General features: G+C 43.5%; 6 protein-coding genes across 14 annotated transcripts; 4 read left to right on the forward strand and 2 right to left on the reverse strand.

Moving 5' to 3' along the window:
- Positions 1-19,491: 19,491 nt before the first annotated feature.
- Positions 19,492-25,155, forward strand: FAM210B (family with sequence similarity 210 member B). Its single transcript, XM_075439002.1, has 3 exons — positions 19,492-19,676; positions 22,901-23,073; positions 24,508-25,155. Exons 1-3 carry the CDS (start codon positions 19,533-19,535, stop codon positions 24,722-24,724), a joined length of 534 nt encoding a protein of 177 aa, XP_075295117.1. The 5' UTR covers positions 19,492-19,532; the 3' UTR covers positions 24,725-25,155.
- A 3,127-nt stretch (positions 25,156-28,282) lies between these two features.
- Positions 28,283-35,137, reverse strand: AURKA (aurora kinase A). Of its 4 annotated transcripts, none has more exons than XM_075438997.1 (9): positions 35,055-35,137; positions 34,385-34,471; positions 33,578-33,860; positions 32,925-33,003; positions 32,023-32,214; positions 31,216-31,354; positions 30,689-30,837; positions 29,616-29,790; positions 28,283-28,994 (listed from the first exon to the last, which is right to left on the reverse strand). In XM_075438997.1, the coding sequence occupies exons 2-9, from the start codon at positions 34,436-34,438 to the stop codon at positions 28,809-28,811; spliced, it is 1,257 nt and encodes a 418-aa protein (XP_075295112.1). In that variant the 5' UTR covers positions 34,439-34,471; positions 35,055-35,137; the 3' UTR covers positions 28,283-28,808. The 4 variants fall into 4 exon arrangements, with proteins under 4 accessions (XP_075295112.1, XP_075295115.1, XP_075295113.1 ...); XM_075439000.1 differs by having other exon boundaries at positions 34,890-35,066; XM_075438998.1 differs by having other exon boundaries at positions 34,814-35,066.
- Positions 35,138-35,880: 743 nt separating this feature from the next.
- CSTF1 (cleavage stimulation factor subunit 1) lies at positions 35,881-44,339 on the forward strand. The gene is made up of 7 exons (XM_075438996.1): positions 35,881-36,000; positions 36,544-36,714; positions 37,351-37,546; positions 38,995-39,272; positions 40,072-40,269; positions 40,842-41,232; positions 42,734-44,339. Exons 1-7 carry the CDS (start codon positions 35,881-35,883, stop codon positions 42,991-42,993), a joined length of 1,614 nt encoding a protein of 537 aa, XP_075295111.1. The 3' UTR covers positions 42,994-44,339.
- A 6,112-nt stretch (positions 44,340-50,451) lies between these two features.
- CASS4 (Cas scaffold protein family member 4) lies at positions 50,452-70,614 on the forward strand. Of its 2 annotated transcripts, XM_075439003.1 has the most exons (7): positions 50,452-50,521; positions 59,627-60,055; positions 63,113-63,217; positions 64,561-64,710; positions 66,398-67,729; positions 68,583-68,642; positions 69,371-70,614. In XM_075439003.1, exons 1-7 carry the CDS (start codon positions 50,510-50,512, stop codon positions 69,782-69,784), a joined length of 2,502 nt encoding a protein of 833 aa, XP_075295118.1. In that variant the 5' UTR covers positions 50,452-50,509; the 3' UTR covers positions 69,785-70,614. The 2 variants fall into 2 exon arrangements, with proteins under 2 accessions (XP_075295118.1, XP_075295119.1); XM_075439004.1 differs by lacking the exon at positions 68,583-68,642.
- Positions 70,615-72,824: 2,210 nt separating this feature from the next.
- Positions 72,825-107,827, forward strand: RTF2 (replication termination factor 2). The gene is made up of 9 exons (XM_075438988.1): positions 72,825-72,954; positions 74,099-74,193; positions 74,297-74,390; positions 74,587-74,726; positions 76,029-76,107; positions 101,085-101,198; positions 104,313-104,367; positions 104,447-104,539; positions 107,056-107,827. The coding sequence occupies exons 1-9, from the start codon at positions 72,886-72,888 to the stop codon at positions 107,238-107,240; spliced, it is 924 nt and encodes a 307-aa protein (XP_075295103.1). The 5' UTR covers positions 72,825-72,885; the 3' UTR covers positions 107,241-107,827.
- LOC104328788 (putative beta-1,3-galactosyl-O-glycosyl-glycoprotein beta-1,6-N-acetylglucosaminyltransferase 7) lies at positions 88,344-96,390 on the reverse strand. Of its 5 annotated transcripts, none has more exons than XM_075438985.1 (6): positions 96,026-96,390; positions 93,418-93,545; positions 92,821-92,965; positions 90,996-92,027; positions 90,410-90,505; positions 88,344-89,637 (listed from the first exon to the last, which is right to left on the reverse strand). In XM_075438985.1, the coding sequence occupies exons 4-6, from the start codon at positions 91,969-91,971 to the stop codon at positions 89,411-89,413; spliced, it is 1,299 nt and encodes a 432-aa protein (XP_075295100.1). In that variant the 5' UTR covers positions 91,972-92,027; positions 92,821-92,965; positions 93,418-93,545; positions 96,026-96,390; the 3' UTR covers positions 88,344-89,410. The 5 variants fall into 5 exon arrangements, with proteins under 5 accessions (XP_075295100.1, XP_075295099.1, XP_009932140.1 ...); XM_075438984.1 differs by having other exon boundaries at positions 93,409-93,545; XM_009933838.2 differs by lacking the exon at positions 92,821-92,965.
- Positions 107,828-127,293: the final 19,466 nt, after the last annotated feature.

The raw sequence follows: 127,293 nt of genomic DNA on the forward strand, positions 1-127,293 counted from the left end.
CTAGCGGTTCACTGAGAATGGAGAAGTTAATTTCTAAACACATTTCTCCTTTTTTCCTACTGCATGTGCAAAGATCAGACATGGAGTGCAGAAGGAAAAGCCAGTGTAGCTGTGTCACTTTTCTATAGTATGTTGCTAGTGGGTGCTCTGGACATCACAGTCAGAAAGAAGAGAGCTCTGGCAAAGCTCAGGAGCAATCAGCTATGTTTGTGGCATTTTGTTGGTGTTACAAAGCAGAGTAGCACCAACCCAGCATAACAACAGTAACACATAAAGCCACTGTCCTTTAAATCTGCAGTACTATCACAGGTAGACTACCCAGCATCATCTCTGTCACTCAGCTTCATTCTTTATTCCCTACCAACCATGTGGAGCCCTTACTCACATGACAGGGAGAGGATAAAAACTAGCAGGAGTGCCTTGTCAGCCTTGCTGCTTCTGTGGCAAGATGCCACCACTGAGAGCTCTAGTTAATCTGAAAGAACTTGTGCAATCTTCCCCATTATTTAGGAAATGGCCTCACAAATATGTCAGGTGCCTCCTTCAGGAGAGACAGCAGTTACCAACTAGCAGAACATCAGCCTCAGGAAGTGACACACACAATGGAAAATAAAAAATCTGGGAAAATAATTTTTCAAGACTTGGCAAGGACCTGCTGGAAAAAGGCAGCTAGTCAAGGTGACTGTTAGCACAAGCAAGTTGAAGTCTGCTAGTTCAACTCATTTATTAGGCTTCTGGATGCAAAGCTGAACTGATTTGCATTGATTTGCATTAACTTAAACTTCTTGAGTAATGCCCAAATTCACTCAGGAAGTTCAATCCTATACTTAAAATATACTGCCCCTTTCTCTTCCTCCTCCCAGTTTCCAATAACTCTGGCCTTGTGAAGAATAGTACTGTATTGCTTGAACTTTAGTGGGAGGCTTCCCGGAGTGGGACAGCTATGTAGATTTAAAAGGTTTCTGAATGAAATTAATCAGAATGAAAGAGATGAATGAGAATGAACTCATTAGCTTAATCAAAATAATAATTTAGCCACATTACAATTCAGACAGAAATAACGCTCAATATGTGAAGCAGTACATAATTAGACCTACGTTCAAGTAATATTGATGTCTCTAACAATCTAGTCAACATAACTGCTTAGTCATTGATGTATGTAAATTTAATGCTTCTATTCTCATTAATGAATTTTCAGAGGAAATTACAAAATATGTTAAAATTAATGATACACTTGGTAAAATACATAACATTGACTGCACTTTTACCAGCCTAAATTAGAGCAGATACACAGATTCAAGCGAGATCAGTCAACTCTTGCGCATGTCAGCAAGAGAGCTTTCGGAGTTTAGCCTAACCCAGGAAAATGAATGGGGTTTGGCCCTCATTTGCACTGAGTGGAGTCTGAACTACCTGTTAATTGCTGAAAATTCCTGCTGAATCCTGAATAGGGTCAGGATTTCACACCAGACATCTGTTGCTAGTTTTCAGGGAAGATGGGATTAGATCTACAGAATATGATGTTTACAAAGGGTGTTCTAAAAAGCAGTAAATGAAATGCTGCACACTTTAAAAGAGTGGGGGAGAACAGAGGGGAAATAAATTCATCAGACCTAAGATGAATTTACCATACAGATAAAATAAACTTCACAACCTGATCATCACATAAGATTGATCACATGATAAAAAAAACCTCAAAAATAATTAAGCCAATGCACATATCAGATTCTGAATCAAGCAATTTTGCTGGACTAAGCCTAGAATTGAAATGATCTTGTCTGTGTATGACTAAAGGTTACTGCTCTCACAATTCAAATGGAAATATGTATTCATCAAAAACATATCTATTAGCTTCACAACAGTAGGCACTCTGTGAATCCAGAAAAGTTTCTTAGGAATAGGTAATACTGAAGGCTTACGCAGAAACCAGATAGCCAATTTTCAGAAACAATTACTCAATTTGCTAGCAAACATTTCTTCCTTCAGTGCTCTGGAAAGAGAGGCTTGGTTGTACTCACATAATAATGTCTATGTTTGCAGCTCTATATATATAGGTATTTTTAATTTTCTGGTAACTTGTCCTAATAGAATTTTAGAGATTTTATTAAATATTTTGTATAGCAACCCATTGCAAGTCAATCTCCAACATAATGTACTATTATTTCATATGCATCTTTTTCTTCAGCTCAAAAGCATTTCAATAAAGCTCTAAAAGCCCTGGCAATGACAATACTCTGTGCTGTGCATCACCATGGTAATGCTTCAGAAAATAGCTTTGATTTGGGGTCAGAAAGATCAAACATTACAATATATTGAAAGTACAGAGTTCATCTTGATACTACCTAAAACTATCATGCTCTAACTGTCATGTTCTCCGTTCCTGAGATTTGTGCACCAGGCAAGATTCAATCAAAAAGAATGCTGATCGATGTTAAAGGGATTCAGACCTGCAGTAAATAGGACACACTCAGAAAGTCCAGGGGTAGCGTTCAGGTCCAGTTTCTCAGAGCCAGGCTTTCAAAGTTTGAGCCAACATGTATCAAAAGGCACGATTATACTTCAAAAAAATAAATTCTTATGGATCATCTGTTGCTTCATGTATCACTTAATCCTTCACTTAATCCTTAAACTATCCAGCTGGACTACTCTAAGTGGTTATAGTAAAAGCTAGCCTACAGTTAAGTAAACTGAGATAACTGAGGTCAAGCATTGCTCTCAAGACAGTGAAACCTGGAAGTGAACTTTGATTCGTAAACCTGTAAACTTCCTGTGGAGAGCACTGCCCTGAGCCCCTGTCATACTGCAGGTGGACGGCTTACAGAGATGCTCTATGTACAGAGCTGGCACAGCACTGTCACTAGTTTCATGCTGTGCTTTAGCCAGCCAGCCCTGATCCTGGGCTAGGATAGCTATGTCAGCTGGCATTCAGGCAGCTTCCTGTCCTGCCAGCTCAGAAAAGCCTGCTGCAAATGATCCTGCACTTGCAGTTGGAGAGTTAACATAACCAGAGATACCTCACGTCTGTCTGCTCCTGCTAATGTTGATACATCTTCAGTTCAGGATCCAAAATCCTCACTTGTACATGCAGAATACCTTTGGGATTGGATCTTCTGCAGGGCTGCCCTGCTCAACACCCAATTACAACAAGCCTTTATTTCTTAATTTCAATAAAGCTCCAGCCCCCACCTGGTTTGTCAGACAACATGGTAAAGTTTTCAAAGGACTTTCGTTTAGTGGGTACAATCTCTGCCCACAACTCAAATCGCAAAAGCAAATAGTGTACTGTCACCTAATTTGGAATCAAATTCAGCATTTCAGTTTGAGGAGCGCTCATGATACATGTTTTCTCTCACTGTAAATCCATACAGGATTGTGATTTATTTTGTCAGTTTTCCTGTGCTGGTGTTTCTAGTCTCTTTAGCCGTAGTTTAAAATATGGCGATTCACTGTCTTTACTGTGGATCTATAGTGTACCTCAGGAAAGCTGCTTAGCCTTTATTTGCTTCTCCATCTAGAAAAGAGGGTTAAAGATCTTGCCCATCTTTGAAATGTGCTTTCAGAATTACAGGTGGGAAAGGCTATCAAGTGTTGGTAATAAGCAACATTAACTTTGGGAGAGGGCTGAGAAACGGTGCTTGCTTTGGATGTAAAAGTCATCTTCCTTAGAAAGTAATATGCTATATTGGAAACTTCTGTCATCGGTTCATTTTTCTTTTTGAAAAAAAAAGCAGGTTTGGGCTCAAAATAAAACAAAGGGGGTTTTGATCAGGAGCAGTCTTGTTTTGCACAGTTTGCTTAGCATCTAGCTCCCTTTCCTCTCAGTCGCACTGGTGAGCTTCTCCACCTGGTGGAACAGAAGAGAGTGACGACTGTGTCTGGCTGCAGTGTGGGAAAGGTGGGGGCTTTTTCTTTCTAACATTCAAGATTTGACAGAGAACAATTACACCATTATTATCACAAGTGGTTTATCTGGCTACCCTCCAGATTAATTGAGGGAAACACAACATAGAAGACTAGTGTATCTTGCAGACCTCTACATTAAGGAATTAATTTAGTCTTGCTGCCAAATTAGCTATGCAATTATATGGTAATACATCATATCATTAGAGGACTGCCGAGTTATTTGTAGGACTGAAATGACATGATGCCTGATGTTCTGTGTGCATGCTGACTGCAGCACTGAGTCATTTAGCAGCTATGTTTTCACTCTCTTCACCCACTCTTGTCACCTCCTGACTCAGTCCTCTCTGGATAGCCCCTGGCTGTTGTAAACAGCTCTGGTGTGGCCTGGGCAGAGCCTGGATGTGGTTTCTGGTCCCTTGAGTGCACTCTCTTGAGCAGATTCCAGTCTGGATGTTTCTGCAATTCAGCCCTCTAAACTCCCAAACCCACATAGATCTCCCCCAAATTTTCAGCTGCATGGTTAATCTCAGACCTAGAAAGGCATAACAGCAAGAAAGTAGGTGTTTTAGTAGAGGGGGTTAGATGAGAAGTTTTGTATGTTGTTTTGTTGTGGGTTGGTTGTTTTTTTTTAAAATCACAGATACTTTCTAAAAAGGAAAGTACAAAAAAAAAGCCCTTTTGGTGGGGTGGGTCAGAAGAAATCTGGATATTCTTTCTCTCTTCTTCCTCCTCATCTCTTAGAGTAACTTCACCCCTTGATTCAAAGAAACAGTCATCATTTCAAGCTTAGTGAAGTTCCATCCTGCCTTCTCGCTCCCTGGTCATGGACTGGTGTCTCTTCATGGGAAGGATCCCTCTTCAAAACCTCTTCTGATTCTTCCCTGCCACATCCAGGGCACTGAACCTCACTGTGCCCCAGCATTAAGAGGCTGTTGTTCTGTGCAGACAGGCTGGTAATCAAGGAGTTGCTGGCATAAATTTCTCTCTAGCTAGTCACACAAGTGATTTTCAAGCACTTTTCCAGAACTGGCAACCTGCTGAGGTCAGTTTTCTCATCACAGGGTGCAAAAGTACAGGCAGCACAGAAAATGGAAGAAGGGTACAAAAAATGGGTGTGGAGGAGGCAGGGAGTCATCATTCAACAGTTATATCCCACTTGTGGGTTCTTTTATGGCTGCTTATATTAAAAAATGGATTATACGTGAAGTGAGAAGAATCCTCTGCTTATGCTAGTTTAGTGATGGGGTAGCCACCGTTAGAGAGTCAGTGCAAGTTTTCATCAATGCAAGATGAAAATCAAACAAAATACACAAAGAAACAAATGATCTGCAAGTGATATGAGGGAGAATTAATCAGGAATATTTAAATTCAGATCGAGGGTGATTCAGATCCAGAATATGTAAAAGAGAGATATCAAGCTCCTGGAAAAAAGCATTATATTAAAATAATCACTGGTTCTTCCAACAGCTTATAAAGTTTCTCAACAATGTATTCCTTTATGAATACAAAAATAACTAAGAAGATAAGAATTACCTTCAGCAGTATGTAAAGCTAGGGAGTAGAAGTAGTTTTAAGAGCACTGTCCAGGCTACATTCCCATCCAGATATATCATGAGATGTGAAACTTCTCATCTGTTAATGCCAGGTCTGTAAGAAAAAGAGATGATTTACTTATTAATACTCTGTAAGACTATGACTTCTCCACAGAAAAGCTAGGACTTAATATTAGCTTTGCAGCTAAATGCAACTAATTTGCAGCTAGTTGCAGGATGAGACACTCAACTTGTTTCCTTCCTCAAGGTATTTTAGGTGCACAGAATATCAATAGTAAACCACTTCTTCACCTCACTTATTCCATTATAAATGAGCGGCTGTTTGTCTGATTTCTGACAGGATGGGAAAGCTGACAAATCCATTAAACAAAACATTTCTATCTGAAGCCAAAAGGGAAAGAAAGAAAAACCTTATTAGTGAGAAATCCTTGAAAACAAATGTCAGGGTCCAAAGCCACCTAAAGTCTAGTTATTTCCATTTAAAGCTGTTGCGTTGGTCCACAGATTTTGCTAACTGCCCTCAGCACTCAGGCTACTAGCTCTTTCTGCCTCTTGGCTTATTGAATGTTAAAACCCAAGAGATTCTGCAAAAATTAAGTTCTGACATCAAACATCAGAAGGTGATCCATGCCATTCTAATCAAGATACAGCTGATGAAACAGGGCGGTGAAACACCAGCACATGTTGCCCAGAGAGGTGGTAGATGCCCCAATCCTGGAAACATTTAAGGTCAGGTTGGACAGGGCTCTGAGCAACCTGGTCCAGTGGAAGACGGCCGTGCTCATTGCAGTGGGGTTGGACTAGATGGCTTTTAAAAGTATCTTCCAACCCAAACCATTCTATAATTCTACAGTGCTATGAAACAGAAACAAAATTTAAAATCAATAGATGTCAAGACATTTTAGGTGACCATCTGCTCATTTTAAACTTTAAAACAAGTCCAAGAAATGTTCATTCCATAATTATTATTTTTGAAGAGAAAAAAAGAGGAAAAGTTAGGTTAAAACTAACAGCCAGATACACCAGCCTCTGCCTGCTACTTTGCACTCCCTTAACAAAGAAGATGGAAAGCCCATCTAAATGCATGGTAAATCAGTTTTCTTTCTGCTTTGCTTCCTCTGAGCAGTCAAAAGCAGCCAGATTATTTAAATTTTGAAAATTGGGGTTTTGTCTTCAACTCACTGTATTTAAATAGTTGCAGCTAAAGGCAGATTATCTGATAATGGATGAATCACCCCTAGGTCATTAGCAAGTACATCTCCTAAAATTTGCATTTAACTCCAAGTGAATTTTAAAGGAAATTGATATTTTTCTCCTTCACCTTCTGGGCCTGGTGTTAACAAGAGTGTGTGTGTACTAAGCCAGGACCTCAACAGACTAAATACAGCATGAAAGTGGCAGCTGCCTTCCATAGAGGCTTGAGTCAAAAGCCTGAAGGTACAGTCAAGCTTCTGAGGCTCAGCCACTACCAGATAATTAGTCTTTCATTAAAGTTCAGGATCTGCATATGGAATCAATTTGCTGAAGCAGCTGGCCAGCTAGAAACTGTCCTACATCCCCATGTTAAAGCAGCAAGTTGAAAGCAACTCAGCACTTTAAACACCCCAGAGTGCACATTATAAGCCAACTTGTTTGTTCAAATAAGAATAAAATCTTCTATGAATGAGGAAGCAACTAAGTTCAAAATATTTTACAACAGTGGACAAGTATTATTTCTTTTTTTACAGAGCCCCAAGTACTGCTGTAAAGTACTTGCTCACCAGTATAATTGCTTTTATCTTACATGCTTTAAGAATTGTGCAGAAAGTCACCAAATTCTTCTGAGTTTACAATGAAACGTCTCCCTGAAAGAACACAGTACTCTTACACTTTGGTTTAAGAAAGAAAGTGAAGAAGAAATCTGAATCCTGTTGAAATCAGAAGAAGATAAATCTGTTAATCAGACTTTTTCCCACAGTCACACAAAAAAACCCAGTATTCATTACAGGCTATTGGTCTAGTTTTGTTTTCTAGTTTCTAAGATCTTAACCTTTGAGCATGGAAACGTGCAACCTTCAGGTCTTTTCATATTAAGGCAGATCTGGGGATGGTAATGTTACAAATTCTGTAATATTTATTAAATTTACAACTATATGCTTAGAAGAGAATAATATTTGGCAGTGTTCCATGATCTTCAACAAATTGGCAGAAAGTTGAACATCTTCCCTGCGGCACATTCTTGTGCCCTACTAATACACAGACACTGCAACTGCAGAAGAAAAACATAAAATTGGCACCTGATAGTCTACAGCAGGAAATAAAAAGCTGGGCAAGGTGGGTTTTTTAATTATCATTAAACATTTTTCCTAATAACAAAGGTTCCTTCCTTCATTTGGAGCATTTCTAACTACAAAAATAAAAGCATGCAATATAGGTCCTAATTTGTGAGCACATATGGTTGCTACCTCAGAAATGCAATTCAGATGTTGATAACAACCAGTTGAATGTAATGTGGGTTCCGGAGGAAATTATTCCAAATCTTATCTTCAGTCAGTTCCATTTAGAAGATTTCAGGAAATTGTTGTTAAGCATTTTTTTTAAGCTCCAGTGGCTTATGCAAGAGCTCCTATTGTTAACCTAGACGGAAATCATTTTTCTAGCTAGCACTTTACATCATTAAAAAAAAAATCTATTGTCGAGCATGAATATACAGCTTAGAATTTCAGTTTGATTGGTATTGTCCACTGAAATACATCCTGTGAACTGATTATCTTCTCATTCCTCTAAATAAAGATCTGAAAAGTCCCAAGGTTTTTTAAGCATCTCTGCCAGCACCTGCTGAGTTTGCCACAAGGTAGGGGCCTAAGTGCCCTGTTTGGCAATCCATACCAAGGCAAACGTTAGCATGTGATTCAAGAGTCACATTTTTATATCTGTTCTATCGTAAAAGGGAAACTTTCTGAAATGAGTCAATTTTCCCTGGCTTGTTTCCAGCCTAATGGTGGAGTTCAATGCAGAACAGTTCAAACAAGCAGGCGGAAGATGCTGCTTGCGTGGCTGGGGATGTGGAAGCCGGGCACAGCCAAAACTGCACCTCTGCAGAGGCAGTCTGGGACCTGCACCCTCCGATGCCAGGGGAGAACATCCTATTCCAAGGGAACCAGCTGTAAGAGAATGGAGTATCATAAACTCAAGACTGATTCTTTCCAGTCTCACATGTGTAAGGTTGCTTGCAGGTGGCTCAGAAAATGTGCTAGGTAAGTTATTGATCTGGGGTTCTATCAGCTCCTAAAAATTTGTGGCTGCCAATTCTGTGTGAGAAAGTCTACTCAGCTATCGCAGTTGGATGACACTGTCACTAATAGTAAAAGATGGCTGACCTGGTTCATAATTAACATTCCTAGTTTCTATTAGTTTCATCATATCCAGCACTGATGACGATATTGCACTGGAGCAACAGTGACCCAATTCAAAATAACCATGACAAGGCATTTTTCATATTTTGTTGAATTAATCATTTACTTTTTCTGTTAGCCATTATTCCTGGCAGCCTGTAATGAGATTCTGCTTCTTGAATCGATTCTGCCCCTGTTCCCACCCTCTTCCTTCACTTCCTCACTCCCCGTGGTTACCCACTGTAAAAGCAGAGTTACTCAGAAGGACTGCACAGGCTGGTTTTCCCCCTTTTTGTTCACGGTCGGTTTACATACTGCTTTATTATTCTAGGGTATCTGTGAGTGCTGAATGCCCTGGTTTGTAACTCCAGTGCCATCATCTCCTCAACTTAGACCAAAGTGTTTATCTTTTATTTTCCCCCTAAATTCCTGACTTTATTCTGATGACAAAAAAGAAGGAAATAATCCAAACTAATCCCAAACTCTTTCTGTTCACTGAGAATTAAATACTAATATTAGACACTGGCTTAGGAAAGACTGCAGTGTTCATCAATATAGTTCTTCTGCACATAAAGTGAAGACAAAGCAGAATTATAAATGTTAACATAACATCTATCTACAGTGTTCGCCTGTCACAAGTACTTCTAAATACTTCACCCCTAACAAAAGCAGAATTAAACATCTCTGTGTGCCATTGTGTCAGTGTGTGAACTGCTCCACACTAGCTTTTAGGATCAATTATTTTGGCATAAAAATCTATAAAAGATGTGTTCATTTTTCTTTCATTCTTTAAATAGCTTTCAATGCTATTCCCATGGAAACTGCTTACAACCACATGCCTAATGTTTGTGGGTTCAAGCATTATCCAATAACAATTCAAATCCCAAAAGCTGTACCTAAAAGCTGAATTCAGATGGACCACTACCAGCAATTGATAAACACTGATGTTTGTTTACTTCATGAGCCAGTACAAAACCGAACTGCTTAACCTAGTGATGTTTTCAGCAGAACTATGTATATTGTTAGATCTTTTTCTCCAGTACAATTACATTGCCTGCAGTCCTGTCAGAGGCAGCTGAAGGCTTTTCTAATAATCAAGCATAATTACATCTTGTAACGCCAAGATGAGAAATACCTCACCTTCAGGCCAGAAAAACTCAGGTTCTCTTTGGCAGCAGAGCAGCTTCCCCCAAACCAAGACCTCTTCACTGTCTGTGGTGCATGTTGCATCCATTAAAAATCTGACACTGCACAAACAACTAAGAACAAAGCATCCAGAACCATAGAATGCTGATTCATTCTGATTGTTAGCAAAACCTTCAGATTTTCAAGGATTCCATATGTCTGACCCCCAATTAGAAGCAATATGGTCTACCAATTTGTTATTTTTCTTAATTATCTTGAAAGTATTTCTGGAAGGCAAGAGACCTATGAGTATGTGGGGGATGATGTACCATGGAAACCATTTGGGGTTTCCAAAGGACTGGATCGGCTGTTATGGCAGACTGGTAATTAAGGCATGGATCACTCATTGATTTATGTCAGTTTTATACTATTGCAACACTATTCATGTCACTTAACTGCATCCAGCCAAACAAAGAGTGTTATCAGGTTGAGTTTCATTAGTAGCTTTTGGAATTAGGTTATTTTTTAAAATTCATCCAGGCTTCTGGAATAAGAGGATCTGTTTATAGACAGCTTTTCTTCTAACCTTCCCCTTTCGTTTTTTTCCCTTTCTTATCTTTGAATGCTGAATAACCTTTGTACATCATCCAAGATCCTTATTGTTTTCAATTTTTCAGCTCTCCTTCCTGTTTCCCTATGTAAATCCACATTGCCATATCTCCTTGTTCTTCTCTCCCATTTTACAAACTCTGACTTTACAACAGTGTAATTAAGAATTTGTCTCAGTAAGCTCTAGTGAGAAGTAGTCTACAAGAAAGAGATAAACTTGCTAAATCCATGAATAAGTGAATTCTCATGTATTATCCCATAGAATAACAAACAATGAAGAATGAAGAATGTCTTATTCATTATTAACAAGAAATAATGCATAATGGAAAGTAATACAGCGGAATGGCTTTCATCCCTCTTTCCCTAGTGCTGAGGATACCTTCTGAGCCCTCCTTACTCCAGATTTGCTACTGTGGCAGATTTTATACAGTGGTTCTCGAAAGTATATTTTGGCAACTGGATGCACATCTGAGGAACAAGAACCTTCTGCAGCAGTGAAAAAACATTCAGCAATTTAATTGATATCTGTCCATATTCCCAGCAGATATGCTCATACTTGGCAGCGGCTTCAAGTTTTATTACAAGTCAGGTAACCACATTAGCATGGCATCGGGTCTGAAATAATACAGCATTTTCTCAGCAGAGCTCATTAAGTCAGCACAGCACAGAACAGTTACATGACTTCTGGTTATCTCAGAGCCCAAGCAGGTTGAGCTCCTATCAGTAAAATGTGCTGTAGGCCTTCTCAATAAAAAAAAAAAAAACAACACTGTTTTCTGTGCTCACACTGGAAGAGGCGCAGCAAGCCTTTTTCCTAATGAGAACCAGGGAGTGATGAATGAGAACTGGCTACAGACTCCGTTATGTTTTGTAATACAGCTCCTCAATAGCCCAAAACATCTCCTCCCTCTTTATTCCAGGGGAATTGCCTGCATGACTACTATTGAAGTAACTTCTTTGCAATGACAAGTTTTCATACATGGTTTAAACTGAACAATGAGTCATAAACGCATTGCACAAGCCAGCTACCAGAACTAGCCCAGCTGTGAAAAGTCAGCAGTGCCATCCATTGACTAAACTTTGTAAGGCATGTGCTTGGCATCAGAGAAATATTTATCAGGGAACAAGCAACATCCCTCCATTCTGCCTTCTTGCTATTGCAGATAATTTGCCAAAGAAAGTCTTTATATGTTGGACTCTGGTCCCAAATAAGTTCCTACAATGCCTGCTCTCAAGAAACAGCTGCCACTCATGTTAAAAGTCTTCACTCATACAGACCGAATGTCTGCATTCACACTTGTTGATTTGTGATAGATGGGTGCTCGTGCCAGCTAAGTTGCGTCACAAGAAGAACATGACAAGTCACAGGGTGATCACATGCCCAGAGCCAAAGAACAGGCTCTTTTCTTTCCTCCTACTGAGGTCATTTAACAAGCACCACCACAATGCAAGATCAGAACCAGGTACAGAAACACGACACTAGTCATAAGGCTAGTAACAGGGTGATCACGCAACCCGGGCCCAAGAAAAGGCTCCTTATATTTTGTAGGATCTCAAAGCTGACAGCCTTATACAGAATAAGCCTATTTCTAGTGGCCCCACTTTACCAAATCACACTTGAAAATATGACATAAATCTTTTATAAGTGACAGGTTAGATGCTTTAAAAGAATATTCCCCACTGTTAGGGATTGTTAGAAAGGTCAGCAGACCAAAACGCTGCTTATAACTGGTTTGTAATCTACAATGCTCTCTAGCTATGGGCTTATATTATATTCACATCTAGGAAATGCTTGTATCAATGCAAGTAATATTATTATTATTTTAGGCTTGGTCATTCAAAGTAGTTACAATTTGGGGTGTATCTCAAATTCTGGCTGAAAAAAAGAGCAGAAGAAGACATCAAATGAAGGCACACTCTTCTCCTGCACCTGCTCCTCTGCTGGTCTCAGGAAGCTTCTTGATGCAATTCTTCTGACACAAGAACAGAGATCAGGCACAAGCAAGGGGAGCTGCCCTTCTGCAAAAGGCTCTCTTGTTGCACTGCTCCTGAGTGCTGGCTCGCTAGAGTAGGCAGGGGTTAAGGACCACCTTGGCCCCTTCACCCATGCTTTTAAGGAAGTTCACAGAAGGGTGTTTTTTTTTCTTACTGCCAGTCACATCAGCACCTCTTCGGCAAACTCAAAGTACATATTCAAAAGCTGCAAGGTAAACTCACTTGGGTGGAGTGGAGCACAGACCGAATGCGTCACTCACTTTGAAAGGATGTGTCCCAGCGCAGTAACGTAACCAGCTGAAAGATGTGGGAACAATTTCCAGTAACCGCATACAAAGAGGGGCTAATGACTGAATTTAGTAATTCACATCAGCCTTTTCTGAGTACACTGCAGATTGAATATTGCATTGCACGGAGTTGTTTGGCCAGAATCTCATTATGGCATTATGCAATGAGAGGTAGAAAAGAGGGAATTTGGCCTTGACTGTTACTTGTTTCATCTAAATCGGCTGACAATTTGCTTTATAGCAATACTGGTAAGGAGTAAAGGGCAGGAAAATCTGCACTTGAGAATCTGAGTCATGGGCTGCTATAACAGAATGTTATCAACTATTTACACAGCTTTTAAGCCTGAAGGGGAAGAGGACAACTGGCTTTTTTATTTGTAAAAACAATTTGAAATTGCTGAACGTTTAGCAAAACGAACACAAAACTCGTCTCTTGTCTAATTTTTCCGAAGTTCTCATTAAGCTAAATTATGACCAGTACAGTAGCGAGACAAATCAAGAAAATAAATCTAAAGGAGTCTGTGCAGATTTGAAAGTCCATGGGAATCAGAAGAGGTGTAAAACAGTCTGAGGAGGCAAAGCACTTTAAACGTTCAGCTTCCAACTTTGGCCCCATAATTTTTCACTTCACTGAATAACACTTTACCCGTTTTAATAGCAGCAGACATTAAAAAGAATTCACCAGCAGCATCATTTTGCATCCCTCTCTGTGTTGTATTCATGAGCATGAGGCACTGCACTTTTGCTGGGCTAGCTGGCTAGCTCATCCATTTTAAAAGTTTGATAGCTCTTTTCCAGAGGTACAGGTCTAAAGCAGACATCTGTTCTCAGAGTGGGTTGCACTGAATGATAAACCAAATAGCCATCTGAAATCTTGTCCAAATGCCAAACCACAGGTACCTGAATGAATTGTTTGTACTTCACTGCAAAATAAATATCAGTCTAAGGGTAGAAGATGGTAACTTCTTCACAGACATGAGGAATGGAAACTTTGCTGAATACCAAAAAAGGTGACGAGTTAAATGTTAAAGCCTGTCTTCCAAATGGTGAATGGGTACGCGATAACATGTCCCAAGGAACTAGCAGTGGGTACAGCAATTACTGCTGCATCAAATGTAACCCAGGTTAATAGTTACTGAAAGGTGAGGACAGCTGGTGACTTGTATGAAATCAGTTGTGTGTGTCCTCAGTGTAGCATTACTATGCAGGGATAGGGCAGAAAGGCCAAGAGCTGTTTGGACATGGAGACTGAGTTACCCTCCATGTTAGGGTGAAACACCTTAGTGGGTGCCAAAAAAGATGTGTGTCCTGCCACTCCCTGTAGTTTATCTGTTCTGTGAAAAAATAACCTTCTTGCTTTGCTGGGGCTATCAATCCTACACCTAGCAGGAGACATTGGATGTGATTTTCACTCACACATCCAAATGGCTATACATCACACCATCCAAATGAAAAAACATCTCATCAGAAGATTACTGGAAAGGACTCTTGTGGAGAGTAGAATTAATGCTGCTGACTTCTTGTAGCAACAAAGGCAAAAAGATCCTGAAAGAACTATGCTTCCTTCATGAGAAAGAGAGGGACCTTCACTGCTGAACAGGGACATTCTTCTCACCCATGTATGCCAAGGATGGGCATGTGAAATCACCAGTGGGTCACATAAATACAAGCAATTTGGATGTTTTCACTCATATTTTCTTCTATTTTTAATTTTCAAACATTTTTGCTTAACAAGATTAGATGGACGATGGGCAACGGGCAAGACCTGCTTACCAGGTGAAATTCATGTTTGTGCAGGGGCTCCGACAGAAGACATCACATAAATTGCCAGATTTGCTTTTAGAGGGATTTGGGTTGAAGCCATAGTTCCCCTTGCTTGGACAACCAGAGCTCTGCAATGGAAGTTCCCACACCTCTCCAGGGCACTGGAAACAGGGTCACACAGCCCCATTCTTCAAGGATTTGCAGGTGAACAACGCAAGTCATTCCTTCTTTGCTGTCCTGTTTGGAGATATTTCTCACCCTGAATTCCTCTCACAGACAAAATAACTGGGCTGGCTTCCTTTGAATTTAGCTATCCGAGCAGTGCAGTGTTCTCTCATTGACTAGAAGATACCAAGTTTTAATGATTTTTCACTGGTTTTGCTTGAGAAGGAAGATGTCCCTGAAAGCTAACTGTATGTACTCAAGCATTCATGACAGAAAAACTTCCTCCTAAATATGTTTATAAACTGCATATGGATTCCTCAAATAATAAACAGGCACTAAGTTATACTTTGCAAAGATACAAATTTTAATTTCAACGAAATAAAATTTCCTGATACTTCTTTCCTGATATCATTTTAATTCATATTCATCTTATCAACTACCCGCATTATCTCATCTTCATAATTTAAGTGCCCCTTGGAACATAATGTGAAAAAGCCAATGTACTAAAGAACTAGGCTACTTAAAACTAGTTTACACGCTGTGCTCTTAATTTACTGTAACATAAAAAAATTTACCTTAGCTTCTTTTCTGAATGAGGTTCATGATCAGTTCCCAGCTCCTCTCATTATATTTATGTACATGGCATTACTACATTTGTAATTACACTAAATGATACAGCTACCATCATGCATAAGCAATTGCCTCTCACTCTCACATAGAAACCATTTCCTACTTGGTTATTAGAAGGCATTATATTTTGGAACTATACTATATTCACGATACTCAACTTCTTTGTAGATGAAATTATTTGAAAAACATGTAATGAATTTGCTCTCATGCAATTTATAAAACTTAGAAGACTCTAATATTTCTTCATCATCAAAACATCATTGTAGTTTGACTAAGACATTATTAAAAGCAAGATGTTACTGAATTACCAATCACATTTATCCTTACAAATGAACTTAGCTCCTACACTAGCTCACTGCAGGGTCCCACAAGCATCAATGCCAGTACTTAGCTCCCACTCCTGGCAAACCACAGTTTGAACAATGCTGCAACATGGATTTTGAGTTACACAAACTGCATGTTAGAGCACACTTCAGTTCTGTCACTGTCCCCACAGTGCTGTAAAAACGAGAGAGATTTTCACTTCAAAAAGTCAAATTATGGAAAGAGACGTGTTATGTAAGGAGTTTATAACAGGTATCTCGATAAAGGGTATCCCCTATGCTACTTCACTATAAGTGTTCTGATAAAAGCATGACAAGCATTTCTGACAAATTATACAAGAAGTGTCATAATGGAAAAGTCTTTGCCTCACTGGAATCCAAACGCATCTTCTGGTGACATGTTACTTACTGCCTCCTTGGCAATCTCTTCTCTTAATACCCAGGTTTACTCTTACTTACAATAAACAGTAACAATGCAATAATAACAAGAATAACACAAAACCAGAGCAGCACTATCTGGCTGTTGGAAAACTACAAAAGGAAAAGAATAGTAAATCTACACAGCAACAGGCTGGGAGATGAAGCAGTGGCTCAGACAGGACACAAATGCAACAGACAAAGTGCATCATCAATCTAAGCCTACTTTTAAATAATAGATTCCTAAGCCATCTTGATTTGGGATTCACATCTCAACACATTGTGCTCTTGTTTCAGGACTGCTGAACACACTTTGGAGATCTGTAAATATTTTAGCATTTTGTAGCATCTGTTTTATCAGTTTATCTTATATTTAGTACAGATACCAAAGGATTTTGATATCTGAATGCTTGTGAGAAAATGAAAGACAGAGAAAGAAGTACATTTATATAAGATAAAATATGAAGGTATTGCTTGAAAAATGGCATATTACAAAGACTGATATTTTAATTATCAGAGCAGTAGAAAAATTTGAGTTCATTTTAGAAAAATGAAAATTGCTAGTCAGACCTGCTCTCTAAAAATAGCAATCACCTCTATTTACATGAAAGATAAATGCACTGTATAAATGTAACAGAGAAGTTCAGTAGCCAAAAAGTGAATCTGTCCTTCACATTCAACTGCTATTGTGCCCACTCCAGTGGATGCAATGTCACGTCCTCCTACAGGATCTAGCGTGTTAACAGCTAGTAAATACAAGTGCAAGGCAATTCTCTGTAAGGCCGAAAGTCTTGTGCTCCCAAGGACCACAAGAATTGCAAGTGAATTCCCAGGTTCATCAGTCTTTCCTCTAACTTCTTACTTGTCAAGTTGCCTTTCAGCTGCACCATCAGAATTATTTGTACTTCCAGGTTTACAGGTAAGATTCTGAGTGTCCTAGCGATGCCTGAAGACTTCAGGCAGTAAAAAACAACTTGGCGGAACTTGCAAATGGAAGTTGGCCCCAAGTCCTACTACTGCAGGCAAGAAGAAGTAAATATAGTGACTTGCAAGGAGTGTTGTTGTACGTATTACAGGGACCTGCACATCCAGGATAACACAAATGCGTGTCTGTGCAGAAGCATTTTCTTGAGTTGTCTTTGAAAGTTGTACCTTCTCCCCTTTGTCTTAGTCACAGTGAGCAGGATGGAGCTAATGTCTTTTTCCCCACGCTTGTAAACTGTCTTCACATTAAGGTGTCTTAAGCCCAGATGTTCGCTTGTTTCTCAATGAGCATATATCATTTCTTTGTGGTGTTGTTCCTTCCTGCTTCTGAGCAAAACCTCCCACTGAGATTTTGGAGACAGCAGCCAGCCAGACTGTACACATAAAGCTGCCAACCCTAATGCTTTTATGCCTCATTAACTGAGCTTCTGTTCTTTTCTGCACTTGCCCAGCATCTCTAGACATCTAGCAGCAGCATAGCGCATATGCCACAGGAGAGCAGCTCTGTATTCTCTACCATGCAATCGTGCTAATGGGTCTGCAAGACAAATGCAGAGCGGTAGTGGTCCATGCCAGTGGAACTTGACTAACATCTCCTTTAGAGAGCGAGACCAGAATTAACTCCTTGGATTTTTATAATTCAGGAAAAAAATGACAAAATTTTAGTGTGCTATGATTAGAGAATTGCCTTGTTAATATGACCTGTCTACTCAGGTGGTGCTGCTGTAAGAATAGTCACAGAAGACACATTATTACTGCTCTGGAGCAGTAATAAACATATAAATATGTGAAATTGTGGTCTGAGAAACTACCCTTCCACAAAGCATTCATAGAGAGACCAGATTTATGAAGCAAGAACTAAAGGAAGTGTAAAACCCTAGAACTGGCAGTGCTGTTTGTTATGCCCAGAACAGACTCTATTCTAATGCATGCAAAGCTCTCTCCCTCTCTTCCTCCAAGATACTCCTTGAAACCCATCTGTTCTGTGCTCCATTGCACTTAACAAGAGCCACCCACCATGCTGTTTCAGCATGGTACAATTCAGTGTTGTCCGGTGCGGTTCCAGCTTGTGCTCCTAAACTGCAAGCTCTTCCGGAGGGAAAACTGCCCATTTATGTGACACAGTTCTCCTATTGTACTCAGCCCTGTATGCTTACACCACTGTAAAAACAGCACCGTTCCTGAAGAGGAAAGGTTTAGCGATTAGGAAAGTAGAAGTATTTTATTGCCGGAGCTTAGCATTTAGATGCATTGTTTCAGTACATTAATACAGTTCTGCAATATTTACCCTCACCCCGCAGCGAGCAGCCTTGTCTGCCATGGCAAGGAGCCACCATTTCAGAAAGCTGCAGCGATGGCAGTTACAGAAAGCCTCGGCATTGTGCAGGGTAACAGTCAATTTGCAGATATTAAACCGTGCTCAGTAGCATTAACATCAAACAGTTGAAAGACCACAAAAGGTCTGGAAATCACCACGGTTAAGCCTTGATCCTGAAAATTACCCAATGTGGACGGATCTTCCCCATCAACCAAAGCCCAACTGGTTGAAATAGAGTTCCCCAGGGCACTGGGAGTCACCTGCCAGGAATATCCCCCCCTTAGCACCCACAATTCTCCCACAGTGATGTTCTACTTCAATAGTATTTTTATTTTCTACTTTTCCTGTCGTGGTTTTAACACAGAAATAAGGCTGTAAATGCGAGATCTTCGCAGTGTTTGTTGGAAGGCTTCTTCTGGTCACGGAGATGCTACGAACCCTTTGCGACTGGAAAAGCTCTGTGTTCACACTCTGCCCTGTACCATGCAGTCTTGGAAATTACCAGAGCTCTTCGAGGGATGAAGTCAGTGATTAAATAAATTGCCTGCACTGCGAGCTCACGCATCAGAACTGCAGCGGCGATGACACATTAACCGCCTCCCCTGGGGAGCACTCCGAAAGGCGACAAGCATCACCTCCCCTCGACGCTGACAAGCCTAAACACCGCCGAGGGGACTGAAAAGCGAATTCTCCCCCCCTCAGCGAGCTACCTGGAAGGCCACACCGAAAAGCTGCTGCGGCCACGCTCCTGCAGCTCCCTCCAGAAGAGCGCTGCAGGGGTTTCACCCAGCCAAGACAAGGCAGGGGGCTACTTTACACCGTCCCAAGCAGCAACACGCCGCGCTTAGAGACTTTTTTCCCTCAGAACAACAGCGCGAACCGCTCGCGCCCCCTCAGCGGTGAGCGATACCTGCAACCGCCAGCCCGCCCGGCGGCGGGCGTCTTCCTGCTTAAAGGGGCAGCGTCTCTTTTAAGGGACGCTGCCCCTTTAAGCAGGAAGGCGTCCGCCGCCGGGCGGGCGTTCGGCTCGTCGGGTCTGGTCGCCCGCCCCGCTCGGCGCGCATTGCCGGGGCTGCGCCGTTGCTATGTACCGCCTGGTGCGCCTGGGCCCGCTGCGGCTGCCCGCCGTCCCCCGCGCTTTGAGCTGCGATCCCCGCCTCGCCCGGGCTGGCCTCCGCCCGCCGCTGTGCCCGGTAGCGCGGCGAGCAGCCGCCGGCACCTCCGCCAAGGTAGGTGGGCCGGAGTCGTGAGGGGCTGCGCTGCGTGAGGGGGCAGCCCGGCCTCAGGGCCCGGCTCTGCAGGGAGATGTCTCGGGGAGCGGGGGGCGGATCGTAACTTTGGTTAAAGCAGGAGTTGGCCCGGCCTGGAGGTGTTTTCTTTACCTGGAGGTGCTTTTAGCGGTGTTTTCAAGAGTGAGGGTTGAGCTGGCCTGCACCGCCTCGGTGGTGAGGGGGGTGTTATTCCCTGAGGGCCGCAGAGTTTGAGCACTTCAGGTGAGTCATGAAGAATAACAAAAAAAAAAAGCTGTTTTCAGCAATTCACGCAGACACAGAGAAGCCCGGGTGTTCCTTCTGGCGGAGGCTGAAAGGGTTTGCTACGAGTGCTGCGGGTTTCAGCCCCCGAAAATGGCAGCGGGTGGGCCTGCAGGGAGAGGTCCTGGGCCTGCCTCCGCGCCTTTGCCGGAGCTGAGGGGGAAAACGCAGACACACACCCGGTTCGTTATGTGTTTCACCGTGCTGTCAACATTCGGTTCATTTGTTGGAGATGAAAAGGAAAAATTTGTATTAATTTGTACCATTCATTGGGGTTTTTTTTTCTAAATTTCGATAGGCTCAGAAAAGCAAATGAAGGCTGTACGCATAACTGTAACTTGCGGCAGATTATTACCTCATGTTTATGTTGGGCTTCTGCAGGAGACAGGGACCTGCTTACACCTGCTTGTGCTGAGGTTGTGAGATTTCCATACAAAGCCTCATTTACAGTTGAATTTCAACAGCTTAATTTCCAGGTTAATTTCTGTAGCCTCATTACAAAGCCTAACATGATGTTTCAGGTTTGTTTTCATGCCTTACTTCACCCAGAAGCTCAATCTTTGTCTAAACAATGGGAGTAAAATTAGCTTTCTAGCAGAAGTATTGTGGCAAAATTATATGGACAAGAGGTGGCTTTCTTTCCTAAGCTGTATGTTATTCAGGACATGACCATACGGAGTAGTTTAGGTAGTATCTGTTCAAATGGTACTTCTTTAACATGTTGTTTTGATACCGTTCAGAAATTACCTGGCATGTGAGCCTGAGAGCATAAGTGAGTTGAAATGTACTTGGATGATGAGAACAAGCTATTTTTCAGTCCTTATGATCCATTTTGCAAGCATGGCTGTAAGACCTAGAGTTCCTCTGAGGCTTATGTATATCTGTATATTGTCAGCTCCTGTTTTTATGGCAGCTGTCTGAAGAAAATATTCATGTTTGGCTCCTTAAATAGACAATGATCGTCTTTGTTAGGATGAAAAATTCACTGTAAGCTATTAAATCTTAAAATACCATTCAAACCATGCTTGGCTTGTAAGAAAATCACACTGTTGAATAAATGAGTATTCTTGACTAAGCATGTGATGTTGATTGAATTGTTAGGACAGCTTTTGGCAGAAGGTATTATCAGACCATTTTGTTCGGTTTATTCAACTAGTTACATTCAATAACTCAGTATTTAAATTTTATAGACTGGGAATTCAAACAGCATTCGTCCCTCCTCTCCCCTCACGCCCCTGTTCCTATAGTAAAACTGAAGAATAAGAGAATGAATTCTGAGACATGGTGAGGTAGCAGCCATGTAGTGCAGACATGTATGCAATCTAATTGCCTCCAGTGGCTGAAGGTGATTAGATTATCTAACTATGAATCCATTTTTTTTGCTTAATGAGCTTGCTTCAAAAAGTAGATATTTGAACATTTTTCCTCGTTTACCCTCTAGTATTAAAACTGCTTGCTTTGAGCAATAAAAGATTTCTTTTTCTATTGGACATTTTTCTTTCTTAGTCAAGTTTCTTTTTCTATTCAAAATCTAACATCCATTATGTTTGAAAATTTTAAAAATATGAGAATCAGAATAAGTTGAGCTACACAATTCCCCAAATACAGATTTATGGATCAGCGTGATTTCCTGTCAGAATGAAATACAAAGTAACACAAATTACAATTGAAAAAGAGAAAAACGGCAGCAAACAGGTTTTTTTGGGTTTTGAGGGGGTGGTCTGGTTGGGATGGTTAAAATCACTGATTAAAGCGAGCTCATCCTACCATGAGTGTTGTAAGAGGAGCCTGTCTTGTATCCTAATTTACAGTCTCACCAAGTCCAAGGACTAATCAAAAATATTTTTCTCCTAATTTGCGTGCCTTGAAACCAATCTACAGTAGGACAAAGTGGTGCCAGGCACTTGCTAGCTGTACCTGTCCTGTGGGCAGCAGTGGCCTTTAGTCTGGCTGTCATATTGTCAAGACTACTGCTGAATTCAGCTGAAAAGAAAAGACTCTTCTAACCTCTCCTGACAACCGCTCACTAATTAGAGAAGAATCCTGAAGTCTTTGTGGAAACATTTTTATCTGCCATTTCTTCTATGGAGGTATCCAAGGGCTGTCTTATTACTAGTAGCATGTATGCCCTTTGCTAGGATTGCACTATCAGATTGCTTTGGGGTATACTGCAGTATGAAGTTCTGCGGTTTATATTTACCCAGATAAAAAGCTATCAAGAAGTTTTACTATGACAGATATTTTCAGTGAAGTTAGGCTATTTACACGGGCACTAGCATGTCTGTGTAGCTGTGGTCTACACGGTGGCAACAGTATTGCTTGTTGCTGTCAACAGTAGCAGTTCCAGTTCTTCATTTTTTCAGCTGGTCTACAGAGCGTGATTTATAGGAACTTAAATGTTGGACCTCTTCTGTTGGTAAGCTGTCAGTAAGCCAGCATCAGTCTGGTATCATGTAGGTTTACAGTGCCATCAGCTGCTTAGTCCTTGAACAAAAAGCTATGTTACAAGAATTCACTGTACAAAGCTGAGCAGTGGGTGTAAGCAAAGATCTCCCTGGCACCTCAGTCTCCGCTCTCAAGCAACTGTGTGGGTGTGCCTTGGCACACGTTTGGATCAAATGGAAGACTTGGGACTTTAATAACTCTTTTTAATTATGAAACTTGCATTGTGTAAGAGCTTGCATCAAGCTCGGTGCATTCCTTTGATATGAATAGTTCAGAAAAGGGAGCTTGCATGGGCTCTGCCACAGGCATTTGCTGTCCTGATATGAAAGAACAGAAGTGTGTTACTAGCTTTCCCAGAGCATTCTGGACAGCCCTGTGTGCAAGTCGCTGCTTTTGTTATTTCAGATTGGTTGAACTGACTAGAATATGATATTGTGCTTAATGCTAATAAATACTTTTAATTGTTTTCTTTTTAGGATGCAGGTGTATCCCCCGAAAAGGCAGCCATGGATTCCAGTGGTGAAACCAAGAAACTCAACAAATCCCAGCAACTGAAACAAGTTTTTAAAGAATATGGTGCTGTAGGGGTTTCATTCCATGTTGGAATTTCATTGGTATCTCTGGGAATCTTCTACCTGGCTGTGTCAAGGTGAGGTTTGTACAGTTGTCTGAAGCCTCTAGGTAATGGTTTAGCTAAGAAAAATATCTTACCTTTGTGCTTATTTCTGGAAGGAGTCATGTACTCAATGCCAGTTTGATCTATACACAGTAATCTTCTGAATTTCGAGTATACATGGATCCATAAATGGATCTAATCTTCCATCAGGCGTGAAAGAAGATGGATGTATATGGTGTTTTTGCATAGATTCATAGACCGTGGTGGGCAGGTGAAAACAACAGAATAGAGATGTCACCAGAGTAACTAGCCATATGAGAGAATTTATTTTTGTTCTGCAGAGATGTCTTCTGTTCTCAAACAGTAGTATGGTCTGTACAGATAGAGCCATACAAAAGTGCTGGAGCTTAGAGATAAATTTGTTTGTCTGGTTGTTGAACTCGGTTTCTGCAGTTGAAACTGTGGAAGGCAACAGCCACTAGAACAGGATTAGATTAAAAAAGAAAATACTAGATAACCATATGGGAGTCAGGTGGGAAATTGTGCATGTGGCTTCTGGGGGGAATGCGTCAGTTACAGATATGTCTGTTGAGCATGAGGTGTTTCCACTGAGCAAACAGGGAAACACGTTGTTTCTCAAAACATTCCTTGCCACTTACTCTTGACTTCAGTGGGTATATGTGAATGCCTGATTTCTCTCATTTACTACATCGTGGCACAGGGTGACAACATTTTTTTTCTTCAGGTGTGATTTAACTCCCAGTTACAAGATACTATAATGGCAAGTGAAGGGGGGAAAGTTTCAATAACAACCTCTTCTGGAAAATTGCTCCAAATATAGGAACCTTGATGAAAGCTGCTATGTCTATAGATAATTAAAATATTAATGGATTTGGTGGGTAACGCTTATTTGAGATCCATAATACTTCTTTCACTTGCTAGATTTTAGATAAGATACTTGTGATTTTAACAGCTTTGTACTCCTCTGTTAGAACACTAAGCCTAACAACAGGTACCGTATTTGGTTTGGGCTGATCTTTATGTGATAAATTTCATCAAGACACTGAATAGACTTTATTGACAATTTTGGAAAGACTACTTTTCAACACAAATTCACAAATTTATAACTTTTTTAAAATTCAGAAGTAGAGAAATAGATTAGGGCTGAGTATTTTCCATGCACATGCTGCAGCTATACAGTTGTAAAACTAAGAGCGTATTTGACTTCACAGGGAGCCTGTCAATTTAAGAAAAAAAATGTGCATCTGAAAATATTGCGTGTGTTGTTGCTACAGAATTAATTCGAGCTGTTACTGCTGAAATAATTAATTGTTTTTATTACTTAACAATGTCTTAATTTAAACATAAATTCCAGAGTTGGAAGTATGCCATGTTAAATTCCCTATTATATTCTTTAGCATGCAACCTTAAATTAAACTAAAAACATTTTGTTTTCTTTTTCCCCAGTGGTGTGGATATGACTGCAGTCCTCTTCAAACTTGGTTTCAGTGAATCATCGTTACAATGTAAAATGGCCGCTGGTACAAGCACATTTGTGTTGGCATATGCTATTCACAAATTGTTTGCTCCAGTACGAATCAGCATTACTATAGTTTCTGTGCCATTTATTGTCCGATACTGCCGGAAGATTGGTTTCTTCAAGCCTCCTGCCCCAAATCCATGATGATTTCGTACTGGTTTTTACTCTGGTTTTTAAATGCTCTATATCCATGTAGTTTTCAGATTGCTAAATTTCTTTAAAAGACTTATTTGGGTTCATGTTAATGCTGACCACCTCTTGCATTTCTTACTTGTTCTTTCAGGTAAATGTTACACTGTGAAAAGTGCTGTCCTTATCTTCTTTCCCTTTTGCCACCTCTTCTTTAGAAAAAACCTGTTAAAATGGTGTCTGGTTTCCACTGCAAGTGGTAGTATAAATGCTTGACAATGAGAAGTCTCTTTAGAACACACAGTTCTGGGTCTTTATAGTCTAGATTTTTGGGCCGTAATTTCTTTTTCTTGTCAAGAGAGTGGCAGCATTAGTTTATTACTGGGAAACAGAGTGAGAGTTTCTTCCTAATAGTCTGTGGAATAAACAATACCCTACTATATGAATAGCTCTTTTGGTAAGTGTATATATTGGAATCTGAGGTGATAGTTGGATGTGGGCTTTTTGTTATAAAGGGCATATATTATGACCCCAGTCTTGCAATATACCACACGTGCTGAACTAACTTAAGTGGGAGTACCCATATGCTTAATTATTGCACAGTCATAATTGTTTTAGCCAGGATATGTGATGCACTGTTCTGAAACTGCAGCTCCTTTGTGGTGGTTCCATGTTTCAAGATTTTATTGTTTGAAAATATGCTTTATTTATAGGCTAGGAACTGTCCTTACTAAAGTCTATGTTGTTATTATTTTGTATGCCTATAGACTCAGAAGGAATCCTGAGTCTACTGAAATCAGTGTAACCAGAATTACCTCCTATGTGAACATATTCCAAAGATCATCACATCAGCGGCAAGGTATCTGTGGGGTTTTAATGTACTGGCTTTGTACTGGAGACACATTTTTATCTGAAACTAACCCTAGCAGCTTTCTGCTGCTGTGGGTGGAACTCAGATCTTCACCTGAAGTCCAGACATTGCAATTCATAGCTTCTCAAGGGCAATTCCTGTGCTTTTGTCTGACAGACTGTTGAATGTACCAATTAGAGGTGCTTTTCAGTTCCTTATTTGGACTCTATTCCTAGTAGAATGTAGTTGCACATGCATATATTCACATACCACCTTTCAGTTAATCTCCAGACTAGATCCTAAAACTAGGTAGTCAGCATAACATTCCAAGGTAAACCTAGGTTTCAGGCTTAGGACTGTGCTTCTGTGAGATAGCTTGTGCCAGATCTATCACTGTTTTGCACCTGTTCCTGCTTCCAGGTCTGCTCTTTTTACATTGTCTCTCTCTCTTTGTGCTTACACTTACATCAAGGTGGCTCTGACACAGATCTGTTCGTACAGGAATCTGATTAAAGTAAAATAGCAGGAAATTACCCTGGTGACCACAGTACTTTTTTTTTTTTTTTTGCTTAAGTGTAGTGAATTGAGAGGATAGAATCATGTGGTTAGGGTGACAGCTGGCTGATGGAGGAGCAAGGAATTTCTTTCTGTTAAGAGCAACCTATTAATGTTATAGCTGAGTGGAGTTAAATTGCACCCTAACTCCTTTCCCATTTGTGAAGTCCAACCCATAGGTTGGCTGGATGCTCTGAGGATCCTCAGGCTCACAAGTGAGCCAGCAGAGTTTGTGCTTTAGGAAGATGAGTCACAGCCACATACATCCTCATACCTGTGTATTATTGCTACCCCCTTGCTTAATCAGAGGTTTTCTCTAAGACAGGGAAAACTGGAAGAGATGTAGTTTACTTCCTTTACCCTGTGGAAGCAAGCTGATACTGGAGACTGCCACCTGAAAACAAAGAACCCCTTGACAAGGGCTTGGTCTTACTCGGGCTGTGCTTTTAGCTCAAATAAGGGTTTAGTGTCTTACAATGGAAACAGTTGCAGCAGTGAGCAGGTACACATGCTAGAGGCTTGATGCATAATACAGACATAGTTAAACTGCTCAAAACACCAGCTGTAGGAGCAGGACATACTGAGAATCAGCCTTGCAGTGTGGCCTGTGTCTGTGGGAGCTGTAAGCTGTGTCACTAACAGAGCTTAAGTCATGCACTTGGCTTGCTTGTTAAATGTGGAGCCAAGGCTCTGCCACTTAATGTACCTGTGTGTGCAGGAGGAAGGGCGGTCAAGTGCATTGTGACTAGCTGCTTATTAAAAATAACAGACTGGATTTTTCCTGTTTCATGCCTACTTTGCAGTAGGACTGCTGAAGCTGGCAGCTTGTCCAGGGTACTAGCTTCAGCATGCTGCTCTGAGCCAGCTCTAATTATCAGAGCCTAAGTTTTAAGGAAGCTCTGCCTTTACCCTTGACGAACCTGTGTGACTATACTTGTTATGGGGATGGAAGCTTATTGCTGGTGGTTTGATGGGTAAAAGCTGCACTACTTGCACAGCAGTTAAAGGGCTACTGTGGTATGACAGCATGTAACTAACTACTATCATCTTCCATGACCTACCACATTCTAGAACAGCTAAAGTCTTCTACACTTCAAGTGGGCAATCAGTATTTATTAAGAGTAAGTTTGACTTGGGCTTATTTTTTTTTCCTGTTCACAGAAGGCTTGCTTTTTTTTTCCTACATGCCCTTGTTCTTTGTAGCAGTTTAGGGTAATGCTCTGTTACCAAGGATAACAAAAGAATTCCAGAATAGTTACAAGGCATCATTGTTTAAACATTTAATCAGTCATTTCTGATAAGTATATTTGTCCTAAAGTTGATAGAAAAGGAATATTCACATTTAAAAAAAAACTTTCTGTAAAGCAGGAATCATTTAAAGCAAATACACCTAAAAGTTATTAGCACTAACTAGAGATTTTCTTGCAGTAAAGAAACAGAGCTTCATTGACATTATGACCAGAATTCAGATTACATATTAAGATAAATATGGTTGTATGAACTACTGGCAGTTTGTTTAGATGAAGTTTTTTGCAAAGTATATTTTAAATTAATTTGAGAAGATATTTTGAATTCTAGAATCCTTGTTAAAGGATCTGTTTTTTAAAATGGTTTGTAAAATAATGAAGATGACCTTAAAGTCTTATAATGAAAATACAATAAATTGCTTTCTCTTAATTCGCTTGAAGTGTTTTAATGGAAAACAGTTGGTTTGTACATTTTCTTGGTGAGTAGCCTGACCCTTGCTACATTTTAGGGAATAACACAACACCAGATGTTAACATCAGTTCCCATTACATAGTCCATTTGATAACAATACTTTCCAGGCCTGTCTCTTAAAGTGCTTTCAGACACTGTTGTCTTTGAATAACTGCATTAAAAAAAGGAATAATCAGGCCTAGGTTGCAGGGGTTGTAGAAAACCCACAAGGGAAGTAACAACACATTTGGTACTTACCTTGTAATCCTGTGTTGCAATTGTAGAATAGTAAATGACCACATCTACTTTGTGGTACCAGCACTTTGAGCAGGAACTTCATGCCAGCTTCATTTTTGACAGAGGTGGGAAATAAAACTTATTTTGTGACCATAGATGAGGAGTTGAGCTGTACTGATGGTAGAGACAGCCAGTGGAAGTGATAAATGCCATAAGGAACCTTACCATGCTGGTGGCAGTATACAACAAGCCTTTATTTAAGGAGTGCTCACATTTAAGACAAAATAAAGACAAAATAACACAAACATCATTTTTAGGACATTTAGAGAAATGCATTCACCTCACTTGGGTTCAGATTACACCACAGTTATGATACCCTTAGCAGCCCAATAAGTTAGGAAGCAGGTATCTCTGGGATATTGCACTGTTCAATAAGGTAGAACCACAACTTCCTCTTGTTGTTGGAACAATGAACCATTACCAGGACAGGCCACATCATAAGAGCCTTGAACAGCTTAATACTTACATCAACAAACCTGGCCCACATGTAACTGGGTTTCAAGTATATTAAGTATTCCACAACCTCCAGCTAAAAGTCAAATAATTTTACATTGCAGTTAGAGTTTAAGACAGCCAACCCAAAAGATTTGCATTCCAATTGCCATTGGATTCCAAGACCTGCTTTTCCTATTGTAAGCATTATAGTAGTCACAGTACAAGACTCCTCTTGTTGATCCCATGAGGTTACCTCTGCTAAGACTATGTTCTGGATGAAGCAGCAACATCACTCTTTCTGCTGTTGGGCATCTTTGTAGAGTTTGCTGTAATCCAGGGATGAAGTAGTACATCCTTCAGGGGCAGTCGATTGAATGGGTTATGCTTCAGAAGCTTTGAAATTAAATCCCTCGCACCTTCCGTTACAAGTGGAGGAAACTTGAATTCCACCTAAGGAAGAGAAAGGACACTAAAGATGATGCAAGAGTTCTTTGGCAATAACCAAACTAGAGTCAGAGGGCTCTACCCTCCAAGGTACATCTAGAAAGAAAAGCTGTGTCACTATTGTGGGCTATGCACCTTAGGCCTGTTCAGATGAGATTAAGTAATTTCATCATAATCCTGAAGAAAACAAGGTTCTCGCAGCTTGTAGAAGCTAGTGTATTTTTCAGTTCTCTTCAGACAAGATTAGTTTGCCAGACCCTTTCTAGGGTATGCAACCAGAAAAGTGAAGCTTATGTATTTAATAACACCTTGAATGTTAAATATTCATTTTATAAATTAGAAGAGGAGAAGATTAGTTGATTTATGAAAGAGGTAGAAGTTCAGATGCAAACAGAAACAGGGTAGAACCAAGAAAGTAAGGCAAGGTATCTTAAGGTCTGACAGTCATTCTACTGAATGACTGAAGACAGCTTCAGGGATGTAGTTTTATGCGTATCATTATGTCTTGCTACACTTCTAGTTATAATACATGCCCTTCCTCAAGATGACCATTTGTTAAGCTTCAATAAGACAACAGACCTGAAAGGCAGCATGGTTCAGTTAGTCCACGTAAATGCTGGGACATACCCTGGAAATAGCTCTGTAGGTTTCCTGGTATGATTCTGCTTCAAAAGGTGGTTTCCCTACAAGGAATTCATAGCACAGAACTCCCAGGCTCCAAATATCCACCTTTTCATCATGTGTTCTTCCCTCAATCATTTCAGGAGGCAGGTAGTCAAGTGTCCCACAGAGAGTTGTTCTCCTGAAGAAAAGCCTAAGTTAATTATTTACTAATTATGGCAATTATAAGATCCATTTCAAGAGCCAGATAGAAGCTAATGCTGGCAATCACCTGTACCTCAGTGCAGTCTACCTCTGCATAGACTCAGCATCACCAGAATACCTCCTAAAGAAGTGCCAGCAGTAAGTTTACTTTTGCTTTAAAGATTCCGTCACTGCATTCGGTCTTATCCTTCCTTTTTCCATCCCACTTGCTAGATCAAATATAGTCTTCCCTTGTCAGGTGCAATTCAGGCTAATTAAGCAAATGTCTTAAGTATATTGCTACTGTGATGTTTGCACAGAAGTGCTGGTCTGTCATCACATCAACCACCAAAACGTAAAACACTACACCAACCTTCTTCACTTGTTTCAGGTTCAGCAAGTTTTGAACTATAAGAGTTGAAAAACCACAGAATCACAGAATGGTAGGGGTTGGAAGGGACCTCTGTGGGTCACAGAATCACAGAATAGTAGGGGTTGGAAGGGACCTCTGTGGGTCATCTAGTCCAACCCTCCTGCCGAAGCAGGGTCGCCTACAGCAGGCTGCACAGGACCTTGTCCAGGCGGGTCTTGAATATCTCCAGAGAAGGAGACTCCACAACCTCCCTGGGCAGCCTGTGCCAGGGCTCCATCACCCTCAGAGTGAAGAAGTTCTTCCTCATGTTCAGACGGAACTAAAAAAGCAGGATAATACTCCCTCAACACCAGCTGACTATTAAGATCTTTGCTGCAGTGGCCCAGTTCTTAAAGGATTTTTTTTTCCAGTATTTTAGGAAGTTCACATTTATCTCCATTCCACAACTGTTAAGTGCATCAAGAAAGCTAACATTTTCACTACAGAAGTATTTCACTGCATGAAACATATATTGCATTCTCACCTAGAAGATGGAGCATGCACAGACCATCCAAAGTCAGCAATTTTTAATTCTCCATTTGAGCCAAGCAGCAAGTTTTCTGGCTTGATGTCTCTGTGAATCACACTCTTTGAATGACAGTATGATAGGGCATCTGCTAGTTCTGTGATGTACTGTATTTAGAAAGAGAACAAATCTTTAAGGCATAAAGACATTGTCACTCTAGTTTATCTGCCTATAGTATAGCCTTTTCTAGGCATAATTAGTAGTTCAAGGGTTGAAGGAATAATTGCTATAACTTAAAGTCTGGCAATACAGGCTCTGCCTGAAGTGACCAAGCACTTGCAATATTAAGCAATGTTGAACATAGTTATATTAGTGCTGCACAGTAATTTGTCTTCCCAGCTTACTCCTTGTTACAAGTGCACAAGCAAACTAGCATCTAAGGAATCTGTTTCACAACAGAACACAGTTTTATCTGAAGAGCTAGTTTTATGCTGCAGATATTCTAGATCCAAAGAGCAAGTAATGTATAAGATAGAACAACCCACAGTAGCAGTTCTTTGCTCGTCAAACTTGGTCAGCTTCTGAAGTTCTTTGTAGACTTCTCCACGAGGTGCATACTCTAGAATAAGGTAGACTCTTGTAACATCGTGGAAGTAGCCGTATAATCTGAGAATGTTGGGGTGCCTGCAAAAAGATTTAAGTATTCTTCTGAATGAGGTATTTGTCTAAACTTAATTTCCCTTTCCTCTCCCCCCCCCTTCAAGGCAAGCTTAGGAACTTCAACATCTTCCACATGTTCCTTCAGCTCACAACATATCCATTAAGATAGCTTCACAGCAAATAGATGGTGTTTATCAAAGCAGCAGTTTAGACTCCCTACTAGCAAGCAGCTACCCAAGAGCTTGGCTAATTCATATCTTCTTGAACATACCTGCCTACAGCAGCTGGAAAAGTAGGTTACCATTAAAGGTACCAATCCCTATGAGTTTTGTAATTTAAGCTTAAATACTTTCTGTGAAAACTAATTTCTTCAGCAAGTTGGGCTTATTTTCCAGGAAGCAGAATACCAGAAACAAGCTCAGATTCTTGAGAAACTGCAGCTACCCATGTAAATCCAAGCAGCAGACAAGGGCTTTGGTTTTTTGTAATAGAAAGATTTGTTACCAGAGGTTACTTCATTGCAAAGCAGACAAAGGTAAAGGCAAGAATCCTAACTAGCAATTTCACAGTGTCAGATGTTGATGATGATTAAAAGAAACTTCCCTTTTCTTCAACAGGGTATGTTATCATAAACAAGGTTACTTTGTTTATTTGAACAAACACAAACAAAGGAAAAAGTCACTAAGCTTTACCTAAGATGAGACTGTATTTCAACTTCTCTTCGTAGTTGATGTTCTACACCAGCTTCCTCAAGTTGTGTTTTAAAGAGCACTTTCAGTGCCAGAATAAATTTACTCTGCTTTTCACGTGCCAGGTACACATTTCCAAATTTTCCTTTCCCCAGAGGGCGACCAATTTCAAAATCATCAAGAAACCACTGTCTTCTGCAAGAGGAAAGAGAAAGTTACAAAGCTAGAAACTTGTGCAGGCTTTGACTCCTAGGTTTACAATCTATAATTTTCCTGTTCAGTAGATACTTAAGTGATCTGAACTAGATTTTAGTCTTCAAGAGAACACCACAAGGATAAAACATGCATGGATACTTTTCAAAAGAAAGTTCTGAAAGCTAGTCTCTTCCTTCCTAAAGTTTCTGCACAGGGATACCAACATCAGCCACACTGCTACAAAGTCAAGACTGTGTATACCAAGCCAGGCTCACTTCAATACACCTAATACAGACGTATAACCAGTGCATGTCAGAACTGTTTAAGGTAGCCATGTTACAAATCTGTCTTTGTCCTTAGACTCCAGTCTCTTGCACACACAGAGGAGGCTTTGTTTTCAAGTATACATCTTGCGATTGGAGCAGTGGCTATCAGTGTTCTCTCATGGGAAGAGCTATTACTCATTTAGCCAAGTTTTCTTTAGATTACAGAAGTCCTTGTTCCTGATGATTATCAGGTGAAATGCAGCTTTCCTGGAGTTTCATATGTTGTGTTCTCTGAAGCATGGGGCCACTGGTCTTCACAGCCAAGGGGCTCAAGTAACCTTCAGCTCAGCTGCACCGTAATTACAGCACAAAGTCCTAGAAGTTAAAAACAAGCCTAATCCAACATGACTCAGTTAGCTAGAACAATCTGAGCATTAAACTTACTTTTTAGACTCTTCGTTTTTCTTTTTAGCAGTCTCTTCATTTTTCTGTTTAGAGGTGCTTTCTGCTTCAGAATTTTTTGCTATGTATAGAGAAGTAGATCAACTTCATGAACCAGACCCACAAACACAAGGCAAAAATTCACATGGGGAGCAAATCAATCTCTGTGCAGTATCTGCAACAGTTCTTCAAATAAATTCAATGACATTTTAAACAACTTAGCGTAGCTTACTATTGGCAAAGCAGCACAGCAGTTATCGGTGCTATCTAAATGCAATTTTTAAAGCTTTCTTGAAATTAAAATAATATTAAGAAGCTTTCCTCCTGAAAAATTACCATGTTCTTGTGTACCAGCAATTAACACTAGAAAAACTGTGATGCATGGATGGCAGTTACATTAATTCAGAGCTGACTAGCAAGCATCTAGAAATTCAAGGACAGAAACACCCATATTGGTTCTAAATGGATAGTGCAACAACATCTAAGCTGAAGTCTTTGCTGCTATTCTGTTTCAGGGCACAAGCAGGTACTTCTCTACAGGACTGTCCCACATCAACATCAGCTTTAGGTTTTCTACACTGTACTCTGCTTCACAGAATAGAAGTATCCCAGGTGTCACAACTTTATAAATACAGTAACATCATCTTCAGCATTACCAGGTACAGGAGCCTGTTGAGGTTTTTCATTGCTCTTGCTCGGAACTTGAGGCCTAGCAGTCGCTTGAACCAGAAATTTTGGTCGGGGCTGCTGCGTTGTCTGGTTATTAGACAGTTTTTGGTTTGACAGTACAGGTTTTTGTGATTGCACAGGAACTCGCTGGGCAAGGTTTGAAGGACACAGAACACGTTGTGCTTGAACTCCACTGTTCAGTAACCAGCTCTGGGCAGAATGCTGAGACACAGGGACACGTTTCGGGCCATCCCCAATGGGATTAGCAATCTTCAAAAAGAAGATATTATATATTAATTGGAGAATAGCACACAATAACCTTCATGGCCCCATTCAGTACAGCAAGAAAAAAGCCACAAAGCACATTAACAGGAGATATTAGGGGAGTCTGGCCTTATGTTTTATGAATGAAAACATTCTTAAATTTCTACATTGACAAGAGAAAGCAGTTTTCTTCAACAGCATACTTATTTATAGCTGGAATAAGCTGACACTTTTGCTCTCTCTTTAAAGGATTTTATACTATGCTTAAAATAGGAGGAGGATTTCCCAGTTCAAGTATGATGTAATAACATTAACAATAAAAAAAGAGTAAGCCTCTCCAGCACTTTCTCTCCAAGAGAAAGCCACTGGAAGACAAAACTGGCTGTTGTTTCCTGCACATGGGAAAATACTGTTTCAAGATAGTTTTCCCCATTTTAGCTATTTAGTACAGTTAATAGTTACCACAGACAGTTCGTGACCTGCAGCTCTTGCTGATCAGGACACAGGCACCCACCCACTAAGCCATTCACCTTCGCAGCACGGCCGGGGTGTCCGGGGTGGTTCTCCTTCGTGATCCTGTCCATAGTGCCCGAGAAGAACAGCTAATAGAGCTTCGCCTGCGGGTGAGACGCAGCGAGCGGGGCTCAATCCCACAGGAGACAACGCACACCGAGCTCTTCCTCACCAACCCCCCCTCCCCCCGACCGCCGGGAGGCCCCGAGGCCGGACCCGGAAAGGCCTGGCCTGCCCCGCCGCAGCACAACGCCTCCCGCCCTTCCCCCCCCGCCGCCAGCCCGCGCTCGCAGCCTCTCGCCAGGCGGGCCCGGCCCATCCCCGCCGGCGGGCTAAGTCCCCCGGGCCGCGGCCCCACGGCGGAGCCCGGCCGCTCGCTCACCCCCAATCTCTGCTCCCTCCGGCCGCTGCGGCTGTTTGAATTCAAACCGCCCTCCGTTAAATACCCTTTAAACCACCGCCTCTCGCCATTGGCCCCTGTCCCGCCGTTCGCGCCCGCTGATTGGCTCCTTTTCAACCGACCCGCTCGCCGATTGGCTCTCCGCACGCTCCGCTCGTTGCGAGGCCGAGCCTCGTCGCCGTGAGCCTCTGGGGCGCATGCGCAACGGCGGCCTGCTGCGTACCCCGAGTGGGCCCGACCCGCCCGCCCCGAGGGCGGCGTTTGCGCTACATGCGTACTTTACGTACCGTCGCTCCGCCGCTGGCTCCTTCCGTACTCCAACTGCGTGGATCGGCGCCCCGCTTACACACTTTTCTCCGCAAAGTCTCTGCCCGGCCGGGTCTTCCGCTACGCAAACCGCGTACGCCCAGACCACCCACCTGTGGCGACGCTACAACTGCCGCCCCTGCCTCGCAGCCGCTGAGGCCTCGGAGCGTGCCGCCGGCCACGGGAGGCAGGGCGCCAGGTTAGTCCCGCATCCTGCCGGGCTCCGGCCGCTTCCCTCTCCTCCTCCGCCCCGGGCCGGCCGAGAGGCGGGTGCTGCCACCTCGCGTGGAGCCGAGCGTGAGTGGGGCCGGGGGCCATTGTGTCCGGCCGGCGAGGTAGGTGCCCCGGGTGGCCGCCGGCAGCCCCGCGCCGCGGGAGGACGGGCGGAGGGGTGAAGCAGGCCGCCGCCGCGCTCCCGCTGGGACCTGCGGCCCAGGGCAGCGCTCCACGTGCCCTCGGCTCTTGAGGACAAGTGCGAAGGGGCCGCCCGCCCCCGAGCCCTCGCCGGAGCCCCGCAGCCCGCCGAGCCGCGCGGGTCCCAAGGAGGCAGCGCCGGCAGAGCGAGAGGAGCGCGGGGCGGCCGTGCCGTCGCGGGTGCCGGCTGCCCGAGGGTCCTGCGTTCACGGCCGGCAGGGGGGCCGCGGTCGCCGCCTGACGAGCGGCCGCCGAAGCTCCGCTCAGTGCCTCGGAGGAAGCGCGATCCGAAGGCGACTCTTAACTGTCTCCGCGCCGCGGAAAAACAAGCGCGAAGGCGACCCCCGTGTGCGTGGTGGTGTTTACAAGCGAGACAGGATAGGGAAAAAGAAGATGTCAGGTCGTCGTGTCGCTGCGGCATGTGACAGACGCCAGCTGCCACGGGGCATGGGTAGCATGGCTTCCCCCCTCCTTGACCCGCGTCCGCTTCGGCTGCCGTTTCTCGAGGCTGACGTGAGTAGGGCTGTGGGGAGGGGGGGGGGGGTGCGCTCTCGGGACCGGCTCTCGGCCTGCCCACAGCCCGCCAGCCTGCGACCGCGCGGCTGCCATCGCCGGGGAGGCCCGCAGCGCTGACCGACCGCGCCAGCAGCTTGGTCCTTCGCACCGCGCTGGGGGTCCCGGTGTCTCCGCGGGGCTCCGCAGCCGGGACACAAAAGAACCCCAGGCCGCCCGCCCCCTCCCCGCCATCGCCCACCCTCCTGCTGGGAGCCGCCCCCCCCCCCTTTCCCCCCCCAGCAGCTCCACCGGCTGCTCCCGCCCCGAGCGCGGCTCCGCCGGCCTCGGCCAAGGCCGCGACACACACACACACCCCCCCCACACACACACCACACCCCCCCCGGAAGGGGGAAGCAGAGGGACCCCCGCCCCGCCCCGCCGCTCGGGGGCTCCCCGGCCGCGTCATGCGTCACGTGATGCGGCGGGACCTGCCGGTGCCCGGGCGCGCGCGCGCGCGCGGGGGTGTCACGGTCATGTGATGCTGCGATTCTCTCCTTCAAGAGTCGCCTCCAATCGATTTGTGGGCGCTCGATGCAGCAGCCTTCGCGGAGGAGCATTCTTCGGTCCCGGCCGCCGCCGCCGCCTCCTCCTCTGCCGCCGCCGCCAATCGATGCGCTCAGGGCTCCGGTCGCCATTTTAGGGGGCGAGCGAGGGAGGCAGAAGGAAGGGACGGTAGGTACCGGGGTCGCGCCGCGCTCTCCCTCCCCCTCGCCGCCACGGCCCGGGCCGGGGCGCGCCTCCCCCCGTAGCTCCCGCCCCAAGCCTCCTGTCCCCTGCCGGGCGCTGGGACCCGCTTTCCGTCAGCGCCGGCGAAGCGCTGCCCGCCTCATTCAGTCCCGTTCCCCCACGCCCCCTCCCGGCCCGCGGCGGGGAGAGGCCGGGCGGGCGGCAGGAGGAGGCGGTCCCCTGGCTGGGCGGGAGGGAGCGGGCTGGGCTGCGGGGGCCGGCCGGCCGCCTGCCCTCCCGGCGCGGATAGCCGCGGCCTCTCTGGCGCCCGGGTCCGCCGGTGCGAGCCGCGCTGGGCGGGGGGGCCGGCGGCAGCGTTCTGCCAGCTAATGCCGCCCGATTGCTGCCTTCGCTGTTGCGCCCGGACACAGTTCCTGGACTGTTTATTGGCGAGCTTTAAATTTCTACAGCAAACAAGCGCAACAGGTCTTTCCTTTTTTATTTTGTCTTTCATTTCTGTGTCTCTGATTCTTACCTAAAATATGGTCTGTGCTGAAATTCATCAGAATGTGCTGTATTTAAAGGCTGCAGTTGTTTCATGCAACTCTCTTGTATGTGACTTTTCTTCTTTCTTTATTTCAGGCCCCTCCAAGGCATTCCTTGCTCACAATGTATAGAACAAAAGTCAGTTTGAAAGACCGTCAGCAACTTTATAAACTGATAATTAGTCAGCTGCTATATGATGGATACATAAATATTGCCAATGGCTTGATAAATGAGATAAAACCACAATCAGTCTGTGCACCATCTGAACAACTCCTGCACCTAATTAAGTTAGGTAAGCTGGAATAAAAAACTAACACAGAAGTCCAGTTTCTAAATCCCTATCTTAAATCCTTGTGGATGAAGAGGTTAGTGTTACTGAAAAGACATCTTTTACGCAAAGGTTATGTCTAGCAATAGCGTAACACTTTGTTTACTTTGATACAGCCTTTGTCTCGGTGGCTTTTTTTGAAGGGCGTTCTTGCTCTCTGTTTCATCCTTCAGTATGCATTAAAAGCAGAACAGATCACTGAGTGTTGTCAAAATCTGTTTATTTGAATGTCTAACACATAAGAGTACCTGCTCAGTGTCCTGGGTGACTGGCAACCTTCTAAAAATACGCTGCAGTGAATGGGATCACTGAGTCCACAGGCCTGATAGAAGACTGACCCACGCAGTTCTTTGCCAGATTTAGAAATAGTTTCTGTATTCCAACACTGTCTTTCTGACAGGAAAGGGAGCAAGCCTTTCAATTGGCAATCTTCGCTCGCCTTTATATGTCAGTCTCAAGAAAATAAGCTTCACGGTCTAGGGTCTCGGCAGAGGTATTGCCTGTTCTCTCTTTGTGTATCTTTCTCTCTGGAAGTGCATCTGTGCCACAGTATGCAGTCAAAATACTTGAGCTGCTGTTGAAACAGGCTGACTAAGCTACTGGAAGAGGTCTAGCCATAACATCATGTCTTTTCTGTATTGCAACTGAACTGGTTCTGCTGCCTGAACTAGTTGAGTTGAAGAGTATAAATATGTGAATCCATGTGTCTGTCTGAAGTGAGAATGCCAGACTTGCAATTTGTAGATGAAAGCAACAACAACTCTTATATTGCAATTGATGAGTTGATGATCACAGTTGGGCACATAGCTGAAAATTCTTGAGTCTGCCCTGTTACCGCTTTTAGTGCTGAACTGTCTTTTTTCTGTAGATGTGTCCTGGAAATAAAAATTTAAAAAAAAATCTGTAGAGTGGGTGTGAAGAGGAGTAAAAATTTTCATTTGCAGTGCTGTGATAGCTGTTTGGGTGTGTTTTTTTTTTTCTTCAATGCAATAAAACAGAAACAAAAAGAATCAGTAAATGCTTCATTTTTTTTTACTTCAAATCTCATGTAATAATATTTTGGCTTGTTTCTCCCTCTGAAAAGCTGACTAGAGGGCCATCAATGGCTTCAGTAATCGGTTGTCAGTGCGTTTATCAGTACTTGCCATCCTACAATATTTGCTGGTTGTATTTCCACGGTTAATTTTAAGAGCTGGGTTCTGCCCTAGCATAGCCAAAGTATCTCTCATTTCTCATGAGAAGTACTGCTGTATAACTAAATGTGCTCTGGTAGCTTAGCTGTGTTGCGCAGGGGCTGTCTCTCTCATAACCTGACTCGTGGGTGTTACAGAAGTCTGTAGCAAAGATCTGGCCACAGCCTGTCTAAGGAGAAGGTTAACCTGGTTTAAGCGCATCAACTTCTCTCTTTTCAGGAATGGAGAACGATGACAGTGCTGTTCAATATGCAATTGGGCGGTCAGATACGGTAGCTCCAGGCACAGGAATTGACTTGGAATTTGATGCAGATGTACAGACCATGTCTCCTGAGGCTTCCGAATACGAGACTTGTTATGTCACATCTCATAAAGGACCATGTCGTGTAGCTACGTATAGCAGAGACGGACAATTAATAGCTACAGGATCTGCTGATGCTTCAATAAAAATTCTTGATACAGAGAGAATGTTGGCCAAAAGTGCTATGCCTATTGAGGTAAAATATGACTTGGATCGTAACCGCTTTGTGAATTCTTGCAGTGCTGTCTGTTTCGTGCCATGTTTGTACCTTGTGGCTGGCTCTGTGGGTTGGACTAAATATCTGTCTCGCCGTATTTCCTACTCCAGTGGTGGCTCATAAAGTACCCTTGAAGAAAACAAAGAAGAAATAGGGCAACTAGACCTGTGTAACTTCTGGCAGCAGTCTAGAGCATTGAGCCAGAAATAGCTTCAAATAGTTGCTGGTAATTGCTGTATTGTATGAATACGGTTCATTTCTGAACCCACTTACACGTTGGGCCTCTACAGCCTCCAGTGGCTGGCTGTTTCAGAACTGTTTCACAGAATACATACGTATTTGCCTCAATTTTTCTCTAATACAGTTACCAGGTAGCAATTTAAAAATGGAGAGTTTTTTTGCACAGAATGCAAACCAGATTCTCAGCAGTATTCTGCGTGAGTAAAAGTTGCGGTTTTCCCAGTTGGTACAGTTTCCCTCAGTATCTTGATTTGGACTGTTTATGAAGAACGAGATACGTTTTCTTGCATCAGTTCTTTGCTACTGAAACTAGTTTGTCCTTGAGCAAGTCAGTTGACCTTTGAAAAGATACAGATATTTTATCTGATAACAATATATAATGGGCCTTCAAATAATTTAAGATAATAGTGATTATGTGGTAAGTCATACGTCAGAAAGGTAGCTGCCGTTTCCTACCTGGCCAAGTGTAAAACCTGCATTTCCTGTTAAAAGCGTGTTCTGCTTGCTAACACTCTGACTTGTTGAATGTTCTTTGCAGGTCATGATGAACGAGACAGCACAGCAGAACATGGAAAATCACCCTGTTATTCGGACTCTATATGATCATGTGGATGAAGTTACGTGTTTAGCTTTTCATCCAACAGAACAGATCCTAGCATCTGGCTCAAGGGACTACACGCTTAAATTGTTTGATTATTCAAAACCTTCTGCCAAAAGAGCCTTCAAATATATACAGGTTAGATGCAATACCAGTTCAGAGCAACCAAAGCGTGAATGTATCAGCACTGAGGTATCAGTGAGCTGAACTGTGTCTGAGTTTGTAAGTGGTTAGGTATGTAGGAGTAGGCAGCTACAAAATCTACAGGCACTGTGGTAATTGCGTGTTAAGAGTTTATGCGCAATGGATACCTCTAGTGCCTGTCTGCTTTTTGTTAATGTAGACCAAATCTAATATGGGTAACTTTTAAATCAGTTACATTATCTTTGTTTGGAAGGAGAGTTTGGGATTATGTGGTGGTGGACTTTGGGGGGTGTAGCCGGCTGACAAAGCCTCGTTTCACTTTCCTGTGATATCCCAAAAATGAGCGGGCACTGCAGGCTGCTCTAGGACAAAAAGTACAGTACATTTAAAGGTAGCCTGTCATTTTAATCCTATAGGAAGCATTCTTTGGTTTGCAAAAACAGAACACGTTATTCTAACTGATAATTTAACTAGTTTTTAGCACTTTAATGCCACCAGAACTGACACTTCCATTTCAGATTTTTTTTTTTCTTTCTTACACCAATTCTGTATTTTTGACCAAACAGGAAGCAGAGATGTTGCGCTCAATTTCTTTTCACCCTTCTGGAGATTTCATCCTTGTTGGTACCCAGCACCCTACTTTACGACTGTATGATATCAATACTTTCCAGTGTTTTGTGTCTTGCAATCCTCAAGATCAGCATACTGATGCTATATGTTCAGTAAATTACAACGCAAGTGCAAACATGTATGTGACAGGAAGCAAGGATGGGTGCATCAAACTGTGGGATGGTGTTTCGAATCGCTGTATCACTACGTTTGAGAAGGCACATGATGGAGCTGAAGTCTGTTCTGCTATTTTCTCCAAAAATTCAAAGTATATCTTGTCAAGTGGAAAAGACTCTGTAGCTAAACTGTGGGAGATATCCACTGGTCGAACATTGGTCAAATACACAGGTATGTGGCAGGTGACCTTCCACGTACCTTCTTTTTAGGTACCAGCCCATGGCAGGGGTGGTGATGTTGTCAGAAGAATAGTGATTCTTAAACGCGATGGGAGACTGCTGCTTTAAGGATAGATCGCCCTGAATTTTTGAAAACACATAATGTAGACTAATTCCAGAAGAGAAACTATGATTCTTGTATGTCAGTCAGTGTAATCGTATTTAGTCTGAGTAGTTTTTGGAGACTTTTCTGACATCGTTGCTCCATTGTTTTGGAGCAACGTTATCACTACACTAGGGAAAAGTAAAAAGAAACACTGCCCTAAGGACTGGGACATGCGTACAGAGGGTTTTGTTCTCTAGTTTTCTTCAGTGTGTTTTACAAACAGTGATTATTAAAACAGCATCATCACTTTTCTTACTGGTGATCACTTTGATTTTGTGACTTCTATTTATTGCTAGACTAGGGGCACAGTTTAAACTGGAAGGGTCAGAAGTAACACATAATCCATTTCTGGCTAGGGCAGGCCACTTTCCTGCAGAGTACTTACCCAGAGAGGGAGAATTGAACTTACTTTGGGGCAGTTGTTTTAACGATTAGACTTATGTGCAAAAGATAGTAAGCCATGGCAATATTCTGAAAGTAGCTACAGCTGGTTTGTAGCTTTTTATTTGAAGGATGTAATTGTGTGCAAGATAGTCATACTCGGAGCATGCTGGTAATACCATGCTTTGGTCTCAGCAGGACTTAAGAACTGGGGAAGGATGTAGAAGCTTTGCATATGATAGCAGCTGTGTGACAGGGGAAGCTTTTGGGTCAAGCAGTAATGTGCTTAAGCATTAGGAATGATAGCATGAAAGAGGAGAGGATATTGAAAATTTGGGGTATCAGCTTTTGGGGTGTGTACGGTCCTTTTTTGTACGCTAGCTCTGATTTTGCTCTCGACCAGCAGGGTGCAGCACCTCCTTGATAAACTTTTGCCAAATATCAGGTAGGATGCAGGTGTGTGCATTGCAAAGTAAGCGCCTGTATATGAAACACATTTTATTTGAAGGGTGTGGAGGGAAGGTATGGCCAACGTAGGTCACACAATGTGCTATATGATAGATACACTAAAAACAAACGTTTTCATTCATAATATGAATTTGCATGTTCTACTGTCTGTGGTCTTTCCCCTTAGTTACAGCTGTAAGCCTTGTACAAAAAATGGAAGGCAAAAGTGCTGTTGAAATTAAGCGATTGCACTCACAGGGGTGGTTGGACTGACTGACACAGCTGGAGTAGTTAATCTTTGTATCTTCTAAGAAATTTTAGAATGCACCACGTATATAACTACAAAAGAATGTTCATTACCGATTCACCTGTTGTATGTGGAGGTGGTAGGCTAACTGAGAAAATGAGGCTTCTTTGCAGAGCGCAGAAATTGATGCTTTGTGAGAGGTTTATTCTTAGGTCTTTGGAAATCTCCTAAAACTGATCCTATTTGGGTTAACATTTTGCTGCATATATTTAGGAGCTGGTTTGAGTGGACGACAAGTACACAGGACACAAGCCGTCTTCAACCACACAGAAGATTATGTGCTGCTTCCAGATGAAAGGACCATAAGTCTCTGCTGCTGGGATTCAAGAACTGCTGAACGGAGAAATCTGCTTTCTCTTGGGCACAACAGCATTGTCCGTTGTATCGTCCATTCTCCTACCAATCCTGGCTTCATGACCTGCAGTGATGACTACAGGGCTAGATTTTGGTACAGAAGGTCAACGACAGACTAAGGACAGCTTTATAAAACAGTGATTATCCAGATTCATTATATCATCTTGTATTGATTGTACTGCCAACAGCTGCCTAGATGAAAGCCGTGCTGTGTCTGTTTTTTAATTCTGTCAAACATGGCAGAAAAGTATCAAAATACTGAGACTGAAGTTTTGCCCCACGCTAATTTTTTTTATTAGTGTGTGTGGCATCAATTTTTGTAAGTCATCTCTAATTGTACTCAAGGAGTGTGGGGGGAGAATAAAATGAACCTTGCAGGAAGGATTAAACTTGTTCTCCTGTCTTTCTAAATCCTGCGGCAGATAATGTGACTGTATCTTGCTCAAACTGGGCAGTGTGAGCCAGTTTTGCTCTGCATTGTATCTGTGCAATGCCACTGAAGTCGGTTTAAAGAATGGGTTACATAAGAAACAGCAGAACTTGGCAAATATTTTAATGAAGCCTTAAGCTGCCGTCAGTTCTGATTCATTCTTTGTAAAGCTCTGTTTTGTATCTTTTAGTCTGGGGTTTTTTTGCTGGAGTTTTATTTGTTGTTTTGTTGGGTTTTTTATTCAGTTGGCCAAGTGGACCTTCAATTCTGAGCCAGTCTTGTGCCATCAGAATTTGAAACAGGATTTTAAATTGTTTAGATGAATTCAAGAAATGGTGTTCTAGTTCTGGTATTAAAGCTCAGACTTGAAATCTTGTCTTCTGTTGAATTTATCTTAGCAAGTGGGACTTCAAAGTAAATTCTGGTATTTTTAAGGAATATCCACATTGCAACTATAAAATGTGACAGTGCTGCAGCACGTGAAAATAAGAATAATTCTGCCATAGAGACCTTTAGGATCCTCTCAAAGAAAGAAACTGTTGTGCATATTCATTTCTGTATTTGTACCTCAGAAATGTCACTTTGCTTCATTTTACTGAGAAATTTTCATCTTGTTACAAAGCACTTGAATTACATTTTTTTATTATTATTCAAAAACCCAGACTTGCGGTTTCTTCTCCCTGTTATCTCTAATAGTCTGAGTTTCCCAGACTGCATCTTGTTCAACAGAAGTACAGATCATTGAGAAACTCTGTGCTTGAACCTTCTGTATGTTGGAAAATTCACTACTTCTATTTTACAGATAGTGCCCTGTGCAAAACTATACATGTGTTCATTCAAGCGCAGTCGTCGGGTACAGTGTGCTCTTGGGCTTCACATTTGGGAGACTTCCCTTAGTTAAAAGTTCAGCGCTTGCTTTCATGAGGATTTTTAAATGTAAGATTGTTCTTGCTGCTGGATTGACTTTCCATTACCACTGATGAAGTGTCTTGTCAGGGGCTGATGAGGGTACAGTTTTGTCTGTATTTAAATAAAGACTACCTTTTAAAAAGTTACTTAATATATAAAGAAGGAAATGTATTAGCTTTCTTTTCTATAGAACAAAGGAGAAATGAATATTGGAAGGCTGTGTCTTTGGGGACATGTTAAAGTTTGGCAACTTCGTTTGTTGGGTTACATCTGAATCAAGTACAACTACAGGTTTACCGTATAGCACGTGGGGTGGTTTATTAAAGGAGAAGGACAGTGAAGCTTCATTTCCTCTTAAAAGCTACTGCTGTGCAAAACATTTATTAGGCTTAGCAATCCCCTTTGCTCCTCCTCTGCCTCCCTTCAAGTTTCTAAAACTTCAGAAATGTGGGAGTTCTGGTGGCTTTTTTGGTGGAGAAACAAGGAGAACCAGGGCTTGGTGGGAGGGAAAAGGAAGTCCTGACACGGTTATTAATGCATGCTGTACTCGCTCAATGACAGCAGCCCTCTGCTGTTACAGGCAGCCTGCTAAAAGGGTAGCAGTGGCAGTTTGTTTTTGGAGTGCCATATTTGTTTCACTTCTGTTAAGGAAGCTGTCCATAAGTAACATGTTTGCTATCAGTGTTTGGACTCTTCTATTTTTAAAGCACTACTTTGGCGTTTTATGTGTTAAACCACTACTGTGGTTGATAAGTTAGCAGCATGCTAGCTTTCACCTCAAGCTTCCTTAATTCTGCGGTCCTTTAGCTTGCAGTGTAGAAATAGAGTTTTATTCTGTTCACAGAAAAACATCCTGACATTGGCACCTACCTGTCTTTTCATATGTGTATCGTCTTGCTTGAGGCCAGAAGTTTGGGGGGTTTCTGCTTAAGAAGTAAGGGCTGGGAGAAACTTAATTCACGCTATTTAGGTAGGTAACACAGCCCCGGGGTGAAATCGTTTAGTACTATGACATTGACATCGTAGTGGCACTCTGGTAGCTGAAGGTGGTTGATCGGGGAGGAGGATGAGAGGGGGCAAGGCAGCTGTGCAGCATTCAGAGCAGGCACGGGTGCAAGTACAGGCAAGAGGAGCCGCGGCTGCATCTTGAAGAACCAGGTTGTGCACGCACGTAGCCGTCCTTTTAGATCTGTGTTGGATTGAAGGGGAATGCAGCTTTCACTGTGCAAGTCTGGGAGTATCTCAGTAAACATTCTGTATGTGATGGTGCTTAATGTACGGTCAGAGAAGCTTCACACCTAGAAGCTGTATTTGATCAACTAAAATTCCAGTGCGGTAGCTTTCCCTTCACCAGTTTTGCAGCCTGTACCTCTTGGTAGCTGCATCCCAGAGAGCTGCTCTACTTGGAGAAGCACAGTCGTACTCAGGATTTATCACCGCTTCAAGAAAGTCTCCATCACCTGCCTGAAGGTCCGTTGTATCCATCTGGCACGTAACCTGCTCTTGCCTCTCCGCAGAAGAAGCTGTCATGGAAACATGGCGAGGTGCTGCCACAGCTAACGCATTAGGCCAACGCGCCGTGCCGACCTGAAAGCAAAGCAACTTTGGAGACAAATTGTAATTATGGTTGTTTACCTTTCGGCCTTCAGCATTCCTCGGTGCCCTGACTTGGCAGTCAGTAACTGGCACATGGCGCTAGGGAAAGTCTTTCCTAAAAGGCCGCTTCTGGAATTCGGCTTGAAACATTTCAAACTTTCTGCTTCAGAGGGGGTACTGCTCTGAGATAAATACTTCTCATTTCCTGGACACACAGGCTGCCTTTCCACCACAGCTGCCCTGTCAGACCAAATCCCAGGAAAAACTGAAGTGCAATAAAGGAAAAGTCGTTAAGCTAACTGTAGTTCAGGTTCGGAAGTTCTCCGTGCGGCTGTCAGGGACCCTCCCGCAGCACAGCTGCCCGGCTGGCTGAGCAGGGCCCTGGAGCCCACGCGTGTCCCCGTCTTCGTGTGCAAGCCGTGCTGCAGCCAGGAGCAGCCTGTCACTCAGCGTTCACCCCAGGTACAGACGGCAGCAAACAAGGTTTTTGCAAAGCCCCTTTATAACAAAAAATTGTATCGGTGCCTTAAAAGTTGAGACAACTTTGAAAGGCATGAAAAATGTTGGCTTTGAAGTCCTGAACCGGTATGACTGTGGCAGTGTTATTTCTACCCAGCACCGTGCAGCCCCTTGCGGTACGTCGTATTCTTGTATTCATTACACTTCTAAAAGAGGAAATACAGGAACATGTAGCAAAACAGAGGGGTGAGACTTCTGACTGCGGTTAATTGCGACAAGTTGGTGACAGAGAGATCAAGGAAAATTCCACTTGCAGGCAGACTTTTTTTCTCTCTTTTAGATGCTAATAGGGTTTTTCTGGTTTGTATCGTGTTGTTTTTAGTCTTCTCTGTTGTCACAGAAATTATCTTTCATGAGAATCTTTTCTACAAATTCCTGAATGCTTTTAGGGGTAGAGCTGTCAGATGTGCTTTCTGGAGACGTAGTTCCCAACACACGGTGACTGTGCAAAGCTGAAGTCCCTCCATCCCGCGGCAATTCTCTGTATTGCTCCAAGTGACGCTGCTGCTGAGTGACAGCGATGGACGAAAACACAAGAATCAACAGAACTGCAAAGGTACGCCTGTTTGAGTACAGCATAGAAACAATTAAGAAAAAAGGGTCCTAGAGTAGGGTTTAATGTTTGAATTCGGCACAATGCTTGGTGTTGTTGGGAACATTTGGGATTCTCATCTCGCCATGGGCGGAGGGCTCTCTACGATGCTCCTGCACCTCCTGTCTCCCCGCACTTTTTGACATGACAAAAGTCTTGACTGGAAGAAATGTCTTCTTGGGGGAGGACTCTGAATAAAGCAGGATTCCCAAATAATAACTGTGAATAAGCACATTTGTGAAATAATAAATAGGTAACTTGAAGGTTCCGCCTGTCTTACTGTTACCCTGTAGTGCCATTAGAGACGCGGTTACGTGGTCAGAGACTCTCAGTGACAGTCGAGGTGACCTGTTGCATGATAGATAATTTCCCTCATTACACACAAAACAAGAAATTTTGAAGTACTATATTTGTTTCATTTGAAAGACTGGTACTAGTTTATAAGGTTTTTTACATGTATTTGTGTATTCATATTGCGTCTAGTATAATTTTATATGTATATATACATAGATAAAATAACCTGCTGCAGCTATAAGGGCTAGAGAATGCTGGAGTCTCAATTCAAAGTCAGTGCCTTGATTGTCCTGCTGTCTGCAAGGCTAATAAGCAGCGTAATCGAATTATTATTTTCATCCTGGATTATGATCTCAGTGTTTACTGTAAATAAACTGCCTCCTGGAGATTTGATACAAAATATAGTGGGTGGAAGAAAGCTTAGTTCTAGCTCGATGAGGTTTTTTTTTTCACTCAAAATTTTCCATTGAGGCATGTAAAGATAAGAGGACTATTTTTCATGTTTGAAAAAAATTTCTGCAGGACATTTTTCATTTCGATAGAGAGAAGAGTTTCTATTTCTAGGTATGATATTTTCAGTTTTCTTAAATGGATTGCCAGTGGCTAAATAAATGTCATGGTAGCACATTGATTTCCTGTTCTGTGCTCTGAGATCTTTAGACAAAGCCATAGCACACCCAGTCAAATTCAGCTGAAATAATGAAAAAGTCAAATTTCTTTCTGCAATATAATTTATGAACTGTTTACAAGGTTCATACCACACTAGCAGTACTGTTTATTATAATATTTGAATGATATATTTAATATGAAAATACTAAGAATGTGTTTTTCCTGCTACCTGGAGTTCTTACAGCACCATGTGCTGACGGTCAGTCGCTTTACCGTGACAGGTAGTGCTTTGCGATTATCGCTGCGCCCCAACTATTCCACCTTCACAAGGAAAACCATTTCTGAAAATGAATTCAGCATTTGAGCACAGCCAGAGAAGTGATGTTACTTCTTTCTTGTTGCGTATACACCTGCGCCATGGCCTGCACAGGAAATATTGCACTTCTTGGTGCAACTGAAGACACAGTTAGCGTGACAGGCTGCGCTTGGGAAATAGTTCTCAGACTGTTTGACAACATCTTCCAGGCTGTGGCCAAAGGAAAAATAGGAGTGCTTTTTAAACACACAATTGACCTGAAGTTTGTCTCTCCTTCCAAAATGCCCAGTTCACGTGCTCCCATCTTGTCCACAAACAAGTGCGTGAAGAACAACGTGAGCTTTGTTTCTGCGAGCTCCCCTGCGCCCGGGGACGTGGGCGCCTGCAGCCCCATGGCTCGAGGGTGCTGCGGTCACCCCCAGGCTCCATCCCTAGCACCTAGGGGAAAATACGTGTTTCAAAATAGGATTTGCCAGAGCTAATATATTGAGCAATTAATTACTTAAATAGCCAAGAGGAAATACTGGAGAGAGAGAGAATGATGAAGTCTCCGTTTTCCTGGGCCTCAGACAACAAATTTGGGGACATTCTCAGGGGCGCAGTCGGGTGGAGGTGGACTCAATGCCCAGCTTTCCTGGGGAAATCTTAGAGGTAAATCTTTACCTCTGCCATGGACAAAATGGTCTCGACCCAGGAAATTTTCACCTCATATAATTTGCTTCCAGTTAACACAAACTTCTGATCGCTGATTCGGGTGACTGAGAAAGAATAAACTGTGATCAATTAAGCAAGCACTTAAGCAAATACCTTTCCTCCCCCTTCCTAGTCTCAGCTTGCCTCATTGTTCTGCGGGGGACACTCAGTCCACCCCAGGCCCTGCAAGGAGGTGGTGGGGACACAGTGTTGTCACAAGATCAGGGTTCTTTACCCAGGGGGGTGAAGGTTGGGGCTGGGGAAAAGCTCTGGCTGCTGCTGCTCTGTGATTACTGCCTGTTTCTCTCCAGTCCTCTGTGCCCCCATCCCTGCCCCGGCGTGGGTCACCCATGGGCACAGTTCTTGGGGGTCCCTGCCCTGGCGTGGCAGGGATCTTGGCTGGGATTCATTCAAGAGAACATGTATTTGAAAGCAGTTCTGTGGCCACAAGCTGTGGCATTGCTGCCTGTATTTCTGGATCATTTCAAATGCTGGTGGCTCCTGAAAAATTCCAGGGTAGTAAGCGAAGGGCTGTTCCTTATCTTCCATGTGGAGCATTCAAACCAGCGAAACTGCTGTTTGTGCTGTTAAAAAAAAAAAAAAAAGGCATTCAAATAAGCTGCTTTGTGCCAGGAATTCTTTCCCACTCAGACAACAACAGCGTTGGGTTCGCTGCGTGCCTGCTCCTAGCCCCAGCCCAGAGGTGCAGATTTTGTTGAGAAAGCATTTTCAATTCAGCATTCTCTGTCCAAGACACATGGCTTTTCTAGTGACGTGATTGTGGGTTTGGGAGTGAGTGTCTAATTTCATCTTGAAGCTACCGTCGAAAGAGGAAGGAAAAGACTTTTGCCAGAGAAAAGGCAGCGCGTACAAAGGCAAAACGAGTAAAAGTTTGCAAACCCCAAGATATTCACAACTACAAAGCAGTGAAACCTGTGCATTTGCATAAGCATAACCTGGGCAGAGCTGTTGCTGAGCAAGTAGCAACCATGGATAATTTTAAATAACACTTATTTAATAATAGTAAAGAATTCTTAAAAATAATCAAAGAAACAAAACCCTTCAGCTGCAGTTAATGTTTAGCTTTTCTCCTGAGGTTTTCTGCCTCTGAAGAGTGTGATTATTTTGCAGTAATTTCCATAACTACGAAGATCTGTTCCATTTTCTAGAGACCTGAACGTGAAAATTTCAAACCATCAAAATTTCAATTATCAAAACACTCTTAAGTTCAATAAAACAGGAGTAAAAAATGATGCTGCCAAAATGCTTTAAGATCCAATCCTTGCTTTCAGGTCCATCCCCGTGCCCTGGGTTTCCCTGTTGAGATGCAGTCGCAGAGCAGAAAGGGCGTTTCCCAGGGGTCTCTGCGGGAGGGACATCTGTGTCCCCTGCACCAGGCCCTCATTAGCAGCAGCAGCTGCAGGCCAGTTGCACCGTGGAGATAATTTTGCTACGTGATTAGCTCCCTTCATTCCCAATAGCTGCTGTCCTCTGGGGCTCCCAGTGACTGCAGCAGGAGGTGGAAGGAGGCTGGGTATCTGCTCTGCAGGCTCCCAGCCAGACCCTCCACTGCGCCGGCCTCGTCTGCCGGGCTGGACTGGGATAGAAAGGGCTGGGGGAGATCCCGTCCTCCTCCTTAGGTGATGGAGTAACAGGGAAATAGGAGACAACAACAACATGAAGGTCAATGTAAGTACTAGGTTATTTTATTTCTGTCGCAGCTAATTTAATGACTTTGCTTATTTCACTTGCAGTGGAAGCACATAGAGTGTAAAACCTGCATCTGTCAGAGCTGCTTCTCAAAGCATGCTAGTGATCTTGTTTGCATGTTACTAACAGAGCACGTGGTCTTAATTTTTAAAATACAATCCAAGTTAATCTGAAAAAAGTGCTTTGTCAAGATCAGCAGTCTGGTTAAGAAGGGTAAGGTTTTGTACCATGTGTGTTAGGCAATAATATGCCTTATTGCCAGGAGTGACCCTGGCTGGCCATTCACATACCCCTTCCTTCCTATATTTTCTTGGAAATAATGAGCTTAAATGATTAATGCTTGAGTTATACATTCTCTCAAAAGAGATGATATTTTTTTACACTGATTCCTAGAAAATGGGTCACGGAAAAGTTTTGACAGCTTGAGTCACTCTGATGAAGAAAATGTCGCGTAATTTCAGTATGAGTTCTGTGAGCTTGGGAAAGTCTGTGCACTCGAGGGTAACGACTGACCCCGGCCTGCAGCGCTCTTTGCAAGGAGAACTGAAGCTCAGAAGAGGAAAGGAGTGGTGGCAGGGTTCGTTTTTAGGAAATACTGCTCTGCTGTAGGAGGAAGGGAATACGTGGATGGATCAAGTCCATTTTATAGCCATAGGTTAATGCTTTTGCCCAGACTTCCAGCACATGCAGATGCCTAGCATTAGCTTGCTTTGTGCTAAGCAGAATTTCTTTGGCTGTGAAACGAAGTGAATCTTTCAGCCTGACATTACAGCTGGGCGCTGGCAGCGGTGACTCGGGGCAGGTCACCGTGTGCCTGGTGTTAATGACAGGGGAGGGGGCAGCGTGCAGCTGCCTCACGGGAGCGGGGATGCACGATAGTGATAAGGGCCAGTGAAAAACCATGTTAAAACCAATGTCAAAATTTCAGATAAACCCAACATTGTCCAAAACGGTGGTCTTAAAATAGAATTAAAGTTTTTGGACAGATAATTGCAGTGAGAGAGCTGGAGAAAGCGGAAGCGTTTGGGAGCTGTGGTGTCACCGCTGATTCATTATGAACCAGAGCACACCCACCCCTGAGCCCCTGCCTCTTCGCATGCTGCCCCGCCGGCCACTGGCAGAAGCCCCGCCGCGGGTCCGATGGGATGGGTGTGGGGACAGCGTTCTGTCGTGCTTCACCACCCAGGAGGAAGAGCACACGGCAGTCACTGCAAACGAAAAATGTGCAGTTTGCTCCTGACAACCTGCCCTGGGAATTTCTTGGCTGTTCCCTGGGCAGGTGGAGGAAGGAGAGCAAGGACCCTGCTCTGATGGGTCTCTCTTAAGCATCTGTTGCTTTGGAGGCAGAAGGAGAAAACTCGTCAGACTTTTCTGTATCTTTAAATCCAAGTTTGGAACTAAATGTTGTAGTAAAATGTAATTAAGATACTAAAAAGTTTAGAAAAGTCAAAACAGTGAAGTAATTTGATGTATATGGGCAAAACCCTTTTGACAGTAGGAGGAAACAAAACCCAGAAATACATACATACTCAGTATATTAAATATCAGGAAATGGAAGTTTATTTTTCCTTGAACTTGGGCGTAAGACCACACTTTCAAAAATCCAGTGAATGGGAATGAAACCCTGATCGCAGTGAAAGCAATGGGGCTTTTCTCTTGGTTTTAAAACAGCTGGAATTTGATTAACTAAACTTGTGGAGAAAAGAGAGTTTAGGGAAATTAACAGCACCAACTTGTAATTCCCACCTCTGCAACACTGACTAATGTGAAGCTACACAACTTCCATCTAAATGCTTCTGCCTGAAGTTTAAACCACTCAGAATTTAAAAATTTGACCATTCAGGATTTAAAATGATGATTAGTACCTGCTTCCACCCTTCAAAAATCAGTTACTCCTGGAATAGGCAATAAAAGCAAGACCTGACATTCATTCCATGCTGAAGCTTGTACAAAAAGATCCAAAACTTCTGTATAACAAGAACACTCATTCTCCAAAACACACGGACAAAAAATGACACAGAAGCACCTTCTGCAAGTCACAGAAGAAGTTAGACAGCAAGTGGGACCTGCGAGGCCCCTGGCTAGAAGGAAGGCAGATGCTTGTAGAGAAAAATCTGAGCATTGGAGGTAAATTCTTCTTTCTCCTGTGTATGTTGGCCATGGGAACTTTGTCTACAGTGAACTGAACTGGGCAAAACTGACATGGACTCAGCTTGGCCTGCCATTTAAAAGGGACTTCTCTGGGAAGCGTGTTCCCAGCTCAGGGGGCAATGGTGCGTGTTTATGTCTTCGGCTTTGTTCAGAGGTGAAGAGATTAACTGGAAAGCATTCTGTAAACATGTCAGAGGGTGTCATTGATGCATGAACCGAACTGTTTAGCAAACGCTGCTCTCTGCCTTTAGTTGGATCTGTTCCTTCTCCTCACGTATTTTAAGTTGCATTTTCCTGCATTAAGAGTGCTTACAAATGTATTTTTTTTTACGGGCAAAATGCAGCTGAAAAATATTTATCTTCATCGACAAAAGAAAGTCCTGTGATTAATGCTATCTCTATTTTTAGGTTATTTCAACAGGGTATTTTTTTAAGAAGCAAATGTAAGACAATAGATTAAAACTATCTCTTTTTTTCATTTGAAATGCTGTGAAGTACTACAGTACCTACGTATCACATGAAATAGTACAGAGTAGTGAACTAGAGTTTCCAAATACAAACTGAGTGGGGAAGGAGGGGTACAGAAATTATTTTAGCAGACTTGCAGGCAAGATGCTCAAATTATCATTTGATAATCGTGAAGGATTTTTCTAGCAACATTCGCCTATGTTTTAGGAGGGTGGCGTTTTTCTGTTGCCTAGTGCTATAGGCTGAGGACAGGGATTCGGATAGCAGAGGGATCAGGAGATCTTAGTAATAGTGTGGGGGGGGTTGCCTTAGCACAGATATTTATTGTGTATATAGAGCACAGATGGCAGTCGATGCGAGTACTCCCTTTTTGAGGTTATAGAATTTTATATTATAGAGTGATACAATTTTGTCCAATTATTAGCTTGACTGACTCTTCATTAAGTTTTCCCTCTCTTTATTAATAAACATGAGTTAACAGCTTTCATTCTGCAGACTCCCAAGGGCTGTTAGGTTTTGTGGCCGGAGCGTTGCTGGGTAAGGATACACAAACTATGAAGATGTGAAAAGTCAGATTTGTAGGGAGAGTTACTATCTTAACACCTGGCCTACAATCCAGTGAAAGGAACACACTTCCAGCTACACAAGAACTTTTCTTCATACCAAAGTTAACGGAACCTGTGTTATCAAGAGGTCTTATACAGTAAATCCATTCAGTATGGTTGGCTCAATATATGTGACTAATTTACATCGCTCTAACGAGGCCACAGACTCTGTATGGAGGAGAACGGTGTCTCAGGAAGAGGTTGCAGAGGACACAACACAGTTTTCTTCCTCTGTGCTCTGTCATCATCTAGCTAAAATGTGCTCAGTGAGAGAAGAGAAACAGCGCTGTCTGCCGAGGCACTTTCTCATGGGGCGATGAACTGGCTTTTAAGATGTTCTTTGTCTTGGGAGATGTTTTTTTCAGGGCTGCTGATGGGCTGACAGGGAAGAAGCAACAAATGTCAAAGAAGGAAAAACACTTTGATCTCATCTGTGTTGCTTTAGTACTTCTTACAAGTTGGTTATTGTAAGGACACATTAACAAGATCACGTAAAGTAAGGAAGAACTATACACAGCTGGCCGTAGATGGCATTTGGTGGATGATAGTGTTAGACAGCCAGTTTCCGCTCCTCTGGCAATAAAGAAAAAATGCAGATCCCATTGGCCCCGAAGCACAGCTTCCTTCTAGCTAAGCATCCCGTAAGGTCTCTGCGATCCTGGGAATGCAGGACTTGTTTATAGTTAATAGCAGGTCAGAGATGCTTCTGCTTACATGAGAGAAAGGGGCTGCCACAGTGATTCTTTACATATGTCCTAGAGAGCTGAAAGTGTAGATAGGGCCCGATTTCTGACAAACAGCCCTACAACAGATGAGCCAGAGCCTGTACTACAAATAACCTCGCTCCACGTAACTGGAGATAGCTAAGGTCTACCAAGTCTATCCGTGCTGTTGGATCAAGCACTCGCCTGCCGTAAACCTCCTGTAACTTCTGTCTATAAAATTGTTCCTACTGTTATTGGGATCACCAAATCAATTGGCTGGGATGAGTTCTCTTAAAAGTGTCTCAAAAAATCTGATTTCTTGGGAAAGCAAATTGGAACAGATCTGGCATCCAGTGGCTTCTCAGTAACTCTATTTCTTCACACGAGCAGACGGAGCCAGTGGGATGCTGCGCTGCAGAGCTGGCTGTGGGCTGGATGCTGGTCAGGGTGCAGACGGGAGAGTGGCAGCTTCTCACCCAACCCCGCTGTGCATAGGTTTACTTGGCATGGCCATACCCTCCTCCTGGGAGTATTGCTAGGGGTTTAATCTCAGTGGAACATGAACATAACCAACACATCTTTTGTAACTGACTTAGCTCAGTGGCTCCAGCAGGTTTTTCTAGCACTGAGGGGTTCAGTACCACCTCAAACTCCACTAGAACATCAGCTAACCTACAGCAAGCTCTTTGCTGCCAGAACTACAGCCGTTTCCAGTACCAAAGCCAGCTAGTTCAATGCTTGCTTTTAAGTGTATCCTATGAAATAGCTAAACACATCAGCACCTGTGATGCTAGGCATTGCTGTGGGTTTGTTACAGTTTGTTCACCAGCGTTAGACTGATCTTCAGCACCTGGTTCAGCAACCTGGGCTAATACTTGTTGAATCTGCATCTGGGGCTCCTAAAAACCAATAGAGCTTATATGAACAGTATTGCCTACATTCCTTTGGTGATAACACTGCATGAAAGAAATGCTTCACAAGTCTCTTCCATACCAGCCCTGGTGTGATCAGGTCCTGAGAGGCTGGGTGAGCAACCGGAAAGCTTGGAAACAAGAAATAAAACAGACTTAATAGTCCTGTAAATAAAGGAGCAAAGGAGAAGAGCAAAATATAAAGGCAGATCTGTTTGACCTGTTGTTTTTACACCTTGTGAAAATTTTCCTCCATCTGTGTTTTTTGGGAGATTGGAATTCAGCAGAAATTAGTTACTTCAGTGGTGTGGTGCTGCTTGTGTTGGTTTTTCAGTGTATTGCTGCAACTTTCTGCCAGGCTGTGGGCACTGAAAATACACAGAAGAGTCTGTTCAGGGAAGATGTTGTGGGGGATTTTTGTTTTGTCTTAGTGATTTGGATTTTTTTGTTGTTTGCATGCTCGTATTGCACTGCAACAGGAGGCTGTCTTTTGAAAGAGTTTCGCATGGGACCTTCCTGTAGTTTGCTAGTTAGAAATTACTAATATACTGTTACATGTTTCTACCTTTTATAAATTCCTTCGGAGACTAGTTACAATTTAAAAGGACAAGAAATCTTCATTAAAACACTTTGCTAAGTTTCTCTACTCTTTTTAAAATATACTGAAAAATGTCACCAAGGGCTGCAAGCCATTTAGAACACTAATGCCTTTCACTGTCACCTGGAATTGTACCTGTACCAGTGGCTGGCCTGTTGTGCCAGTGATGGGCTGGTACTCCTGAAAGAAAATAATGAAAAATGAATGATGTTGCTGTGCACATACGCAATGCTGAAACTGAGAGTGGATGGAAAAGATTTGCTCTCCAGCTCTGTAGTACTGACCATGTGTCTTGAAACTTGAAATTTCATTTAGCACTGCCTTAGGTGGAAGAACTTTTACTTTTCTTTCTTATTTTTTTTCTTTTTCTTTTTTTCCTTCTCCTGTTTGAGAGCTCCTCCGACCTGCAGAGGTTTGACAATCTTCCAATGCATTCATGTTGTACAGTCTGGACTTTGGGGCTTGTCTCCATCATTTCTCTAAGGTCTTAAAATTTTTTATTCCAGCCCTACAGGTGATCTATAAACACATTTTTTGTTCTAGCTAGGTCAGGTTTTCCATGTTTTCCTATAATTTTTTTTAGTCCCCTGCTTGGCTTGCAACTGAGATGATATCAAAGGTTTCTGGGTATTTGCGTTGCCTACAGATGTGAGCCCACTTGCCCTAATTTGAGCTCCACAGATCGGAACCCACCTTTCAAAATGTGAACCACTGCGTTCTGCTTTGAATTGGTATCTCGCCATGGGCTACTCACCCTTGGATGTTTGCACAGCTTTATTGGCAAAACCAGAGGAATGTGTGCTGTGCTTCAAGCAGAGACCCCTCTGTTGAACAGGTTTGTGGCTTTCATGGTGCGAGTTTAACATTTAACTTGTCATTCAGTGTGGGTACCCTGAATATATTCACCTGCCTTTGCCAAATGGAATGCTGGTCAGCTGAGTTTTGGCCACCTTTCTGTGGCATACCTTTGCTGCTGAATGGAGCTCAGACCTCCCTGTTGCTTTTGCTGACCTGGTTGTTCTCTCGTTTCGCTCTATTTTGCATCCCAGCAGACCTAGCAATATCTAGGAAAAGAGATGAAAGAGTAGTTGGAATTATTTCTCCTGCTAATACGTGCAGCAGTCACATTTTATTGTTGCTGTAGTAACACTGATGGGAAGAGTACTTCCTCCCTTCACATAGCTTAGGCTATAGTCTATAGTAATTATTTGCAGAAATTCTCATTGATGTGTACCAGCCAAATTCTGCCCTAGTGAAATTCAGCATATCTACTCTTAAAACAAATGAGATTTTAAATTAGACTTGTGTAGTTTCATGCATAATTAACTAAAGACTTAGGCCCACCAATGTGTTTAGTATGCTGTTTCCACAAGAAAGAATTAGCTGGGGAAAAGTCAACTTTTAGATGCCTTTTAAAACCACACTGTGAACTAAATTTTCCTCTTATTCGTGTTGGTGCAACTGGGAAGGACGGTCTTGTTGTCGACTGCACTAGGCAGGGGCTCAGTTCCTGAGCTCAGGCTTCCTGGCTCTGCCACTGATTTCCTGTGTGCGCCTCGATAAGGCTCCTCACAGTTCAGTTGCCTGTTTGCAAAAGCTGTGCCTCTGCCCGTCCTCCTCAGGCCTGAAGAAGAGGGTCTGTCTCTCAGTGTGTCCGTACGGTGGCCAGCAAGAAGGGATCAAATGTTAAGCCAGATCTAGAAGTGCTGCTGACTGAATAATAGGAAAAGTTGACTGTTGGGTTTTCTGGATTTTTTTTTTTTTTTTGGGGGGGGGGGGTTGTCTTTGGTTTGGTTTGGTTTTTTTAGAATTGCCACAACATTATATGAAGCCCAAGCCCATGCCGGGCTGTGCTCTGCGGTGGGATTCCTCAAGGCCTGACTTCAGCACAGGTGGTTCAGAGCATTTGGCACTGCCCAAACAGAAAGTGGGCTCCTATGTTCAAGGCAAGATGACTGTTTTAGCCAGACTATGACAGAAGGTGAATGGGACTGTTGTCCATTTCTGGCAGCTGTTGATGGACAAGCCCACGTATGATAAAAAGGCCATTGTTCATGGCCACTCTGATGAAGAAATGTGTGCTGCTAACAACAGGCCACTTTCATCAGCTGAGCTGACAAATTGGTTTTCTTCTGCTGCAACTTCAAACCAGCTGTTGCTTTACAGCAAATGCTCTGGACAAAAACACAAGGCATCACGTTTCCTATTTGGGTACTATCTCTTTGGACATTACTTGCACTTTCTGGTAAGAAACTAATGCTGAAGACAGCCAGTGTCCCACTGACTGGGAAGCAGTCTGTCTCATTTTAAAGCTGAAAGCGAATGGTACATTGTGCTGAAAAACACTACATCCGCAGCATGCTCTACCCTTTGCACAAATGCCTTGGGTAGATAAAGCTACCTGCTGCTACTACTTTTCATGCTCTTAACAGTCATCTTGTATTGAATAAGCAAATGCTCAAAATAAATATGCTAAAAATAAAATGTGATGACCTACACACTCACAACTGCCAGAAACTTACAGGCTTCATCCAAGACACATAGGGCTGCCCGGTGGTGAAGAAGCTGGGAAATATGAATATTTGCCATCTCACAGATTTTTCTGTGATCTTAGAAAAGTCACGTACTCTATTCTTCCTTGGTTTCTTGTCTGAAAAATGACATTAAAAGCACTGTATGAAGACACTGAAAGATACACTGGAGACAGAGTATTCAGATACAGGTGATGTCTGCCTGATGGAGAGAAACACAGACGCTGTTTTGGGTGTGCCTACCTGGGGATAAGCTCAGGAGCACACTGACCTGCTGTGAAGACTCAGCAGCCAGCAGAGCTGTTTGTTTGGTGTCACTGTGTGCACAGCTGGATTTTTCCCTGAGCTAATGTGTCGCACAAATCATTAGCCTGGGATGCTCTGAACCAGCAGAGTCCAGCTCTCCAGTCTGGGTGGACATGGGCACAGCGAGCTGGAATCCAGAGCTTCAGAAGTACCGCAGCCCACACTGCTCTTCAGCATATCGCTGCCGCTGCTGATACCACTGGGCACTTACTCCCCCTCTTTGTGCTGATGCTACCAAGAGGTCTGGCTTCATGAGGCTCTTGGGGCTGGGGGCGGGGATTAAAGGAAAATAAGCAATTTTTTTTTTTTTACCCAGGTGAGAAATAATTAGCCTTTCCCATGTGCATCTGAAGTCCTCAGATAAATTAGGTAGCAGGCAGGGAGTCACGAGTTTTATATCAAGATGGTTGATGAAAAATGCAAATCAAAAATTTTCTCTGCAGCTTCTGACAGAGTTCACAGAATGCCAGTGGAAAAAATAACTTTTTTCACATAGGGATGTTCATAAAGTCCAAGTAATGAACATTAACAATGCCCTGTAAGAACTTCAGGGGCGAAGATGGTGAAGAAACTTACCACAGTATTATTATTATTATTATCTATTTCTTTACTGCACTGAATATAGGAGACACAGGCTGCAAACATTTAATAATACTCTGAAACAAATGCTCTGAGAAATGTTGTTTAATGTGAATGAAGCTGTGGACTTAAATTACAATGAAATTAAGGCAGAGATAAACACCAAACCAGAAACTAATTACTATTTTTGTTGGTGTAATAGAGCACTGCCCAGGTTTTTTCTCTCTCCAGAATACCTTGGCAAAGGCGCTATACGACAACAAAGCAGAGTGCTCGGATGAGCTGGCCTTCCGCAAAGGAGACATCCTGACGGTTCTGGACCAGAACGTCATCGGCAGCGAGGGCTGGTGGAAGTGCTCCCTCCACGGCAGGCAGGGCCTGGCCCCTGCTAACCGCCTCCAGCTCCTCGCCGCCTCTCAGGCTCTCCTGCTGCCTCTGTCCACCCGGAGCGGCTCCGCAGAGTCGCCAGTGGGCCAACAAAATATCTACCAGGTTCCCTCCATCCCCAAGCCTACCGTGTTGTCGTCTGCCTATGAGAAGATGGAGGGGTGGGTTAAATCTCCAGCTCGGGTCTCTGCTCTACCCGCCCAAGGGATATACCAGGTACCAGCCTTGGCTGCACAGCTGCTCAGTGAAAGGACCCAAAGCTCAACAAACCAGGTAAGAATATAAGCAGCTATAAAAGTAACAAATGTTATTATTAAAGCCATTGTATGGAGTGGGAAAATAAAAAGGCTGTTGGCCTGAACATTTCAGTGGAATTTGCAGCAAAGCTATTCAAATAAATAGTGTTTAGGAAACTCCTATCAATTCTACTACAGTTTATAGCATTATGTGATAAATGCTGCTCTGGGCAACAGATGAGAGTCTCTATATTCTGTAGTCCCTCACATTTTTGACAGTTTAAAGCAGCTGTAAAATAGGGCAAGAAGAAAAGAATATACCATTTGTTTGGAAGAATCTAGAAATTATTTACAAACCTCCCCCAAAGTTAAAATAACAAGACACAGAACTTTCTCCTCTGGTCTACAGCATGCATCCATCCAGAGTCCTCTGCTCATGTGGGGTCTTTGCATCCATCTGCACAGGAAGAGGATTCATAATAAAATTATAAAATCACTCTTTGCTGAGTGGTTGCTGCCTTTGGTCTAGTTCTTCTGTTTCCAGTGCCTCAGCACGCTCAGAGCACCGCTGCCTCTCTCTTCTGCTACTCCAGGTTGTCACTACACTTGCGCAGAGGAGCAGCACCTAGTTTAGACGTGCTAGAGGGCACAAGGTTTGGTTGTGTGGCCTCAATCCATTTCTCTCCTAGCCTGTTTCTGCTGCTGCTGAGACAGTGCCCAGGGTGTATGGGGTGAGAACAGCCACCAGTCCCCCCAGTAACGGAGGGGGACTGCAAACCTGGCTTGCCAGGGGTTCATTGCAGCTGCCTGGCCTGGCCCTTCCTTCTCCCTGCTCCTTGCGTTGGGCATTCAAATAGAATATGTGCATGGAACATGCAATTTGACTAAATGTTGCATCAAGTGTCTTAACATCAAAAACTTGTGCTTTCTTCAGCCTAAGATGGTTGGGGAATCTTTTATAATAAAACATAAATGGATCAGGTGGAGAGGGAGTTCAACTGCAAGCTGTTGTTCAGTCCCACGAGCTCTTCAGCCCTGAGTGGCTCTTTATTGAAAATCACATTAGAAATGTTAATCGGAAAAGGAAAGAATTTCAGCCCTGAACTATATAGCCTTTTGGGCTGGTTTAATGATCATGTGGTTTATGGGACTCAGTCGGCCAGCTTTCATCCCACTGTGCTGAATGTCATGGTATGGAATCCGAGGGGCTGGTTCCTTCTGTCTGGCAAATGGGTGCTGGAAAACAAACAAACTCAGTGCACCTCTGGTGCCTGAAACCTAATTTTCAGCAGTGCAGCTGCATATTCATCCTTTGTGTACAGTTACCATAACTGCAAGCTCAAATTGAGTAATAGCTACAAAAGACCCTTTTGCACTCGTGGTGATCTGAGTTCTCCACATACCTAACCCCAAAGAAGGCATTTGCAAATTGAATGTGAGTTTGATACAAATTTTTCCATGTTGTGCCGCCAAATCAGGCTGAATTTTTATCTGTATGAATGGTCCAACAGCAGAGCTCCTCGGCTATTCCCGTCTCTGTCACTTCATGAGTTTATATACCTAAGCCTTGTTTACTCTAACAGAATAAGGAAAAAAAAAAGTCTAAGCCTGCTTTTATTATTTGGACGTTGAGATTTGCCCAAGCTGCCTCTTGCACAACATCGCAGCTGTCGCCACACCAACTGCACCGCGGCGGTCGCAAGCCGTACGCACACGCACGGGGAGGCTCGGCGTGAAATAGCCCGTGCTGGGGCAGAACGAGCTGCAGCACTCCGGGCCGCCCCGCGCAGATCCTGTGGGACAACTGGCAAAGTTCCTGGCATGCTCAGCTGTCCTCTGAGCAGCTGGGTAAAGCCACTGTAAGCCTTTGAGGGAGCTGATTGAAAGCAATAGAACAAAACAAAATACCTCAAAGCCTGTGTGCTTTCACCCTGTAGAAAAGCCTTGTCATTTCTTTATTTGTTGCCTAATACACAGGGGCATCTTCTTGCTTTATTGTAACTGAGATTAATTTGTTCTCTAACCGGTAGCACAATATGATATTCAGTGAGTTTCCTTTTTGCTCTATACTGAGTAAGATTTGTCCATCTGAAAACAGACCAGGGCTAAGGATGGCTTTGATACCACTTATCTTTTACCCTTTCTACTCAGGGAAGTCTCCTCTTTTCTGCCTCTGTTTGCAAGCAAGGTGGCTTGTATCTCAGGGCCCAAAGGGATTTGTGTTTGCTCACCATTCTCTTTCTTCAGATGAGAGCTAAGAGCTTCCACAAAGACAAAGCAAGCAGTTGTAAAGTTGGAGTTTGTTCCTCTACCATATTTCTCCTAAATTTAGTCACTACAGCACTCACTCACATGATGGAGAACACTACCTCAATTTTAAATAATTTATTGTAACACAGTGGTGTTTCTGTGGCTCAGTAGTTTACATTACTCCATTTGTAAACCAGCTGCAGAGAGCCAGGCTAAACCCATGCTAAATGAACACACCAAGTTTCTGGGGTTGATTTAAAAAAAAAGTTATTTCCCAACATTCATATTTATCTTAACTAATTGTCCCACAGATCTGGTCGTAGCTCTTAAAATGATGTTTTAAGCAAACAGGAGAATTAGTCTGTAATTGACCTAAATAATGTCATTCCTGTATCAGCCTTCGCTGCTTATGGAGCTGGACTGGACACCAAGGTAACTATGCTTACTCCTTCCAGATGAGCCAGTGTTTCATAACTGCACCATAATGCACCTCAGCCTGCACATTTCTGCTGCTCTTACTCCCACTAAATATGGCTTGACCTCCTGGCTCTGTGAGACTGGAGAAGTAGAAATTCCCCTGCTTGCTTTTTTCAGTGGTTCTGCTTTTGGGCCGTCTAAAGATTTAAGCGATAACTGAAGCTGGATTTTCTCCAAATCCTTTCTCTCCCTTGGTTAGTAAAGGTCTGTTCCTGTCTATCACCAGCAGTGAAAAGCTGAGAGGTTTTTAATCACTTAAGAGTGATTACTCTAACAGTGGCCTGTTCAACTAATTGAGTTTTTAAAGATGTCCTGAGCTTACTGCTCACTGCAGCTTTCTCATTATTGTTTTTTCTGCCCCTCTAAGCACCTGCTTACTCTCCCGAGGGCATGTTGGGCGTCAGTCCCAAACATCAGGAGCGAGGTGTACGATGTTCCATCCACACAGCGCCGGGAGTCCTTGCTCACGCAGGTGAGTCCTGCCACGGTGCCCCCCTGCAGCTGGGACCCTGTAGGATCTCAGAATAGATTTTAAGGTAAATTCTAGTGTTTGCTTTTTGTAAAATTTGGCAGAAGACCATCTATTTTTAGGGAAGTTCAAAACCTAAAGCGGTTCTTTTGTGAATTTGTTAGACATCTAGAGAAAAGCATCTTGAATCAAGGTCCTGTGCAGCCTGCTCTAGGTGAACCTGCTTTAGCGGGGGGGTTGGACTAGCTGATCCCCAGACGTCCCTTCCAACCGCTACCATTCTGTGATCCTGTGAAATCTGGTACGTTTCTAATAAGGACTTTCAATTTTACCATTACTGAGTTCTGGGGCACAGATGACTTCTTAGTATCAGAGTGTCCACCTCTCTGCCTTGGTTTATCCATCAGGAAATGTGCTTTGTCATTTGATTGGGAAGATTTCAAGATGTTTACAGGAAGGTCACTAGTGCCTGTAGAAAAGGAAACTGAATGTCACCCACACCGCCCACCTCCTGGGCAAGAAAATGCAAGGGCTTAGATCATGTAACCATGATGCACTCAGGGTAAGGGCAACACAGCGATTGCATCTACCACTGCAGTGTCTTGGGACATGATCTTGCTCTTGATACCATGCTTCCCTGGGGAGAATGAATGTCACCACATCTCCTCTACTTCTCGCTGCAGCCTATGCAGGTCACCAGGATGGGACAGAGGCCAGGCCCCAGCCCATCACCTACCACGCGAAGGTGTTTGTGGGACTGGAGCACATCCATGGAGCCTCCCTGAGCATCCTTCCCTCGTTGGCAGCACCTGGTAGTGCAGGGTTGAGCCCACTTTGATTTACCTGCTATCACGTTACCCACAAACTTCTTTTCCATGAGGAAAAATTTCTTTACTTTGAGAGTGACTGAGTACCGGAACAGCCTGCCCAGAGGGGTTGTGGAGTCTCCTTCTCTGGAGATATTTAAAGCCTACCTGGACGCAGTCCTGTGCACCCTGCTTTAGGTGACCCTGCTTTGGCAGGGGGGTTGGACTAGATGATCGCCAGAGGTCCCTTCCAACCCCTACCACTCTGTGATTCTGTGTGTTACCCACTTTGTGTGAGTGGGGTGCTCCCTGCTCAGACCCAAAGCCAGGCGTGTAGCTGGCGGCTGCCCGGTGCCACCTAGTGCCTCCCACCCTTCCCACCAGCTGCTTCAGCACCTCTCCGGCAGGCTGAGTTTGACCCATGCTGTCCAGACTAGGAGCTACCCAGTATATGGCCTGAAAGCCTTTGACTCCACTGAAGTCTTCAGTGGGCTCTAAAAAGGATTGAAGTCACTCTGGGTTTTTTTTCTCTTTGATAAGAGTGGTGCCACTCCGCCCACCGCACGGAAGGGCTCTGTGCTGGTTGGATCCACCGAGTGTTTCCAGGAAGAGCAGAAGCAGCTTTACAACATCCCGTCCAGCCCAGAAAAGGCAGGAGCTGTTATCCAGAAAAACTCACCAACGGGCAACGTAAGTAAGATTCCTTGGACACAAGAGAATAATCTCTCACTGCTATGATGCTGGGCATGTGTGCTGAACCTCCCTTGGGCTGTGCTTGCAGGTGAGGATTGCGGGGATGAGACCAGCACATCTTCAGTGCAGTATTTTGTCCTTCACGTTAAAGGGACAACTACCACCTGGCCCCTGGATAGCCAGGGTACCTGTCAGGATGAGGACTACCACTGCCTTTGCGTTTGCTAATTAGACTGCAGGCAACAAGATCGCTTGCCTTTTCTTTTTATGACAGTGTGAAAAGCAAATTCAATACCCTACATTTCTGAATGTCTGGTTGTTTGTAATATTTAAGCAGATAGAAACTAACTGTTCCAATCCACGCAGCACTTTCCTGCCACCTATTCTGGGAACGAAGCACACCTGGCTTTGCGGGCAGCCTTGAGGGGGGCAGGCTTCCCATCTCTCCCCCACCATTTGACAAGGACCATCCTTGAAGAAAGGGCTGATAGGAAACTCATGACAAATAAAATGCCTCGATGGAAACTCTTTATTAGTGGAGTGCCAGATACTTCAGGTTTCCTGAGCCGTTTCAGGATCCAAGAGAATTTTGACAGGCTCCTTAGCACCCAGCCCCAGGGCTGACAGTAGGACTGGTGCTGCCCAGAACTGGGATGCTGGCATATGAGCCACTGCTCATCGAAGCTGGCATTTCTGGCATCTTCATGGCTGTTAGCAATTGTGCCGACCAGCTGCAGCAGCCTGGGAGCAGATTTCCTTTTGGAGACATGGTTTATCGTTGTTTCCAAAAGCAAATTTTCTTAGAATTGTTTGTTCATGGGCTTTGGTCTGAGACCCTTGTCTCAGCTGCCCCGCTCAAGCACATTTTCTGCAAATGGGGAAGCCTGACCTGGCCGGTTCTTTCTAAAATTTTCATTACATAGCAGTACCTTCAGTTGTTTGTTGTTGCTGCACACTCCTCTAGCTCCTTGCACTCCCTCATGTTTGTGTTTCGTGCTTGTGAGGCATCCAGGTATGATCTCTCCTGAAGTGCCCGTTAGTATTAGTCTGGATTTTCTTACACAAGAAGTGGTCTTGCATTCGTGTTTTTCAGCTTATACACTTCAGCTGTGCACACGTATATTTTTAAGGCATTGGGCAAGATCTATATCCATCTGAGCAAACCTGTATCAAGTAAAAAATGTAAACTCATTGCAGTTATTTCAGAATGGACAGTTGGTCTGTTGGTGGGGGTATTTTTTGTCAGGTATGCCTATAAATGTGGATGGGGATACTAGAATATCAAGTCTTTTCTTACACAGGGACTAATAAAATCTTATCTCCTTCATTCTGTAAAACTGAGTGTTTAACGTTGCCTACTAATAATCTGGCATTTCACTTTTCATGTAGCCATTCCAGAAAACCATGAGTTTCCCACCCCAAAGGAGCCAGGGAAAAGCCTCCAGTTTTCACTGGCTGGGGAAGCTGCTTATCATTTAATCACCTGTGCTCAAAATATTTTAACCTTTGGATGTGCAGCTTGTGCATTTTAGAAAGAAAATAAAAATTATGGGCTAGCCTTTTTGTAGTGCAGTTCCATTGACATTACTGGATCTGCATACATTTACATGCTCTGAGAATTCAGTTTTGTTTCTCATTTCTTGTGTGGAAACATGGTTTGTAAATCCTGTGTGCTCTGTTGCAGTTATATGATGTCCCTCCCAAAAGAGAAAGTGATGTTTCAGAAAATGCACCTCAGAAAAAGTGCTGGGGCCATTACAATACCTTGCCAAATCCTCGAAAGTCAGAATGGATTTATGATATTCCAGTATCACCTGAAAAAACAGGATTAAAACAAAACCCTTCTGGCCATTCCTTGGAGAACCAGGTGCTGTACGATATACCACCAGCCAGGTACAATGCGCTAACAACAAATACTGAAGCCAAAGTTGTAAATCCACAATTATATGATGTTCCACCAGCACAACGGAAATTAACATTTCCGGATATCCATCTTTACGATGTTCCATCCTCACGGGACGTGCTCCTTTTGCCACAAAACGGTAGCTGTGATGTAGCCCCAAGTGTCCTGGCTCCAAAGGCTGAGAACCAGATCTCTGAAGAGAATGTTTATGATATTCCAAAAGGTTTGCCCACTGTTGTGCAGTCCAAGAAAGAGATGGAAGAAAGCAGCAGTTGTTCTGGAGACCAACCACACAGTGCTCCTCCACAGCTCTCAAGAGATGCAAAATTAGAACAAGACAGATTATCTGTTTCTAGTGTGGACAGCAGAAGCAGCACACTCTCTACTTCCTCAGACTCTTCTGCTGAGCCTTCTTCTATGTCATCATCAGAAGAGCCTGCCAAAGAAATTAAACTGGACCTTGACGTAGCCACAGAGACACTGACTAGGTTGCAGCATGGTGTATCCAGCTCAGTTGCAAGTTTAATGATCTTTGTGAGTAGTAAATGGAGATTACAGGAACACCTAGAGAAAAGCATTGAAGAAATCCATAGAGCAGTCGATCACATAAAAGTGTCACTGGGAGAATTCTTGGCCTTTGCTCAAGTCATAAAGGTGAATGCCTCTCACCTCACTGATAACAACCTTCAGGCCAGAATTAAAAAACAGCTAGAAATTCTTATGAACTCATCCAAAATTTTAACAGAAACAAGAGAAGCTTTAAACAACTGCAAATGGTCACTAGAGGCTTTGGTCCTCAGGAAACCTCAGAACAACCCAGATGACCTTGATCGCTTTGTTATGGTAGCCCGCACAATTCCAGATGATATCAAGAGGTTTGTATCTATCATCATTGCCAATGGAAAGCTCCTCTTCAGAAAGAATGAGAAGGAGAAAGAAAGGAAGCAATCAGAAGTGAACCCAGAATACAAAATGGCAAAACAAATCATAGTGCCAAGAAGAGAAATAGACTCACTTCAGAGAAATACTCCTGGGAAACCCAACCAAAGTCAGGTCTCTTCTGACAAACCAAAAGAAAATGCCACTGAGAACTGTGATTATGTTCAGTTACAGGTTAGTATAACTGGATTTTAATACATATACTCTCAATTGTCTGCAGATACTAAGCTATTAGCAGTATTTTGTCTTTGCATTAGTGCCAAGTTCAGTTTGCACTACTTCCTATTTTCCAGACTTTATGTGAATTCAGGATTTTGTTAGAGTGCTAGACGGCACATGTAGAATCATCAGTAATTTTAAGCAATAAAGAGAACTGGCATCTGAGAATCTACCCAGGCAGGCAGGCAGGCAGCCAGCCAGCCAGCACTGAGAAAAGATTTTTAGCTTGCCCGTTTAAATTAATTTGCGAGACAGCTTTTAGCGGGGGGTTAGCAATTTGTTTCTTCTCTTTTAACTAGTAGTTCTCTCCTTGCCCTAGTACATTTTTTTTGTTTGTTTGACTTTGGCATGACTATACAAGAGATGTTAACTTTCTAACTTGAGGTGTACTGGAAAGCATGCTTTCGTATAAAATTTTGATTTAACAAATTAAACTCTTACTGTGAATTATCAAATTCATTTGTTAGAATAATTTTGGATGTTTGTTAGAATCATTCTCCTTAGAATTACTGAAATGCCTACTAAGAATATAACTCTCTTGCTTTCCCAAATAAATGCTGGCTTGTCCTTAGAATTTAGGAGATGTTTTGTTGATGCTGATTTCAGTCTTGGATCTTGCAGGATCAGGCACTAAATTTTTAGTAGGAAAAAACCTACAGCTGCTTCTAATAAATGTACCACTGTTATCCATAACATGAAGGCTGTATAGGAAGTAGTTGTTTCCCCCTGAAATAAAAGAAAAACACCTTTATATTTAAATATTTTATGTAAACAATTTCAACTTTGCTTTCATTTTGATTTGTAATAGGCACAGAAAATCATTTCAGGTAAAGAAGTAGCAAAGAAGAGTACAGATTCAAAACCAAAGGTATTTCTGATTTTGAAAACTATTACTTACAAGGACTTCTAGTTCCTGATTTCTGTGCTTGCTAAAATTCAAAATAATTCACATTTGGACACATGTATCTATACATTGAGATCTATTTGTTTTCTCATAGTTCATTTTCCTGAACTAGTTCTTAGAATTACTGCTGAAAACCTGTGCAAAACATTTATGTTCCTCAAATGTAACAAACCACTCCAATTTAAAGTCATACTATTTATCTGCTTGCCTTTGTGTATCATTTGGTATAAGGCTGTGAGAGTTAGTATTTCAAAATATCTTACAATGCAGTGGTAGAAGGATTGACTCTCTTGTTATTGTACAGTTTTAATCATTCATAACCCTCGCGAAGTCAGCACCATTAAAGACCAAGTCTGAACGTTCTGTACTATCTGAAAGCCTGAAGTCCAGACTGTAGAAAGGATTGATGTTCAGCTACAGCACTTTGTGGGCTATCCATTATTAAAATCGTGTCCAGTGAAATGTGTTGAGGGAAAAAAGGCAATTGGGAGAAAATACCACTTTGAAGTCCAGTACTTTACGGAAAGAGAAATGATTATAAAAGACTCGTGGGCTGGGGAAATTTGGAGACTATTAACTAACAAAACTCCCTGTAAGTGAAGAAACACATGAAGAATATAGGGTAGAGCAAGTGAAGAAACAGTCAGTGTGCCACCAAGCTGAGTCTATTTTTTTTTTTAACCCTTTTCCAGGTTTTGCCATCTGCAAAAAAGACTGTAATTCAAAGCAAGCAGGACTCTGCAAAGAAAATCACTCTCCCAGAACACTGTAAGCTGTATTTCAGTGCAATTCACAAGGCAATTGGTGTATTTACTAATAGTCTGAGCAACAACCAGCCACCCGAAGTCTTCATATCCCACAGCAAATTGATCATTATGGTGGGACAAAAGCTAGTGGATTCTCTCTGCCAGGAAACTCAAGAAAGGGATGCTCGGAACGACATTCTCCACAGCAGCAGCTGGTTTTGCAGCCTCTTGAAGAATCTGGCTCTCGCCACCAAAAATGCTGCAATACAATATCCAAACGCAGATGCCATGAGGGAACTTCAGGAGCAAACCGAGGAGCTGTCGAAGTACACCCAGCAGTTTAGAGCAATGATGGAATGAAAGACAAATTGGCTGCTTTTACAAATTCTCCATTGTTCTGATTCTCTCTTCGCTCCTTGGTTGTGTGGCAGCCAAGGGGAGCAAACGCAGCTCAGCAACACCAGCTCTCAGTCACCCCTCAGAGCTCCTGCCAGGCAGTTCCCTGCATGCTGCTGCGCTTTTAGCAGGTGAAGAAGACCCACACAACAGCAGATGCAGAAGAGGAGTTGTAGAATTAAATCTGTACTTTCTTCTCCCTTGTTCAGATCCTGCCTGGAAATATAATCATCTTAGTGGCTGGGCAGGAATGTTTGCTGTGTATTAGAGCAAAATTATTTTATTATCTGATTGATTTCTTATTTTTTAATTTCTGTATAGGTCAGATAAATATATTTCCCCCATTTTTTTTTTATATTCAGGTATGTAAAATCTCTCTTTAAATTCTGCCACACAATGTTCTGTAAGTTGTTATGATATCCCATCATCAATTGTTTCTTGAGGACTTTACTTAAAAATTTGTAATTACAATTTTTTTTTTTTGTTTAAACAGATGCAAAGCTAATTTTTGTTTTTAATGTACAACTGTGATGAATGTATTACAGGACAAAATCTAGCAGGTACTACACCTAGCCTAGATGTTAATGGGAAATGCTCCAGCTGGTACCTGAGCACAGAAGAAAAACTGACTTGGAGGAGTCCTGGTTCCCGATAAATCAGTGGGCAGCGCACCTCAGCCATCGTCCTCCGTCACAGCGTGAAGCTGGCCAGAGCACTGCTCCAACTGAAACAGAATTGGGTTCAGCCACTAAATGTGCCGAGGCTTTGGAGAAGCTCTTCCCACAAACTGAAAACGCGAGGGGATTTCTTGCTGGGCACCCAGAGCACCGGCGCTGGCTCTGGGACTGGCCCGTGCCGCCTCCCATTAAATTTAATTCCAAATTGGCTGGAGTTGAAATACAATGATGAAGGCCCTGTAATCCCCCAGGCAGCCTGTTTGTACGCTGGCGTTATTTGTATTTTTCCTAATTAATTTATTTTAAAGTTTTTATCTGAAATTTCAAAGTCTGGCCTTTCTCGGCAGCATTATACCTGTGTCTTTGCCCCAAAAACGGACAGTTAATTGGGTGAGTACTGTGAGCATGTGAAGGACAACCAGGGGATCAGGCCCAGCCAGCATGGGTTCATGAAAGGCAGGTCCTGCTTGACCAACCTGATCTACTTCTATGACCAGGTGACCCGTCTGGTGGATGAAGGTAAGGCTGTGGACGTCATCTACCTGGACTTTAGTAAAGGCCTTTGACAATGTTCCCCACAGCATCCTCCTGCAGAAACTAGCTGCCCGTGGTCTGGATGGGTTTACTCTTCACTGGACAAAGAACTGGCTGAATGGCTGAGCGCAGAGAGTGGTGGTGAATGGACTTCAATCCAGCTGGTGGCTGATCACGAGTGGTGTTTCCCAGGGCTCAGTTTTGGGTCCGGTCTTATCTAACATCTTTATCAATGATCTGGATGAGGGGATTGAGTGCTCCCTCAGTAAGTTCACAGATGACACCAAGCTGGGTGGGAGTGTCGATCTGCTCGAGGGTAGGAAGGCTCTGCAGAGGGATCTGGACAGGCTGGATCGATAGGCCAAGGCCAGCTGTATGAGGTTCAACAAGGTCAAAGGCCGGGTCCTGCCCTTGGGTCACAACAACCCCACGCAACGCTACAGGCTTGGGGAGGAGTGGCTGGAAAGCTACCCAGCAGAAAAGGACCTGGGGGTGCTGGTCGACAGCTGGCTGAACATGAGCCAGCAGTGTGCCCAGGTGGCCAAGAAGGCCAAGGGCATCCTGGCTTGGATCAGGAATGGTGTGGCCAGCAAGAGCAGGGAGGTGATCGTGCCTCTGTACTCGGCACTGGTGAGGCCGCACCTAGAATCCTGTGTTCAGCTTTGGGCCCCTCAGTACAAGGAGGTCATCAAGTTGCTGGAGCGTGTCCAGAGAAGGGCAGCGAGGCTGGTGAGGGGTCTGGAGAACAAGTCTGATGAGGAGTGGCTGAGAGAGCTGGGGCTGTTCACTCTGGAGGAGACTGAGGGGAGACCTTATCGCTTTCTACACCTACCGGAAAGGAGGGTGTAGTGAGGCAGGCGTTGGTCTCTCCTCCCAACTATCTAGCGATAGGACGAGAGGCAATGGCCTCAAGTTGTGTCAGGGGCGGTTTAGGTTGGATATTAGGAAAAATTTCTTTACAGAAAGAGCGGTCAGGCATTGGCACAGGCTGCCCAGGGAGATGGTGGTGTCACCATCCCTGGAGGGGCTCAAAAAACGTGCAGATATGGCACTTCAGGACATGGTTTAGCAGGTGTGGTGGTGTGGGGTTGACGTTTGGACTCGATGATCTCAGAGCTCTTTTCCAACTTAATGATTCTGCGATTCTATCAGTAGTTACGGGCCGTCCACGCTGCGACCGCGCTCGCCATGCCTGCGGACACTGCCAGCTCCGCCACCTGCCCCTGTCCGACCGCCGCTTGCCACTTTGTTACCGTTATTTAAACACCGACAGCTGTAAATATTGCTGTTTGCACACTGAAATGCCTCATTTCACGTTGGCTTTGTACGTTTTGTATTAAATTCACTCCTGGCACCACCAAGCGTCCCTAACCCGCCCCGGCCCCCCTGCCGCGCAGGGCGGGCAGAGGGAAGGGCGAGGGCCGCCTCCCCAGCGGGGAGCAGCCGCGGCCCGGCCCCGGCCCAGCCCGGGAACACCGTAACGGCCATAAATCGGCCGAAATGGGTGTCGGGGGTGGGGGCTCCTCACATAAACGGAGGCAACCTGCTCCACCGCCGCGGGGCGGCTGCAAGGGAGGGATGCCGGCTGTGCCGCTCCGCCGCCTGGCGGGGGCGCTGCGGAACCCCCTGCGCGCGGTGGCACGTTCCGCGCCCCTCCGGCCCCGGCCCGATGGACCGCCCCGCCCCGCCCCGCCCCTCCCGCCGTTGCGCCTGTAGCCTCGCCCCCAGCCGGCTGGTTGCTATGGAGCTGCTATGACGCACTCAGGGCACGCCGGAAGCGCTTTACTCCTCCGGAAGTGCTGTAGCCAGTCGGGAGGGAAGCGGACCCGGAAGCGTGGCGGTGCGAGGAGCGCGATGGGTTGCGATGGCGGCACCATTCCCAAGCGGCACGAGCTGGTCAAGGGACCCCGCAAAGCCGTGAAGGTTGGAGAGGGCTGCTTGAGGGCAGCGGGGAGCGCGGCCGGGCGCTGTCGGGCTGGCTGCGTGCGCCTGGTTCCCTCGGGCCAGCGGCCTGGCCGGGGAGAGGCCCCGCTGAGAGGCCTCGCCGAGGCCGGGTCGGTCCTGGCCGTCTCGCGGTGCCTGCGGGCCGGGCCTGGCTCTGCTGGTGCTGGCTGCGTGGAGAGCGCTCTTCTGCGCGGCACCGGGCAGGGTGCAGATCCCGCTGCCTCCTGGGGCGAAGGGGGGGGGGTGCGGGGCGTGAGGCCTTCCGCGGGACGGGAGGGGCTTTGGGGCCTCCTTCTCCTGGGGGTGCGGTGTCTACTGGCAGTGCTTTTGGTAGATCGTTTAGCAGTGCGGCCACACTGTTGGTGGTGTTGGATGCGGCCGTTTCTGCGTTCCGCCTGCTTGCGTTCTCAGTGTTGCTTGGGTGTTCTTTTTAGGGTGCGTCAGGGTATTGCGATGCACAGTGGCATCATATGCGTGGGTAGGTGAGTGAAAATCATGAAAAATCTTATAGCAAGTGGCAGAAAACTTAGACAAATTACACTTGATAATGTAAAATAAGTAAATAAATTCTGTTTCCTCCTCACACCTTACTATCAGAGTAGCTGTGAACCTCCCCCTTTCTTTACAGCCTAATGTGTCATAAAGTTAATGTTTTTAGACTGGAGGTTTAGGTGGCATCTTGACATTCCCATGTTTGTTTTTCTTGTTATCCTGTTCCTTACAGGGAGTGGAACTGGTATTTGACCCAAGCAGGGGTGAGATGTAGAACTACAGCAAAGAGGGTAGTAGAGAATATGTGAAGAACAAAAAAGAGTAAAGAGGGAGGGGGCAGATGGAAGTGGGAGAAAGTAAGAAAACAGAGTTGGAGTTAGGAAGATAGGTCCCAAGGCCCAAGATGTAGAAATGTGTTCAATAGATAGAGGTAGACCCTTGAAACTGGTCAAGAATTTTGCTAAAAGGTTTTGCTAAAATTATTTTACAGACTAACTTGAATGCAGAAAGTAGGTTTGGTAAGATACCTGGGTATTTGATTAATGCTTCAAGTATTACCTGATTTGCTGTTTAATTAATTTGCAAATATAAAATATATTCTAAAATCATGAATAATTTTTTTTTTCTTCAGGTTGACAAAAATGCTGAGATGGTGGCAAGATGGAACTACTGTGCCCTGAGTCAAGAGAAGTTACGTCAGCCAATTGTAGCCTGCGAGCTAGGCAGGTATGAATGTTTCCATATAAAACACTATATTAAAAGCTACTGATTTGTAAATAAAAGCATATTATGAGAATCACATATGATTACTGAAAATCTTATGTTACAGGCTGTATAACAAAGCTGCCATCATTGAATTTTTATTGGACAAGTCAGCTGATAAAACTGCTATGGAAGCTGCATCACATATCAAGAGCATTAAGGTAAACAAGTTTTGTCTAATAATACAAAGTGCTATGAAAGTTAAAACATGCTGCAAACCTCCATTTGCTTGTGTTCTCAATGTGTACTAAAAGTGCTAAAAATAGTAAACCACAATGAAAAAAATTTTGGGAAATGTTATCATGGCTCAAAAATCATTAGTAAACCGCTCAAGACTTGCATTTTTTTGTTTTTCAGAATGTGACAGAACTAAACCTTGCAGATAATCCAGCTTGGGGTGGTGATAAAGAGAGTATAAAAGGTGACAAATACGATGAGTTCCAGTCTGCACGCTTTATATGCCCTGTGGTGGGACTGGAAATGAATGGAAGACACAGGTCAGTAAGTTTCTGGATTTTGTTTTTAGAAGCGAGTACTATGCTAAACTGAATATAGAGCAGGTGAAAATGTTTGAATCTATAATGTTGCAAATTGTGTACTTACTCTCCCCACAAGCCTTTGTGGGGAATATTTGTCCTCCTTTCAGAAGGAGGGAGTTCAGGAGACTGCTGAGTGTCCTTTGATTTTATGCTCAAGAGGAAAGGTAAAAAGTTAACCTTTTCCTCAATTAATTTGCATGTATAATAATGAGTAGAGGGCAATGTTTGCAGAGAAAAGAAGTTGTCTGGGGGCTAAACCATGGGAGATTGGTACGGGCAAGCAGAGGGACATTGGATGACACCTCCATTTGCATCCCATCAAGGCAATTCTGCCTCTCCTTGTGGCAGTATCAGAATGGAGATGTATGTCTGTTCTAATCCTGCAATAGTATCTATTTTTTATTGGGCTGAGGAAGGACATTCCTTTGCATCCTGGTCTGGGCAAATTAGCGATTTGTTTTTCTATGCATGTTAATCCTGATGAGTGAGAAGAGGCCAGGTTCACAGCTTGGTAGTTGTGAAGTATTTCTTCCTACAGAGGGTGATTAGCTGGGACATATTCAGGTGGAATTAGAGAGAACGTGGAAAGTAAACTGATTTTTACCAGAGCTACCTTAGTAGTTTTTTAATTAAGTTGAAGGTGATAGAGAACAAACGATTAAAAGTAGCTCTCAGGAAAGGGAGATCACATGAACCGTGTGTAATTGCTTCACGTAGCCTTGCAAGAATCTTCTAAGTGGACAGGCGAGACATGGGAGAAGAGATGCTGGCTAGGGTCGCTTGTTACAGCTCTGCTGGAAAGCTGGAGTCAGAGTGAGTGAAACCAGTAAGCTTGGTGGAAGGCGGAACCATTCAAGCAGTACAACTTTGTAGTAAAGCAGGTTGTGGTGATGATTCTAGAAAAGCCTCTGTAAAGCTATAGCAAATGTACAAAAATATCTCGAGAGCTTCTGTTTTGCCAAGATCCCTGTGAGAGATTGTCATAAACCTATGTTAAAATATACAGAGAATGAAATAACAAAATATGTGTTGTGGTTTAATGTGCCCAGTATTTTTCATTCGATTCTTACATTGTGCAAATTAGTAAGTGCCTGCTTAAAGATGCTGATACCTTGATTGCCTGCAGGAATTAGTAAAGAGAAAGTTGGCTTTGTCCTGCTAGCTCACTGCTGTGTTGTTTCTGTGTTAAATCAGAACTGCACATGCATGTGTCTTAGACACAGAGTTTCTTAAAAATGGTTGTATGTCTTTTCTTTGAAGGTTTTGCTACTTGAGAAACTGTGGCTGTGTGTTCTCTGAACGTGCTCTCAAAGAAATTAAATCAGAAGTTTGTCACAAGGTGAGTTTTTCTTCAGCTTTAGTAGTAGTGGGGTCACATATAACCTCCACAGATAGATATATAGATATGGGTACATACCTATGTGTAATATATATACAATTGCGTTCACATCCACTATTGTAAAGTGTTTTTTTTTTAATCTGAATATGCAAGGTGAAATGGAACTTGTAAAAGTTCTGTTTTATGATGGCCTGAAGTAATTCTATATGGCCTTTTAAGAAAAAGGTGTTGTAAAAATGAGTATTTTTGTTCTCAGAGATGGTTTGATTTTTTAGTAACTACTTTAGATATTTCATTTTTTCAAATTTTTTTTTATCATTTCAGTTTAAAAAATGTGACTGATTTGGGGTTTTGGGTATTTGTGGTTTTTTGTTTGTTTGTTTCCCTGAATGCATGTGGTTTGTGTTTTATCAGCATGTTTAAATACATTTTCTATCACTTTTATTATCAGTGAGATTTGTGGTAATAGTTGCCATATTTAGGTGGAGTTATTTTTCAGCAAACACCCTGATATTTGATAAAACGTACAGTATATTTGTATTGAACAAGACCTGTGAAGCAAAAACTTTCTTGGTAGGTTTTTGCGGGTGATGTGTAATGTTGTTAGTTACATTTAGCCTCGTATTGCTGCACTCAGTGCTAATTTTGTTCTATAGAATACTGGTTTTGACCTAATGGCTCTGCTCTTCTGTTGGCAGATACTAATTTATTTTTAATGAGGATTTTTGTTTGTGTCTAAATTTTTGTTGATAGATGGATGTAACTTGATTATTAAATGCAGGAATGGGATGTTTTGTGCATGGTTTGGCCAATCTGATAATCTTGAAGCTAAATGAATCTCCCACTTCTCTGGCTTTTTTAATGATCAATATTGATCATAGTCTCATATTTGCATGCAACTGTTTTCATACATGTGCATTCTTCACAGTATTCAGAATGATGCTTCTAGAAATAATTCGATGGATATGATATAATCTAGTCTGTCATCTTTCCAGTATTGGATTTTGGTGCACAAAGAAACCAGCTGAGAGAATGTGTTTTAGTCCACATTTCCTTTGATTAAGGTTGAAGAGTGATTTGGTAGATTGTTTTGGATTTATACTGAGAATGTTCCCAATCTGCATGAAGAATCAAGAAGGGGACCGGAACTCTTCTAAACAGGATCATGGGGAATTGGTTGCCATGCTTTCTGGTAGCTAACAGTTTTCTTTATACTCAAAGCATTAATTAGCAGCATTCCCCCAGCACGTTCTATCTTTCTGCAGCAATGGGGCATACAGTAAAATTAACTAGAATAATGAAGAAGGAAGAAAATGAAGTGTTGTGTATTGCACATATGCTTGCATTAGAAATTGGTTTTATAATAAATTAAACCCTCTCGTGGTACATGTTCTTTCAAAACGCAAACAATTTCCGATGTACAGTGTTTGAGTGTTGCGGATTGCCATACATACGTTTCTACTGTTGCCAACTGCTTATTTTAAGAATTACAATATGTTTGTTAAGCCAAAATCCAGACTATGAGATCCATGAGGCCCACAGCATTTTTTATTTTTCACGGCCTTGCCACCTTCTGTCTGCCAATATGTGCCCAGATGCCCGGCCCTGTGCACCTGTGCCATGTCTGTCTGTGCAGAGGCATTGTTACATGACTTTCGCAGGGTGAGGTGACGAGAGTAGTTCAAAAAGAATAATCCTGTACTTGCTTGTTTACGCTGTGTATTCAGTCTCTCTCTTCAGCTGGCAGAATCTGTGTTTTCACTTCATCCCAGGGGCTGAGGTTTATAGCACGGATGTAAACTGGAGAAGTGTCAGTCTAGGAGCTGTGTGGCAGTTCTCTTCCCCACTGCTGTGAAACTCAAGAAAGCTCTTTCAAAACAAGCTATTCTTGTGCATTGATTTCACCTATGAGCCTACAGAGCAGTACTGATAGTCTGCAAAACTGTAAACAGCAATGGTTTCCCAAAGGACTTTGTCAAACAGATACTGTAATGATGCAGTAAGCATTCACTAGAGAATACAGCTATCCAGCAACCCAAACAACAGTTCTGCAGTCCTTGTCTTCATACTCATATGCTTTAAACTAGATCATCTGAACTAGATAACGAATGCATATTTACATGCTACCAGATGCATATTACAAAATGTTGTGCTTCGTGAAACTGTAGGAAATTACCTTCTTGTTCTCAGAGCAGAGGGTCACTTCCTTTCTGGGCCTTCTGGCTTGGCTCATGGGAACGCTCACCACTTGGTGGGAAGTCCCACAGACAGTTGCCTCACTGCTCAGTTTTCTTCTCTTTTGGTTGCAGCTCATACAGGAAATAAAGCAATCTGTTTGCACGGTGATATGCAGATGTGAAAAAAGTGTTTAGGAAAAGGTTGAATGTGTATGCAGATTTTGTCTAATTCAAGGAAATAGAAAACACCAAGATGAAGAATTCGACATTCCTTGTTTTATCTCAACAGTACTTGCTGTACTATTGGATTTGAAAGGCTTGATGGAGGCTAGGTACAGGGAGGATGAAGCAGTCTTTCTATCAGAGTTCTCTTTCAAAAAAACATATTTTACCTCAATAGAAACTTTATGTGAAGAGCTGACAATATTAAATAGAAGTATTTATCTGTTTTTACTGGAATTGTTAAAAAGACTGTATGGGTACTAGGGAAAGGGGTGAGAACGTGAGAGGAAGCTGTCATGGATGGAGGACATTTAGTAAGGCAACTGGAATTAATGTGTGAGGACTTTTTCTATGTGACTTACCTCCCTTGGAAGTAAGCTGTTCTTTATTGCTTCACATCTTAAGTAGCAGTATACTGAATAATTCAAGTTAAAAAATAACATTAAAATGTGAAACCTCTAAGGCTAATAAATAATCAAATGCTGCAGCAGTGTTTAGAGAGAAAGAAATTGTCTCTCATTGCCTGAATGGTAAATGCTTTGGACTGTCTTGCTAGAATATAAAAGTCCCTGGCCACAGATTTTTGAAGGAGCAATGAGAAATTTTTAGTGGTTGTTTACATTGGAGAGCGAGCTTGTTAGATGAGGTGCTTGGGACAAATTTTGAAGCTTCTAACTATTTAGACTGAAAAGAAATGAAAAAGAGCCTTGTCTAAAACAGCAACTTAGGAATACAAATAAAACTTTGAGTACCTTTTTACGCAGACTTGTATTTTGAGCTGTATTTTTGAGGTTTTATATGGTAAGAAGAAAAAATTTAAACTGTCAATACTAAGTCACATGCTAAAATGTGCAGGACAAGACTCAATCAGCAGGAAGAGAAGCAACTTTGCTTTCAGATAATGGAGTTTGGTGATGAGTATTCTGTAGCAGAAGCCCTGAAGATAGGGAATTTTCTGCTGTCTCCTGCTTCCTGTTCTTCAGGAAGAATTATGTGTGATGTGGAAATTCTTAGTTTAAAACTTGCACTTTTGAATAGGATGTTCTCGCTGATTGTTGTGTTTAATTCTCCAACAGACTACTAAAATTAAAAGACCAAGTGAGACTGTTTCTACTCTTTCTGTATTTGCTGGCGTCTTGAAGATTGTAAGTGTAGTGCTAATCTGTGTTGGTCTGTAGATTTTGGTGGGGGCCAAAGTTATTAAATGTTTTGGAACTTCTAACTGGCTTCCTGATTCTTGCATGGGCAATCTTTGGTCCCTGCTTGTTTGGAAGTCTGCTATTTGACAAAAATTATGCTTTTAGAAATGATGGAATAAAAGGGTTACCTAGCAGTGTATAGCATCTATTCAACCCCACTTCTGGGGTGTTGAAAAAGGCACCATTAGCAATTTTTGATGTTGACTCTCTTATATAAGAAGTTACTATTGGTGTAATAGTACCCTAGAGGTAGTTTGGGGACAGGATAGTGGTTGTTGAATCTGTGGTGGAAGTCCTTCTGGGAGTTGAAGTAGTCACTCTGGAAGTCAAGGACAAGATTACATTTTAAAACGTAATTCCTTTTATCAGTTTAAAACTTGTTTTGCAATTGTTTTCAGAGTCAACAGAGACTAATACACACTTGAAACAGTACCCGAACTATTAAAGTCTGTGCCATATGAAGCACTTAATCAGATGTTTAACTTAGATACAGAGCTATTGAACATGTGCCTCGGGCTTTTTGAAACAGAAATTACGCATACATCTTTCAGGTAGAGTGAATGTGTGTGCACTATGTTGTAGAGCATAGCGTTTCCTTGAACAAGGTCACACGGACGCTATATGCGCTTAGATCAGCAGTCACCAAAAGTTAGTAAACATTGGTTGCTGAGATCTAAGAGTTCTGATCGATCTACTCATAACATGATAACGCATATAGAACTTAGTGAATGCTTTCTATGTATGTTTAAATGCTCTCAGCTTTCAGTTTTATTACTTAATTTTTTACTGTTAGAAGTAAAAAAAACCTTCAAGAATATAATGTGGTTATGGTCACTCAGAATACTGAGTAGAATACTGTTTCTTAATGATTGAGAATGCAGTGGTTCGATTATGATTTTCCTGGGGGCTTTATATGTGTGAAACTTTGTTTAAAATACAAAATCCCGTAAGGAAGGAGGATCACACTCGATTGCTTTTCCTGGATTGACATGGTTAAAGTCATACCTAAGTTAAGAAGCGAGATGCAACAATTGTTCTGTGTAATGGTGATGAAAGGTGAAAGCTAGATACTGGATACTGCAATGACGGTAACAAGGAACGTTCCATTCACGTTTTAAAAGACAACATGGAGTGGGTAAATGCTGGCAGTTCCCTGCAGTGGGTTGGGTGTGGTTTGGAGAGAAATCACCTATGAATGTTGCTATGATTAATACATGCCAGAGACCCATTAGCTTCAGTAATGGATTTCAGAGGGACTTTCAACAAGCTCAGTGTGAACAAGCTGCAGGGCTTTTTTTTTTCCTCTTTATTTCCCTCCAGAAAAAAGCATCTCCAGCAATATTTAGCTGCAAGTCCTGGGTTATACAAGAAACTGAGTACAGGCCTTTGGGTTGCGTTTGTAGGTTTCTGTAAATAAATAGGGACCAGATGGTCTTTCTTTAGGTTAAAGTTCATTTGCAAGAAATTACGTTTCCAAGAAACTTGTGTGGGAAAATGAGCATTACAGTTCCAGGAACCTGGGAATAAATTTGTAATAAACTTTCATGTTCTGTTATTGGGTCACTTGTTGATTTATTTGATTTTTGGTTTGTTTGAAAAAATGGTTAATCTGTCAGTCAGTCTTCCTGTAAAAACTGAGTAGTATTTTGGATGCCTATTGAAGCTGACATCTAAATTGCTCCTAGACATTTATTTATAACTTGTAGTTTCTGATCAAGTGAGCTTGTAAGTAACAGGATGTATTTTATTAGTTCCCGTCAGAGTTCATGGAAAATAATTGGGAGTTTATTTGGATTTACTCAAATGAAACTTTAATCTGCATTCTTGCCAAAATACTTCCAGAGGAGGATGAAACGATTGGAAATGAATTCTCACAGTTCAGGTTTCTCCTAGTCTCTTTCTGTCAGTAGCACCTAACTAAAGACCTTTGGAGACAGGGTGTAGAGGTTTAATCGTGTGGAAGAATTGTCCTATTGTATGAAAGACCACTACCTATCTGTCCTGGGTTTGGCCAGAACAGGGTTAATTTTCACCGGACTCCAGGAAGGGGCACAGCCGGGGGGTGGGGGCTGACCCCACCTGGCCAAACGGAGCCCGGTATTCCGTACCATGTGACGTCACGCTGGGTTCCGGTGGGGGGAGCGGCGCGGCGGGAACGCACTCGCGGCTTGGGCGGGCGCAGCGCCGGTCCGGTTTCGGGAGAGCGGCTGTGTACGGTTCGTGGTTGTGTTTTCTCCTTATTTGTATCGTTGTTGTTCCTGTTTTCCCTCTGTTTGCTGTTCTGTTAAACTGCCCTTATCCCGACCCACCAGTTTTCTGCCTGTTTCTTTCCATTCTCCTCCGCACGCCGGCGGGGGGAGGGGCGGCCGCGTGGCGCTTTTGTTGCCGGCGGCAGCCGAAACCGAAACATTAAATTGGCGCCCAGACGTGGAGCGGGGATAACGGCAGGGCTGAGCAGCGGGTGTTAAAACTGCTTTCTTAGATTTTGTTAAATTTTGTTATACGCATTTTTCTGTGTTAAAATAGTCGCCGGTAAAAATGTTTCTGACTTTGATCAAATATCTCTGCTACGTAAATCCTTACTTGCTGTATGTGTTTGCCGCCGTGCTGTTTGTTACCTCGGGAAAGAAGATCAGGATGATGATTTTGCTGTACTGTACGATATCGACTTATGATATGATAACATCACTGTGCATGAAATTAGTCTTTTATTTGCATGCGGCACTGCGGTCATTTCCGTACCTCGGATCCTATGTCTTAGATTTTGTTAATAATCAAACCCAGTCTGTGGGGAAAACCGAAGGGGATACCTTCCCCCACTCTTTCGCCCCCCCCCCTCTCTCCCTCAGGCTGGTCCTAACTGCTTTTGAGAATTTCGAGTACCCGTGGGATGCTCAGGGCAGCACTCTCCTTTTGTTATGCCTCCTGAATGGGTTGCAGGTTTTGTTTAGGGTTAAGCAAGTCGTTAAGAACATCGTGCAGAGACCTGCCCCGGGGCCGGATAGCTGTGAGTGGCTGGGTGTGTGGGACAGCATGGGCAAGTACCTAGGGCAGTGGACACCCCCGATGTTTTTTAAACTCACCCCTGAGCAAGTACAGAATCCGGACAAACTAGTAAAATATCTGCAAAAAGTGTGCTGCCACCCTGGGAACTCCAGAGAGACACAGATCACAGCAACGTGCTGGGGTCTGGCCCACGCCTACCGAGCTGCACTGTTTAACACTGTTCAGTGCCCTAAAGGGGAAAGAGGGGGAAACGAAGCAGCAGGCACTGCGGCTGGCGCTGCCCCCCCAGCCGGCCCTGCAGCCCCTCCAGCCCAGCAGGCAGTCACAACCCCCCCGACTGGCACCGCCGCTGCCACAGCTGCAGGGTCTGCCTCGGTTTCCCTGGCAGGCACAGCAGCTGCTCCAGCCCCAGCTCCAGCTGCAGGCAGCGTGGCTGAGCCCAGTGACCAACCTGTGCAGGTAGCAGTCGCCCCTGTAAAACTAAAGAAAGACGCAAAGAGAGCAGATCGCTCCGGGAGGGATGACGATGAGCCAGGGTCATCACGGGAGATAGAGACAGAGATCATCACCCGGTCCCTGTCCCTGAGCGAGCTGCGAGACATGCGCAAAGATTTCAGCCGCCACCCAGGCGAGCACATTGCCACCTGGCTGCTGCGGTGCTGGGATAACGGGGCCAGCAGCTTGGAATTAGAGGGCAAGGAAGCCAAGCAGCTGGGATCCCTGGCCAGGGATGGGGGCATTGACAAGGCCATTGGGAAAAAGGAACAAGTCCTCAGCCTCTGGAGGAGACTTCTGTCAGGTGTGAGGGAGAGGTATCCCTTCAGTGACGATTTTGTATGCTATCCTGGCAAGTGGACCAATATGGAAAGGGGTATTCAGTACTTGAGGGAATTGGCTGTGCGGGAGCTGGTTTACTGTGACACAGATGATGAGCAGGTACCCACAGACCCAGATGAACTCCAGTGCTCACAATCCATGTGGAGGAAGTTTGTGCGGAGCGCACCCTCCTCGCATGCCAACTCACTGGCAGTTGTAAACTGGAAAGGTAAAGACACACCAACAGTGGACGAGGTGGCTGTCAGACTCCGCCAATATGAGGAAAGTCTCTCTTCCTCCCTTGTCTCAGCTGTGGAGAAACTGGCCCGGGAGGTGCGGCAAATCAAAGAGAACATGTCCTACTCGCCACCTGTACGGGCCAGTGTCTCAGCTATTAGGGGCAAGCGTTTCCCTGCTCAGGAGAGGGAATACAGAGGCTGTACACCCCGAGGCACCCTGTGGTTTTACCTGCGTGACCACGGAGAGGACATGAGGAAGTGGGATGGAAAACCCACCTCAAGTCTAGAGGCCCGAGTACGTGAGTTGCGAGGTAAAACAATCACAAAAGGGGACTCTGTTAGGAAAAATGCCGCTCCAGTTTCCAAAAGCCAGCTCTCCAGACCAGGTAGACAGTTCGACCTTGATTCCGATCCTCTGGAGGGGACCTCCAAGTCATTTTTACAGCAGGTGAGCAGCAATTTCTCTGACGAGGATTAGAGGGGCCCTGCCTCCAGCCAGGTGGAGGAAAGGGACAACCGTGTCTATTGGACGGTGTGGATTCGGTGGCCTGGCACGTCAGATCCACAAGAGTATAAAGCTCTAGTGGACACTGGTGCACAGTGTACTTTAATGCCATCAGAGTTCAAAGGGTCAGAGCCCATTTGCATTTCGGGAGTGACAGGGGGGTCCCAAGAGCTGAGTCTACTGGAGGCTGAAGTGAGCCTCACTGGGCAGGACTGGCAGAAGCACCCCATTGTAACTGGCCCCGAGGCTCCGTGCATCCTTGGGATAGACTATCTTAGGAGAGGCTATTTCAAGGACCCAAAGGGGTATCGGTGGGCTTTTGGCATAGCTGCTGTGGAGACGGAAGAAATTAAACAGCTGTCCATTTTGCCTGGTCTCTCGGAGGATCCTTCCGTTGTGGGGTTGCTGAGGGTTGAAGAACAACAGGTACCCATCGCGACCACAACGGTGCACCGGCGACAGTATCGTACCAACCGAGACTCCCTTCTCCCCATTCATCAGCTGATCCGCCAGCTGGAGAGTCAAGGAGTGATCAGTAAAACTCACTCACCCTTTAATAGTCCCATATGGCCAGTGAGAAAATCTACTGGAGAGTGGAGACTGACAATAGACTACCGTGGCCTGAATGAAGTCACACCACCGCTGAGTGCTGCTGTGCCAGACATGCTAGAACTTCAATATCAGCTGGAGTCAAAGGCAGCCAAGTGGTACGCTACAATTGACATCGCTAATGCATTCTTCTCCATCCCTTTGGCAGCAGAGTGCAGGCCACAGTTTGCTTTCACCTGGAGGGGCATCCAGTACACCTGGAATCGACTGCCCCAGGGGTGGAAACACAGTCCCACCATTTGCCATGGACTAATCCAGACTGCACTGGAAAAGGGTGAAGCCCCAGAACATCTGCAGTACATCGATGACATCATTATATGGGGCGACACAGCGGAGGAAGTTTTTGAGAAAGGGGAGAAAATAGTTCAAATCCTTCTGAAAGCCGGTTTCGCCATTAAGCGAAGTAAAGTCAAGGGACCTGCCCAAGAGATCCAGTTTTTGGGAATAAAATGGCAGGATGGGCGCCGTCAAATCCCAATGGATGTCATCAACAAAATAGCAGCTATGTCTCCACCAACCAGCAAAAAGGAAGCACAGGCCTTCCTGGGTGTTGTGGGTTTTTGGAGGATGCACATCCCAAATTACAGCCAGATCGTGAGTCCTCTGTACCACGTGACCCGGAAGAAGAATGATTTTGAATGGGGCCCTGAGCAACGACAGGCATTTGAACAGATTAAACGGGAGATAGTTCATGCCGTAGCCCTTGGTCCAGTCCGGTCAGGGCAAGATGTCAAAAACGTGCTCTACACAGCAGCCGGGGAGAATGGCCCAACCTGGAGTCTCTGGCAGAAAGCACCAGGGGAGACTCGAGGTCGACCCCTGGGGTTCTGGAGCCGGGGATACAAAGGATCTGAGGCCCGCTATACTCCCACTGAAAAAGAGATTCTGGCAGCATATGAAGGCGTTCGAGCTGCTTCAGAAGTGGTCGGCACTGAAGCACAGCTCCTCCTAGCTCCACGATTGCCGGTCCTGGGCTGGATGTTCAAAGAGAGGGTCCCTTCTACGCATCATGCCACCGATGCTACGTGGAGTAAGTGGGTCGCTCTGATCACCCAGCGCGCCCGAATGGGAAACCCCAGTCGCCCAGGAATTCTGGAGGTCATCATGGACTGGCCAGAAGGCAAAGATTTTGGAGCATCGCCAGAGGAGGAGGTGACACGTGCTGAAGAGGCCCCACTGTATAACCAGCTGCCAGAAGATAAGAAACAGTATGCCCTGTTCACGGATGGGTCCTGTCGCATTGTGGGGAAGCAGCGGAGGTGGAAGGCTGCTGTATGGAGCCCTACACGACAAGTCGCGGAAACTGCCGAGGGAGAAGGTGAGTCCAGCCAGTTTGCAGAGGTGAAAGCCATCCAGCTGGCTTTAGACATTGCCAGTCGAGAGAAGTGGCCAGTGCTCTATCTTTACACTGACTCTTGGATGGTGGCCAATGCCTTGTGGGGGTGGCTGCAGCAATGGAAGAAGAACAACTGGCAGCGCAGAGGCAAACCTATCTGGGCTGCCCCATTGTGGCAAGATATTGCTGCCCGGCTAGAGCAGTTGCCTGTAAAAGTCCGTCACGTGGACGCCCACGTCCCTAAGAGTCGGGCCACTGAAGAACATCAAAACAACCACCAGGTAGATCAGGCTGCTAAGATTGAAGTGGCTCAGGTGGATCTGGACTGGCAACATAAGGGTGAACTCTTTATAGCTCGGTGGGCCCATGACACCTCGGGCCACCAAGGAAGAGACGCGACATACAGATGGGCTCGTGACCGAGGGGTGGACTTGACCATGGACACTATTGCACAGGTTATCCATGAATGTGAGACATGCGCTGCAATCAAGCAAGCCAAGCGGGTAAAGCCTCAGTGGTATGGAGGACGATGGCTAAAATATAAATATGGGGAGGCTTGGCAGATTGACTACATCACACTGCCACAAACCCGCCAAGGCAAGCGCTATGTGCTCACAATGGTGGAGGCCACCACCGGATGGCTGGAAACCTACCCTGTGCCCCATGCCACTGCCCGGAATACCATCCTGGGCCTGGAAAAACAAGTCCTGTGGCGACATGGCACTCCCGAAAGAATTGAGTCGGACAACGGGACTCATTTTCGCAACAGCCTCATAGACACCTGGGCCAAAGAACACGGTATTGAGTGGGTGTATCACATCCCCTACCATGCACCAGCCTCTGGAAAGATTGAACGTTACAATGGGCTGCTAAAAACCACTTTGAGGGCAATGGGGGGTGGGACTTTCAAAAATTGGGATACCCATTTAGCAAAGGCCACCTGGTTGGTTAACACCAGAGGGTCCACCAACCGGGCTGGTCCTGCCCAGTCAAAACCTCAGCGCCCAGTAGAAGGGGATAAAGTCCCTGTAGTGCACATGCGGAACATGTTAGGGAAGACGGTTTGGGTTAGTCCTGCCTCGGGCACAGGCAAGCCTGTCCGCGGGATTGCCTTTGCTCAAGGACCTGGGTGTACCTGGTGGGTAATGCGGAAGGATGGGGAAGTCCGATGTGTACCTCATGGGGATTTAATTTTGGGCGAGAATAGTCCATAAATAAATTGTATAAAGTTAGTTGTTAAATAACCCTGTCACTGTCTGTTATCACTGTTATAATTGTTATAGTTTGTACCAGTAGTAGCATAGTAAGAATTGTCCAGATTAAAGAAGGATGGACTTTTTCGATGAAAACCTAGCAGAGCACAGCGATGATGGAACTGGACCTGGTTTTCAACAACTGGCATCCAGCAACTTCATCAAGATCAACATCTCCTGCAGACTGTGGGCACGGGCTGCACCAGATACATCAGCCGTGAGCTCCGGATGCAGCAAGTGACCGCCCATCACCACACATCACCTCTCCCGCCATGGAAGACCATAACGACAGATGGAGCCTGAAGTCATGGATTAAATGAACTCAATGGACACTTTAGAGTGATGATCCATAGACTAAGGGAATGATATCTGGAGACAGGAGAAGTGGTGGTGATCGACCGGACAATGGGGGACCTGGGCATGACGTAGATGGTATGGAATAAGGGGTGGATAATGTCCTGGGTTTGGCCAGAACAGGGTTAATTTTCACCGGACTCCAGGAAGGGGCACAGCCGGGGGGTGGGGGCTGACCCCACCTGGCCAAACGGAGCCCGGTATTCCGTACCATGTGACGTCACGCTGGGTTCCGGTGGGGGGGGAGCGGCGCGGCGGGAACGCACTCGCGGCTTGGGCGGGCGCAGCGCCGGTCCGGTTTCGGGAGAGCGGCTGTGTACGGTTCGTGGTTGTGTTTTCTCCTTATTTGTATCGTTGTTGTTCCTGTTTTCCCTCTGTTTGCTGTTCTGTTAAACTGCCCTTATCCCGACCCACCAGTTTTCTGCCTGTTTCTTTCCATTCTCCTCCGCACGCCGGCGGGGGGAGGGGCGGCCGCGTGGCGCTTTTGTTGCCGGCGGCAGCCGAAACCGAAACACTATCTCCTCTCTGTTTCCTCATATCCCCCCCGATCTTTTTGGTTGCACGAGTGAAAGGATTAATTTAAGAGTCCTGAAGAGGAAAGAGCAACTCTTGCCTGGAAAAGGGCTGGATCCTTGTTCTTTTTTCATTCCTGTTCCCTGGTTTTGCCAGTGTTGTGTGTTGCAAGCCACTTCCTTACTATAGACCAACAAGTGCTGCATTTGGTCTGCAGAGGGTTTGGGAAATGGGATGCTTGTCCTCGTTGCTGCTAGGTGTTTTCTCCAATTGCTGCAGGCTGTTGCAAGGTTTGGGGAAGTTTTGTTTCCCTCAGTTGGGTACGGTGGGGTTGAAAGATCGCTTTTCACTTGGTTTTCCTTTATTCCCTGGCCTCAAACTGCTCATGTCTCCTTGCCCTGAACTCCTGCAGAGTCTCAAAAACAGAGACTTAAAGGTAAACATGTACTGCAGGATCCCTGCTACTGTTACTGGCACACACAGCCTTTTCATTTGCAAGAGTGATGTTGCCATGCTACACAAGGAAATAAGAGATGCAGCTGGCCATGGGGGGGGAACCAAACAGAAACCAGTGACACGGACTGTGCCTGAAACTGGTTGTCACTTGCTTATTTACAAGATCTGAAATTTTAGTGTGAACTGCATTATTTAAAATAATCTATTTCATAATACATATAGTAGATGTGACTTAAACTTGGGCTCTTCACATTTTATATTTGTTTGGTCCTTGCTTCCATTTTATTATTTTCATACCAGTTAGTCCTTTTTTTTTGGCTGCAGACATGAGGAATATGTATTTTTCCAGTTAAATAAGTCACTTAAAATGTTACGAACTTCCCAGTTTTCTTCAGGAACTTACAGATTTAGACATGTCATTTTCATTGAGAATTAACCCATGAGCCATTGTTGCTCTCTATCTTACTGTAATAAATAAAATCTGTTTATTTCACGGGCAGACTGGTGGCACAGTATTGTGCTTACCCTTGTGCTGTAATGCACAGAGTGAAGTCTATGCCTAAAAATGTTAATGGTTTCTGTCAGTATTTTGCACACTTGTTTAGATGTTAGTTAAGCTCAAACATTCAGCTTCATGTTGAAATAGTTCTCTTCCTGAAAACGCCAGTGATCTTCGATGGGGACTTCTGCCTGGTGCAGTACTTTAAGCCTGTAGCGTCTCTCTAGGCAGTCCATGACGAGTGGATATGTTGCAGGCTCAAATTTGTTGGCAAACAAATGAGGTGACTCAATAATCCACTGCAAATCCCCTAGGCCATAAACACAAATGTCTCTGATGTAATGACCTGCAAAGAGAAATTCAAGGTATCTGAAAGCAGCAGAAAGCTGAACAGAATAATTTAAAAAAAAAAAATAGTTTCACTCTACAGTGTTACTAACAAAAATTACCTTTTGATTTCACATAGAACATCATTGAACATATATGTGTAAAAATATATCTGGAGAATAATGCTAGAATTGAAACATAAAGGCGAGAGTTTTGTTTTGTATTTTACACAAATGGATACATGTTACCTCCGACTGCTTCACTGACATATTGCTCTTCTTGATACTGTGGCTTGTAGCTGGGCGTGCTGAAGTCCTGATTTCCTATTTGGATACCTATTTAATCATGCAGTACTCTACAGTGCTGAGTGTACACAGTTACTTTTTTTTTTGCATACTTTCCCTGTGGTCAGCACTATTTTCCTTTTTTATTATTGTTCAAATTAAAAAGACTTAACCCGATGTTGATGAAAGTATCTGATAAACATGCTTGTCAAGTAAAGCCCCTGCTCTGATCAGCCAAGTTAATGCATTGGTAATTGGAGGTTGAAAGAATGGTTGTCAGTATATGGATACCTTGACAATCTTTGCAAGAATATATCAGAAGCTATTTAGATCGGCTATGGTGGAGTAATTTAGTAGGGTGACTTGCTGTTTTATCTGATACTTCCAAAATAAAATATGTATGACCGCTAAGGCACATTTAATAGCTAGTTTAAAGCATAATATGTAATTTGCAACGAATACTAGTCAGTGAATCAGATTTGAGATCATGATCAAAATTCACATTACCTTTGCAGCCTTCGTGTATGGTTCCTTCTTGATCTTTCCATTTAATGGCTCGTATGTTTCCTTCCCAGTCTGCATTGGGGGTGGCCCCTGGAGCATCTTTAAAAACATAAGATTCGGATAAGATTTCTTTCTACTTATTACAGGGAAAATTTTCACTGCTGAAGATTCTTAAATGTAGCCACATTAAGTATTTATTTACAGATATTTACATCATAAGAACAGACATTATTCTCAGTTTTATTGCTTTGTTTATTCCTTGAGAGCATGAGTTTTCATGTAGCAAGAAGAAATCGCTCTTTCTTAATCAACGCTTTTCTAGCCTTGTAGCTAACAGACTGCACCAGAAGTAGTATTTTTCTGGAATCGAGCTTTGTTTCTCAGCCACTGGGAGACGTGACTTTCTGAAAGGGCAGCATCAAAGCTGAAGAAATCACCGTATTTATGCAGTGAAACTCAATTAAGTGGTGGTGTAAGCTCTGAAATGGAGCTCGCTAGCTCTCCGTGTCAGAGACCTTACAGTGCTGTTGGTCCAGGGTTTATTCACAGTAGAAATAACATGCATCTTACCATTTAACATGCATCTTACCATTTAGACGATTCAGTGTGACCCAGTAGTGTTCATCCGGACTGTACGTGTCTCTTGACCATTCAAGCAAGTCTTTTGCACGTGCATCAGTCAGTGTAAACTCTACGAATTCTTTAGTGAGTATGTAATAGGCACTACCAAAATATATTGTCAAATTATGTGGAGGTTTAGCTTTTGTATTATTTGTTGGATACACGTATGACATTCCAGAACGTACATACTCTCTGTAGCTAACCTGTGTCCTGTGTTTCATATGAAGTGGTTGAACTACCCCGGGAGTCATATTTTTACCGTTCCATTTACTTTTGATGTACTGTATAATGTCTTTGTTTGTTTTAATGGGATAATCTTGACCACATAGATTAATAACATAATTCCACTTAATTTTGGAATTAACTAGATCTCTCATGCAATTAATATCAGCTTGTAATCTTGAAAACCCTCCATAAACAACACTTTCTCTTTTTGAGGAAATAAAAATATTTTCGAAGCAATTAACTATGTTTTGTACAGCAGCTTTGTAGTCTTTTGGTGACTTCTCATCAACATGTATGCAGTAAATATTCTGAGGCATATAAATAGCTCTTAGCAGCTTTACAAACATCTCCAGCTCCTTGTGAATTGTGATAATGTATGCCAATGAGAAATTTCCTTCTTCATCTGACAGTGGTCTTGTGATAAAATGCAGAGTCTTTAAAACTGTGGAGCAGTTGCACGAAGTCTGAATGCAGTTGAGTGATTTAGATTGGTAGATGTTCTGACAAACATTTCCAATTCTAAAGGCAGCAGTTTTCCCCACAAAAAGAGCTGAACAAAGTTCGTCTGGGTAAAAACCACACTCTACTATGTTTGCATTCAATTTTTGTTCATTTGGCTCTTCAGAAAGCGTATCCTTCAGGTAGGTAAAAGTGTAGATGAACATACAGACAGCAATGCAAACTAAAAATCCCGATTTTGTTGCATGAAGTGGGTTCATCTTTCATTTTCCAGATACTGTCTTCTCATCATAGTTGAATTAAGCTTTCACATTATCTGAAAGGAAGAGTGAGATAAAAAGGGGAGAACCTGTGTGAGTTTGTTTTTTTGAAATAGATGGCATGTTAGTGATGTGTTTATAGATGTTGGGATTACTCTTTGCAGTGACTCGGAGGCACTGTGTGTATGCTCATGTGCATGCTCGTGCTGCAGTGTACTCGGCCACTGGAAATGATACTTGCAGAGACATGAAGCAGTCTTTCTAGGACAAACAAAATTATCCAAAAAACCCAAAATAGCTTTGTACACTTCATTACTTGAGCAAGGAGAGGGCCTAGCCCATCAGATAGAAGTTTCTCCTACTTCGAGGCTTTGTGTGTGCCAGGAGGTGAGGCCAGTGCCTTAGGCTGGTCAAGGTCTGGCTTTAGAATGGGGACGATGTGTGAGCACTGTGTGCGAAGGGACGGCTGTTGAGATTTCCTTGAGGCCTGGGAAACCTTAAGTTCTGCTGGAGGACCAGAATTCAGTAAATTAAATCAGCAGAAAAATTATTAAATAAACAAAAGGAAGAGACTAAAATGTAATCCACAAAATACGCTGGGTTTTGTCCTTATAAAGTCAGCAAATGTTTCTAACTCTGAAAGAGATTTTTCTCTCCGACATCTTTGTATTAGTGCTGTGGAAAACAGAACATGCAGACAGCGCTCATTTCTTATTTTTAGCATATGTGCATATCCTGAGATAACAACCCTGCTGCCAGTATTAGTATTCAGAGATAACCATGTAATTTACATCAGTATTGGCATAGGAGTTTTTTCCATTGTTATTTTTTTTTTTTTCTTGTGTATACCTCGTTGATAAATCAGAAGAATGAGAGTGCAGCAGTCCTGAATCCCACAGCAATTACGTGAAGTCTTTATCCTTGAAGCATTTGGTGTAGAACTTCCCAGAGAAAATTCCAGGGCTGGGGGAAAGGTCCATCAGCTGCCATTAAGCTTAACAGTTAAATTAAGAAAGATTTTTACTTTGAAGAGAATTAATTTTCTCTTATTCAATTAATTTTTTTTTAACAAAAATTGTATTTCAGCTGTAAATATTTCATGCTTTGCAGCTGTCAACATCACAACGTATTTGTTACTACATAGGAACAGAGAAGCAGCATTATTTTTGTGAAGGTAGTTTCTTTATGGGAATGCTATTGTGGTTAGAAGGCGCTACATTTTCATTAGAAAGAAGTGGAAAATACTTTTCTAATGGAAACTCAGTATACATCTGTCTTAGAAGCCTGAAAATAAGGAGGGCATTGTAAAGTAGAAATGAGGCACAGAATTTAAAGAGCATAAAAAAATGCAGAATTTGAACCAAGAGAATGGATACTGTAAAATACCACAATTTTAAAATCTTAATAGGCTGCTGGGAAAGAATGTATTGATCTTACTGTTCTTACTGATATGCACTGGATTTCATGCTGGAAGAATGCCTCTTTTCGACTTAGCATTCCAGAAAATGAAGTTGTATGTTAGGTGGAGGGCTCATCCATTTTGCTTCTATGTTCTGTCAGCAGTGCTCGTCAGTCTACGTTGAATGCATAGGGCAAAGAACAACGTTAGGAAATCAGGTCCCAGAAGAATACCTTTTTCTTCACAGCTCCTAAGGGATACGTTTACTGGGTAAACAAGCTTGATGTGTCTCATCCATTTGAATGAAAAACTTCAGCAAATCAAATCCACGTCAAACCTCTCCATTTTGTGCAGAAAGGAGGAGAAAAGGAATTCCACTGAAAGGTGAAAGCCAGGATTTTCACAGTAAAAATGAAACACGCCAGTACTGTAGCCTGCTACTAGCTGACTCCCAGAGCTGAGAACAGATTTGCCTAAGGGTCATTACGTACCCAGTAGCAGAAATTAGGGAGAGGGAGTGTCTGTTTAGGGAAGCACTGATTTTTGTGGACCTGGAGTGAGAAACCTGTTTTGTTCTGAGTGACTTATTATAGGAGGAACATTGAAGTTGCTCTGAATTAGTGAATGTGATGTGACTTCTGTGTTTCAGGGAAGGAAAGTTCGTTCTGGACAGAAGAATTACATGAAGACAGTTATAGAAATATTTGGGACTTTATACCTGCTTAGAATATAGAACATCTCTACAGAATGAGTGCGCTTGTCAGGGTTTTTTTTATTAAATACATCTTTGTGGACGGGCTGCAAAGAATAGGTCCCTAGGGAACCAAGCTATAACCTGTTTGTTTCATACACTTAAATTTTTATTACCCTTGAAATAATAGCTTCCAGGGATGTTTCAGATTGTTAAGTGTTTGCTGTGGATTTTTCCTATTGAACTATGTGGCATCTAGAAGCTATATTTTATGTGGCAGCATGAAAATACACAAACACCCTATTATCAGGTAAGAAGAAACAATTCCTTCTCCAGTGTTAACATGTTTCTGGGGAATGACTAAATGATGAAGCCTTGCTTAGGAGAACAGAATTTGACATCTTTCAGCCTCAGGGTATATCACAGAATGAAAGCATTAGCTTTCTGCTAGTGTTTTACCAGATTTAGAGCTAGAATGGCAGCTGTTGGTCCCATTGTGTATGAAATTTGCCACTTAGAAGAATCCTCTAGCCCCTATGCTGTTGTCTGCTGTCGAGGACTATGCTACTGTATTTCCTCCTGCCCTTGAAAATCAAGATACTGTACTGTTGAGAAGATCCACTGTCCAGGCATAACCTGATCGATCCCTAGCTTGCCTTTCAATTTTATTATGCAAAACTGCCATTAGAGATATTTATTGTTATCAGAACATTCCTCTGAAACTCAGCCTTTTCTATGTTATGGATAGGTTTTCTAGATCTGGAGGATGAAGTAGTCTTAATTTTTAGAAGTGCTAAGAGCGATGTTTGACATTTTTAAAAAAACCCAACCTGCTTGTAGGGATTTTCAGGCACCTTTGTGGCTGTTTTACGGCTATTACTTAAAAGGAAATTGTTGTTGTAAGCCTAAGCTCCTCCATCTTAATTAAAAAGGTGAATTCTAGAGAAAAGTGGAATTATGTTTATGCCTGAAAATAAGCCTGTGAAATACCACCTCAGTTCATCAAGACCCCGTTAGCTATATGCTTTGCTGTGCATTTCATAGTAACAAATCATTGTACAATTCACTGTTTCTTCCTACCGTAGGATTTTGGACTGCATTGTAGCACCTCTAAATACTCTGTCTGTACTCTTTGTATTTGCTTAATGTTTAGATAACATTTAGTTCGTATGACTTCATAATTCAGTGAAGCAAATGACGTAGGAATACTTCATCTTTTAATAAAATGGTTAGAAGGCATTAACTCCTTATTTCCAAATCTTTTTATGTCTCTCTGTCTGAAGGGTGTTTATGCAAGCATTACTGTAGACATTTTATAAGCAAGTGAATACTCAGTCCTCTAAGAACTTCATGTTAAAATCAGCTCTTTTAACTGCTTTTTACTTTGCTTTGCTTTTTCCTTAGGCCTGGGTAAGTATGCCGAGTCTATGTTGTGACATGCATCAAGTGAAAGAAAAATCTTCTTCATCAGACCCAGTTAATACTACCTTATAAGTTTTAAATCATTCTTACTTAGAAATATTGCATTGGTATTTACTGATAAACAGATTTATGGAGGTTTACTTGTTCATCTTTGCTTTTTTTTTTTTTCTGTTTTCCTGTTTGTATTTTTTCTTGTGTAGTGTATTTGACCTCATAACAATTTAAAAACACTGTAAAAGCTATTTAAACTATTAAGTTGTAGGGCTGTAAAAAAAAAATCAAGTTGCTTGCAACACAGCATAACAGGTATTTGTAAGTATTGTGACTTTTATGATACAGACACCACTAGTAGTAATAACATCCACCCTACCGTACATCTATGACAGTTTAAAAAAAATATTACCGTTATTGCAGATTGGAGTATTTTTTTAAAGTGAAATGGTCTTTTGGAAGTGAAAATATTTGTCACATTACAAAAATTAAGATGTGTTATGTTTTAGTAAAGGAGAGCAAGTCCTACAATCTAATTTATTCAGGCTTACCTTGTACAAAATCAGCCAGGAGACGGCAGCATAATAAAAATAAATAGTCCCATTGTCCTTCAGCAGAATTCAGACAGCATTCTTCATTCTGTCGCTTGTGTAGAGATCTTGTGTAAGTGAAAGGGGTTAAACATTAACGTGAATGTTTTCATTTAGGACTTCATCTGGCTTCCCGCAATGCTTAGCATATTTATTCTGCAGTAATGCTGTTTAGCTTCAGAAATGTCCTCTGTTTCACGATAATGAGAGAAAACTTGAGCTTCTCCACATCTCTGCTGCTGCTCTTTTAGAGACAGCCTGTAAAAGACTGAAATCAGACTTTCAAATAAGTAGAGTACATTGCGGATGATTATAAATAGTATTGCTTTACTTCAGAGGCTTTAACCTCTGCACTGCTAACGGAGCATGCTGGATGATGAGAACTGAAAGGAAACAAACCCTCTTCTCCTCCTCCTCCCCTAGTTCTTAACTGTTTGCCTGCTGAAACTTTCCAATTTGCAGCAAATAAGTACAGCAAAGAATTGCCTCTGGTCATTTCTAGTAGCTGGAAGCTTAAAAGGTAATAAATGAAACATCTCCTTCCAAAACCGAATGTTTACTGTGTTACTAGTTTTATAAACGTTCTTGGAGGTTTTAATAAGTAAAAAGTTAACAGCTTAAATTTACTGGCATTAGTAAGCTTTGAGGTTCTAGAAAGGAGTAAGAAGGCTGGTATATTTGGGACACATTCAGATAAAAATAACATGTTGGTCAGAAATAAATAGAAATAAAACCTCAAAGTAAATTAAGGCACAGCTGCAAGTATGGCAGATAAAGTCAATGGCAATTTTGTAAGGGAGGCTCTGTAAATAGAGGCTTCTGCTTGGACAGTATTTTTGTAGTAGGTGCTACAACTTCTGAGTGCAAGTTCGCGTTCTGTGCATTAGTATGTAGGAGACTTTCCACTCTTCCCAGGTTATCATTTACTCCTTGCTCCATTGTATGTCCGAGTGGGGCGGCAATGTCAAAAACTGTGTTCTTCAAATCTTACGCTGTTGAACTTCTAATGAATAAACCTCTGGAAGAGCAGTTCTCTTAAAACATGTTTTTAGTTAACTGGTACAAGAGACAATAATCTTTCATACCTGAGCTTGTGTGACTGGTAATTGAGGGGTGATATGGTCCTGGGTTGGATAGGATGCCTGTTCAATCCTCTTCCTAAATACTACCCTGTTTAAAGAGGGACAGTCAGGTTGTGGTCATACGTGTTCCATAATCTGGTGGGAATTGTTCTGGAACAGTATTGATGTGTTTATGCATTTCCTAGTAATGGTCAGATTTAGGAGGACTGCAGGAGTTAACTTACTGTTCATTGTCTTGGTTTCGGCTGCCGCTGGCAACAAAAGCGCCATGCGGCCGCCCCTCCCCCCGCCGGCGTGCGGAGGAGAATGAAAAGAAAGAGGCAGAAGCTGGTGGGTTGGGATAAGGGCAGTTTAACGGAACAGCAAACAGAGGGAAACAGTAACAACAACGATACAAGTAAGGAGAAAACACAACAACGAACCGCACGACCCAGACAGCCGCTCTCCCGAACAGCACCGGCGCCGCGCCCCCCCAAGCTGCGAGTCCCTTTCCGATGCGCCGCCCCCCCCCCCCACCCCCACCGGAACCCAGCGTGACATCACATGGTATGGAATACCGGGCTCTGTTTGCCAGGTGGGGTCAGCCCCCACCCCCCGGCTGTGCCCTTTCCTGGAGTCCGGTGAAAATTAACCCTGTCCTGGCCAAACCCAGGACATTCATAATTTGGGAAAGAGATTTCAGGTTTCTCATAAGACATTAAACATTGATTTAAACATTTTTTTGTTGTTTATTTGTATCATATTAAGACTGGAGTAGTCATGGATGGAACTACATCTTAGATGCTGTACCAAAAAGAAAAAAATCACTCTTGTCAAAAGTAGTCTACATCCAGAGCCGAGGTACAACCGTTGTCTTATGTAGCTGAAACTTAAGAAGAAATTGTAAAGTTTAGAATTCAGGAAATCATCTTAAATGAAGATTTCATTATTACTTAAATAAACTCTTATATTTTATTCTCTAAGATAAGAAACTATCCTACCAAATTAAAATGACTTGAAATTTGGAAGGTCTTCATTTGAAAAAGTAATTTTGTTATTTCTTTTACTTGTTGAAGTTTATAAGATTACATTTATGCCTAAACTAATCTGTTTTTTACAGTTTATAACACATTTATTTTTCTTATCAGTTTGTCTTGAGGTTGTTTTTTGTTTTGCTTTTTTGTAAAGTTGATTTTTTTGTGTGTGTGTATGTATAGACACATCAGACTTTGAAGACTTTTTGATCATATCTGCACGCCCTTTAAATAATTCCTTAATGCAAGCCTGTTAAGCCATTTAGATGTAAACAGTTTGGAACACACTGTTCTAATTGGATGCTGAAAGGGCTTTTAGACAAAAGTCATGCTGTTTGTCCAGCATCTTCTTCACTTAGCATCCCACTCTTCTTCAGTTACAGACTGAACATTGCACTCGGATCTGCAAGCTGCTGTTCTAGTGCTTTTGTCCATTTCAGAATAGTTTTCAAGTTCAATCTCATTTAGGAATGTCTTCTGTTCAAGGTGCTGCAGAAACATCAAGGAACTAGAGCAAGTACCTTCATATGTGTTTAAAGTCCCAATATAAACAAGGTACAGCAAGGCAGACCAGTGATATCATAAAACAACATCTGCCCCAGGAGACCTTAATCTGAAGGAACATTTTTTCTGAGTTTGCAAGACTGAAATGTCTTTCTGCTTTTTATCTCAGTGTTTCAAAATGTTGAGATGAAAATCTTTCTTTTTTGCATGAAGGGATAGTGAAATTTTTAAAAAACCATAATTAAAGCTTGGCATTCAACAGTATTGGGAATTAAAAAATGTTTAGTGCACATGTGTGATGCAACAACAAATCGTACCTACTGGAGTCAGTGAAACCTGGGAAGGTGGAGTTGGTTCTATGCCTATAACTTGCTGCACTTAAAGTATGTTTGGAAGGGTATGGTCTATGTAATACAACCTGGCTGTTGTCATGGCAAAAAAAATTTCTGTTTCAGTGAATGGAAAGAGGACGCTGTCTTTGTTTCTGTGTTTCTTGTAAATACTTTTCAATTTAGAACAGTCCACCTGTGTTTTCCAGATGGGAACCTGGATTTGCTTGCTTTTTCAAAACACATTTATTGAAATTGGAGCCCTTTGTCAAACTTTTACTTGGAGGAAGCATCCACTTGTTTTTCTGTGCTTAACAGAATAAGTTTCAAGAAATTTTTGCAGAAATTACTTTTTAAATCACTAGCCTATAGGAGGGTGCCAGTCTTTCATGCCGTTCAGAAAATGCCCCCCTAGAAATGAATGTGTAGGGCTGCTTTAGAATGAAGACAGCTGCCCGTTGCTCCTGCCTCAGTATGAAGACTAATTGTCTGTCTTCATTTTCTGGACTTGTCACTGGCAAGTGTCTGAGATCATACCAAGCTGGTAGTTCTAACTCTAGCTTGTTGAGTAGCAATGGAAAAATTTGGGCTACTCACCCATTTCTTATGTGTGACTTCTTATTCTGCCTAATTTACTTAATATGCATCTCTATAACCCTTGCTTCTCCTTCATAATCTCTCTGACCATTTGTGTTCAGATTCATTTTTTAAACTGTGTTCATCACTTAAGCAGACTGTAGTCAAGGTACTGTCCATGTGTCCTTTCATTTGTTTAATTCCTACTGCAAATACATGAGTAACCTTTCTAAACCTTTGCTTAGAGAACAGAAGAGTAATGGCAGAGGCAGGATTATAAACTAATCTCGCAGATTAACAGAAAGCTTCTGGATTTAACAAAAACAAAATAAAAAAGGAAATTGAGATCTTGGAAAATAAAACATTTGAGATGTTGGAAAAGTAAACATCATGGTCAACGCGCTGGCTTCACCAAATGATTGAAAATGTGCACAGTGAAAAATCTGTGTCTTCAACCAGACAACAACTGTGGAATTACATGAAGCACATTACATGCATTATCCAGGTTAATTTATAAATGTACTTGGAAACTTGGTAGTGTTTAGTAAATCATATGAAGGACAAGATTACAAGGCTGGCTTAATAAATAATGCTGCTTTTATGACCACTTTTTATCCCCATAGTCATTTAAAAAATAGTAATAATTAAAAACAAACAAAAACAAACAAACAAAACCCCAACAAAAACAGGTTTTCTTGTCTAGCTGTTGGGCAGAAAAATGCCCTGGTGCTGTCTGTTCTACACGCAGAGAAATAACACCTTTGGTGGTGTTCTAGTCAGTGTAAAGGAACTGCTCCCATCAGTTGTTGTTCTTGTATTACAGTTCTAGAGCAGAATGGCGTAATGCTTAGAGCTTAATGAAATGCATTCAGAACTAAAAAAATCAGAAAGTACTTTAATGTTTTGGGTTTTAGCTATGGGGTTCAGAAAATTGAGTAGGTCCTAGTTAGGACTACTTTGTTTAACCTAGTCACTGTACATTTTATGCTAGTAAAACAAGGAACCCAAGAACAGAAAATACACAATGGGACCTTTTCATTAAGGAAAAAAAAAAGAATTAAGTGTTGTTTATAAGAGACTGATAGTGAAATAAATATGCAGTTGCATGGAATAGGGCTTTGAAGAACAAAATATATTCATATTTCTGAAATTCTTTTAGAATATGCTGTGCAGATTGATACGTGAGCTGATTTTAAATGTGATTATCAAAAGTTCACAATTCACTAGTAAGATGAGTGTTTATTCTCCTTTTCGTGAAGGGTAATGCTGTCAATCAGTATTATTTTGCTCTGTGGTGAAATCAACTGAGATTTTCCCTTTGATATTTTAAGTGAGAAGATGTATTAGACTGTATTGAAAGAGAAGGAACTATTGGAAAAGACACAGTGACAAGGGGAAGTATTGGAGAGCTCCTTGGAGAGGTTAAACACAGTATTAATTCTAACAAAGGTTCACCAGCATAAAGATCTTGAAAAAAATACTAATTTTGTCCTCTTCCCCCCCCACCCCCTTGCAGTGTGGTGTTCACTTTCAAGAGGAAGATGTGATTATCCTTAATGGCAGTAAAGAAGATGTGGAAGTATTGAGAAAAAGGATGGAGGATAGAAGACTTAAAAGTAAATTAGAAAAGGTAATATTTTTGTACATTGTTTAAAGCAAAATGGAAATAATTCTTGTCTGTAACGCAATCTGCTCTTAGATTGCATAGCTTTGTCTGATAATCTTTATGCAGATTGAAGGATTTACTCAGTAAGCTGTGTTGTACTTCAGTGCTACCTTTATAAGTAATGAGATTGTGTGCATATTTTGCTAATAGCATATTCACGTTCTGTGTACTGAAACTTTCTTTTGACTAGCAGGCAGTGCATAGTGCTCTGAAAATCACAGAACTTAATGCTATGGGTAAATGGACAGTGTGCCAGCTCTACTTGAGGTTTTTCTTCAAAGAGCTTGTGTTAGTTAATTCCAGTAATGACCAACATCTGCCCTGTATTACATAGGGTAGTTCCTGGTGGTAGGTTGTTGGTTTTTTGGTCTCTAGGTATACTCTACTGGCCACTGTCTGTCAGAAACACAGTACTGGAATATGTAGATTCCTGGTCTGATTGTATAAGACCACTGTTTGGAAACTTTGTCAGTCCTGAGTGATCACTGGTGATGCTAATTCCCACCACGCTCTTGACATCTTTGCATTTCTTTTTTTCTTTTTCGTCTGACCAGGGAAAATGCCATGGAAATAAAGTCATTGCAGCTCTACTATATACTGTATACTACTGCTCTGTGAGGTAGTAGTTGTTCTGTTCCACTGTACTGTCAAATCACAGTTCTGCACATGGGACTTTTTTTGGTGTTGCTATTTTTTCTGAACTGGCGTTGCTGTTCTGGAGGATGACAAAGCAAGCAAACGACTTTAGTGTTGACTCAGTCCAGAGTGCAGACAGATTTAGCTGAATCTCAAGAGTGTGAGTCACCATTGTTTGACACACTCAGCAGCTGAGACTTTAGATGGAGGTTGATCATCTCACCCCAATTACTGCGCTTGATTTTTGTCTGCCTGTAGGATTAGATGGCATACAAATGTTTTCCTAGATTATTTTCAAACAAATGCTTCTTGCTTACCAGCAAGCATATGATTCCTTGTCATCATAGGGTCTGTATTCATCTGTACCAATACAGCATCATTGGGCCTGGGCAATACGACAAAGTATGGTTACCTGTTCTGTTTCCTCTCTGTTCATAGCCTCTGCGCTTAGTGTAGAGTGCAGAGAACCAGAGTTGTTCTGGTGTAAGAAAAATACTCTAAATCTTACAGTGTCTCTTCAGATGGTGGGGTGTTTCTCTTTTTTTTTTTTTTTTCTTTTTTTCCCAGTAGAAAGAATTTTAAAGATAATCTGAAAACAGAATATTGCAGATCCCAATAGAGGAGTAACCAGCCCAAAAGCAGTGGTCATTTGCAATTGATTTTAATTAGTAAGGTAGCCCTAACAAAGCACCTGTAGCTTTAGTTTGAATAATCTGGAATAGTCTGAAAGCTGGTGCTGTCCCCAACTTCTGCACAATAAAGAAGTACCAAAGTGTGCTGAGCAATTCTGCCTGTTACAGTGTCAGCACAGTTGCTCGTGGGGGCAGACAAAAGGAGATCGAGCTTCGGCCTTTGGGCTCTGTATGCCTTAGCTGAATATGTAAATATTTTTTGTTTGTTTAGTGGAGGTTTACATTACAGGCAGGTACAGTATTTGCAAATCTTTCAACAGGCCTCTTCCATTTTGTCCTCAAGTTCTGATGGCTTTTTGCAATACAGCCTTGCCTTGGCTCACCAGCTGAGTTTTTCTGCAGCTAGAACCAGTCTCCTCTGCTGTCACTAGCGCCATTCGCTCTAATCTGAGCTCTGTGAGCTCCAGTCGCAGCATCCGAAGGCCATGTCTAGGCTGGAGTCTGTTGGCAGTGCTGTTCAGACCTCTTCCTCAGTTCCTGCTCTCAGCCAGGGAGCAGGCTGAGCGGACCTGCTGTGCTTGGAGCAGGACGCACAAACTCCTTTCCTTTATACCTGTGAGGCAAAACGTCAGGAAGATGCAGCTAGTGCTAGTATGAAAAATTATTCTAGCTTAGCTATGTTGTATGTGCCCATGATGAAATATGTGTAATATATATTCATTATGTATAATATATATGCGTACATATATTTACAAACATCTCATAATTCCGATGCCAGGTCCTGCGAGGTAACTTTTCTTCTTAAATGGTAGAAGCCACCATAATAACAATGGTGGAAGCACCCTGAGAAGAGGTTTCTCAGGTACGCTGAAGACAGGAGATCCAAGCTTGCTTTTAGACTAGTAACCCTCTGCCACCACCTCCTGGCTAAGCTTTGCAGCAACATGTCATACGGCATTTTTTTCCTCAAGCATTAATTAATCATATGCTTGACAGCACGGGTTCTCCTAATTTTTATAACACACTTAAATATATTTGTTTTCTTTGAGTTTTTGTAGCTTTCTTGAAATACGTACACCATTCTGAATGTATACAGAGTCATCTTCTGTGATAATAATGCTAATGACTGTTTTAATACATCTTTCTTTTTCAGCTTGGCATTTATGTAATCAAAGCCAGTAATGGGATTCTTGTTGCTGTTGTTTAGTTTTTTGTGTTTTTTAATCTGGACAAACATAAATTAACTTGGAAAATCTGGTCCACAGATGCTTTTTAAAAAAACTTAGATTAACTATTTGCATCTTTTTTTACCAAGTAATCCTGCAACAGAGGGGCCCACTTATTGAAAGTTACCCAGGAGGGTTTTTTTATTAACTAAATAAAATTAAGTGGATATGAGATGCAGGTTTATTCAAAAATCTTTATTGAAAAACATCTTTATTGATTACGGTTAACTGTGTCCTGTTTAATGTCATGCAATTTACTGTCCTGCCTTGTGGGTTCAGAGTATCAGATTGCCTTAATTAACATAACACACACACCCCCTGCAAAGTATACAAACCAAAATACCATCTCCAGATAGTTTAGTTTTGGCCTACACGATTTTCTTTAAGGAGCTTTCAAGGCTACCAAGGTTATTATTTTTCCATATAGAAATAATACCAAAAGTGTGGAGCAGTACTGTGAAAGGAAGAGTTCCACTGTATAAGACATAAAAATGTACTAAGTGGAATTGTGTGTCTATCAAATAGAAGTTGGGAACTGTATATTCTTTCTGTACATTACCAGATTTCTGCTTGTGTTTTTTCAGAAATCCAAGAAATGTAAGTCAGTGGAATCAGCTTCTCGGCAGGATCCCACTGAAGGTAATGTCACAGCTACAGATCATGTGTAGCCTTCTGAGTCATGATGCAGATTCATGATTTCATTTTTTTTCTTTCATAGATTGTCCAGGTCCATCAAAAGCTAAGACTGAAAAGAACTGTATCGATTCCAGTTCTGGGGAAAAGAGGCGGATTATCTTCACCAAAAGTTCGGGTTGGTGTTTATTCTTTAATCTAAATGTGAAAAATGTGAACAAATAGTTCTGCTTTGATAAATACTGTAGGAGAGATCCTTCTCTGTCTATTTTGTACTAGGTTTTCGGAAGCTACCCTCTCACTTCCTTTTTTTTCAGCCTTTCTCAGTAATAAAAGGTCAACTGCTGTCTTCAAGGGAGCCATAATGTCGCAGCACACTTCTTCAAAGAGCTCCCTCTTTCAAAAGTCTGTCCTAAAAGGCTGCCTTTCCATGCTGGGGTAGGAAGCTGCCTCATGAACATGCACAAAGCTCCTTGTTCAGCAGAAACTGTAGTCAATTTGACTTTTTCTTAAAACAGAGCTTTGTTTTACAGTCTGCAAAATCTACAAAACTGACTCTATAGAAAGTGTGCAAGGGCTTCTGTTTATCTGTTTTTCCTTATTCTGCCCGGTTTGCCTTTGTCCCATCTGCTATCCATCATCCTGTACTTTGAGTAAATAGTCAACAGAGTAGGGACCGAGTACTAGTTATATTTTCACAAAGTACCAAAGACATCAAGGTCTCTGCTCACCCTTGTGACTGGCAAGTGCTGTAGGGATGCGGATAACTAATAAAAATAATAAATGCTTTTCACCACGTTGCCTTTTTTTTTTTTACCGTGAAACAAGCCAGATTTGCTTGTTTGTGTCATTCCAGTATTGCTGTGCTTTAAATTGGTAGGAAGCAACTTGAATTAATGCGATTAGAGATTCTTATTCACACAGTGATATAGTTGAGGGTTTGGTGTATCTGTTTCATTGGCTAGGAGTTAGTGTGAGGAGAATTAGTAGTTGTTTTTCTTAAGTACAAGTGGTCAAAACATCTGTTACGGTAGTTTATTTTATTGAAGTGTATTAAAATGCCCCGAGCTGATGACTTGACTTCTAGTCCTCTGTTTTAGCTGCTAATTTGCTCTATGTCACTGGGAGCACTGGAATATAGCTTCAGGAAGTGCTGATGTACCTACAGTAGCCATGCAGCTACGAGTAAACTTGGCAGTCCTTTAGTCCAAAGGATGGTGCCCTCTCTCTGTGTGATATGTATTATTTAATGTCTCCAGTTCATACTGATGTTTTCATACAGAACTATAAGAAGTTTCAGTTTGAAGTCAGTCTGGGGTTTCTGTGTGAAGTATTCAATCGTATACATTACAGCCACAGGAACAGTCAATATAATTTGTTTGAAGAATCTGAGAATAGTTAAATGATGAACTGTAGGTAACTATGTGAGAAGCTGGGGGAATTGCCCTCCGAAATGCCTTAGCTGCCCCCTGCTGTCTGCTTTTATAAAGGATAGGCCTTTAAAAATATTTCATTCCAGATGATTATAATTGCTCTTGGATGTTCAGGAACCTAGCAATTCTAATAAAGTTTGATGTATTTTTATTTTCTGAGAGCGTAAAAGAAAAAATATGCTTTTTTGAAACATCAGATCATTGGCTTATGTTTCTGGCAGCAGTTATATTGACCAGCAAGAGCTTAAGAGGAGAGAAGGAAAATAAAGGAAAATCCGTGGACTGAGCAATGCCAGTAGCATAGGAATTAATTTGTGATTGTGACACCCTAGGGCTTCTACTCTTGCAGGATACGTATTCATTCTTTCAAATCCAGTGTTTGGTAATTCTTTCCAGACAACTATTGGTGGAATTAAAAGCAACATTCTGAAAATATGAAAAGGGTCTGATCTATGATGGTTTAGGACTGCACGTATAATTCCTATGGCTACATGCAGAAATCAGTTAAGTGCAGTTTGAGACAGGCTCCCTACTAGCTATTTGCATGCCATTGTGCCTAACTTAAACTAAATATCTAGTTTATGCAAACTTCCATGTGTTGATTTCTTTGCACGAGAGACTTGGCACATGCTTTTTAGGATGCTGTCCTTTGACTTTGGAGATGAAATAGCTCTTAAGGAAGAGAGCCTGGGGTTTTTTTGTAGCAGTAGGTACAATACACTGAGAGGGATGGGCATTCTGCTATCCCAAGTATAAAATGATGCAGACCATTGTTATTGGTCAGAAATGACTTTGCAAAGAATAAAGGAAGGAGATAGATTCCCTGGGGAGAGTGTGTCACAGGTGTAGCTTTTGTCATTTGATAGTTCATTTCTAAACAATACTTCAGGGTGGTGGAATACTTTCGTGTTTCTTTCTTAAGACTAGGGTTCAGAGCCGTTTTTCGGTTAGAGGAATAAATATTGTCCATACTGATTTACAGTGCAAGGAATTTACAAAATTAGGAAAGAGTTCATCTCTCTCCAAGGTGTCTAAATGCATTTTGAGCATAAATTTGAAAAGCTAGGAACAGATTTGCTGTTAGGAACATGTTTGCTGTTGAGTACAATTACAGGATATATTTGTGATAGCTCTGAAAAGATGTATATACTTCATCTCTGTACATATTATCTTTTAAATACTTGTCTCCTTCTTTATTTCAATACTTTTGTCAATTTTAAGCAGTTATGCGTGCTTCATTCTATTCATTTTTCTCTTTCAGATAACAGAAATTCATCTGTACCAAGAAAAGTCAAGAAGGCTTCTTCTGCTGCTACGAAGAGATCCATTGCAGACAGCGAGGAGAAGTCTGAGGCATACAAATCTATTTTTACATCTCACAGCTCAGCAAAACGTCCAAAGGATAAGTGTTCCAATTGGGTTACTCACACAGCATACTGTTTCTGAAACAATGAGGAGCCTGATAGTAGCATTCATTACTGCTTTCCTTCCCTAAGGCTTTTTCTGTACAACGCTGATACAGAACTTTTGTTGTAATCTGATGTTATCTGGAATTATTCTGTTTGTAAGTTGTTTATAAACTCGTGAATAACTAATAAATTTGTAGTAGTTGCAACTTACATTACATAAAAAATAGATCACCAGAATCCATGTTGCATCAGCAGACCTCATTCTGAAATGATGGATTATTTGCACAAAAATTTTTCTTCTCCCAGTTGGACGCTGTTGTTCTTAGTCACACTAACTAGTGTCCTCAGGAGCAGGGGAGAGGGTAGAAGGATCTGCCTACTGTCCCCTTCTGTTGATATTTGCCACAACTGTAATTACAGTTTTCAACATATTAGTACAGAAATTCGAACTTTTTGAAACTTTCTGACAGTAAAAAAAGCAATAGTGCTTTTCTTTTGTACTAGCTAACTGAGGACTCGGTAGAACTAGTATATGTTCCTTAAAGGTTCTGTAGGCATTTTCAAGTAATTTACCTTTTGATGAAATATATGCAAGCATAATCATTAAAATGTTTGTACAACATTCTTCTTGTTCATGTTGTTGTAGCCTGTTTTTAATAACTGAGCATTGACTTCGAAATCATTATCTATAAAGATAAGTCTGTAATAGTAAGGCTATTTTTTTTTTCCCCAAAAAGGTTTTGGGAGTTTTCTTTGTGGCTATGTGTTTTAAAGTTAGGAGTATCAGGTCTGAGCTTTCTTTCTTTGTCAGAGGATCACGATACAGTGGAACGAAAGTAGGAGTTTCCTTACTTTTCTGCTGAAACAGTAAGGTTCTGTGTACACCTCTGAGGAGCGATTTGCCATTTTGAATTCAGCAGCTTACATGAAAATATGAGCGTTTGCGCAGGAGGAGAGAAAAACGGGTGGTGACAGAATAGGAGCAGGCAGATCTTAACTGGGTTTTTAGGGAGGAACAACTGCACACCAGTGCCGTGCGCGACAAACCCGTTGGTGGCTGATGGAGGGAACCCTGCAAGGCTGGAGTTCGCTTCTGAGAGCGTTTCACTTTACAGGCGAGTGAAATGTGCCGTATGCACAACATCTGTAGTACACATTTTTTTTATTTTATGACATAACTTTCTTAGCAGCAGACAATTATTTGACTCTTAATTGCTGGTTACGGAAAGATGCTAAGCATCGTATATCATTCAGGTTTGCTTGTATATTTATGCTTTTTATCCCTGTGCTCTTGTCATATCACCATAACAGTTCATGTTCAGCTGAACAGATATACAAGTACTTATTTGTCGGTGTTATTCAACTTTTTTATGGGCTTTCTGTTGACCAATTTATTCTTAGCTTTTTTCCCCAAGCACAAGAATCCTTTTTAAATGTTAATGTACCAAAGCAATGATTTAGTGGCTGAATATGTGAATCTAATAATATCTAAATGAAATGACCAGGTGGAGGGATGGAAGCTTTTCTCCTTCCTCTTTCCCTCTTTTAAAATTAATATATGCTTTTATAATCTTGGCACAAACTGAACAAGAATAGAAGTGCATAAAGTAGGAGGCTTTTAAAACCACCACATGATGTTATATTGTTACCTTTCTGTGTGAAAATGATTAATTATCCTCATAATTTATATTTTAAAGTGTCCCCATTTTAATTGGCAATAGTTAATTGGAGATTCAAATGCTATGTTTATATTTGCGTAGGTGGTCTCCATGATTCAAGCATGTTGAAAGAAACTGTGAGGCTTTTATTATTATTTTGATAGGTATAATTAAAAATTGGCTTGTTGTAGAATTTATATGGTGGTAAGCATTTTTGTTTTCCAAATATGTGAATGCATATATAGATCACATCAAACAGTTTGAGGTTTACTTGAGCTTCCAGGAAGCACTCAGCCACGTTTTGTATGCATGTCTAGTAATCAGCTTTGTTCTCCCTGTTCTGTGTTCTTTTGCTCTTCATTATTATCCTTTGTTAGTTACAGATAATGAAATTACTGCACTAAAAGATACACTATAGTAAGCCCTTTATTTACAGTCTAATTCTGTTTTGACAATTTATGTTAATGTCCTATTAGTATTTTATAGCAGTGCGTTTTTCTTTTATTTAGATAAGTTACAAATCCTAAGGGGAATTAACTTAATGCTTTTGATTTAGCTATTACTTTGCTAAAGAATATGAGAAAACATAATACGCAGTTTTGCTTCCCTTTTCTTGATAGTCCATTAGGCAAAGTCCAGCCTGCTGACTCGGTAACAGCTTTGCTGCTCACTGGGACATAATAGTGACTTGTTTTTTTTTCCATCTGATCGGTGCGTTTATTAAAGTTCGTGACTACACCATGATTTGGTTAATGTACAGATTCTTCATATATGCTTGGGTTTATGATCTGGAATTGATAGTTTGTGCCATGCCATTTTGTTAGGATTTTGTTTGCTAGTTTACCATCCTGACTTTGTGGATGGAGTTCTTAAAATGTTTATGGTTTACGCAAGCATTGTCAGTGACTGATGAGGTCTTTTCCTTCCCTTTACAAAAAACAGCTGTGAAGGAATGTGATATAGTGTTGGCATGTGATGCAATTCATCGCCACAATTGACTTTTGTTAATGTAAAATAGAGGAGCAAAAAACTGACACTTCTGTTGTTGGCAGGCTGGGTTAGGCAGTTGGGACTGGAACGTTGACTTGGCAAGTTTTAATAGATTCAAGCGAACAGTTTGCTGGAGGATGTCTGCTTTGTTGTGGCTTGCTTTTTGTGGGGGAGGACAATTTAATTTTCTTTTAATGTAGGTGAATTTGAATGTTGGTGAAAGTTGAAGACTGCAGAAGTCTTAGAATCTGAAACCTGTATTTTCTGAGATGCCACGTAGGTCTGGCACAGCATTGCATCCCTGTGTCTGTTCTGGGGAGTTCACAGAACAGTTAGTTCTGTTTCCACGATGTTCGAGCCTTGGCCTCGCTTCTCAAGAGCTTGAAAAGGATCCAGTTAGTGTCAGTTGTATAATAGAGGGAATTTTTTGTGATGTAGAACCTGCCCACTGGGAACTGGACTGAAATGCGACAACTTCCTTCATATAGCCCAAGAATCAAATGTTGGTCATGAAACCTGGCCCAGATACACACTAGTGACAAGGACTGTAAAGCTGTATATCCTGATTTACAGCCCTACGAACTGTCTGTCTTTCTGTGCCCTTGCAGAGCATTCGGTCCTTTTAATATTGGTACCTCTAAAACTGACAGCCTGAGAGTGCTCAGACTCAGCGGGGATCAGCCTGGTATCAGCGTTCAGTACTGCAGCTTGGCTCCCTGGTCATACCAAATCAGATGTGCTGTTTCATGCTATTTCGCACGGTATCCAAAAACTACCTTTTCCCCTTGTCCCCGACAATTCCTGCTGGCATCTGGCCTGGTGAGGCTGCCTCGGGGGCTCTGGAGCAGCCGCGATGCCCGACGGCAGCTGATAAACCGAGTTGTGCTCGCCTGTGCTGTGTGCTGGTCTGCAAAGAGGGATGGGGGTGCTGGCGGTGTGGCTTTTTGGCTTTGTGGAGGACCGTGAGCCTTGCACGCCAGACGTCCTGGAGCTGGCAGAGGCAGGTCTGGGGGAGACTGCTCTGCCCTGCCTCCCGCACACCGCAGTACAAGGTGAGTTCCCTCCTTTACCCTGACCTCTAGTACCTCCGTTCGTTGGGCGTCTCCTGACCTCACCGTGTTGCTGGCACCATCAGCTCCTTCCCGTGTGTTTTTTCTAGCCGTTGGGCTGGAGGTACGTGCTGGTCGGCTTGCTGGCAGGCAGCGGCTGAGCTGCGCAGCCCGTCCCTCTGGAAGGGCATTGCTGTTGGAGGTCTTGTCTCTCCAGCCGTTTTTTTTCCACAAGACCTTTAAACGCGGCTTGTCTTCAAGGGTTTTGTCTCTCTGAATCTTAGTTGAAATTCAACAATGTTTTATAATGTTGCTGGTACCCGTGAGGGTGTAGCAGCCCTGAATCTCTAGAAAATAGACAAAAATCCCTTAGACAAAGAGCAGTACCCCCAACATCCACTGGGAAGGCAGAGTTGAAGAGGAGGAACGTGTAGTATCTGTTCTGGAAAGACTGGAATTTAGTGACATCCTGCTGATACAACTCTCTAGTTAGTGGATAGGAAGCTTCAAGGGACACACTTCTTTCTGTAAGGGTATTTTAAATTTTGTTTCCCTCAACTATTTTGTTTCTGAATAATGGTAGAACTATCTTCTGTCTAATGGGAATACACTTTGAGGGGTGCACAGTGGGAAAATGCGTGTGGTGTGCTAAGATGATTGGAAGATTTTACTGGAATCTCATAACCTCTCTGATTCAGTCTCAGACTTCCATGCCATGAGATCATCGCATGCCTGTGAAAATGACCAAAAAAACCCTTAGAGTTCCCTTTAAAACATGATGCTTGTTAGATTAAAATATTTCATATTAATGTCATATTCTTAGCTAAACTGAATGAACACAATTGTCTTTAAGTGTCGTGTCCTGCTTGCTTTGCAGCCTAGATGCCAGTTGCAGTTGGTATATTTTGCTCCAGATTCAGAACTGTGGTGGCCCTGCCAAATAGTTTCTTAGTTGCTTTTAAAAATAAAAGGGCTGTTTATACATTACAATCCACAGAGGGTCTGAAATTCAGTGTGTCCTAAGATGAATACAAATCATAGACAAAAAGTGGTTTGTTGGAAGGCTTCACAAGTATGGAACTGATTACAGCCAGGCAGCACAGATTTCCTTCTGTAAGATGGAACTGATAGAATTCCTTCCTGACAGCTAGAAATTATAATTGGGTTGGGGGCTTTTTTCTGTGTTTTAAACTTTACCAGTCTTCAAAATGAGCAAGAGGGATGGAATCCTAATCCATCTGCAATTGATGGGGATTCTGCCTGTAAGCCAGGATGTTAATCTAAATATCCATCCAACTACCCAGTCACTGTGGAGGTACTGCGAACAATTTCATAGCTGTGGTTTTGTCAAGCGTTTATGTGGATTAAAATATCTCTTACAGGTCAGTGACAGAATTCAGTCTGCAAATTGACCACAGATCTTTTCTGGGGGGAAGAACCGATTTCACTATGACATTGAATAAAATTATATTCTCTTTCTAAAATGTTTCCCCCACCAGCTCGTTGTAACACGTCCAGCAGAACTCAGCCTTTGTGTAGCGGTCATGACACCGCTAAGAGATTTTCTCGAAAGTTACGGGTGTGAGTTGGTGAAAAACAGCCCCTCCCACTTGTAGAAGCATTCATCTGTCTGACCCCACCACTACTTTTCACCCAGTTTTTCCCTTGTTCCTCCTCTTTTCCCTGCTGCTTTCTGCTGCCTGCAGCAGCCCAACGGTGCTTTCCTAGGTGACCATGGAGGGAACAGGGACTGGTCGATGCCGGGGTTTTGCAGCCCTGTTTGCTCTCTGGGGCTGCTCGGCGTTCGTTACGCAGCCGGACAGGCAGCCTTGTCCTGCTGAACCTGCTCCACCATCCAGGCCAGGTCCTGCGTCTGGTGGCACTTCGGGTCGGGATCGGCCCGTAGCTTGTTGCAGGTTACTTATTCTGCTCCCTGTGGGGCAGCTTTTAAGGAGCAGAGTTGTGTCCACAGTGGAGGGTGCAAAGATGTTCAAGCTCTTTCCTTGCCGTGTTACTGGTAAGAAGGTATGAAGGTGTTCCCTCTTCCTTCTGTGGTCTTGGATGGATGTCCAGTTTTTCACTCCCGTTTCTCCCATGTGAGATATTTCCCTGCTGTGCGAGGATGTCGTAAGACTTCATTGTGACGTTTGGAGGACGGAAGGTGTCCATATCAGGGTACAGCGTAATTTGTAAAGAGAAAACGAGGAATGCTTTTCCTTGGGCTGTCAAAGGCTGACTGGACCCTGGAGAGAAATACGTTGTTAGCCTAAAATAGAAATAATTTGATGGTGTAAGATTTCCTCATAGCCGTGAATGTCACATTTTTATGCCATGAGTTTCCTCTTTTTTCAATTAAAAGTAATTCTGAGGAATGACTTGGTATCCACTTTGCAGCGATAAGTGGGCTTTGCTTTGAAAGGGCTGCATTGAACGGGATGGGTGTAGCAGTCCTCAACTTGCCTACAAAGCTAAAGAAATGCAAAGCAGCTTATTGCTCAATTATGCTGACTTTAGCAACTGGGCAGGACAAATTAAAAGAAGAAAAAGGGAATATCTAGTCTCAGCCTGGGTATGTAATGGGTCCCAAAATGTGCTGAACTCTTTAGTCTAAATGGCCTCTTTAGTGTGGTGTCAAAGAAGTTAAAAAGCAAGGGAGCTTTACAAAGCTTCCCTCATTGTTTAAACTTGTTTAACTCATGTTAAGGCTAATGTACATTTATTCAGACTGACAAAGTGCTGAATTTACACAACAGGGATAGTAATAATTAGGTCAGATACTTTTTAAATGGCGATGGGGGGGTGGGAATCCCTGACTCTCTTATGCTTACGAGCGGGAATGCCGAGTGGCGACTCGAATGGTGATGTCCACTTAAGACTACCTAGTTTCTCTATGTTTATTGTAAATGTTTCCCCTAACTGTTGGCATCCCTGCGGCGCCGAGCTGAGCCGAGCTGTCCGTCCCTGGCACCTCTCCGGGAGGTGTTTGGTGCCGGTGACTCCTGGGACAGGATCCCGGGCTGGCCAGTCCGTGGAGCTGATCCAGCACAGCAGGACTTGTTTCTCCAAGAACGTTTTTTTCTTGGCTTTCCTAATATTTGAACAAGCACTCTGGTTTAATGCGGTGAAACAGAACCTGCGGGCGCTTGAGTTGCGGGCAGCAGCGGGCGCGCCGGGCTGGCCGGGGCTCCGCAGCCAGTCACTGCCCCACGGAGACTTCAGCGGCTCCGAGCTCGCCTGCTCTGCACCTTCCGCTCCTTCAGGACCCATTAAACGGCCTCAGACGTGCCCAGCGCAGGGTGGGCAGGCGGAGCGCGCTCCCAGCCCCCAGGAAGGAGACGGAATTTCCCTGGGTGGGCGCAGGTTCGGCGCCGCCGGGAGCGGGACCTGTGCGGGGCTCGGGGTGCGGGGCGGGTGGGGGCGGGGGGTGCTCCGATCCATTGCCGGTTGCCGGGCTGGCTCGCTGAGCTGCGCCGGGTCCCTCCAGGCTTTATTTGCGTGTGCGGGGTGTGTGTGTCCTCCCCCCTCCCCCGGCCTGGCGCCAGGCGGGAGCTGCGCTTGGGCGCAGTGTCCATGCGGTGGCACCAGAAGCCCAGCCCGGGAGAAGCCTCGGAGGGCGGCCCGGCTCAGCCCGGCCCGCGGCCGCGCTCCCTCCGTGCCGAACGGCCTCGTTCCCTCCTCCGCTGCCCGAAGTTTCCGAAACTCCCCCCCCCGCGCTGGAAGCCACCTCCGTTCTTCAGCCCTAAGAACTGGCCGCAGGTGACAGCAGCGTGGCCCCAGCTTCCCCTCCCGGCCCCCGCAGAGGCGCGCGCTGGTGTCGCGTCACCCCGCGCGGCCACGCGCGGACGCCGTTCCCGCCTCGCGCGGGGCGCGGGGCTGGCGGCTGCCCGGGAGGATCCGCGCTCGCAGGCTGTGCCTGCCGCCCGCCCCTTCCTTCCCGGTTGCGTTCACACGTGTGCGGTTTGGGTGCCCCGAGTGCGGGGAGCGCGTCGTGGTCGGGAGCGGAGAAAGGCCAGCAGCAGGAGGGGGGCTGCAGTAAGGAGGGGAACGCTCGGGGGGAGGAGACCGGAGAAACGGTGCCCGCCGATTGACAGGACGACTCTCAAGTGAAAACAGCAGGATTTATCTGACTGAGACACTGATTTTTCAAAAAGAGTTGGTCAGAAAACAGAAGGGTTTTTCCAAAGAAAAGTCCAGTGCTTCAGAGCTTGTCTCCATTCCAGATCAGAAAGAAAAGCACAAACTGCTCCCCAGTGTAAGTTCTGTAAGATACGGATTTGGGATAGTTGACTGGGCCCATTGCCTGAGTTTTCCAGCTATGTTCAAATATTTTCTCTCTTAAAAACAAGTTACTCACAGAATTAACCTTTAATGTATCTTAAATTTGAAAAGAAAGAGTATATGGTTCCATCACCCCCTAAAAACACTGCAAATAGCTGTGTGTTTGGGACTTACGTCCTGTTTTCTGGCACCTGTATTACACTGAAACATTTTCAGCAGCTCTCCTTGCAATGAGCTCTCTCCACATCTGAGTTGGAGAGATCCCCAAGTCAACTTGCCCGAAGTTGGAATTTTAAAAACAGAAGAGGGAAAGAAAAACTTGTCTTCTATTTTAGGGTCCTGCAGTACTGGAAATGCAAACACTGCAGAGTGAATATTTAACTAGTGCATGAGAATCCAAAAAGGTGTAAAGCAAAAGCAACGCAGCAGTCTATTTGCCTTGTTCAACTGGAGCAGCATTAAGACGTTAAAAACAGATTTACAGATTTCATAATGCGATTGCAACATCCACACAGGTTGGGATTTTTAATTTAACTTTGAACTGGATAATGCAGATTGCACGGAGACCAGAATGGACTATATTCTAATGGCAGAATTTGCCTTGTGCAGGATTAACATATCAAAGGCAGCGAGGGATTTTTTGAGAGGATGGCAAAGATCTGCCTTGCTTGCCGGGTTGACGTCCTACTGAAGCTGTTGGCATCAGCGCGTGGTTTCAGACCATCTCGGGCATTAGGGAGGCCCTTGCTCTGCTTTTATCGTGTTCCTTCGCGTTGACCACACATGATACAGCTGGTCTCGGTGCGGTCTGGTAAATTTTGCTTCTGTCTTCTCTCCGCGTCAGGGCAACCAGCCCTCTGCCAAGCGGCCGGCGCAGCGCGGGGAGGCCAGCGAGCTGGAGCAGGGTGCTGCCCTGCTGCAGGTCACGTTGGGCTGGAAGCAGGCTGCATTTTTGCTGGGACTGCCCATACCTGGCCGTCAGCGGTGATTAGCTCCCATTCCCATCCACGGAGGCTGTTTTGTGTCCTCTCAGACTGAAGACATTTGCATCTGGAAGCAGCGCTTGATGCGAATCCTCTTGTACTTGAGTATGTGTGATCGCTCTGCTTTGGGAACGGCTGCGCTGGTGTAGCAGTACCGCAGGACTGTGTCTGTCTGTCTGTCTGTGTGTCTCCTGGGGACGAGGAGCACCTGCAGCTCGGGTAGAGGGGCTGCCCAGTCAGGGCAGTTCCAGGTCAAACTTTAGGACATTTGCAGATTTTGCTGTTACCAGAAGCTGGGCTGTGTCTGTGAGAGATTCCAGCACTCAGCACCAAGTTACTTTTTTTTTAATAAGAAAACACCTAAGAAAAGCCAGTGTCCTAGCACTGCTGGCTGGGCACGTGAGTAGATGTCCTCCTCTCCTGTGTCTTCTCGACCAGCTGCCATCATGCTCCAACTCAAGCGTAGCTGATAATGTTGGCCTGAATGCCAGTCTGAAGAATATTGCTAGAACAGGAGTTCCAGGCAGGTAGGTATTCAGAGAATTTGTAGCACTGACAAGGGTAGACAGCTGCAGTACAGATCCTGGAAGCGCAGTGGAACGGGTGAGCAGCAGAAAGGGTGCGGGCAGGTCCTTGGGAGCAAGTGGCGGAGAGAGAGCCCACGTCGCTGTCAGCGTGCCTCGGCGCTGGACACTGCTCTTGGGGATATGTGTGTCAGTGCAGCTGTGCCAGAGACGGGCGGCTTCTCCACTGCCCAACAACCAGAATGCTGAAATCCTTTGCTGTTTCACTCCAGAAGGATCAGACAAACCACCACCACCTGTAGCTGGAAAGGCAGAACACAACTCTGAGCCCCATGCTTGTGCAAATGTGTAATTCTGAAGGTGCTGTGTCTGTCTCACCCTATTTTGCACCCCAACGCAAGGACTTCAGATAGGACTATACCACCCGCTGCCTCCTAGGGAAGTGTATTTGTTGGCCCAGCCCCTATTCGCGTTGTAGTAATATGTCTTATTGTGAAATCCAGATCTGAGATTAATCTCTGATGGAAGGTTCTCCTCGACAGCTGAACTCTCAGAATCACATTAGTTAGCTTTTTTCTAGTAACAGTGGAAGCAGAGTACCTGCAAGCGTCAGTGGCCTTATATCGCTCTGCACAAAGGCACGGCAACCCTTCACTGGTGTGGTAAGCTTGGCGTGCTTTTCTAGGATGGTGGCATTTCATGATCACAAGGATTACCCTTGTTCTTCAACAGTGTTGGAAAATGGTCCATATGAAAACAGCTGAGTGATGGGATGAACAAAAGGAATTACGAAAACTATATAATTTCGTCTGAGAACTCTGATGCCTTCTGGGAAGCAGCGTATAATACCCAGCATGAAATATCCCATCAAACACGGACAGCACAGACATGGAGCCATGTTGAGCAAGAAGTTTGACCAGAGCACCGATTATTGATTTCAAAACATCCCAGTGCTATGTGGCCACAACAATCTGAGGCAAAATTGGAGTAGTCAGAGAGAATCAACGTGGTGCAGACATGCTGCTCGCACAATGACTGTCGAAGATCACTTAATGCAGATATGCAACAGCTGCAACAAGTTTCATGCAGAGACATGCCTTTATATTTAATTTAAGTACAGGCATGGGCACTCGCAGGGGAAGGGGGAAGGAATGCTGTCTGAAAGTAATAGTGAGCCTTCTGCATCTGGAACAAGGATAATATTGAATCACATCAAAAGCGAAGGAGTGGGGAGCAGCTTTGGTGCAGTGACCTAGGTAATAGCAGAAGAAGTTGAGGACTGACTCTGAATTAGGCTATCTCCTTACATCTTCTGAAATGAGGTTATTTGTAAGCTTGCGTTGCTGCTGTTGGCATGATAGTTGTCCTCAGGATAAGGATGCTGTGATTTGCCAGAGCATAAATTAAGCCATTTCTTTTACACTTGGTCTTTCTTTAGTCTATGCTGCTGCTTTCCAGCCAGCTACAGCAGCCTCTGGGGATTCCTGGGCTATTTCCAAGTGACCTGTGCGTGATAACAAAGAAAAATAAACTTTTATTCACAGTACAATGATTCCTAGTTGCTGGAAAGTGTCTGGAGATCACCAAAATTAAACATGCTGAGAACTGGCCTCTGTTAGTAGTCGGTCAGATACACCAAAACCAGCAGGTATCTGTTTGTATATTCCAGATGGAGTTTGAATGCTTGTCGTCTGAAGGGCACGGACAATTCTCCAGGGTGGTCATTTTTACCACCAAAATGTTGGATTTTGATGGCACAGCAAAACTGTCAAGAAACAGATTATGCCACAGAACCCAGCCAAAGTGTCACTTTGAAAGTCGCTGTGGTTTTATGTGATCTCTTCACTCTGTTTTTTCTAAGCCGGGAGCCGTCTGGCTGAGGAATCTGGTTTGTCTGCCTGTGATACTGACGGGGCTGAGGTCCACCAGAGCATTGGGTAAGGTTCGTGGTAGTGTGTACAACTAAAACTTGCGGATTTTATCTGCTCATCTTTTAAAGTTACACTGTACTTAATAACAGGTCTTCTTTCTGAAATGAAGTTTCAAATTTATCTGAAACAAAGCAGCAAGTGGTTGTGAAATAGGTTCATTCCCCTGTATTAGCTCTGGGTTCAAGATTTGGTGATCATTGAAACTATTTTCACTAATTCAACTTGGAACATTCCTGTAAGATTTTTTTTTTAACCTCTGAGGATGTTTCCTTTCATCAACAGGTATTGCAATAGTCTGCAATGACTTTTTCTCCTTTGGGGCAAAAATTAAATATGAATTTATAATACGATTTTATTAAGATTTCAGAACAGTGCTGCAAAAACTAATCGATGTTACTTTGATCTTACTTGCCTTGAGATTGCAGGGACATAACACCCCATTAATACAGTTACACTTCCCCTAGCAAATCTGGGTGATATACTGAGCTCCGGTGTATTTTCATTAAGCTTCTCTGAAATGATTTTTCAAAGGGTGAAAACCTCAGCTTAGCTAGCTGCAGAGTTTTGTGGAGCCAAACTGTTACCCATAGTCTCTAAAGAGCATGCTGTAACCTTTTCGCTAAACAGTCTGCTCTGCTGTTACGAAGTTTTACCCAATATTTAAATGAGACTTGTTCCTTTTCAACCTTTGCCAAGCTGAGGTTATTAAGAAAGAGATACAAATTAAAAGGATTAAAAATGCAGCTCTAATTAAACACATATGAGCAGTTAAGAGTCAGCGCTGCCCTGGTTATCTGTGCACATAGAAATATCACACACAACTTAAACCAGCCATAGTCTCCATTAAGTTCTTGCTAAAGGCACCACCAAACAACGTAATAATAGGATGTGCCTTTCTCTGCAGCTTTTTTCTACATATGTCCTAAAATGTTTCAAAAAATTAGATGAGGCATTGCTATCCCCACTTGCACAGGAGAAGCAGCTGGGGCAGAGAGCAAGGAGGGGAGCACTTCTCTGCTTGCATCTTCAAGAGACTGGAAGCACGTGGTCTCCTTCATGGAGAAGAGTTCCTGGCTGTCCCCAAAAGCCGTGGCAGTGGCCTAAGACCGGATGGGGACAGCTCGCCTGTCCAAGCCGACCTGATGTTCCTTTTCAGAAGAATGTAAAGTGCGACCAAAACACATCAAGCAATTTTGGCTTTCTGTATCAGAAGTGAGTTGGTATCTCTTCATGAGTATCCAAACAAGCCCTTGAAGACACATAACCACAAAACAGCATGTGCGATCACAGCTCGGCATTTTAAAGGATTAGAGGGGGATTAAGACGTTTGTAAATTCCTCACCAACCTTTTGTAGAGACAGAATGGAATATTTTTGAAAGAATTCACAAGCAGCAACTGTCTGTTAAAAGCCTTTATTTCCCTGGTTTGTGCTGGGTGTGGATCGCTTTGTGTTTTTCTAAAAAGGTAGCATAACACAGCTCATCAATCTAGGCTGCATATAAATCCTGCTTTGTACAATTCCTGATAAGTTTCAAGGGCTTTATGCTCCTCATGAAGAATGGGAAAACCTCTTTGCACCTGAGTATAACAGGTCCTTTCATTCTCCTGCTGGTGTTGCTGGTTTGACGCACCCACCCAAGGGAATAATGTCACCCAGGGAAAAATGAGTGAATTTTGATCTCCAAGAAGTGTTCCAGAAAAGCCACTCTTATTCTCGCACTTCTGGGGCCAACATATCATGATTGGCTTGAAAAATCACAGTAAGTAATCAAGGTTCACCAGACGGGACAACAGGACTTACCTGCTTTTTCTGGGAACGGGAGATGAAGCTGGACAGGAAGAGAGAGGAACACCCTGGCTCGTGCCCTCATCCAGGTAAGATGATCTGACAGATCATTTGGATACGGTGCGTGTTAGACAGGGCTGCTCAGAGCATCCCTCGGGCGAAAATGCATAGGAAATTCTATGAAAAAAACCTCTGTTTGCTTGAAGGGGTTAATTTTTCAGTGTTATGTCTGGCTATTGGTTGACAGAAAATGTTGTAGGGAGAAGTGTCCGATTGTCCACAGGCAGGGACCTGCTGCGGTACCCAGTGCTGACCGGCTTCTTTTGTAACAAAGGTGAGACTTCTGTGTGTTCATATCTCTATCTTTGTCCAAGACTGTACTTGGTTTGCGAGCGTGGGTAAGGGTGAGGAGTGCTGTAGCTAAGGCTGCAGTCCAAAGCTGACGTTGCTGTAGAATCCATGGGTTGTCATCATCTCGCCAAGGCTGCCGAGGATGGACTTTCTGTGCTGCCCAAATCTACCTGCTTCCAGCTGGGTGCAATAATCCTTGCCTATCTGCAGATCTGCCAAGGATAGATCAGCAAAAGAAAACTGAAAACTTGGACCCGAGCTTTTAGATGATTTTACTCTTTTTCCCAAAAAGCCTGAACATTCAAAGCTCTGAACCTGACAATTTCCTCTCTATCGTTATCTTACCACCATTTCCTTAGCCAACAGCTAATCTCGGCCATGAAAACTGCTTTAGGTTGAGCATGCGAATCTAAAGCATCCTATCTCATCCTGAATAGCCTGTGTATGACCACTTACCAGTCTGAAGAGGTCTCAGAGCGGTCACCCATGGAGGTCCTCAGAAATGGGCAAATCTTTCCAGACGACTCCATACATGAGCAAACAGCTGCAGCAGCTCTGCCTTTAACAACTACACACATGCTCATAAGCTTTTCTTCTTTCTTTTCTTTTTACTGCCTGTGTTTACCAAGGTACAACAGCAAGGGGGTTTGCCTAGAAAGGTTTGAAGAAATCCATACAGGATTCGGAGGAGGGAGGGCGAGTACCCTGGGCGCAGTGTCAGGCTTCTGGGCCTTTGCTGTTGTGTGAGCTGGTGGCTCGGGTACCAACATGAGTGACGGGGCCACCACGCAGGCAGCAGCAGCATCCGTCCTCCCTGCAAGGAGCAGAGGGGGTTCACACCCCAGGTCACTTTGACTGGTTTTTTGCTGCCTTCTGGCTCGTCGTTCGCTTTTAAGTGTATTTGGAGTGGTGCTCATTTGCCAAATTCTGCGTGGATAAGCAGGGCATGGGGATGTTCATTTTTGTTGCTACTTGTCCTTCAGACCCGGCCCGCGAGTTCTGGCGCAGGGCTGGGCTGGAGAGGTTGATGCCTTGCTGGCAACCCTCTAACCAGAGGCAGTTTGCGCTCGGGTGCTCCTCTCTGTAGAAACACAAACGCAGTATTTCGTATGGTCACCCCTTAGGAAATACAGTAATTCACATTAGTTTAATTAACCCGGAGAAGCCTTGTACCAAAATGTAGCCACCCGTAAAAGAGAGCAGGGCAAGCATGAGGGTTAAATGGGAGAAAGGTCCCAATTTTAAACCAGGAGAGGAGGTGTAAATCTTCCCTTTAGAAGTGGGGAGGGATCAGTACATACAGGCCCAGCAGGAGCCCAGTTTATTGCTGATTGTGTCTTGACAGTTTAGCTATATTAAATAAGAAAAAAAAGATAATCCTTGAATATTTAATGTCCCATTTCTGCAGGATCACAGAGATGAACTGGGAAATGAAAGTAAATGGAAGAGAGGGGCAGAGAGCAGAACGCGCCAGGGAGCTGCAGCCCGAGCCCGGCTGCAGGTAAGGCGCGGGCACCTGCCCTTTCCCAGCTGGGCTGTGCCATGGAGGAGCACTCGCCACCCTAAAAGGTGAGGGGTTTTGCTCTTCTTGGCCCACTTTTCTCCTCCTTCTCCACGTTTTAATAATTCCTGGGTGACCGATACTGACCTCGAGGTCTCCAGTCAATGGCCAGGAAATGCCCTTCCCACAGGTCATTATTGCTTAATTAACAACTCCAGCTATTTCACAATCGATGCCAACGACACAAGACAGCCATGCTGGGGGGCGCAGGGCGGTTGGCAGTGCCTGCGTGTGAAAGCCCCGCAGTGGGATGCAGCACGGGGGCTCCAGGCTCGGGAGCAGGGCCACCGAGCTCCCCTACACCTGCAAGCAAGGGTTTCCACAAATACAAGGGGTAGAAATGGCTGGGTTTAAGGCCAGGCATTCCCAACCAATGCAGCAGGGTCCAAAAGAGCTTGTAAAATCTGGGAATGCTGAAAAGGGCTCAGAACAGCCCATTCCTCCCTGTTACCTGTTCTGGCCTCAAACGAGAAGTCTTTGGCTTGAATCAGCACCAGGGTGGGCTGAGCCAAGGTGTCAGCTTGGCCTGGCAGAGAGCAGGAGCGATTCCCAGTCCTTCACCCACCCTCATCTGCCAGTCAGGACAGTCTGCCCCCAATGATGTGGCCTATATATAAAATATATATATATGTATGTCTTTTGTGAGGGACTGTCCCTGTCTAAGGGGTTTTACAGTGTTTGTGGCACATTGAAAGGCTTGTTAAAAAAAGCACAGTTTTAAGAAACAGCCTCCCTCTCTACCTGAAGAGGAATGTAATGGGAGAGGGAAGAGCATTTTCGTGTCCTGGCTGGCTGGCAAAGAAAAGCGATGCAGAAACTGCTATGGAGTGAGAGGGCTTGAAGGCTGGAGCTGGCTGCTGGGTGTCAGGTCTCCGTGGAAGACATCCACGGGCCAGTTTAAGTCACCAAGCTGGCAGAAAATTCACACAATAGAAGCAATGCATGGAGGGGTCCAACAAGTGCCAGGAGCAGGATCCTGCTGCTGGGAGGCCAAAAAAAGGAGGAGGAAGAGTTGAAAGAGAAAGCCCCCCCACCCCTTGGCACTGGTGAGCCGCGTCGGTGCAGCTGCCCACAGAAGAGCAGCCAGAGGCCACGTTCACTGTGAGTGAATCCGGGCACTGCCACAGAGTCCAGCATCACTCATCTGGTGAGCGTCAGGAGTGCAAGGACACGTCTATCTCTGCTGAGGTGGAGCGCACGGTGTAGCATGTACACCAGCACGACGCTTTGTCCTGCTCTATCTAGTATGTGCTTCACCATGACCCCAGCCGATTCAGTCCTTAAAAATGTCATAAAATTGAACCAACAGAGAGGGAATTTGCTTCAATATGGAGATGGAATTGCCCATCTGGCACCCAGATGCCTCCAGACTGGATTTGGCATCTTCTGGCAGCACAGCATTACACAGAGAATTAATATGGAGCAGCCAGCATCATACCATTGTAATTTAATGTGAATACACCTGAAAAAGCATTTACTACTATAAATGATACTGAAAATGAATAAGGATAAAACACAGCTGAACCTTTTTTTCATGCATTTTTCCATTTTTGTTTGTTACTTGGGGATACCTGGGCTGCAGTCAATGTCACTGTTTCCTCTGGAGAACCAGAGTCCCTTTACTCTCATTAATCATCCATCTGCAAGAAGAGAAAAAAAAAATAGAAATAAATGGAGCCTGCTACTGTAGCATGGTTAAGGACAGGAAGAACGGTGCAAAGTAACCAGAGTTTTTCTGTTGAGAATGTGCTTTTAAAGGGTTGCAGAGCTGATCAGCAAGGAGCATGACTCGGGCATCCTGAGAGCCCCAGTCCTGCTCTATCCATCACAGTGATACCTAAACCCTGAATAAATCCCTGGGTATTCCTGGGTCATGTTTGCTTTTTCTCAGACTAGTTTCCCAGCTAATGCTTTCATAAACAGGTTTGAAATTAAGATTTCCATATTTATGTTCCTGTTAACATAGATACATTAAAAAACTTAATGAGCTTATGTAACAAATTGCTACATGACGTTGTTAGCAATTCAAGAGAGGATCTGTACTTAGGTAGATAAGAATGGCATTTGCAATGGCACCAGCTCTGGTCAAATTACAAGGAGCATCAATTGCATGCTTCAGGTAGACGGTCCTGAGACTGGAGCCTAAAGGTCTCTGGCATGGTCCAGTCCCTCCGGCGAGGAGAGTGTATGGGGAGCCGTGTGCCACAACCCTCTTGCAGAACTCAAACAGGGTGACAGGGCCAGCAGCCTCCACCCAGAGACTTTCCATGTTCAAGGGAAGAGATGAGGTTGTGGTCACAGCCCAGGTCTCATCACCTCTTTGCCATCCCGACCTTCCTGTGTTGAGCAAGCCCCTTTGGGCACGTCTGCAGAGACCGGAGCTTTCTCCGTGCCTGCTCTGAGCTGGCTCTGTGTGTCAGCAGGTCTGGGAGGCTGCCAGCCGTTGCTCTGCGGGAGCCAGTGGGCCTGCTCCGATGAGGAATTGGTGTCTCAGGCACTGTGAGGGCTTCTGAAGCTCCCAGATCACATCTGGCCAGCTTGGGGCAGGGGCAGGGCGAGCTGGAGGTGTTTGTAGCTTGCAGATATGCTTTACATTTCCGTGTTTCCTGCTTCCCCACTATAAACAAGGAAATACTCTGTCCCCAGACTTTCAGGACAGGAAGATGGCATGCTGTGTACGTGCGCAGGTGGTGCAGAGCTGGGGAAGACTGACATGGCAGACCTTCAGCCAGGCGGAGACAGCTGAAGATGTAATTTCTCCTCTGCTTGTGTGCAGACATGGTCCTCACTAGTGACCAGGCTCCTGGGCACAACACGCTCTCTAGAGAAGCTGGGGCACACCTTTTAGGATGGGAGGGCTCAGGATTTAAAAAAGCAACTACTCCAACCCTTCCCCTCCCCAGTTAGTGAAAACCAGGTTTATATGGACAGGTCAGCAGGCTGGGGCTCTTTCACCCAGGCTCCCGGGAAGCCACCACTGGCCAACAGCTCTGGCAGCAGTGGCATGAACTCATCCCTCCCTCCCATTCATTGCAAAGCCTCCCTGTGACTATTTACTTGCCACCATTATTAAGCAGGGCCAGGTTTGGGCTCCAGAAGGCACTGCAGGCTTGATGAGGTTTGGCTTGCTTTGCTGGAAGAAGCCACAGGCTGAAGTGGCAACTGGTGCCCTGGGCATGGACAGAAGCCTGGGTTCTTCCAGGGCACTGGGGGCTCTGGGGGGCTTTGGCCTCATGGCTGTGTTTCGCTGGCCACTGCAGTGGCTTTATCTGCTGGATAGGAAAGAGCAGATGATACCTGCCCCACCAGAACCACGCTGTGCCATGGAAACCTGGGAACAAACTTGAACTGGTGAAGAGATTTGTGCTGTTTGTGGTGACGTGGCTCTGAGCGGCTCCTGACCATGCTACAACAGATTTACAGTCTCGCTGAAACGCAAACGAGGATTCCTTTGGGAAAACTATGCTGGGATAAGCTATGCTGACAGAAGAGCACTTTAGCTGGTGTATTCTGTGTTTACACAAGAGGAGTGCTTTATCGGTCTAGCTATACTGGCAAAGCTCCCCTCAGGCTAGTTAGTCTTCTCTCTGCAGCTCTGCTGCGTGGCTGTATGGGCAAAGTCTCTGAGGAGAGATGCATCTGGCACTCGGCGAGGGGACTTGCGAGAGAGCCTCCCCGTGCCTGCACGGGGCAGTTTGCCAGGCTCCCGCCCGGGGCAAACATCAGCCGGCAGCCCGGACCCAGGCTGGAGTCCGGGTCATTCTGGCAGCGCCCCAGCACACACCCTCGGCGTGGACTGGGGTAACCCGTAATTTGCATGGGTGCAGCTTGACCTGGTTGGAGCCCGTCTCTGCCACTGGATTTGCATCTGTTCAGCTGAGCTGGTTTTGTTTCGCTGCTGTGATTGTTTTCAATTCTAATGCAGCCCAGCACAAGGAAGAGGTGGCCTCATTCCTCTCAGCATCAGGGCTGGCTTTCAAACACAACCATGCCTCTTGCACCGATACGACTCTCAACTGCAAAAACTGCCTTCCCTGCCCTCCAAGTTCCCTCTTGTTCCTCAACAGATCCTTGTCCCACGGCTCTCCAAAGCAAAACTTCCCTTTGCCCCAGAGGGAGGGAGCAGCCCTCCTCACGTCCCCTGCTAGCCTTCCCTCAGCTGCCGTCTGAGGTCGTGCTCCCAGGGGCATTCATCTCAGCCCTCTGGACCACCAAGTCATCTAACTGAAAAAGCTTGATCTGGATCAGATGTGGACCCAGGGCTCCCTTTCTGCGGAGTCAGTCAAAGCACCTGGTTAGGGTCAGCTTTGGAGCTTTTGTGAATTTGTTTTGGTGATAGGATGATGGACCAGGTCTGGCTACAATGGTGTGGGAAGAAGACATGCTGCATAAAACTGCTGCTACCAAGTTAATGTCTGCCTCTTTTTTAATACATTTGCATTGGTAGAGTGAATTTGTACTGACGTGGTGCTTGCCAATGATTAATTTTTGTACTAGTAGTAGGAGATTTAAAGCTGCTTGCGCTGTGTTGCCTGGTGGCGTCTGGACTGTGGCTCCTACATTCCATGGGATGGAAACTCGTGGCTCTTCCCTGAAACAACTATGTCAGAGGGTGGAAATCCAGCAAATACCTTTGTTACGGCACTGAAATTTCTCTGGGCCGATACATGCTGTATCATCTGATACATGCACTACTCCAGCAGATAGAAATGCAGCACAGGCAGAGACAGAGCTGGGGATCAGGCAAGCAGAGCCATGGCTGCCTGGTCACAGCAGGGCAAAACCCTGTTAACAACGGCAGAGATGGAAACCTCGGAGCGCGGGTGCATGTGTGCAGGCAGAGGGGAAAAGGGATGACAGAGGAAAAGTTGGAAGCCCAAAAATGAAGATGCCTGAAAGGCTGTCTGAATTCAGATTTGAACGGAAGCACCCTGAACCGTATTGCCTCCATTTTATTAATGAATAGCAAAGAGTGCAG

Source organism: Opisthocomus hoazin, chromosome 18 (assembly GCF_030867145.1).
Source record: "Opisthocomus hoazin isolate bOpiHoa1 chromosome 18, bOpiHoa1.hap1, whole genome shotgun sequence".
Classification (NCBI taxonomy): Eukaryota; Metazoa; Chordata; class Aves; order Opisthocomiformes; family Opisthocomidae; genus Opisthocomus; species Opisthocomus hoazin.

What these genes read in the sequence shown, in the direction of transcription:
- FAM210B (XM_075439002.1), top strand. Translation starts at nt 19,533, where the DNA reads ATGTACCGCCTGGTGCGCCTGGGCCCGCTGCGGCTGCCCGCCGTCCCC. An exon ending in CCGCCGGCACCTCCGCCAAG is followed by an intron (nt 19,677 to 22,900) that starts GTAGGTGGGCCG and finishes TTTTCTTTTTAG; the next exon opens with GATGCAGGTGTATCCCCCGA. An exon ending in TTCTACCTGGCTGTGTCAAG is followed by an intron (nt 23,074 to 24,507) that starts GTGAGGTTTGTA and finishes CTTTTTCCCCAG; the next exon opens with TGGTGTGGATATGACTGCAG.
- AURKA (XM_075438997.1), bottom strand. Translation starts at nt 34,438, where the DNA reads ATGGACAGGATCACGAAGGAGAACCACCCCGGACACCCCGGCCGTGCT. An exon ending in AAAAACGAAGAGTCTAAAAA is followed by an intron (nt 32,215 to 32,924) that starts GTAAGTTTAATG and finishes TTCCTCTTGCAG; the next exon opens with AAGACAGTGGTTTCTTGATG. An exon ending in GTGCATGCTCCATCTTCTAG is followed by an intron (nt 29,791 to 30,688) that starts GTGAGAATGCAA and finishes GCTTTTCTTCAG; the next exon opens with GAGAACAACTCTCTGTGGGA.
- CSTF1 (XM_075438996.1), top strand. Translation starts at nt 35,881, where the DNA reads ATGTCAGGTCGTCGTGTCGCTGCGGCATGTGACAGACGCCAGCTGCCA. An exon ending in TGCCGTTTCTCGAGGCTGAC is followed by an intron (nt 36,001 to 36,543) that starts GTGAGTAGGGCT and finishes CTCTCCTTCAAG; the next exon opens with AGTCGCCTCCAATCGATTTG. An exon ending in GGAGGCAGAAGGAAGGGACG is followed by an intron (nt 36,715 to 37,350) that starts GTAGGTACCGGG and finishes TCTTTATTTCAG; the next exon opens with GCCCCTCCAAGGCATTCCTT.
- CASS4 (XM_075439003.1), top strand. An exon ending in GTGATTATGTTCAGTTACAG is followed by an intron (nt 67,730 to 68,582) that starts GTTAGTATAACT and finishes GATTTGTAATAG; the next exon opens with GCACAGAAAATCATTTCAGG. An exon ending in GTACAGATTCAAAACCAAAG is followed by an intron (nt 68,643 to 69,370) that starts GTATTTCTGATT and finishes ACCCTTTTCCAG; the next exon opens with GTTTTGCCATCTGCAAAAAA.
- RTF2 (XM_075438988.1), top strand. Translation starts at nt 72,886, where the DNA reads ATGGGTTGCGATGGCGGCACCATTCCCAAGCGGCACGAGCTGGTCAAG. An exon ending in GTAGCCTGCGAGCTAGGCAG is followed by an intron (nt 74,194 to 74,296) that starts GTATGAATGTTT and finishes CTTATGTTACAG; the next exon opens with GCTGTATAACAAAGCTGCCA. An exon ending in CACATATCAAGAGCATTAAG is followed by an intron (nt 74,391 to 74,586) that starts GTAAACAAGTTT and finishes TTTGTTTTTCAG; the next exon opens with AATGTGACAGAACTAAACCT.
- LOC104328788 (XM_075438986.1), bottom strand. Translation starts at nt 91,971, where the DNA reads ATGAACCCACTTCATGCAACAAAATCGGGATTTTTAGTTTGCATTGCT. An exon ending in CACACTGAATCGTCTAAATG is followed by an intron (nt 90,506 to 90,995) that starts GTAAGATGCATG and finishes ATGTTTTTAAAG; the next exon opens with ATGCTCCAGGGGCCACCCCC. An exon ending in CATACACGAAGGCTGCAAAG is followed by an intron (nt 89,638 to 90,409) that starts GTAATGTGAATT and finishes TTCTCTTTGCAG; the next exon opens with GTCATTACATCAGAGACATT.